The sequence below is a fragment of the Falco peregrinus genome, chromosome 1, assembly GCF_023634155.1.
Source record: "Falco peregrinus isolate bFalPer1 chromosome 1, bFalPer1.pri, whole genome shotgun sequence".
In the NCBI taxonomy this organism is placed as follows: Eukaryota; Metazoa; Chordata; class Aves; order Falconiformes; family Falconidae; genus Falco; species Falco peregrinus.
In genome coordinates, this window is record NC_073721.1 from 80865550 (window position 1) to 80973443 (window position 107894).

A 107894-nucleotide genomic window follows, 5' to 3' on the forward strand; every position below is an offset into this window, starting at 1 on the left:
ATTTCCATTGACAAAATGAACATTTCTTCATAATATAAGCTTTCTTATTAACTGTTTCAGCTGTTATTTGGGATATAGAACACACACATACACCCTCTATACACAGAAGAATATATGCTTATCACCAGTGTTTATCCACACCACAATGACTGGTGATCTGCTGCTTGAGGCAGTTCACTTTGTGAATGAAGGAGCATCTGGCTGAAGTTGACACTGAGCAAGTCACAACTGTTTGGGCTCACTTAGGTTCACAGCTCCCACTGCTGGGTAATTCCATTTGTAAATGACAAGCACTAAGATCTTCCTATTCATAAAGCAGCAGCAGTAGGAGATACTGTTTTCTAAATTTACTCTTTGACTCTGATCTCCTTGTGACGCATGAAGAAAGGGTTTACATTAGTCACACTAGCATCATCTTATCTGCCTGACAGCAGGGAAATAAGCGCTTCTTTTTTTTTTCTTTTTCTTTTTTTTTTAAGGAAACTTCGCATGAGGGGAGGATTGCGGTGTGTTTACTCACTTTGTATGAGCTGCTGCAAGCACAGCAAATCTGTCCATACCCCCTCATCACAGCACAGATCTTTCCTAGCTGCCATCTGCCAGACGACTCCAGCCTCTGGGCTAGCACCGTGGCCTACAAACGCCTACTGTTGCATGCTGTCGGCGGCCGTGCAACACGCTGGCTGGCACCCACCACGAGTGCCCGCTCCGTTGCCTGACGAAGCCTTCCCTTCGAAGGGGGCACTGGCCCCTGCGTGGGGTACATCGACCGCTTCCTAGTGCCGCGGCATGGGACCCGCTGGGCACAGCCCTGCTGTGCCATTAGGGCAGCGTTTGTCCCTTCAGGGCCCAGAAGTCCCTGAGGCGATTCGAGGGGCCGACCTCGCCCCCTCCTCCTCCGCGCCAGCCTCTTTCCTCAGCCCTCACGCCCCGCCGCGGCACGGTGGAGGCCGCAGGGCAGCGGCCTGGGCCCGCGAAGGTCTCGGGTATCCTCGAGGTGAGGGCTGCTTCGCCGATGAGGCCCGGGGACGGCCGAGGCCGGGCCGCTGAGGCGGAGGCCGGTGCTGCAAGGCGGACGCAGCTCGCCCCCGGACCTGAGCGGGCGCTGCGGTGGGGAGCAGCGTGCGGCGGGGAGCGCCGCGGGCCGGGCACGGTCCCCGCCACGGGCACGGCCCCCGCCACGGGCACGGCCCGCCGCCCCCTCACAGCTTCGGCGGGAAGCAGCGCGCGACGGGACTACAGCGCCCAGCGCGCACCTCGGCCCCGCGGCGGCGCGGGGGTGGCCGTGGCTGGCAGCGGGTCTCGGCGGCTCTCAACCAACCTCGCACACAGCGCCGTTTCCAGGTGCGCCCGCCTCCGCTGTCCTAATTGATGAGCCTGACAACCAATCAGCCGGGAGGAATCTCCGCGGCTGCCCAATCACCGCTCCGGAAAGGGGATGTGGGCAGCGTCCCGCAGGACAGCGAGCTTGGTGGCGTCGCGGCTGAGGACGGGCGAGAGCGGGGGAGGCGGCGCGGGGGAGCGCGGCCGGCACTGCCGCAGGGATGGCGGCGGCGGCCGCGAGGGGGTTAACCGCGCCGGAGAAGGCCGCGGGCCCCTCCGTGACCCCCTGAGCGTCCCCCTGCGCTGCGCGTACCCGTCGTCCCTCCCCGCGGGCAGGCCGGCGCCGTCCCGGCACCGCAGTCGCCATAGAGACCGCGCCGCACGCCATGGGGCGGAGGCTGAGCCGGAGGCTGGGCCGGGGGGCGCCGCTCTAGCCCCCGCCCCGCTCCGTGCAGACCATCCCCCGCGGCGGCCGGGGGCACCGGGCTCCGCAGGGACTCGCCGAGCCGCCGCCGCCCCGAGGAGCCGCCGCCGCCTCCTCGGCCCCGTTCCAGGTGAGGAGCCGCGGTGTTACGCGTCGGCCGTCGCCGTTACTCCTGCGCGCCCCGCGGCGCGGGCCCCGGCGGCCGGGCGAGGGTGTCCCCGGGGGGCGCTGCGGCCGCTTCACGGGGGCGCGGCTCTGGGGCTTCGGTGGCCGAGCCTCTGCCGCCCGGCCGGGCGCGGCGGGGCTGCGTGGGGCCGCGTCGCGGTTTCGCTCCCCGCCGGAGAGGGAGTTCGCCGGGCGCGGGAGCTGCGGGGGCCCCGAGCGGGGCTTATTGCAGCGCGGGGAGCGCGGGCGGGACGGGGCGGCCCTCCCCGCCGAGTTAAGGTCAGCGGGTCCGGCGGGCTCTAGCAGCGGGCACCGCCGCCCCGGCCTCTACGGAGGATTCAAATTTATAGGCACGAGATCTTTTTTGTCCCTCCCACTTGCTGCAGGAAGGCAAGCGGTAGATATTTACGTGTTCCGATGGCGAAACGTCCCTGTTTTAAAATAGCTGCAGCTATATTTCCAGTCCTTAATTGCGGCATGCGTGTAACGGATGCATATGTGGGCAAGGCTGGATGGGGGCATCGGGCTGTCTGTCGTCTGGCGCTTTAAGTGCTGGAGCCATTAGCGGCAGTTGCATCAATATATGAATACAGATATGCCTGGCTAGGCCGCGGATGCACTCGCTACGGTGATAATAGTAAACATGTAAACTGCATGTGGAAGGAATTTCACAAGCATTTTTACACATACTTTTAGTTTGAAAAAAAAGGAAACGGGGAAATACCTTGTTCCTGAGTCTACAGATGATCTCTGGAGCTGCAGCTGCATCCTTGCACTTCTGTTGTCACTCCAGCAGAAGCGATGAGAGGACAAAGATGGGTATGAGGTTTCTGACCTCTGGTGTCAGCCAGAGCTGTTGAGAACAACTGCTAGTGTGAACGGGGGCGGATTTGCAAATAATAATATTAGCGTGTTGTCCTCGGGAGAGGGGGACATGGACATAAAGGGAAGACCCCTGACTATAGCACAGCCTTTTGAGAATTTTCTACTGTATTTATAATCAAGACTATAGGAAATGAGCTATAAAATAGGTTGTAGTGGCTTTCTTAGTTAGACTGTATGTGCAGAACCAGTTGAATTTCAAGTTTAAATGTTCAGAATTAGTAAGCTATATTGAGAGGATGGTTGAGAGCCCTGAAATAAACCATACTCTATTTATTTTAAAATAATGTTACCCTCAGAGTGAGTGATTAGTTTCCATGTTGTGGCTCTGGAAAAAACGAGCAGCTTTTAAATATATTCTGCGTAGTTAATGCTGTACCTCTGTTGAACACATGCTATGCTTGTGTTATGCTTGGTTACGTTAGTTGTTGTAACGGCGAAAACAGAAGATTCGAGCTTATTTTGCTGGTCTTGTTTGATTTTTGTAGTTTTTTTTGGAGGGATCTTAACAATGTGAACTCACGGTACAAAGATACCTGACATTTTAATTCTGTGTTAAATTGCACAGAATACTTCATTGATGATGATTCCTTTGTTTTATGGTGCAAATTACACTTAAAGTATTAAGAGTTTTTTAACTTCTTAAACCAGAAGTATGCCTATTAGCATACTTGTTTGGCTTGTCAAAAAATTGTATATAGGAAAGTTTGACTACAGTAGTATGGATATTCATTGGTCAAAAGTTATTTTGAAAATAGTGCATCAAGATACCATAGTTCAAAAATGTGAAGATGGTACCTATTATCTCTGACAGATACTTTGTTCTTTTCTGATATATTTCCGATGTACCATTATGCTCATCAAGTTCAGCATTTTTTTAGACTTCTTGTTTTGGAAATGATGGGGTTAGAATGAGAAGAGCGAATTGAGCAACCGGAATATTGTGATGTTGCTCAGATGTAGTGTAGTCACTGTACTGCTGCTGCGTGCTGCAGGCTCTGTTACCTCTAACATCACAAATTCCAGAGAGGTTGTTCCAGTGTGACTGATCAAATCAAGAAGGATTTTTGAATGTGACAAAAGAGGGAGATGAGCAGAGTTTTTTAGCAGTTCTAGATATGAGTACAGAAGGTTAAACATTTGCTTAGTGTATGGAGTTGCACTATATGGTATATTAATATACTACTGTGTTTTCTGTATTAGCTAAGATTTGTTTATCTAGTGGGAATGAATTGATACTTTACAACAGGAGGGTGACAGTTTCTGTGTGTTCTTCCTGTGTGTTGCGTTGTCTCTTCACCCTGCTCTGGGAAAGCACTACACAAAGCCTTTGTGTTTGACTAGAGGGGAGGAGAAACAGCTGCCTTTTCAGTACAAGACACCAGGATCGTGGTCTCACAGGGATGTGTTGTATGTGGACCAGCCACTGTCCTTCCTCCCTCATTCTGTTAAAACACTCTTTCCTCATGACAGAGAAACCTGAGCTTTGTTTGATCGATCTCAGGAGAGCAGTGTGTTGCGTCATGGATCTGGCAGATCAGTCTGATGGACCAATTGTTAAAAGTATCGATGGGCAAGAATTAAGACGTGCAAAATTGACTAAATGCAAGGTGTATGTTAAGGAATCCCAGAGCTACAGATCATGTGTGTTTAAAAGTTACTTAGTATCAACTTGATTTCTTGTCAGTGATTGGGCTGAAAGGAACTCGTTCAAATGGGTAATCTTTTATTTGTTTTTTTCTTTTAACTGTTTAGTATCTAGACTACTTAAAAGGGAATTAAACATGTTAACTTTAAGAAGAGGAAATAAAAATGGATGAGAGAGTATAATTAAACAGAGCAGTTTCATTTTGTTTGTTTCCGTAGAGAGTACTGTATTCTGTGTCACACAGTGGTAGAATAAAAGTTAACTTCCTTCTCTATGTTGGAAACATTGAATACTATGTAGTGTGGCTTTTAGTAACTGTATCTTATATGTTCTTTCAGAATTACTTCTATGAAAATATCATCCCATCTTTTACTTATTCTTTAAAAAGACATCATATTTACTAATTTTAAAGTTTTTTTTTTTTCTTTCCTTTTTTTTCCCTCTCTGTTTTTCTTCCCCTTCGGTGCTAGATGTTAAGTAGTATGCTTTTCAGGGAATCCAGTAACTTGGGTTTATTTTAAAGCTGCTTATGAAATTGAAGTGCCATTCTTAGCAGTTTAAATTTATAGTCTTTTTTTTTCTTTTTTCCTTCCTGTATTAGCTTAAGGTCACTAATCTTGAAACCTAAGTAGTGGAAAATTTAAACAATAAAATCTTATCTTTTGACACTTCACCTCTTGATCTTGTTGAGTACCTTTTTCCCATTTTTGAGATGTTGTGCAAGTCATAACTTTCAATAACTTATTATTTAAATTTGGTTTTCAGTTAATGGAGACAAATCTTTGAAAACCTTGAGGAATTTCTGGGGAGAAGGGAAAGACTGTATTTGAGAGCAGAGAGGGAAAGGAGGGGAAACTGGGAAACCAAATAAGTCTGTAGTATTTTTCGCAAAACTGTATCTGTTTAAGAATTCAAAAATGTGTTCATTGTTATGTTCAGGCATGTTTTTCTGTGGTTCTTGTGCTACATGGTTGAGAGCAATTCTGTGATGAAAAGCATTGCTGGAATGCTGTTTCATTCTGTTGTTTCGTCTCTGAAGATATTGATCAATTATTGAGAATTAGGTTATCTGCGTTGATGATGAACTCCATCTGGTAATTCTTCCTTTCAGAGAAATGTGTATGTTGCTTATCCTTGTGTTTGAGTGCAAGAGAAGCTTCTGGGCAGCTGGAAGAGTTGAAGGCTCGCTGGGTTTTTATGGATGGCACTTCTCTCACAACTGAAGCTACACAAAAATTGTATTGTGTGTTAATGCACTTGTTCCACTGGACTTACCCACAGTTACAGTTAGGAAAGATCTTGCCTTTCAGACTTTGCATCTTTTCAGTACTTGGGAACTGTCTCCAGTCAGCAACTGCTTACTGATTCTGAAAGAGGGGGTGTGTTCTGCTCTCGATCACTTCCCAGATAATTCTCAGATAGCATTTATTGCTTCTGTCATGCAGTCTCTTAGGATATTAACATTTTGTGAGGGTTTTAGCAACACTTATTTGAAACATTGTTCTTCAGCAGCGTAGTAAGAATGAGGTTGCTTTGTTGTGTGGTGTATCAGCAGGATGTGTCTTGTTGCAGCTGTTTACTGCTATTGTAATGCTTCTAATGCTACTCTTGGTGAGCATTATGACTTCAGAGCAAATTAAGTATGTCTGTTTAGCTTCACACTGTTGAAGTATTTAAAAAAGGGGGACAATGATCTATAAATAGAGCATTCTTTTCAGCATCAAACAGGTGACTTTTTAGCATGTACTTGTATTGTTGTTTTGTTTTATATAATGCTATATTGAGTTATTTACTGTCTGAAATAAATATTTTCCTGGCTTTCCATTTGTCAGCTTCCTGACTTAAACAGATCCAAAAGGGGCATTATCAACTGGTTGAAATTGTATTAGGTGAGGAATGACTGTGCTACTCCTGAAGTTTTGTTGAATGCCCTGCCTTCGTATGTGACACTTTAATTTTCTGTTTCCAGTAGTCTATAAAATCAAAGTATAATTCCCTAAGTTGAGTCAGCTTAGAACAAATTGACATGTCATAATCTGAGAGCTGAAGGAGAGGAGGAATTTATATTGGATCATGATTCTTTTTCTGCATAAAGTGTATTTGCTGTTTCATCAGGCTCTAGAGATTACTGTGATAATCATGATCATATTGGTGAAATGATAGTTTTACAGCTTTGAGCAAGATGGTGTTTCCAGTGGGGAAACCTGTTGAAGAGTTTGTCTGGATGGAGAAAAATCATGAAAGAATCAGAAGACAGAGCAGTGTGAAGAAAGTATTTATTGCCCTGCAGGAGAAATGTGCTAGCTAGCCTAGTCAGTTCTTGTCTTGACTAGGCAAGAACTAAGAAATCAATGCTGAAGCTGAGGAGCAAGCCGTGAGCCTCCCACAGTAAAGCAAATGCATGCAGGAAGGAAGCTCCATTATTGACTGCCTGGTGCTGGCTGTCATTTATTTGTAGGTATACATACATATAATTATATTTTTCATGTGTTAGCTCCTGCGGATGAAATTGCACATTATTGTTGAACCAGTCTAAGAGCTAGCTGCTGTTTATAAGCAGAAGATGATATCCTCCGCCTGTGCCTTTTCTAGTGTCCATTGATCTCTGAGCTACTGTGATTCAGCTTGCTAATTTGACAGAGAATGATTTTAAGGAGTTGTTTATACTGCTTTTTTGTTGAGATAGGTTTATAACTCTTCCTAGGTCATGCTGTTGTGTGTAACTTCACCCTGAATGTCCAGCTGAGATCTAGTCATAACCAGATCTTTCTATTACTGTAGCCTGGGTGCTCAGCTGATAGGTCTTTCTGCCCTATCATCAGCTTAGGGAAGAAGAAAGAGGAAGAGGAACATCTTATCTGAAGGACTGCTTTGAGGCCATGTTGCACTACTTTCTCTGTTGATTTGAAGGAAGTTCAGCTAGATGCTAAAATTCAGCCTGGACATTTTGCCCTGTTGTCCATACTGGGTGTATGTGTTTCATAAGTTTTGAACCTCAGATACCTTGATCATGTGGCCGTACTTCTTCTGTACATATCTCCAAAGGCTGGACCAACCTTTCCTTGATGAGTCAATTTTCCCTTGACCTCCCTCTGCAATTAGGGAGCAACTGTACTTTGCTTGATTTGTGGGAGTTTGTAGGTAATACTTCAATTCTATTGTTGAGAACATGTATCGCCATGTAACGGCTCCCTGATTTTTTTATTTTTTTTTTTTTTTTTTCCTGGAGTGGTGATCTGGACAGAATTGATTTACGGTCTGAGTGAGGACCAGGGCCTGCCATACAAGTAGCCCTGCAGTAGATATTGCTCATATTTGGTGTTGACATGTTATAATGTACTCTTATATTCCTTGCTCTGGAAGAGGTAGAAGCTGGAATCTTGTTCTTAATAAAGAAGAATACAGTTATTACTACTCTTACCTGTATTATTACTATTCTAGTTCCTTGTATTAATAAAACAAAAGTGTACACAGATTTCACCCATATCATTGTTTCCTGTTTCTCAATAGAAACCTCATAACCCCACTTGCCATATGTTTGCATATCCAGCATGTTCTCTTATAGAGTAGAAATTAATTTTTGTTCAAATAATAATTTCAAAATGAAAAAGTATCTCACCACAGTTTAGAATTGAATATCCTTAAAACAAAGGTAATGGCTGTCAGTGTATTTAAAAAAAAAAAGGAAAACAAAAAAAAACCAAACCCAAACCCTTATAACTTTTGTTGATGGAATTGGGTTTCTTATAAGAACATTCAAGAACCTATCAAGTACTGCTATTATTTTAGTGTTATTGTACTTTTGCCATTATGGTGTCATGTGTTACTGTTTCCATATCTACAAAATTAAATCTGCACTCAATGTGAAGTAAAATTTAATCTAGTTTTAGACATTTTATTTGTATAGATCAAGCATTTAAATATTCAATATATACAAATATAGCAGGTTATATGTAAAAAATACAACCAGGATTATTTTTAAAGCCCAAGCTTTAATTCTGACAGATTTGGTATTGAATATCTTTATTTACATGCAGCAGGTATTTCTTAAAACATAATACCAACGTAGTACTTTTTTTATTATTTAAGTAAGGATGAAATGAAAGGCTGTAATGGGTTTTGGGAAACTTTGCTGTTGTGTTCTTAGGAATAATTTTGTGTTTGGCAGATAGCTAAAATTTGAGCTTGCACTGTTAGCTGCTTTTGTGTGTATTAAATTCACATAACTTTTGAGAGTCTCTTGATCCCCATGTTTGTAATACTTGCTGATTCTTATGCCTCATCATTTTTATATATACATTTATGTATATCACTATATATATATATGTCAATATATACATTTATATATATCACTTTATATATAAAAGGCCACGCTTTATTTTTTCAGCTGATTGCTGGACTGTTGAAAAGTACTTTTGTGGATTTAGGACAGTCTCAGCGTACTAAATTTGCCTGGGATAATTATATTTTCATAATGAAATATACTCGTATAGTTAATTTTCAAAGATAAAATACTCATCACTTATCTCAGCCTGAATGCTTTAAGACCAAGGGAGCTCTGGTGGTTATTGAGGCTAACTTCATGCGTAACACCAGCTTCCCTAGGACTTCTCTGAATTACGTGTGCTAACAGTAGTTGAATAAGATCATATAATTAAGAATTTCAGTAATGCAGAATTCAGTGAAATATTTCATGAAGTATTCTGATGGAATATCTCTATTGACTAAAATTAAAGACCATGAAGATCTTTTTATGTTTGTAAGTAATCTAAAGGTTCAGCCTTTTACCAGTATGATTTTGTATGTCAGAATGAAGATCTTTTGTAATTTCTTAGTCTAAAGCCGTTTTTAATAGATAATCTGGAGGAATTGAGCTTCATAATTTTGACACTAAATACATAGACTCTGGTATTTTAATATTTTGTTCTTCTGCATCGTTTTGCTTTTTCTTGAAATGTGAACACCGGAACTGGATATAATATTCCAGCAGCAATCCTACAATGAGCAGATAGAGAGGTATTATGCTCTCCCATAGAACTTATTTCCCTGCTCATCTGTAGTTGGTATAGCCTTAGCGCCGCACCAGATGCGTTTATCAAAAGTGGCTGATCATCTGTAATGTGTTAGGTGATGTTTCCATTTATTCCTTGCTCCTTGATGTATATTCTCTTCTTTTATCTGAGTTGGAACTTGTGTAGCTTGGTTGCAGTCCGACAGCTGATGAAGTTGGTGCTACACCACTTCCTGATCTCAGTATCAACTACAAAATTGATTTTTGTTTCCTCCCTAGTAAAAAACCTTTCAGGATAAAGTCAGAAATTATTCTTATGGGACTAATTAGAGAAATATTGGTTCAGTTGAATTGCAGTTATATTTTGGGACCTATTATTTAATGTGTGATCTGTTGATTTTCTGCTATTTTAGTTTCTTAAAAACAGACCATGCTGTGTGGTGCAAACTTAGATGTCTTCCAGAAGTGTAAGTGCCGTAGTAACTGTTACGTTTATAGGCCAAACTTGTAACGTAGCCAGAAAAAGTTACTTTGACAAGGAGGGGAACTTGGTTGAATGGTAGTAATTATATTGTCTTCCTTTTAATTCTTTAATACTCGAGTCCTCTGTTTTGCCTGGCATGTGTATCAAGCGGATGGCCCATAGTTGCCAAAGGAATTTTAATGTTTGGAAAGGATAAATAACATTAACTGTCTTCTGGAGTCGTCTGTGTTGGAGGAATTTGTGGGAATCCGCAACGATAAATCGGAAGTCTCCTTGAATATCCCTAGGACAACAAAGGATATTCAAGCGCCAGTCCAGCTTAGCAGCATCTGACTGATACTGGTCGCGGGAGCACAAGATGCATCGTCACCGCCACCCGTTTCCCCGGCCCGGGGCTGGGCGGGGCGGCGGCAGCGGCGGCGCTGAGCTAGCCAGGGTGCTGACCGGCCCGCCCGCCTTGGGCCCGGGGGGGGGGGGAGGGCGGCAGCCTTGGCCCCGGGGAGGGGGCCCGCGCACCAGGCAAGTAGGGAACGACTTCGTTACAAAAGAAAGGGTGCTGCGAATGTAGCATCTGGTTTATACATATCGTTATGTCCTGGGGCTTGCGCAGGAAATCTTTACGCCATTGCTGGCTGTACCAGAAGAAGATGCTACTGTGAAAGAAGTTTTCCGGGAATCGCAGCTCCGGGCTTTTTAATAGCCCCAGTCATGCTAAACTCGTTGTCATCACCAGCAGGTTCCTTGTCATCCAAATTATGTCAAATGTATCTACACCATCCCTGAGCAAGAGATACAAACTTTTCCAATGCACTTCCAAAAAGTTTCACTATGAAGTGTAACTTAACCAATCGCTGTACATCACAGCAAACTTCCAGGCAGTGTCTAAAGGGCAAACCCATTAATCTGCCTGTAGCTCAACAATTTTCACAAAACACCTGTTTTGTCATCTCAGCTCTGGCCTGAAGATGAACATGGAAAATAACACTAACATCTATAAATAACTTCCAGTGTATTACAGATGATAGTTTCAATTTTTCCCTCCACATCCCACTAATTGCTGTCTTCTGTCTTCTTCCCCACATCACTCTTTTATTTCTTATGTACTTTAAAGATGATTAGTGATAGGACCATTTTTAATTATTATTAGACAGAAACCCCCTTGTTTTATTAAATCACTTTTACAAATGCCTTACCCCATTTACCAAGCATTAGGGCATGTTCATTTGCATTTATATGTAGCTATGTCACCAAATTTGCAACAGTTTTATGTAAGTAGGTATGGTTAATAACATGAATCTTCATTGACACAATTAGGAAGTTCTGTATTCCCGTAAAGTATATAATGGTGTATTTGGAATGTACACATAATATATATGTAAATGATGTAAACACATGTATGTATAATGTAAAATTACATGTGTGGGGTGTGTATGTGTGTGTATATATATACGTATGTTATGGAATATTCTTTATTGCAAAGTATGTTAGTTTAGTGGTATGATTCCCTGCATTAGTTTTTGGCTTGATGCAGATATACCTCAGTTGATGCAGAGCTGAAGCTGCTAGGCTTTGGTGACCTCATTAGCAGTTATGAGGAATTAGTTACAAGAACTGGGAGAGAAGCAAGACGAGGGAGTGCCACAGTGCTAGAAGGTGTTTTGAACATCTGGCATCTTCCTCTTCCTCCCCTTTTCCGACCAATTTAGTTTGCTTCAGGCCTTTCCTGGTGAAAGGTTTGGATGCCTTTCTGCTGTGAGGACTCCATGGCTCTCAGGCGAGAGCCTGCACTTCTTGAGATGGCTTCTGTTCTGTGTAGTGCAAAGCAATCAGAATAAGTAAGGGAACTCGCGGGAGGCAGCTATAGATGGATTAAAAAAAAAGGGGAAAAAATAGAGGATTCATTTATTTTTATTTGTTTAGTCTTTGTGTGTGCAAATTGGATTGTGTAGTCTCTAAACTTGGCAATGGAAAATAATGTCTATGAATTTTTTGTTTGGAATCCATGACACATTTTGGTAAGTTTTGTAAGTTTTGATAAGCTTCATTTCTTATGTGTGACCATATGCCTGGCAATTTTATTTAACACAAAAAAGTAATCTCTAGTTAGTTGATTTAACTACTTTCCTTTTTTTGACAGTATGACTATTACTTTATCCATGGGTGCTTTTTTTATTTCCTTAAAAGTAAGATGTAAGCCTCTTGAATCCTTTTTTGATTTCACAGCTTTAAAATTGTTACAGAACAATTGTTAGTCATTATTGAACTCCTATTGCTAGCTACCAGACTGAAGCAAAGGTACTGGACTGAAGCAATTTAAAAACACTTTTAACACTGCAACACTGCAACCTTCAACACTTAAGTAAAACTTCTGAAAATGGACCTGAGACTTGCATCTCTTCTGCTGTTGTTTCTATCACCAGCTATCTCAGCTCAGCAAGCTTTCCAGGGATAGGTTTTTCTTTTGTCAGGCTTGACAACTGATAATGACCAACAGATAGATTAAAAAGCATACTTTTGCATGTATTTTTCCCTGCGCTGTAGGATCTTGTAGGATTTTAAATATTTAATAGTGTGGTTTTAAAGCCTAGTCCTCTTGAGGGAGGAAATTCTGTGTCAGCTAAAGTGTGTGATCCTTTCTCTAGCAAAGATGTAGAAATCTTCGTACCATTCTTTCTTTTATGCAGGTAGTACCAGATCAAACCTAGGTGTAACTGGGCTGAATGTAATTAGGAAAATAAAAAGTCTTAATCCAGTGGTAAGAATTGAACCGAAAAAGCCTGCATGGTATTGCATGTAATCAAGATTTGCCTCTTTGTGTTTCCTGTGAGAAAGGCAGCAAAGATGAGAATTTAGCTAAAGTTCAGAGATTCCTTATGAAATTACATTAGAGAATATCCAACAAAAAACATTTAAAAAAAATGAAAAGAATGTTAAGGGGTGTGAATGTTGTATCAAGTGGCAAAGAATTTATATGAATTCTTGTCCCCTTTTTCATCAGTTTAACGGATTTATGGAAGGACAGTCATATGTCTTCCCAGTTGTTTTACAGCAGTTGTTTATGGCTGTTCATGAGAGACAGATTTTTTTTAATTTTTTTTTTTTTTTTTTTTGCTAAATGAAACACAGTATTGAAAGTTCCCTGAAGTAACCTAAAGTAGATATGAAAATCGCAGTAGTTGTGGCTGTTTATACCCTTGCTTCTCTTGATGCTCAGACCTCTTTAGCAGCCTGAAACTTTTTGGTGTCACCTATATAAAAATTACTGTCATATGTTTTGCTGCTGCCAGAAGTAATAACCGGTTTTTAAATGCAAATTTTCAAACTGTAGCATTGCTGTACCTGGCTTGTCAGTGCATTCTGTGAATTTTAATTGTTAAAAATCTTAACCTTTGTGTTTGCACCAGCTTTATTAAGAGAAAGCCTTGAGGTTATGAGATATGTATTAATGTGTTGGTTGTCTGTATCCAAGTTACAGAATTATTCGAGTGTAATGATCAGAGGCATTTCCAAGTATTTTATAAAGCCAGATGCAGAGAAGGAAACCTATTCCTTGTCAAATCAGTATCTTTGATCAATCAGTTATAGTGTGTTTTTTTATCAAATTAAAGTTGTGTAACTAAGTGACATGGTAAAATGATAACAGCAGAGATAATGGCATTAGGATTGGCATGGATGCATTTGGTGTGACATCTTTGGCATCTGTAGGATAAAGTAATGGAAAAATTACAAGTAATGTGTGAACTCATAGGTAAGACAGATTTGCTGCTTCCATCTGATCAATGTGTGGAAGTCGTCAATGATCCTTATGGCTCTGGAGGTTCATCTGCCCGTGATCACCACTATTGAATCACACCATGCTTTAAAGTTCTACTAGCTCAGTTCTGTGCATGCATGACTCCCTATTCATTAAGAAGTGTTAAGACCTGTTGAGAAAAATCATTGAGTAGGTGAGTAGGTTAGGCATTTAAAAAAAGAAAAAAACAAACAACAAACAAAATTTGATTGTGATGTGATTAGGATTTATACAGAAGACTCAGACTGTATGTTTTTAGTGTATTTTGTATTAAAATTATTTTGCAGATTCTGCAAGTTTTTTCTGGTTGTTAAGATGGTTCTAAATAATTGAATTAACAATAACAAAAAGTTATTTTGGCATAACTTTTGTCTCTGGGACAAAAAACTTATTAGAGTGCATTGCATAAAGGCTTTTAGCTAGACTGGAGAGGAGAAAAATAAATTATTGACAATAGTCATCAGAATCGTTTTACTTGGAAAAGACCTTTAAGATCATTGCTTCCAATCGTTAACCCAGGATTGCAAAGTCCACTACTGAACCATGCCTCTAAGCGCCACATCTACAAATCTCTTAAAATATGTCCCAGGATGGTGATTAAACCACTTCCCTGGGCAGCCTGTTCCAGTACTTGACAACCCTTTTGGTGAAGAAATTTTCCCTAATATCCAATCTAAACCTCTCCTACTGCAACTTGAAGCTGTTTCCTCTTGTCCTGTCACTTGTTATCTGGGAGAAGAGACCTGCCCCCATCTGCCTACAGCCTCCTGTCAGGGAGCTGCAGAGAGTGATAAGGTCCTGCCTGAGCCCCCTTTTCTCCAGAATAAACAACCCCAGTTCCCTCAGCCGCTCCTCACAAGACTTGTGCTCCAGACCCTTCACCAGCTCCGTTGCCCTTCTCTGGATACGCTCCAGCACCTCAATGTCCCTCTTGCCGTGAGGGGCCCAAAACTCAACACAGTGTTCGAGGTGCAGCCCCACCAGTGCCCAGTACAGGGGGACAATCACTCCCCTTGCCCTGCTGGCCACGCTGCTTTGGACACAAGCCAGGATGCTGTTGGGTTCTTGGCCACCTGGGCACACTGCTGGCCCACGTTCAGCCGGCCGTCAGCCAGCACCCCCCAGGCCCTTTTCCCCCAGGCACTTTCCAGCCGCTCTGCCCCCAGCCCGTAGCACTGTGTGGGGCTGCTGTGACCCACGTGCAGGACCCGGCACTGAGCCTTGTTGAACCTGGTACAACCGGCCTCGGCCCACGGGTCCAGCCTGCCCGGATGCCCCTGCAGAGCCTGCCTGCCCTCCAGCAGCTCAACACTCCCCCCAGCTCGGTGTCGCCTGCAAACTGGCTGAGGGTGCACTCGATCCCCTCGTCCAGATCGTCGATAAAGATACTAAACAGAGCTGGCCCCAGCACTGAGCCCTGGGGAACACCACTTGTGACCGGGCACCAGCTGGGTGTAACTCCATCCACCACCACTCCTTGGGCTCAGCCAGCCGGCTAAGTTAACCTGTGCTATTACTTTACATGTAGGTACTTTAACACTGCCACCTTGAAAACAATTCTATCCATTCACCCTCTCTCTTGATAAAAGGATTTGTATTGCCACTTAGTGATTTAGATCAGGCAACTGAGCTAGCTTAAAAACTACTTTTCTGAAAGGGTTAGTATTTTATGTTCCTTTAGGCCAGTTCATTGTGTAGTCTGGAGTGTTAAGGATGAGTTTTTAATGTGATGGATGAATTTACTCAGTGAAGTGCACTACTGGACCTGTTACTGAGGATTAAAGAAGAACTGGTCACACATGTGAAGGCTGATGGCAGCCTTGACTGCTAAGATCATGAGACACACGGTGTAAGACCAAAGGGAAGTGAGGAAAGTGAGAAGCAGCATAGGGACATTAGTCTTGAGAAGAGCAGACTTTGTCTTATTCAGAGAATGAACGGGTGAGATCCTGTGGCAGGCTGCTCTGAAGTTTACAAGAGCTGACGATATTTTTCTACGATTATGTTGGTAGAATAGAATTGGCAAAAGATGTTCTCCTATGGACTGTCAGTAATATCAGTCTGTTTTGTGAAACGAATCACCAGTTTTAGAAAAGTTTAAAAAACCTACATGTCTGCTGCCAAAATACGAATTGGACTCTGTCATGTGCTGTAAATTGCAAGTGCATCCTAAATAGGAAAATTTTTTAAAAGTACTTTCTAAACTGATTCTAACTTCTTTATTAATCAAAAGAGCTGTTGCAATTCAAGTAGCAATACTTAGCTGTGATATCATTCGAGTATGATTATATGATAAGTGATTTTGATAACACTGTACATTTTAATGTTTGAAAGTCTTTTGCTATAATAGCATATTCTATGAATAGCCTTAACTTTTTTTCTATAGCAGTGAGTATTACTGAAAACTTTACATAGTTACCACATAGGATTATAGCAAAAGCAGTATTATAACTGTTTGGTATTTATGTAAGAATGTAAGTGCGGTCTTAACCATCAAAACACAATGAACATTAATTAATTGTCACCAAAACTGAGGTGTGTTTAATAGCCTATGAATGGTTTGATCTCTGCTATAGTTAAAATTGCTTTAAATGCCACACTACACTGTGACTGCTCCAAGCCATTTTTCCTTTCATCTTTTTTGTGTAAGTTAACATTTATAAAAGATACATGGAAACTCATTTTTAGAAACGTTTTTTTCTGTATTTTTTTAAAATGCATATTGTAGTAGCTTTTGATGCTTCAGCTGAGGAGTATGTTTCTAATTTTACTGGTTGGCGGGATCACAAACTTGCTCTGTGTAATGATACCAAATTTAAAAAGGAGTATTCCGCTTCAGTTATAAGTGAAAAAAGATGAATGAATACGAAAGATCATTGAAAGTAGCAGACGTACTATAGCTGCAAGTTATTAGATCAACGTAATTTCACTGCTGTTCACAGACTTGATGCACCTTTATTAGAGGTAGAATTCAGGCTTATAATATTAGTGATCAGTATTAGTTTTTAATGTGCATGTGAAAATCTGCATTTGAATAAGAAGCCTGGTGCTGGAGGGGATAGAAATATGCCAGCTGATGGGAAGGGCATTATAAATAGAAACACTGAGATTAGAGTTTAAACCCAGCATGAAATGGAAGGGACATAACGTGGAAAACAGAAGTTGAAATAATGGAACAAATTACACTCGAGTGTTTCTTGCATACAAGTGTTTATAAATTCTCCCCCCCCCCCCCCCCAAAAAAAAAAACAACTCACACAAAACCCCAACAAACAAACCAACCTCACAGAAGTGCCAGAAAGAAGAGTTTACTTGAGTTGAAATGGTTTGCTTTCTGCTGTTATTCCCACACCAGTTAGTCAACAGTTTTAAGGTTGGAGCTTCTTTTAAATAACTGACAAAAGATTACACACAGGAATTTAATTCAAATTGCAGCTCATCAGTTCATATAATTTGAATTTATTATTTATAGGGAGTAGAATTTCTTTATTATCTCTTCATCTTCTCAAACATAATGTATGAATGCAAAATTCTGGAGCAGACTAAAGGTCTATCTTCAAGAGTGGTCATAAGTGGATGCCTAAGGAAAAGTGCGAGAACAGAGAAAATATACATTATACTTTCCTGTACTACTTCTCCATCTTCTGTTAAGGGACTTCCGGAGCTGAATATGCTTAATATGTATTTTCAGTAACCCATAATAGTTTTCTTTTCCATGTAGTTGTCCAATGCCCTCTTGAACCATTGTGAACCTTTATCATTCACAATATCCATTAGCAAGAGGTTGCACAGGTTAGCTACAAATTAATGAAGAACTCCTTTCTCATGTTTGTTCTGAGCCTGGCTCTTGCTGACATCTTTTGATATTTTTTAGTTCCTTCATTGAATGAGATTGTGAATAGTTGATTCCAAGCCAACCTCTCCGCGCCCCTAATGATTTTGTAGACTTCTGTCAAATACACCTCTCTACTTCCCATTATTTCTTAAAAAAATAGTCATTCATTACCTCATGTGCAAATTAGTCTGTACCTCTAATTTTTTTGTTTCATTTTTTGAACCTTCCCCCCCCCTTTTTTTTTTTTTTTGAGATGGGAAGGACTAGAATTGCATACAATAGTCAAGGTATCAGTGAACGATGGAGATGACATATACATGATCTTCATGTTGTCATCAGTTTTGTCTGAATTCTTAACGTATGATTTTTTTTTGACTGCTCTTTAGTATTGAGTTGCCATCTTTTGTAACTGTATATCATAATACCAAGACCCGATTCTTGATTGCTAATAGTTTCTCATATTTTTAATGAGAAGTTAGGATTATTTTTCTGACATACATAATTTTACATTTACCTATACAGAACCCCACCTACCATTTTATTGCCTGGTTACTCAGTACCATAAAGTCACCCAGCAGTTCCTCACAGTTGCCCTTCATCTTTTCTTGATTTCTGTTTTTTAAAGACCAAGTCACGTGTTACTGTCAGCCAACTTTTGTTACTTTAGTTCTCACCCTGTTTTCCTTGAACTGCACAGATCATGTTCTGCTTCTTGCACAACTCTGCTTGTAGCCTCGTTCCACTGTGTGAAATCCTGTGTTTCCTGCCTTTTAGCCATTTTTTTTTGTGTGCAGAGGACTTGTCCTCTTATGCCATGCCTGTTTAGGTTCTTTAAAAAGACTTTATCAAATACTTTTTAGGAATCCAAATAGACTTTATTTGGATCATTCTTACCTGTCTGACTGACTGTCTCTTTTAAGAGCTCTGAGATTTGGAAGATGGCACTTTGTTTTATCAAAGCCATGTTATCTTCTCAACTCTATCACTTATGTTCAAGTGTTCAGTAATTCTGTTCATTGTTACAGTTTCTACTGATTCATTGGGTACAAATATTGGATTTCCAAGCCTGAAGCTTGGATGTCCCGTGTAACCCTTTATTGGCACTGTATTTGCCACACTCCAATGCAGGTATAAATGAGACATTATGTATCATCATAAATAGATTCACTATTTAATTCTTAAGTTTCTTTCGAATCTAGTGGCCTGGTTTCGGCTGGGATAGAGTTAGAGTCAGTTTTGCTTTGTCCTTGTTGTGCTTTTGCAGTTGCTGTAATTTATCATTTTTTTTTTAATTATTCGCTTTCTTCTGCTTAGAAATTCTCTTAACCTGCTGTTCTTTCATGTTGGCTTTGCTTTGACCTTTTTCAAGTCTGTCTTAATTGATATTTTATGCTTTGCTTCCTGCTTGGGTTTGTGTTAGAGAGACTGCTTGGTTTGCAAGACCAAAATAAAACAGAAACAGAAGATACGGTCAGGCAGTATCTCTAAAAAATGTGACTATGAATTATGTCACATGCTGAATAATGATCTTGTGAAGAAAGATTGTGTTTAGATATCTAAGGAATCCATTCCAAATGTGAAAGCAGAGCTGTTAATGATCCAGATGGAAGATTATGATTCAGGTTTTCTAGATATGAATAATCTGTGCACATCAGCCTAAAAAGTATACCTCTCTGTGCTGTAGTGTGTATTCACAGATGGTCTAGAAAAGATGCAAATGCTGAAGTTACAAAGTCTGGTGATACAAGGGTATTGAAATTAGTAAAGATGGAGAGAAGGAGATGAGCTGGAGAAAGACCTTGCACCTCTGAGGTAATACGTCCTGGTTTCAGCTGGGACAGAGTTAATTTTCTTCTTAGTAGCTGGTGCAGTGCTGTGTTTTGGATTTGGTGTGAGAGCAACGTCGATAGCACACCGATAGGTTTGGTTGTTGCTGGGTGATGGTTATACTAAGTCACTTTTCAGTTCCTTGGGCCCTGCCAGTGAGAGGGCTGGAGGGCCACAAGGAATCGGGAGGGGACACAGCCAGGACAGCTGACCCAAACTAGCCAAAGGGATATTCCATACCATATGGTGTCATGCTGAGCATATAAGGTGGGGGGACATTCAGCATTATGGCATTTGTCTTCCCAAGGAACTGTTGTGTGTGATGGAGCCTGGTTTTCCTGGAGGTGACTGAACACCTGCCCGCTGATGGGAAGTGGTGGATGAATTCCTTGTTTTGCTTTGCTTGCATGTGCAGCTTTTGCTTTAGCTATTAAACTGTCTTTATCTCAGCCCACAAATTTTCTCACTTTTACTTTTCCGATCATCTTCCCCATCCCACTGTGGGGGGAGTGAGTGGGTGGCTGCGTGTTGCTTTGTCACCAGCCACGGTTAAACCACAACATAATGATAAGTGAAAATTATTATAAAGCAGTTAATGTAGGGAAAAATAATTTTAGAATTTACACAGTGATGAGCTTCTTTGGAATGGGATCTTGCAGGTTCTCTGAAAATAGCAGGTCAGTGTATAATAACATTGCGGGTCTCCACATCTCAGAGGGGATGTCATAGAACTGGGAAAAGCACACAGATCAAAGTCAGTGAAAGACTAAATAGGAGAAGAGATAAATGAGGGGTATATGGTAGCAAATGTGTTCCCTGTGTAGGACTAAGGTGAACAGGGAGCAACAGTAAACTCTACCTTCCAGTACAAGGGTCAGTGAACCTCAAATGTAACTAGCAAAAGACAAATTGGAAACAAAGATGTGCTTCTTCCCACAGCATGGAATTAAGTTAACGATTTACTTGCAGTACATGTGTTATGGATGCTAAAAGATTTCATGGGTTCAGAAAAGATCTGATGAACTCAGAGGTGAAAAATCTTAAATACCATCTTTGGCTCAGCATGTGTTTTGTGTCCCAGCTTGTTACATCCTCAGAAAATATTCTGGGAAAGTATGAGTTTATGCTTCCTGCATCCTTGTATTCTTCCCTAGACGTCTGCTGCTGGCAACAGTCAGAGATGGGAGATTGGGCTAGGTGGATCTTTGATCTAATGCAGCCTGTCTGCTCTTGTCATTAGCTGTCCATGCTACTTACTTTTCTACTGTCTAACCTAATTTTTTTCTGCTGAAAATTAAGTCGATATTTTTGGGTTTGTCCCAACTTTAAATGCCTTTGCTGAAGTTCCATTTCAGTTTTCTAATACCTGTCTCCCATTTCAAACTTAAGGACCTCCAATTAGGAGCTCAGTTTTCAGTCATTGTTTCTTGAAGCTGCCATCAACTATGGCTACAAAACAGGTGCATGCTCTGGCCAAGTCATTTTATTGACTCTAACCCCTGTACCTTGGAAGTTCCCAGCATGAATATTTTTTAGGGGCAGACTGCTCAGGCAGTCCTAGATGAGCTACCTTTCTCCTTTGCTTTTCTGGATTGTGCTTCTAGATTCAGTATTGCCTGAGCCTATGTGATCATTGTGGAAAATATCCTGTGAGCAAGAGAGACTCCCTAGCACTGTAGAAAGCCCTGCTGAAGCCAGCTCAAAGTGAAGATTAAGTAATAGCTTGTGCTGTTCTGCTGGCAAGAGCTTGTACGTTTATTTTAGCTGCCTTAGTGCCATCTTCCTTCAGCACAGCCAAGCACTAAGCCATTTCCCATATCTCATGTCATTTGGCAGTCCATAAGGGTCCGCTTCAAGTAACTGTCTCCTACCCACTGGCGCTAGGGATGTTGACATCAGTGCTGAGTAGTTGGTCTTGGCATGAGGGTCAGCACAGGGTCTCTTTTTTTTTGTGTCTTTTCTTTGTGTCTGACTTCTGTAGCGCTGTTACCTACTGCTGGAAAGTACTCGGGTATCTCCTGCATAAACTAGAATGTGATGATGTGTCTTTCCTCCTTAACTCTTTCAGGGATTGCTGCATTGTGTGGCAGGATGGCTGTGCATTCCCTTCATCGAGGAAGCCAAAGCCTTTCAGAGTTTGGTAGACCTCCTGCACTGCATGGACTCACTCAGATTCCATCTTCCTGTCAGCTAGGCTCTTTTGAAGTCTTCTTGCTTGGTGTAGCAGTTACTGACCTCATTTCACACACTGACTAAAAGGAGAGTTGCTGTCTTCATGTATTTAAGGAGATGGGATACCTTTGTGTGCATGGCCGGTGCCCTGTCTTTATCACAATACTGCTGCAGATTTTAGAGTTACGTGCCCTTAAGATAAGGATTCTAAGAGATTAGACATTACAGATTAAAAAAAGATTATTCTATTGCTTTTCTCCTGTTCTGCTTAGCAAACTGTTGGGCCTTATTCACTATGTTTTTGTGATGTGCTTTATCAACTGACGTATCAAGGGAATTCTCAGCTTTTGTTAGTGAGGTCCATATCACTTCATGCATAGTGCTGCAGCCTGAGCACCATACAGTGAGTATAGACTTGTGGTCTGCCAGCTGGGCTGCTTGTCTGCCTCTGGCAGTCTGGATCATTTGAACACTATCAGTGCAGACAGCATTTTGCTGTTTGCGTGTCGTTTATCTCATCATCTCACCAACGTTCCTCTGCCGATTTTTTTATTATTTTTTTTTACACAACAAAAATGTTGTGTAATTTTTATTTTTATATTTAGTTTTACAAAATTTATATTTAGAATTTACCTTGAACTTTACTTGATTGGATAAAGCATTCAGAGGTTAATAGCAGTTAGTTGTATATATGTCCTTCCATCATTCTTGCACAGTCCTTAGCAGCAGCTCTTCTCCTCTATAAATCACTGTTTATCTACTGCAAAAAGTTGTGTAGGCTTTGGAAGAAAATCTTCAGAGAAGTGTGTTGTTTGCCTTCTTGCCCTCTGTAGTTGTGTGTTGTATGCCTGGGTTGGGCTTTTATGTTTTTCCTTACTGAGAAAACTGATTTATGAAATAATAGAAACGGATAGTACTAGTGAAAAAGGCGATAGTTCAAAGTGTCTTAAAGGATCAGTTTATGTTAATCTTGGCATATAAAGTTAGTGGCATTGATGGTAAGCTATTAATATTCTAAGTGTATCCTATGGAGATAACTGACTATTCCAACATTTCAAAAAACTGGAAACAAAGGTTTTATTTTGCTGATAAATAGTTTTATATTATATGATTGTGCCGTTATTTAAAATACCTTAATTGTTTGACTTCAGGCTGTCTTTGTATCAGTGTTCAAAACTATACTTCACTATCACTTAGCTCTTCTGCAATGAAAATTTTACAAGGATCTTTGAAAATAATTACTGTAATGCTGTATAATTTAGGTAATTGCAGAACTGACTTTCCGTTCATGTGTTTAAAAGTTTTTTTCACTTTATGTAAGTGATCAGAGACCTAGCTTCTTTGAAGAAGACTTTTATGAGAGGTAAACCAAAATCTTATCATAGGAGAAAACCTCACTTTGAGTTTCATTTATGTTTGTTGTAAATACCACATTATTTTTTTTTTTTAAGAAATGACACTTCTAGGGTTTTAAAATTAATTTTTGCATAATTAGTAAGGTTGCACAAGCCTCTTTTTTACTTGGAACTCACTCTGAGTTGTGGAAAAAACTGAGACTAATAGTGTTATTTGGCATGAAGGTGACCTCTCCATAGGGTTAGGTTTCCCCATTTATATTAAAGGCTCTGCACCTGAGGTTGTAGTTCAACAACTGGTTTGAGTTGAAAGCACCACAGTAGTCCAACCTTTCCCTGTCCCCCACAGCTAACTTCCATTCTTTCTCTTGTTCTGACATTAAGTCTTTGTGCAATTGTGTGACAGATCAGATTAGGAAATGAACTCACTTGTCTGAAAAATACTGTGGCAAAAATATCATCTAATAAATGGAGTTTTTGTTTCATGGGTCATTCTAATTCTCCTTGACCAAAAATTTCTGATTGTCTGTAGGTAATAAATTAGGTGCTGTGTTTCTCATAGGAGCCACAACCCTATAGTCTCTCCCTGTCACACGCATATCCAGGTGCTTCCCTTTCTTTATGGCAAGTATTGAGTACCTTTTACCTCAGTTGGTCTAACCAAAAAACATAATGAAGTTTACTGTAGTGCAATTGCTTTCAAGTTCAGTTTAATTTTAAAGTTCTCATTCTATTTTGGACTTGAAGAGGGGTTTGTGTGTCTAAAACTGGTAGGGATTTGCCACCTGTATTAGTTGGTTTAGTGAAAGATAATATACTCCTTCCATAAACTTTGCCTTACTTGGGTTTTTGTAACATTTTGGTGCTGGATTCTCTTGCAAACTGGAAATAATGTAGTAGCTTGAAATATGTGTTTTTAAAATAAGATTGTCACTTGAAACTAAATGTTATATTTTTAACTCTGTCTTCAAACTGAGGAAATATTGCCCCTTTTGTAATAACAACATAGCTGTAAGTGCAGAAGCTGCCAAAAGGAAATCTAGACTCTTTAGCTATAGCACACAAGACAGTTGGGAGCTTTTCACACCTGGAATCTGCAAATGGTGATGAGTATTTTGGCACCCAAGAGCTTGAGACTGTAAAACCTAAAATTGCATTGGTTATGTGTTGGATCTTTAAAAAGATTTTCTTCACAACCAGTACGGTTGGAAATTTAGGTCAACATGTTAAATTTGGTTTTCTCGTTGACATACTGAATGATGATTTTCAGGACCCCAGCTTGTAATGAATGCATTTAGAAAATATTTGGGTTAGAGGTGCAGGATAGCTTTCTAGTTTGGATGCTCAAATAGACACACTTAAATTCTGGCTTTAGAATTTACAATTTGAACATGCTTCTTAGCCTGTCTAAGAAAATGGACTTTACCATAAATGTGGTGAAATTAGGACCTTTGACTACTTCCTGTCCTGATTTTCTCTTTATGCTGACTTGTTTACATTTTCTTTGTTCCTTTAAGTTCTTCTGTTCAAAAGTACAAAGTACAGAACCTTAGATCTGGATTTAAACATCTACAAAGGCTGGTAAGCACAGATTGGCTTCAGTTTAGAGCCATCTCTAAAGAAATATATACATGCACACAAATTACGTAAAACAATTGACTTTGCTTGCTGAGCTAGAATCAGCTTTTACAAAATTGACTTTGTTTTTTTCTGGAGTTTTAAAACTTTTTTCTAATCGCATATAATCTTTCAGTATACTTGGTTGGGGTAATTTAAAGAAGTCTTGTGGGGATGATACATAGCTAAAAGCAGTTAAGTGGATAGAAGAGATTTAAATAATGGATGCTGTTTGTACAATATTCAATTCTGGATATAAGTGCTAACCTTCCTTTAGCTGTTCTCATGTTATACTGTGATCGGTTCCCAGGCAAAGGCTTATGTTATGGAACAAAGTACTCATTGTGTTGTCCTAGTTATTACATGACCTGTCACCTGGAAATAAATTTGATAGAGGGCTAATTGCCTTTAATTGTGATAATTCTGTTACCTTACACATTTCCTTTGATCTGATAAACTGGTCTGATAATGAAACTGATGTCTTAATGGAATGTAGAATTCTATTAGATATATTGCAATTAAAATGTCTGTTACTTTTTTAGGAGAATTATAGTGTTCATTGTGCAGAAAATAACCGTACTGCCACCTGTAAAATTGTACTGCCGAATGATTCATCTGTTGAATGAGTAAGGGAAAGCTTGCACCTTAACTGTATGTCATTAACCAATCACCTGCTTCAGTGGGATACAGATCGTACAGAGCTTTCTTAATTGTTTAACAGCATTGTAGGCAATATATGCCTGTATTTCAGTAATACAAATGGAACTGTATCTACTTTTATGGTCTTTAATTCATCTGTGGAGTTTAGAATGGGCCAAACTATCTGAATTCAGGTACTTCAAAATTTAGAGAAGTTTCAGTTTTGTCCTGAGCACCACCTCCAAAGAATGCATATTGATGTCTGTCCAAAAGTCCTTTAAATATAGTCCTCTCCAGTAACGTCCAGGGTTTTTTCCACATGAATTTGGAGAAGGTGGTTGTAATCTAAATTGCACCTACCAGGATACGTGTTTTCTGTTATTAGGTAAGGAATATAAAGATAGTTATCTAATGCAGTACATTAATAACTAACAGATTTTCAGTTATGCAGTGTTAAGGTTGTTAGAGAACAGAAGAGCAATGAAACCCAGTCTATAACAAACTTTGAATAAAAGCTTTAAAGAAACCATATTCTTGCAGCAGTGCCTGTGTATAAGCATCTGGGAAGAGTTGTGATTTAGCAGAAGTATAGAACAGCTTCAGACTTAAATTAGGGAAATAAGACTGCTATCACAAAGAAATAAAAAAACACCTCTTTTCTTCATATTAGGTATTGGTATGCTTGAGTGTAATTCAGTGTTGGTGTCTAACTCAATTTCGTTGCCCATAACACAAGAAGAATGTGGAGCAAGGAGAGGATTTTCAGAGGCCTACAGAAAAGACCCATGGGATAGAGAGGGAGGCTTAAAGCTTAATTTATTAATTTAGAGGAAGTTGAAGAACTGTGTTTAGATGCTTAAATGAGGTGAAATTACTGGGGATGAAATTTGGTTTCCAAAAATGTAACAAAGTCCTGTGGTAAAAAACTAAAATCAGACAGATTAAACTGTGAAACAAAGCAAGTCATGCTTACTGTGAGGGAAGAGATGTACTAGAACATGTTGCTAGTGAAGATTGGGGACTGTTAATCATTTGGAGTCTTACAAATTAGCCTGTGCTATTTCACTAAGGGAGTGAAGTTCTGTGGCCTGATCAGGTAAAAGTTCAGGCTAGTTTTAAGCTTTCTGGCCTTGAAATTTGTGATTGAATCCTCCTGCTACTTTATGTAGGGTCTAGAAGAAAATATAATTCTTCAAATTAACCTTAACATGTTTGTAAAACATTTTTCAAGTAAAATACTGCTTGCCTTCAGGGGGTGTTTAACACCTTGTCTTCAGGGGTTCAGGAGAGAAATTTTGCCTCCCTGTGTGACAGTTTAATGGGTCCTGGGGCTTTGGTGCTTTGAATATGAGTGACAATGCAGAATAGATTTTATTGCTCTGTAATGATATAGGATGACAAGAGATTTAACAAGGAATTAGTGTATTGGAATAGGATTGAGGAATTGTGTATAAATGAAGATTTTGTTGCCCTGGCCCTGCAGATGTTATCTACAGTAATACAGTACTTCTATGATGATTCTTAAATATGGGGTGGTTCTGTGGATATATGTATTTTACCATTGCACTCTGGGCCAGTTACTGGTGCTCTGTTAGTATGCTCAAGAATTTGTGAATGAATAGCTATCAGAAATGTTTGTCAGAGCTGTGCCTATACATTGTAATTTGAAGTGTATTTAAAAAAAAAAGTTCAAATCAGGTATTGGATCAAGGCTGATAGCAGTATTAACAGAAAACGCTAAAACCACTGTTGTCATATCTTTGCTTTAATAAAGCATTTACTTTTCCTGCAGGTGATGAATTTTGCTCATGTTTGAAAGCTGTAGCAAAAGTCATACTTGCCAATTTTAGATTTTGCTCCAGTGAGATGAATACTTCCTCTATTACTGTTTTTTAAGCAGGGTTCAGAAAAACAACCCCTTGAAGTCCCAGTATAGGAGTAAACATATTACTTAGTGAAGACCACCACCTACTTTGATGTAACTGGGGTGGTGGTGGAAGGGGAAGCAAAGATCTGAGTAAATGAAAAAATCACTGTACATGCTGTAAGCATGTAATTTTGGAAATAAATCTTTTTTCCTTCATTAGTGCCATTTCATTTTCTCTTCGACTGACTTAGTTCCTGACTGTGTTACAATAATTCTGTTAGAAAGGTCAGTAATTATGGTCAGTGGTTAGTAATGTTAAGGGTGTTCACATAGATGACTATAGCTCTCTTTAGAATTTTGACCTTATCTGCAGGGGAGAATTTACCAGCACTGGTAGAATTTAAATTGGTTTAGGTCAACTTGATTAAATTGCAGCGTGGATGCTGTTACTCAGAGCACGCAATCTTAATTTGGTTTCCCTTCATTTGTTTGAATTAAACCAATTCAGGCTACATATTCTGAATGAACAGTCTTTTACAGGGATGTAATCTACTCTAATTTGGTATAAATTTAGATCTTAAACTAATCCTGATTAATTTTTCTCCAGAGGGGTCTGTTTTGTTTGGAGTTGGTTTAAATGTCAGAGTTTACAATTGAAGCAAGAAAGGTGTAAATGAAATATGAAAAATAAATATGAAAGAATATGAAAAAAAATCCCACAGTTACTGTCATGTCAAACAAACATCTGTTTTAAAAGCTAGGTCATTCAAGCAGCAGATTGTTTTTTAAAAAGGCTAATTTAACCCCAATAGTAAACTTGGCATTTACCCACATGGAAGGGCTTACTGTTAATTTAAATCAGAGTGGTTGTACTAATTTAACATACAATTTGTGTGTTGATTCAGGGAGAAAAAGAATTTTTCATTTTCAGTTCATGCTGTTTTGGAAGTGATAGAAATAGATTCAAAGCAAATACGCTTCTGAAGAGTCCTATCGTTGGATGAGAGTTTATACAGAGTTACACTTGTATAATTATACCAGTGTAACAAATAAGAATAATTCTAGAAAAACTTCAAACAATTGGAATAAGCTTTTAATTGGTTGTAGTAGTTGCTAATGGGAGCCATTATGGATGGATTAATCTCCAAAACACAAACTTTTACATTGCTATATAAAATTTGATTTACAGATGATTGCCTAAAGCCAGAAAATTAAAAAATTAAACTGATGCAATTACCTAAGACAATTTTTTTCCTTTAGCTATTTGTACTCTGAAATAAAACAACAAAATTTTACTTTAGACATATTTAATCATTAGTAATCCTATCTATGTGAAACACACTGTAAAATGTGGAATAGTCTATGCAATGCAATAAATTAAATTGCAATGCTGATTTAATTATTTTTAATTCTGAAATGTTTTGGTTAATATTACTTTAAACTTGTTATTATATATTACTATTAATTATGTAACCAATTATTTAGTAAATTATTTTTTTAGGTTTAAAAAGTTGTTTTTATTACAATTAATTATAAATGTAATTATGATTTACAACAATTTGAAACTGCCTGCAGAATATAACTTTGAAAATGTTGATATTCGTTAATACTATTTTGAGATTGGGCTTGAGGATTTGAGAGAGAACAGGTTAAAAAAATAAAGAGGAGTATACTTGACTATCTTTCTGTACTGGAAGTTATTTGGCTAGAATTCCAGCTTGAGTCACGGTGGGATACAAAACCTAGTTAAGATTCTGGGTGAGAAACACAACTTTTTCTGTATTTCATGTTGTTCTGTTGTTATTCACTGAGATCCCATGTTCTGCTCTGTTTCTGCAGTCCCTGGTTAAATGGAAGCCACTCCTGGGATCTGGATGGTTTCTACTGACATAGACTTTGCATAGCAGCTCCATCGCTTCAGGAGGTTGCAATGAGTGGAGGAGGGGAGCAGCCTGACATCCTCAGTGTGGGAATCTTGGTCAAAGAAAGATGGAAGGTGGTGAGTATGCCTTTCTGCAATATTTTCTCCTTTGAAACATGTTTTTAAAAAGAAGTAGTTTGCGCCTTGAAATCTGTTTCAAAATTCTTGTGAGATATGTTTTGCTTAATACTTATGTTAAATGGTTAAAGGACTTTACAACCATGTGTTTCTTTTAGCCTACTTTAAAAAGAAGTTATATGCATTTGTGTTGGGTTTTTTTGTTGTTGTTTGTTGTTTGGGTTTTTTTTTTTGTGTGGTAAGGACTTAGGGAAGCTTATAAATCCTGACTTAGTGCCTGTTCAGAGCACAAGTGGAAGAGTCCTGTTAGTATATTGAATCCAGTCAGGCAGTGATTATGTCAGCCTGTTTTGGAAATCAGTCAGGCACCCTTTTGAGACTAGTCAGATTGTGAGATTTGTTACTTCTTACAGGAAGACCTTTCAGGACCTTGCTGCTCTTGCGATTAGAAATGATTTTTGTTTGTTATATTTTGTAGCATAGATTTATTCCTGAGTGATTTATATCCATTTGATTGTGTGCCAGTATCGGTGTTACTATAAATAGCTCTGTTCCTTTTTGGTGTTCATATCCTTGATTTACATCTAGAGGGAAATAGAATCCACTTGAAAGTATTTTTGCTGGGAAGGACAGGCTGAGTTCTCATAGTTCCTCCTCCATTCCCCTAATGACTTAAGAATTTTTTTGCATGTGGATTTGTTTAGATCTAAAAAAAAAAAAAAGGGTGGGGGTGGGGGGGAAGAGCCAAAAAAAGCACCACTTCATAATGGAACATTTTGGGTATCTCTTTGTGTTTAGTAGGCTGTGAATGGATACTGAATCACTATTTTTTGCGCTGTCTTTGGTTTATATTACTCCCATGTTTCAATATTTTATTTAAAACTATGAAACTGAGAAGATACAGATTCAGCATTCATTTCAAATTCATATAGAGAAAATTTCAACTGTCTTGTGTCCTGTCCTTCATTGAAAACTGCAGGAAGCTGATACTAGCTTTGTGTAGGAAAACTTTATATTTCCTTTTGTGTAAATAGAACATAAATGGCTATCTTTGGAGCATAAGTATTTGTAAAATGTCTTCTTACATTGCATCTTAATATTGCAGTAAAGTAAAAAGTGAAATCATAGTCTTAGATCAAATAGAGTAAGATAGAATTATAAATAGAAAACAGTATACTAATATATCACTAACCACAAAATTACTCTGTTGTCTGATATGTTCAACAGTAGTCCTGTTTCCTGCAGATTTATTTTCTTCCCTAGGTAATGAAGACTGATCATCAGATCAGTGTCTTTTGGAAATTTTGAGAGTAGGCTGTTGTTCATCTCATGTGATTATACATTTTAACTTGTATGTTTTCCAAATAAAGTATTACAGGTAGATGAGTGCCAAATATTGTCTGGGGGTAACTCTTAAATTTCTTAATTTCTGTGGCAGTTATTAAGGATGTCTTGATGGCATCTAGAGGTGATATACTTCTTTTGAAATTCAGGATTTCACAGGACAGTGTGCCAGTGGAAGAACATAACATACAAATTCTAGAAATTCCTTAATGCTTGAAATGTACATTAACATAAGGAGTACTGTTCTGTTAGGTTATGAAGTTTTTTGCTAGTGTTCTTGAAACAGCAGTGTACTTAAAAATTCCTTGTGTAGAAAGATATATATACTGGTGGACGTTCAAAATTTAGTGGCAATGAGTACTGTCCCTAATTATCAGTAGTAATTCTGATTTTTCCTTGTGGAACTGTCCCAATATCCTGCTTTTTTTCCTCCATTGAAGAATGGCAGCACTGTAGTATGATTGCATGAGATTATTTTGTTGTAACCAGTTTAAGAAAAAAAGAACACTATCTGGAAGTTATGTGAAGATTTGTGGCTGAAATGCAATTTTCAGAATTTTTGCTGTTCAGGACCTTGGTCTTTGTAATTGTGAAAACATACCTGGAAATTGTGGACATGAACATTTTTTAAAGCTATGCTCAAATAAATTTAACTTTAACCTAGACATTTTTTAGAGTGATTCTATCTTGAAAAGACAGAGTATTTTTTCCTCATTGATACCCTCCCTCTCTGCTGGTCTCTGTATCTGTTAATGCTTGCTTTTATCCTCTGTCAATGCCTTTTCTCATCCCTCTGTTTCGCCTTTGAAATGTTTCTTAGAGTCCTGACTTGGAGATACTTGATTGTAATTATAATTGGTTTTAGGTAGGTTTAAGAACATCATTCAATATGCAATGTAAGCGAAAGTACCAAGATAAAATATGTTGGAAATTGTATGCTGTAGACTTGAAGCATACAAAGAAACAGGAGTTGAAGAGAGAATGGAGAGGATGAGTTTGGGGTATGAGATGCTGAATGCAAAGAAGAGAAGCTTGAAACTAATGTACAAAATGGGAGAATGTGGTGCAGGTGTAAATGAGGGCAGCATGATCCTTGTCAAGGTAAAAGATGTGCAGATGTGGCAGGAGGTGAGTATGGTTGAACAGTCATCTCCTGTCTGAACTCAAAAGCAAAATGGAAGCCAACAGAAGGTGGAAACAAGGATGGGCTGCCCAAGATTAATACAGAGACATTACCTCTGTGTGTTGGGATGAATGTATAGGAAAGCCAGAGCTCAGCTGGCAGTCAAAACTGGTGAGGGATGTGAAAAGCACTGAGAAAGGCTTCTACAGGGATATTGGCAGCAAAAAGACAACCATGGAAAACATGGGCTCATTGCCGAATGTGGTGCATGACCCAGTGACAAAGGGCATGGAAAGTATTTTTCCTACAAGCAGAGGTGCACTTGTGCTTGGAATTATTGACCAAGGTCATTATTGAATGTTTGTTAATGATTCTGGTGTACTTTCTATCTAAGGATAGAAATTGATCTGTTTATTTTATTAGTATGGTAATGTGTTTGTTTTTTAATTTTTTTTAAGCACACAAGCAGAAAAAAACCCTTTCAGTAGCAGTCTTTCTCAGTCTGGCTATTTCTCAAGGCCAGTAAATGAAGATATATGGTAAACTGCTGTAAGTCTGTGTAGAGGATGGCTGTGTCGCCTTTTTCCTTTTCCCCTCTCACCTTTTTCTCCATGCATTCTCACTGTCCATTGTACTTGTACTATGCTGAAAATTTATGTGCTTATGCTGAAAACTACAGTCAGATCAATGTCTATGTTTAACTCTTGGAGCCCTGTTAATAGCTCAGAGCTCAGTCAAGATAATGGCATTACCAGACCAAGAGGTGGAATGGAAAAGTACAGACTTAAAATGGCCAAACTAGTCACAAAGCTACATCTTTGAGAGATATACATAGATACACACATAATTAAAAAATAATCAAAACAACAAAACCATATATGTAATCCTGTTAGAACTTCTTTTTTATTTCCCTGATATGTAGATGGCAGATCTCCTTCCCTTACGTAAGGACTATCACTCTGCATATATTGGATACATCTGAATGTAACCAAGAGATACTGAATATTTCACTGGACTTGACAGGTTTCTATTTTTCACAGTTTGTCATTATTTCAGAGTTAACCCTAGATTCTTACCGTAGTAGTACCTTAAACAAGTCGCGTCTGAAGACACAAACTTCTTATTCAGGATTTGTGATACTCTGATCTTGAATTTGTTAAGTTCTTGAAATGTGTATGCTGAAGAGTAAAGGTGTAAGCCTGCATTGGTAGTATGTATGTTGGTAGTATTCAGAGGAAGTATACAGCCTGTGGAGGAAATTGTGTTTGCTAACAGCTAGCGTGCTTATTAGAAAGAAATTAACATCTGAACTTGCAGGCAGCAGGTGTTGCACTAGAAGCAGATGATTAGGTGCATTAGTTCTGTAGGTCTGAAAATGTGCTGTACTGTCTATTTTATACACCTTTCTAAAATTGGTAATGAATTGGCCAGAAGTGAGTAATTTAGGTCGTGCTACATATCTTGAACTATATTTTCCTCATCTTAAGAGTACTGAAATAGCAGTTGCTTGCGCTGGTCAAACATCTTCAGGACAGAAAGTACATGGTGAAATACTGAGTATTGTTGTAATCATACAGAACAAAGATTTCATGCAATACGATTTGAAAAATGCAGGTAAACAATGTGAGTATTTTATCTGTTACCTTCTTCCTTTTTCTTAGGGGCCTAGACTATTTTAAAAATTGTTATTCCTTCTCAGTCAGATGGCTTGTTTTATTTTCTGGATTAGGAGACGTGAGGTTTATTTTCAGAATCTGAAGATAGGTCAGCGTATTGCTGATCTGCAGATCCCCAGGATGTTTAGATGACCCTTAATACACTATACTCATATAACCTTATGTTTTCAAATGATGTTTAGAAAACAATGTCATTTCTTTCAAGGTAAAATATAGTAAAAATACAATATTGTGTGTTTCTTAGGGTAATTCTTTTTGTTTCCTTTTCTGTTTTATCAGCTTTAGAATGGTAGCTACAGGGGAGATCACTATATGAAAGCATTACATGAAATAACATTGACATTTTTGATACTGAAAACCAGACAAATCTCTGCTCCCTGTGAAAATTTAAAGCAGGGTGAAAATACAACTATTAATATTTGCTCTGAATGTAGTGCAAACTGTTCAATATGCCAGGAGCATTCTTTTTACCTCTTCCTAACTCGGATGAACTTTTAATTGTGCAAGTTTCTTGAGTGCGTCTGTTAATAAGAATGGTACTGGTGAACCATAAGTAAGTGTGAATGTAACATTAAAATATAATCTTAGCCATTTCTTACTATTTATGATTTAACTGTTATGTGTAAATCACTGGATATTATAGAAAATGCTGTCTCTTTTCAGTAAGTCCAGGAACTTTTATACCTTTGATATTCAGTGTGTTTATCTCTGAAAAAAGGGAAAAGATGGCATATTTTAAAAAATTCACTGTACTTTTGTATTTGGAGGTCTCTGGGTAGCATGTGAATATTTGAAGAAAGATTTTATTTAGCATGATGACTTTGGTTGGATTAATGTTGGGAATGCTAGTGCATTCTTCTATTTTATAAAATACAAGAAGTTTAGTGCAGATGGAGATCAGGTGCATTAACCTAGAATTTCCTAGAATTCCTAGTTTTCCTAGAATTCTCTTACAAACTTTATTTAACCATACCTTTGTAGATTATTCAGTAGCTCTTTTATGTACTAGAAGGCTATGATTATGTTATTTTAAAATCTGTTAGTAATACAACAGTGTTTGCAGTATGGCAGGCAGTACAAAGAAGTATTGATGTTTTCTTTCCTTTCTTCTCCCTTCTTTTAAATATGTTTTTGTTCTTTCTGTTTTTTCCCAATATAGTTGAGGAAAATAGGAGGCGGAGGATTTGGGGAAATTTACGATGCACTGGACTTGCTTACTCGGGAAAATGTTGCACTGAAGGTGGAATCGGCTCAGCAACCAAAGCAAGTGCTGAAAATGGAAGTAGCTGTGTTGAAGAAATTGCAAGGTAGGGCTGTACCCTGGATATGCTAGAAGCAGAATGTCAGTGTATTGCCTTAAAAAAATCATTATAATCTCTATTTAGTCACAGTTTGAGAGAATGTTCCCCATATTCTGCGTGTTATTGCTAAATGGTTATGAAATGTGGAATAGAAGCTCTTCCAGCTTCTGAAAGTTTTGCAACAGTGAACCTTTTCTTCGAAACAGGGTGATATGAAAAAAAAACCCAAGAAAAAATTAAACCTGTTTTAATGCAAAACCTGTTCTCAACTGTGTTTTATTCTGGATCCATATCTTCTCCTTACCTTTATTTCTCTAGACTTTGTTGTTAGCTTTTTATTTCCCCTTCTAAATTGGTATCTTTTTTTCCTATACTGTCTAGCATTGATTATTTGTGGGTTCTTCATATAGCATCCAGGATAAGGATGTTTGTGTTTCTTTGCCTTTGCAAGTATTGCCAAGAATAATTCTATTGTTGAAATGGGAGACATATTTAAACCCCACACAAACAAACAAAAAAACAATTTTAAAATGCTGTAACTTGTAGGAAAAAAAGTTATATTATTGGCATGTAGGGACCTGAAATACTTTAGGGTTCAGGTCCTTGGCCATTCAGAATCACAGCTTTGAATAGTCACTTTTGATGTCTGAAGCTATCAATACAGAGGAATAGGCAATGGCTTCTTGTCATTGGTTTTCACAACATAGGATTATAAAAAAGTTTAAATGGCCACTTTTTTCTTTAAAACAATTATTTTGTATCTGGAAGATTTTGACTAATACATCCATCCCTGTCAGCAGCTCGATTTTTCCAAACTCTTAATTTGAATAAAGCAAAATCTGCATGACATATGGTGCTGCCTAATCTACTGTAAAGGTCACATTGCAGTAGAAATTGATGGCCTGTATAGATTTGAGAGGGCAAGCATGTCACGTGTCACAGTGTTAACAAACTGTTCCTACGTTTTTATCTTTTTAATTAATTTCACAAAAACATCTAGCATAATAGTCAAGCAAGGAGATTCAGGAACTGCATATTGGTTTTCTTTCAGTTTTAGAATTTCTAGTACAGAGATTAATAGTAAATTTCAGTATTACCAATTCTGAATTTAGAAACCATTTGTGAGGGTTCTTGAAAGAAACTGTCTTAAACATCGTGTGTTTTGAAGTTACTCTATAACTGCTGGGTTTTTAAATGCTCAGAATTATTTTTTCAAGTTGGTTTTTTTTTGTTTTTTTTTTTTTCCTGCACAGGAGCTTGATTTTGGTTTTAACAAAAATGGTCTTTCAAAATGGTGTAGGTGAAACAGCTAAAGTAATAAGGAAAACAGTAATAACTGAAAGATATTGGAATTTGGTAACACTGCAAGGCCAGTGTTTCTAAAAACATAGCCTTATATATGACTGCATAACTTGAGTGCTTTATAACTTTCTACTGTGAATTTAAGTGAAATCTGAGTTAAGATGTTACAAAAATACTTTTTTCTTATTAAAAACTTATTTACCTTTTGAAAACCATGAATGTTTCCTGAAATAATAAGAAATGGATTTGTGAAGAATTGCCATAGGGCCTTAGAGAAGTTATAATTTCTGTTATCAGTCTTCCTTTGGGAGTATAATTCCTTTAACAATGTGTCTTCCTGCAGAGGAGTCTCTGGTTCCACTGAATCATGGGAAAGGCTGTCTAGATGAAAAGAACAGAACAATGAAACACCTGAACAACAGATCCATTGAGGCGAATAATCCAAATATTACATAATCCAAATAATATATAATAAAAAACTTTCAGTTATTTTTGTTCCCAATGTTATTTCTCTGAGAAAACAATAAAGAGGAGTTTTTATATGACTGAAACCCTGATTTTCTATGAGATCTTCAGAAGGTGCTCTTTTGACAGTCTTCTTTAGGAGAAAACAATCTAAAAATTATTCCTTAATTTTTAATGTCTTTTTTAAAAAAAAATCTCTTACTATTCTCTAGCATATTTAAAAAAAAAGTTGATGGTTCCATGTAAGTAACACTAGAGGCGATCTTTAGTCAATGAAGTGCAAGTTCCACATTGCAGTGTAACTGCTCTGGTTGTAGATAGGGAATAGTTCAGATGACCGGGAAAGTCACTGCAGTAAGAGACAGGTCAAGGCTGAACCTTTTGCATATATTGAGATCTGTAGTTTGCACAGATGGATAACTTTATTTTTACATGCATACATTTTCATCCATACTTAAAGGATTTTTATTAAATAAGATTATGGTAGAGATCATTTTATGTTTTACATAAAATTTTGATTCCTAGGAGACATTTCCATTAATTATTCTACCTTCCCAAGTTTTCAGTATGCAAGAGCTAGAAATTTGAAGCAGAGAGAAAATCAAGAAAAAGGGAAAAAAATAGGCAGTAAAACCAACTTTATCATATTTTTTAATTAAATGCTTCATTTACCATGTGGAAATTTTTCTTATTTTTGACAAGGTTTTTTTAATGCAGATTCAGAGCAGGTGAAATTGTAAACAGTTCTTTTAGGATGTTTTTGTAACAACCTTCTAATAGCATGTATCCTCTGAGACTTTTTTTCTTTTCTTCTGTCCCTTTTTGGCGTGTGTGTGTGTATATGTATATATATGTATGTATATAATTACTATCCTTTTCTCAAAGGCTTATGTTCTTTTACTTTCAAGGTGTTCTAGTTACCTTGAACATAAATCAGAGGAAGGAATGTAATTGTCATGAAAATCCTTTTCCTTGCAAATATTTGAGAAGTTTTATCTACGAATAGTATGTAATGAGAGACAGGGAGCTGACAGGGTCATTCAGAATTGTCTTGGTGTGTAGATCTGATTTTTAAAATATATATTTATTAACATGTTCTGTTTCTGGGGAAAATTATGTAAGAAACATATGGAGAGGAGTATGTTCACTGATACAGCCATTTATTACAGCTTAGTCATCAACTGTATCTTTATTTACTTGTTTTTTCCTGCTAATGATGCTGTCTCCTAATTATTGTTGTCAGAATACTGTTTAACTCCTTAAGCTCTGGGGTTTTTTTGTTTTGTTTTAAACAAGAAATCTGCTGCAACAGATCGTTGTTTTAATCATGTTGTTAGGCCATCTGTTCCCACAGTCAGATGGGAGAAGACAAATTTACCACATCTCACTCAGTGAGGGTGAGATTCACTCAGTTGGTTTCCGTCTCACACAACGTTACAAACCTCTGCCTCACTCATTTACAGCTCTAGCATAATTTAGTGATGGATTGCATCTGGTATGGGCTGAAAAGCTATCTGTAGTGATACACTGCAGCCTGGGGAATGGCATGTAGGCTTCATACCCTCCCTAGGAAGCTTTTCAAGGGCATAGTTGTTCACTGCAGCCTAGTACCATCTTTTCCTCCTGCTCCCTAGCCATATAGCTCACAGGTGTGAGAAAATCCTCTTTTCTCACTGAGGGAAAAGGAACTGAAGGTATCTGCAAGGGTGAAGTTAAGTGTGTGTACCCACACTGGAGTGGCAGAGGATCATGCTATTTGAATAAGGTGTACAGGTCCTACTTCTGTCCTTTGCCGTTTCCTCCGATTTTTATAAATGTAGTTTCCAGGGAATATATCACACAACTTAAGTTGCTGCTGCAGTTAAAATGGGGTTTCTCTGACCAGACTGAGTTTTGGACATTTACTGAATTTGTAAGATGAAATCTGACTAATATCTGTTTTTCTGAAGATGTTCCTTCAGCATACCCACAGTGGCTGTAAAATGAATCATTAATATTTCAGATGAGACTTTATTAACTGGAAACTGCAGCAATGAATATACAAAATTTAATCTTGACAAATTTGCTGCAAATAATTTTTCTTCATGAAATTACAGTGTCTGTAATATTGCCTGTCTTAAACAAATGGGTGGAAGGGAAAAGAAGAGGAAGAGCAGCGGTACTTACGTGCTTGGCAGAAGTTGTAGAGATTTCTTTTTAAATAATTCTTTTAAAATAAATTATTTTGTTTAATCCTGTACTGTTTTCTTTGCTTAAATGATCCTCTTTCTTAATTGTATGTGGCAGGGAGCTTCCTGAGGAAGCAATAAACAGGCAACCACTCTTCTGTCAAGTGAAGTGAGAATATTCAGAAGCCGTAGGGCCAAGTTTTAGAGGTTTGGTGGAACTATGAGTACAGCAGTAACAATAAGTCCCCCCTGGATCTGTATGTAGCAGTAATAGTATTTTGAAAGCAGTATTTTATTTTTTTAAATTTTTTAAATTACTTTTCTCCTATGACTTTTTTTTACTGGTTTTTGTTTTTTTTTTTTATTTATGACATTGTGGTAATCCTAAGGGTAAAGATATTCATGAAAGAAACGTTAGGTGACACAAATTTTAGATAGCTTTAGCAACCACTTGTGCCCATCTGCTTTCTCTTGGCTATAGCTTCCATGGTGTCAGAACGGCAGGTAAATGGCCCGAGGGACTTAAACCCTGCCATTCCCAGTTCTGTCATGGAGTGGGGTCATACGGGGTCCCAGCTTCTCTGCAAGTCAATAAATAGAGATACTGGAATGACAATGAGGTTGCATTCCCTTTCTGTTTCCCTACTGCGGTCTTTGGCTTGCCTTTTTCTCTATTTACATTGGGAATCTTATACTTTGGCTTAGAACTGCAGGATATTAAGGAGATGATTTTTGACCAACCCTCTTCTCCACAGTTTGTTCCTGGGACAGGAGGAGGCTTTAAAGAAAATTGGCTTAAGCCAAACTGTGGTTTTTAACTACTACAATTCTTTTATCTCTGCTTCAGTGTACCTGAGCTGAATTTGTCTTTTGTAGCTAAACAGCAAAGATCATATTCTAGAAAAACATATTACTAAGTTGGATTAGTTGAATTACTTTTTGTACAGTTGTTTTTAATACAAAATGTGACCTGCAGTTAACTGCTACTGTTTTCATTCCTTGTGGCAGCTGCCCCTTATAGAAAAAGGGGAATCGTGCCTAGGAATATTGTCTATAAAAAGCCACCAGCTTTGCAAGAAAATAACCTCTTCCCAATCCAAAATTCCTCTAGTTTGTGGACATTTAGGCATGTTGTGATGCATGTTTTCTTATGGAAGAGTGATAGCTGTGGTAGGTCTGCATATTTTATGGGAAAAAAACTTCTATTTAATTGGGGGTAGAACTGACATTGCTTTTACAGCTCTTGAACTGTGGAGATGAGGAGCTTAAATAAAAAAAATCTCCAAAGAAATAAAACCGCCTCTTCCAGCAATTTGCTAGGTTTCCAAAGGAATAAACCACAGAATTTAATTATTATTGGCTAATTTGCTTCTTTTTCTCTCAGGAAAAGATCATGTCTGTAGATTCATTGGATGTGGAAGGAATGACAGATTTAACTATGTGGTCATGCAGTTGCAGGTCAGTATCAAACAACTCTTCAAGTTTGCTTGCGTGTTTTTGTTTATTAGCCCAGCATGTATGAAAACACCAGCAAAATTTTAGAGGATGGCAAATTCTAAAAAATCCCAAAGGTAATAAGCAAACCTAAACCAAGCATATATAGATATCTTTATTCTTTGATATCCTTTCCATAATTCTCTCAGAAAAGAGAAAGTTTGCATCCTCAGAAAGACCTGACTATTGAAAGAGTGAACCATGATGTCTTCTGAGATAATTCATATTCCTTTGAAGTCTTCATCTGAAGATGGTCTAAAATATAATACATTAGTCTGTGCATTTTGTTGGCTTTTTTGATGAAAGTGAAAAAATACCCTTTGCAAGTAAAAGAAAACACTTAATTCACTTCACTGAAAGACTTGTTCCTGTGAAGAGGGATAAAATGGGTGATTAACACTTAAAGTTATGGGATTATTGTCCTTTATCATCTTGATAAACGTGTATACTGGAGAAAAAAAATATGCCCTGTTGCTGCACTCTCCAAACTAGCCAGCTGCAACAAGGTCTTTTACCATCTCATACCAACACACTCTTCATGCCAGTCCATCTGCTGCCTTCTCCTAGTCTCTCCTTATCCCAGGCACACATTCTCTCTCTCTTCTCTCTACTTCTTCCTCCTCTCTCTTCCTTGGCTGCTCAACCACTTAACAGAACCAGCCACAGCTGCACCTTATCTACAGCAGCCAACCCACTGCCCCTGAAGCCAGCCCACAGCTATATATTAACAATATTCATTAACCCAGCTTCATTCCTCTACAATTCCCCCCCTTTTTTTTTTAACATTTCATATCATATGTTACAACCTTTTTACAAATAAGTTTTTTGTACAGTCCTTCAGAATTCCTCTACAATTCCCCTCCTTTTTAACAGTTCATACCTTAGGTATTTAACAATCATCATAACCTTTTTACAAATAAGCTTTTCATACAGTCCAGACAACTTGTCCCTGAACAAATACTCGTATTCCTTCTTCACTTTTATCTTGGGCTTTTCATCTTCTGCAGGTTGATCACCTTTCTTCTTATCTGCTTTCTTAGCATTGGGGATTTTGATTTCTTCAGAGCGGGGTTCTGATGAACTTACAGTGCCTTGTCCTTTCACCTCTTGGGTCATACTGGACAGTAACCCGAGTGAGTTTTCAGCAGCAGCAGATCTAGAATACAGCACTGACACATCATTCTGTGTCCTGAAAAACTTCTTAACATCCTTGTGGTCACCCATTTCTTCTACAAGTGGAGACACCTTCAACAAGCACACAAACACCAGCAAGAATACCACCAGGCCGAGCAGCAGCAGCAACGGTGGGAGCTGCCCATGGCACCGCGCTGCTCCCACACCTTCCCCAGGCACAGCCATCACCGCTGTCTGGCCAGACCCACTCTGGACCCACCACAGCTGTGGGCTGCTGCCACATCTGGCCAGGTACTCTGCTGCTGTCACCCATTACCCTCAGTCTCTTAACTCCATGGCAGTCAGGCTTCCTTCTCCTTGATCCCAACAGCTCACTTTTACCGGTGTCTGATCCAGATCCCCAGGTTCTTCCCACCTATCTCAATGTGATCTGGATCACAGTCTACCCCCGCCTGTCTCCGCTATGTTGGGCACCACCGTCACTGTTCAAAACTTCAAACATGCCCCAGGACAGCCATCACCGCTGTTGCCGCTCGTTACACTCAGTCTCATAATCCAAAGGGCCTCACACAGGGCACCAATTGTCGCAGCACTCTCCAAACTAGCCAGCTGCAACAAGGTCTTTTACCATCTCACACCAACACACTCTTCATGCCAATCCCTCTGCTGCCTTCTCTTAGTCTCTCCTCATCCCAGGCACACATTCTCTCTCTTCGCTGGCTGCCTAAGCCTTTAACAGAACCAGCCACAGCTGCACCTTATCTGCATCAGCCAACCTGCCCCTGAAGCCAGCCCACAGCTGTATGTTATCAATATTAATTAACCCAGCTTCATTCCTCTACAGTGCCCTCGTTCACACTGTTCGTCTTCTGTTATTTTGGCAGACCAACAGTTCTGTGATATTGTGGGTGTGTATTTCCTGCATAGTATGTTTTTCATCTCTTTGATTAAGTAGTCAGAGATGCACTGTATAAATAAATAAATGATGTACTCTTCCTTAGAGGTGAGTGTGAAGAAGTCTTTGTGAGCATTTTTTCAGTGGCCTCTTTTCAGGTTGATGCAGATACAATGTTAATTAATAGTGTATGTCTTAGTCTTCTAATAGAGATTAGTTTGGTCCATGTTATTTAGAAGTAGAAAGATACTAGGATTCATATATTCAAAAATAAATTATAAACTTAATGTTGGAGACACTCAAGGACATACAGTCATTGCATTTAGGTAAGATATGTTGTTATTGTGTATGAAGATAGGCAATGAGTATTCCATCGTTAACCATGAACAGCTAAAGAAGTAGGAAAACTACACTGTCTTGGTATTAGTATTTTTTTATGAAAATATCCTCTTAATTTCATCAGGGTCGGAACTTGGCAGACCTGCGTCGGAGTCAATCTCGAGGAACATTCACCATTAGTACCACTCTGCGGCTTGGAAAGCAGATTTTGGAATCTATTGAAAGTATCCATTCTGTGGGATTCCTGCACAGGGACATAAAACCAGTAAGTCTGCCCATTAAATCCAAATATGCAAGTAATATATGGTTGTTAGATGGCTGCATAAATAAGAATAGGTTCTATACTAGATGTTAAAATGAAAAAATGAGAAGGGACAGAAACTTGAATGTTTGTTCATCAAGGGCAGATTTTTTCTATTGATTAATGTTGAATTGCAACAACAACTGCAGTCTTTGTCATCATTGTCTCCAGTTACTTAGGACTCTTTGCAGTTTCCTGTAGCTAAAACTTCCAGCTCTTACCTGTAGCATCAAGCAATCAAGAGTGTTTGTCATGAGTTTGGTTAATGGCAATTAATATCTTCACATAATAAATCTAAGAGAATAGATACTAAATGTAGGGTGTATTTATAAGATCTTCAGTAGCATTTTATTTGTGGTTAATATATCTAAAACAAGGGAAGAAAAGACAGAGAAAACTATTGAATTGTTTTATTGTGCAAATCTGGTAAATTGAGTGTTGTCAAATGTCATGAGGGCAGTGCCTTCTTGATAGCACCATGCTTTTGTTCTTATTGTTTTTTATGGTTTTCTTTCAATTGATTCCTGATTTATTTATATCAGCTCTATATTAAAATTACCATTAGAACTCTGAACTTTCAACATTTGTAAATGAGAAAAAATAAATGAATCTTGTGTTTTCTATCTGGCATATATAGCTAAATTTCCTGTCAGCTGAATAATATTTACGTAAAACTTCTGGTAAGTTTCTGTGCATTAGGGGATTTTCATTTTCATCACTTCTTCCTTGCAACTTTTATAAAACTTGCCTTCTCCCTGACCCATCCCCAAGACTTCATTTAACAGGAAAAGGATACAGAAGCAGTGAATGTCAAGTGAAATAGGTGAGAAGGGGTTAGCTGGAGCACAAGATTTTAATGATGAAAACAATTCAAGTTTTGAATGGGAAATGTGTTCCTTTATGGCTGGCAGGATGGATTGGGGACATCTTGTTATCTAGCTGTATCTTGGAGTTTTTTGGGCCAAATAAGATGGAAATGGAGAATGCTGTTAGGGGATGGAAAATCCCAGAAAATTAAATGTTGAGCCAGGATAAACAGCAGTGTAAGGTAGTATATTAGATTCATAAAACAAAGAATTTTTCTTCCCCTTTACGAGTTATGTTGTGACTTACATGTGCAAAAGAAGGCATGATTGCTTTCTAACATGCAGTTTTCCTGGCTTGAAAATTCAAGTCCATTTTATTTTTTATTATGCATTTTCTAGATAGATTATACTAAAAGTAAGCGTTGCGCTGAGCTGAAATCTTGAAATCCTTGGTTGGTTTTTTGACTTGTGGTGAATTAGGCAATACTGAAATTCTGTTCCATTTAAAAATAATGTTAAACACACTCATGTCAATTTATGGTTTCAATTGGTTTTCACCCTCATCCTTTGACATTGAAGCAGCTGTGAATTTCAGTTTTATTTAGAACAGTACTACTGTTTCACTTCATGGGAAAAGCAAAGTAGTTTTTCTAGAGTTAACTGCATTAAGCTTCCAGTTTGCTCAGATATGTAGTTTGAATTCCATTTCACAGAACTTGTTTTTAGCTTTATCTTTTTTAAGGGGATTTGGTGGGGAGAGACTTGAACCAATATAGCCAATATGTTCAAGCATCATAAACTAGGAGTGTTGAAGAATTGTTTTGAAAGGGCTAACGTGGAATGGTAATCTGTAGAGGCAAATAAGAAAACTTACTGAAGCTTTTCAGAATTAATTACCTCCATAAGTCCTCACTAACTTTACAGCTCTTACTGTTTAGTTGCTTTTGGGTTTTTTGGGGGTTTCTTTGGTTAAACCTGATTCTTCCCCCTCACATGAAAAGCAAAAGGCAGTGTGCGTGCCCTATTGTGCATTCTGCATATATGATAGGTGCATTTGTTTGGATGAACTTGTCAGTCCCAGGGTTGGCAGTTTTTTGAAGTGTCAAAACCAAATGATGTGAGTAGGTGACACAATTGAAAAATTCTTGTTAAAAATTAATATATTCTAAGTGGCAAAGTAAGATGACAATCTCTTTGGACCATGTAGGCTGCTGCTCAGATACGCTAACTTGCATGTCTCGTTTTCTTAACAATGTTTTCTTCAAGTTTAATGAGAATTTAGTAGAACTGAAAATATGGAAGGAAGGATAGAGAGGTAGAATGTAGATTTTCTATGATTGTGTTACTGCATTGATACATGCACATATTGAAATGTATGTGTATTTATCTGTCTCTCTCTCTGTATTTGTTTTTTTTCCTAGTCAAACTTCGCCATGGGACGTTTTCCTAGCACCTGTAGGAAGTGTTATATGCTGGATTTTGGCTTGGCACGACAATTTACCAACTCATGTGGGGATGTCAGACCAGTAAGATTCTTTCAAAGTTTCAATTTGATTAATTGAATGTGGTAGTAGCTGTCTTTTTTTTCTGGAGAAGTATGAGACTTGCATTGAACTGGTAACTGGTCTGAACTTGACAAACATTATCCCAGATCAGAAATGCAGTGTTATTTATTGATTATATTAAAAGATTGGCAGTCAGGAGTGAATTACGTTTCTGATCATTGGCTTGAGCCAGAGGTGTAGTCTATAATATTTTTGGATGACCTCTCTTCTGGAGAGAAAGAGAGGAAATCAAGTGACAAATAGGTTTTCATTAAATATCAGAGTAATAGACCACAGTTGAATTTCACTTGGTATTGAATATTTTATTAAAAAAAAATCTATGTAGGAGAAAAAAATCAAACACTAAACTGAATGTATAATCTTCTGAAAGAGAAAGTCTGAATAATTAAAAGTGATAGGAGACTAATTATAACATACAACAGGACGTAGTTATGTGTAGTTGCTTTATTCCCATGCGATACAGTCTGAAGAAAATTGTAGATAAAAGCGTATCAATGAGGACATTATAATTTTAAGTACAGCAGAGCCTCCCTAATTCACTGGCGGGCAGTCCTTTTGTTAATTTCAAAGTTTAAAAATGAGCAAGTCAGTACTGTGGTATATGGTGATGTTTAGTTTACATTTTGGTGGTAATACTGAATAATGTACTAGTCAATATTGTGTAGCATATTTATTAATGTGATGTGATTTGAGTGGTAGAAACCATCTCTACAGGATTTTCAATTTTATGTTGGCTAAGACATTGGGAAAGCAGCAAATTTTTGTGTGCAAATCATGAGGTATGTGAATTAGTACGGTAAATTAGCAGGGTTCTGCTGTACTCTATTCCTTCAGCCATAATGCTGGACACTGCAATGAAAGCAAAGAGCAGGGGAGACCAACAGAGTGGCTGCTGCTGTTGGAAAGGTGAGCTAAACATTTTACGTAGTTTTAAATTTTTTTTTTATTATTTTTATTTCTCAGTGTTCTTGTTGTGTTCTGTATGTTTGGCTGCTTATATTTTTCTAACTAACCTGTAATTTCGAAGAGAAAACAATTTCCAAGATTCTGAAATTTTTATATATATACACACACCCCAGTGGTAGTATTTTCAGGAAAAAATAGGCGATGACAACGGAAAATTTAATATTTCTGCTATTCTCTCTTTTGTAACAACTCGGCTCTTGCCTTTTTGTTTTTCATTGCAGTGCCCTACAATGTAACTGAAGTAATTATTTGATTTAATGTTTAGAATTTTCTGACAGTGTAATCCATATTAGTAGAGTGGCAGTGAGGGGGAAAAAAAAAGACTAGTTTTATTTATACTTAATAGTCAGAAATGTCTCTTGTATTGATAGCAACCATACTGTTGGCCTTGCTTACTAATAAAATGTATTAATATTTTCATTAAATGTGCTATATGCTTCTCCTTAAGGCTATCCTTCTTCTAAACTTCATTAGATTTCTTCAGCAGATACTGCAAATAACCTGGAAAAATGTAAAAGCATGTTCTACAAAAAACATAGTACTCTGTTGGTAAGAACCTGTTCCTTAGTTAAGGCTGATTGTTAGATTATTATGCTAAGTCTAATTTTCTACATACGTGACTTTCACAGAAAGAATCTAGTCCCATTGAGATTTTACATATCACCACCGAGTCCTTGAATTTTCAGTGTGTTCTAAAAGAATGAGAAGAGCAGTTTTGGAAATTATAGTATCAAGTTTTAGTCCTTTAGTACTTTTGTATTCCGCCCAACATTAAGGAATTCCTGGTGGCCATAAATCTGTTTGTTCAACTCCAAAAAGATGGAAGAAACTTATATGGATATATAAGTTGAAAGCAGAAAAGTTTATGACAGGACAGTATTTTCCCTCTGGAAGTCATTGGCCAGCACTACTGGTTAGCATATACATTCCGACAAGTGGAGAAAATAGTTTCCTTCAAGACTGATAGAGAAGAAAGGTGTGTAGTTCTTAGACAAAATGCAACTTAGACTGGCAAGTGGGTTGAAACTAAAACACAATTACAAGCATAAATTATAATCAGCTTTATAGTGTACATCTTCTTGTTAATCTAGGTAGTATTCACTTGACTGAAGTTCAAACAAGAAGTTGAAAAGAGGTCCTTATGGTAAGGAAGACTTGCTTTATCTTGTGAAATGAGGTCAAGAAGCAAAGAGGAAGTGAGAAATTTATCAAACCATTAAGCTACCCAACATTAGAGTCTTGGTTAATTGCAGTATATTGTACCAAGACAGAGGAATGCAGCAGAGTTTCGTACGTCTTCAGTGTGATAAGGTGTTCTTGTTTCAGATCTGTTATAAAAAGAGGAATTATAAAACGGGAATCTATGGTTTTATTCTGGTATTTGCCTGAACTATGTGCCGATGGCTACTACTATCTTTGACCATCCATTTGGACTCTTCCATATTTCTGTTAAGCCTGTGCTTATTCTAGTCTGAACCTTTTCTTTTGTTTACCCGCTCTGGTTTCCTTTCTACATCCACCTTCTCATATTGCTTTGCTTCCAGTTTGCAGTTTTGGTGCCCACTGGAATAGTACAATACAACTAAGTGAAGTTTTCTTTGCTCTGAGTTTCTCTTCTTGGCATCATGATGAAAGCTGAAAGCATTCTGGAGTAAGAGAAAAGAATTTCAGGCTGGTGCAGCTCTGGATTGAATTATGCCTCGTGACAGATAGAGCACTTGAAGAATCTAAATGCCTTATTCAAACAAGACTGTACTGAGTTTGTGTGAAATACAGCTTTGCAAAAGCTCAGGCATAATCAGTTTGGGATGGCTAGTAGAATATTCCTTGACATCATCATGGTACACTCTCAGATCTCTCCTTGTCTACCTTCATTCCGAGGCACACAGGATGTAGGGTTCCTACAAATTACTGTGAGAGTTAATAACCGAAACAAACATTTGTGTCAGCTGCATTAAAGAACAGTTAGAAATGGTTTGCTGAATTAAAAGCAAGCAGCTACAAACCCAGTCATCTAACATGAAGAATTTCAACTTAAGTTAGTAATATGCCATAAGTTTCAAGTGGCTGAATGCAGGAGCTTATATGGAAAATAGTGGCCAGTGTTTAAGTATACATTTTACTACAGTTGCTACATATGATACATTGGCAGCAAAGTTCACAAACAGGCAGCAGTGCTAGTGAGTCTGGAGGAATTCCGATGAAGTTCCAGCAATATTCTAATAGAAAATGTTTATGCTTCAAAGTAGAAATGAAGATTCATTCAGGCTAGATAACTTAAATATTTCTGGTACTATCTGTAGTAATTACTTTTTTTGTTTCACATTGTTATTACAATAGTTACCAAACATACCTGTTTTCATTACAGAAAACACGCTGATGATGCAGACACTTCCCTGGCATGGACTTGGTTCCCCCTCATCTTTTCTGTGCTGTATAGACCCGTTCTGAACATTAGTTTCTTCATGTGTACTGACTTGTCTATAATACTCCAAATCATGACCTATGGAACTAAGTCTCCCACGCATACTATTAATTCAATTGCAGCGGTTTAATGAGTTATCAGACTCTTTCTGGGCAAATTTTACAGTAGCATTGGATCTATTTGTATTTGCTGCAGTCTGTTTTCTCATCTTGCTGCCATGCTTTTCTACCTTCCCGAACAGGCTGCAGAATTAAGTTAAAAGCATCTCTTATCTTCCATGATAAATTAAATTATTCTCTAGAGTAAATAGATGTTATAACAGCAAAAATTGCTCACAGGATTTTTGTGCATTACAGACAAACAAAGCCTGTGTTCAAGTACTGCTTGTTTCAGTTGAACTTGAGTATAATCTATATTTTCCTCCTTTTTGGGTGCACTGACATCTTGAATTCTCATTTGATTGTTGTTTATTGCTAGAGAGTTTTAGAATGAGACATCGACACATTAACTAGAATAAGAACATATTTTAATTTATGATTACTGTGAAATAAAATAAGATTTATCTCATTGTTTTGCTTCTTCTGCTGTTGTTTACCATAAGTAGTGTTTATTATAAAGTTCACAACAAATAAAGCTATTCTGATTCAGTCTGCCTTGAAATTAAAAGTGGCTCATACATTAGTAAGTTGAAATTATTCTATTTATTAAAAAAGATGTGTTAATTAAATTGTCTAGGGATCATAATATAATCAAGCTTGCAAAGAAAATTGTGTAGGTAGTTTACAATTGGAAGAAAATGTTTAGCTTGTCTTTAGTGAGAGATGTTAGCATCCAGAATTTTAAAATTTCTGTAATTATGCCATCAGAACTAATTTATATCTTTTCCCATGCCCATCTGATAACTACATCCTGTCTATTGACATCTTCTTTTTCTGTGCTGGTTTTTCTTCTCACCATTACTAGCTTTTCTCTTCTGTGATTCCCATCAGCTTTCTCTCCTTTTCTCAGTTTTTGCCATTTTCCATTAATAGAAGTCTTAAACCTGAATCCACATAATTTCTGCTTCTCTGTCTTTGGTGACAGTCTTGCTTTGTCTCACTTTCCTCTGGCTTCAGCTTCTTTGATGATTTAATTTCAAGTCTTCTTTCTTCAGTGTATCCCCCTCTAGTTTTATGTTCCCTCCTTTTCCCCTTTATCTTCAGATAGCCTCATTCATAAACACATTTTTTAATCTCTAAGCATGTGATTCACATTTATGATATCTCTGTTCCAGTACAGTTTCCTTCTGTTCAAACTAAAACTGTCATCTGTCTCTACTGTCTTTGTTAACATCTTATGATGAACTCAGACCCAACATGCTCTTGGTGTCCTTTCTCCTGAGCCAGCCACTCAGTGCTACTTCTGTTCCTAGTCATGGCACATGAGATCATCTTCCTGTCACCAAGGCTTACTGGCAGTTTTGACTTGGTGTGTCTTTATATCCAGGCTCTGTATATATCCTGACAGTGTTTTCTGTAAAATGTGTGCATACATTCACATGTATATGTATAAGGTGGGTTGGATTTTTTTTTTCATTCACAAACCTGAAGATCTTGTGTAGGATCACCATCCCCTGCCCTGACTGTTACAGTTCCCATTTTCTGGTTTGATGAATACAAGGTTTTTGTCTTGACAAACACCAAAATTCAGGGTGCTACTACAGATAGAATTTACGTGATTTGTTTTGATTATATTACCCTTCCGAAGTGCATCAAACAAGCTACTTATTTTCATTTTTAAGGCTTCTAAAGATCTCTGCCCACACAGCCTATTATCTTTCATTCACAGGACAGATAAGCAACAGTAAAGATGCTCTGTTTACTACTTCTGGATTTTTTTAAAAAAGGAATTTAATTCTTTATTTCAGGCTGTTGCTTATGTTGGGAGGGAGATTTCTATAACCACCCAAAACCTCACTGTTTTCTTTTAAATCACTGTTTGGAAACAAAACTGGACAAGTATCATTATTTTCTGTAGGAGGTGGAAGTAATATTTGTTTGTCCCTAAACCTTCAACTACAGTCTTTTATGACTGTAGTTCTTATTTAAGGTTTAAATGGAATGTGTGCTTAACAGCAAAAAGCAGAATGTAGTGGCCAGTCTGTATAGAACTACACAAGGATGGAGATAATACTGCATATGGAAAAGATTATCTTCTAATACAGAAACTATACATGAATGGTAGGAAGTCTTATATATGCATGTGCTATGTACATATTGCTGGCAGCTTATTTTTAATTACTGAAAAGAGTAGTTTCAATATTGCATTTTCACTTTGGCTGTTAATAATTATTTCTGGTAGACAGTTATGGAGGGAGGATTTTTTGTTGTCAGTTAGTTATTTTCTTCCTGAGAAGTTATGGTGTCTCATTCAACTTCTTACCTGGAAGAATGGTCAAGGCACAGAGCTTAGAATGAGAAAGCCTTTCTTGAAGATCATCCCGGCTAATTCCATGAAGGGTTCAAACCATACTTGAAAATTAAAGGATCCCACAGATTTTTGCTGTCATGCTTGTTAGATCCTAAGACATCTCAGTCTTGTTTTCAGAAATGTTGTTCATCTTTGTACTCACCATCTCAATGTCTGACTCCATGGTGATTTAGCACCATTAAATTTTTGCTACTAGGGAGTCAATTCAGCTGTGGTTGCTCCTATCTAAATGCTGTTTTGAGAAAAAGCAGGTTTAATATAAAGAGCTTCTCAGAAAGTAATATTTAAAGAACAGAAAGAGGAGTCCTAAGTGAGTAATTCAGTTCTTCAACACTTGTAGTACTTAATGTATTTTTCATTGCATTTTGGAGTGTCACATGTGGACTGTCTGTTTACAGAATTGAAGAGCAAGCAGTTTTCAGCCCATTTCACTGTTTTTTCCCAGTGGGATTTGCAATAGCATGTTGTTGTGGTTTTTTTCCCTTGGATTAGGTTATCTAAAATGATCTTCGTTTGGTTTGCAGCAGCCAGATGACAGTAAAGCTGATTTTGAAAGTAAAAAAAATGAGACTTGAAGGAGCTATATTGTTGCTTATCCACCAAGAATGTGATAGAATCTAAGAAATTGTTTCTGTAGGTATTAGACATCTTTATATCCACATTTTTCTATCCATCAAACGCCCTTTTTCAAGAAAAATGCAGAACAGTCACAAAGCTTAGGCTTTTGAAGTCAGTAAGCAGCAGTTTTCATATGAACTGCTGTTACAGGATGCACTGATTTTTGCATGTCTGAAGGACACAAATGATTCACATGAAATATCAGTTTTTCTTCTTAATTATCAGTTAGCTTTTCCTCATTTATTGACTCGGGGACCTGGCCAGTCATGTTGTTTGGGTCATCCATTCCATCTGCTCCAAGCTTTCAATACAAATAAAGGAGTTAAAGAGCACAGGATTGCCACCAGTTTTTACAATTGGGAATAAATTGCTGTAAACACAGAAGCATATGGTATTTTTGTTTTTCCTTATTCTTTCTGGTTTCCCTTGTACTTCTGTCATCGCCTTTTTTGCTTTTTTACGGAAGCTTCCCACACTGCAGCTGAAATAGCCTTTTATAGCCTCTCTGCAGAACTATATAATTTCTTCCTCCAACAATACAGAACTCTTTCAGAAAACAATGAAATAATACATCTCCAGTGTATTTCCCAAATATTTTAGTTGTAGCTGTCTTGGTTCCCTTCCCTACAAAGTGAATGCATAGTTTCAAAGTCTTATTTTTACACATCGACTGTATAGGTAGTAGTAATCTGTTGTAAAGTTGATAAAAAGGGATGGAATTGATCATAAATATAATACACCAACGGTTAGAGGAGGACTAATCTGTTCTGGTATTCCATAATCATTGTCTAGACTGTAACTTCAAATTCATCGTTTTCCTTCTGGGAAAATAATCACCCTTCTTTATAAAGATGAGTAAAAGTTCATTTCAGGAAATTATTGGAAGGAGTATTTTAAGAGAGGATTTTATGTAATGAAAATGTTTGTGTTCAAGGTTTATTGGTCTGCATTTAATTTTTGTTTTCTGGGAACATATTTTGACCACATATTCTTTTGGGAAACCTTGAGCAATGGTATGTGTGTAGCTGGGAATAGGATGAAGAATATGGAAACTCGGGCAGTATCCAAAATCTGAAACTAGATTTTACATGTTGGGGACAGTACTAAGAAACAGGTATTTGGGGCAGATGTAGAACTAAATTCTAGAATGGAAGTTGGTAAGGAAACACTTATTGGTGTGAGGAGCTTTGTCTGGTGACAGAAAAGATTGGAAGAGAACAATGTGTGTGGGAAGAACAAAAAAACTGCTGGGGATGATGTAGGCTGTTAGAAGAAGGAAGGAGGAAATAGGGTCAGGGCATTAAATTGTTGGAGAGAGGAAGCCAGTAATTGAATTAATGGTGTAGATAAGAATTGATTACTGCAAAGCAGGGTAATTAGAATTTAATTGTGGGGAGACTCTCTAGTCATCAGGCAAATACATTTAGCAGGGTGCAAATCCAGTATATTTATGAGGTTCATAGTCTACTGTTTATTGTTTTTTGAGACTGTTGTCAAAGGATATTTTACCTACCATTTTGTTTTCCATTGTCCTAGTGATAGCTGAAGTAAGTAGTACCAGCATTTGTTTTTTCTTAAGACAAAGAATAAATTATTCTTTTTCAGTGTAAACCTAACTTCATAAACCTTCAGTTTACATATATCTGTTTACATGGCGATAGTGGAAAGTGAAGGTGTCAGCTGTGGTTCAGAAATAAAAAACCTTGAGGGACAAAATCCAAAGGACGCTTGTATTCTTAGTATCATCAGTACTACAGCTAGCTCTTGGGCAGTTGTCATCAGCCTTGTTTTAAAGTGAATGTTAAACACAACTTTCTTTGAGGTACTATTAAATTTAATATAAAGCAAGCAAAATAAAAGAAAAAAGAAGCTGCTAGTCATTGCTTTTAAACACATTAACCTTTAAAAATGAATTTGAGTTCATAATTCTTAAAAAAAAATCCGTAAATTCAACCATCATGTATTATCACAGGCCTGTGTTTTGTCATCTTTCATTTATGTGGACTTCAAGTTACAAATAACTGAAATGTATTTGTTTTACAGGGAAGATAATATAACTTGTATGCAAGCTGAGATGACAAAGTTAGGGAAAAACACATTTGAATTGAAAAAGTATCTATAAGAAGGTGGTGTTTAGATAAGACCTTTTTATCTAAAACATTTGTGTTTTTCTACTCACTGACTGACAGCCTAAAGAATTATTGAATTAACAGCCAGTCCTTTGAGTCTGGTGATTTGGACTCAGCAAAGATGATTGAAGGAGAAAACTCCTTTTTGTTCAGTTTGGTATGTGAGCTTCCTCTTTCAGAGTATTCTAACTAGTGGGTTAAAAGGTGTTCTAATGAGACTATTTAGTCTGTGGAACTGTGCTATTTTTGATAAGTAAGGTTTTTTAGGTCAAAGAGAGAGTTACCCTATGACTGCTTTTCTCCCTCTCCCCACCTTTTTCCTGCCCTTCCCAGTGACTAGATTTTGGGTCATTCTTCCATTGTTACATAAAATGGACAGTTCCCACCCTCATAGGTTTGTTTAGCATCACCTTAATTTCAAGTGTCTAAACTTTCTGTATTTATTTGAAATAAGTAAAAAATTAAAATTAATTCTTTTAACATACATTATGGAGGTTTATGGTATTTTAAATCTAACTTGCTAGATTTCTTTTTTTACCTGGAAATTTGAGATCTCAAACCTAACCAAGCTGGGAAGTCTTGATTTGAGAACAACTAGGAAATGTAGTAACTGTTTTTTCTGATACCTTTGCATTAAAGGAGTCACAAAACTCTTACTCTAAACATTAACAAAAGGATTCAAATCCAAAGGAGACAGGGTACCCACCAAAATTTTCTGAGGAATTAATCATGCTCTTTACTAGTCACCTGTCAGTAACAAAATTGTCTCTGACTCCTGCTAAAGCAGAAGATACAGCAGCTGCTACACAGTCTGACCGTTAGAAAAATGCAGTGAAAGCAATTGTGAATGCAAATGTTTAGATCTTTTTATTGTCTAGGGAAGCAGTTACAAACCTGTTCACATCAAACAACGAACATATTATTCTATCCAGGTGTTTATGTACAAAATCAGATAAGTACTGCTTGCCTTTCGGCAGTGCTCTCAGGTTCTGATGATTTTCCAGCAAATGAGTTTTTATCTTCAAGTTTCACTTTAGGATGACAGATGGTGTCTGGGAAATATACTTTGAAGGAGCAGAATTCTTTGCAGGGGGGACAAGCGACAGGAATCTCAACAAAAAAAACTCAAAACAAAATAAACACCTAAAACCAACCCCGCCCAGCCCCTGCACAGAGTGCGGCACAGAAGTGAGTTGGTAAATAACAAAGCAGAGTATTAGGTGCATTTTGAAAGCTTTCAAAGTCTATTGTACTTCAGTTAAACACAGGGATAGAAGGTATAAGTTTCTTGTATATTCATCTTTTACTTTTGGTTTTTACTTCATGAAAATTTGGGAATGGTTATGCATGTGAATGGCATAGTGTGTGTTTCTTTTAATATTCTGGATTATCTTGATTGCTTGATCTCCTGTCACCTTGACAGAAGAATTGCAGATTGTCTATTTCTGTGTTTGGAAGAGAACATAGTTTTTATGGTACTGAAAGAGTGGAAGCTATATCCACTAAATGCTTTCTATGATGGGAAAAAGTGTGGAATAATTTTAAGGACTAAAGGAGCAATGGTGAATCTACACTGTTGTAAGAAACAAAATCACTGTAAATCTTTAGTCTTCTCTGAAGGCAGTTTGGACCCAGAGACTGCTTAAAGATGGATTGCTCATAGATGCTTCTGAATCTCATTTTCAAGTAAATGCTGTTATAGCCTGATCTAGAAACACTGATATTACTTCAAGAAAAAAGTCTCAAAAGTGGTCCACAGGTAGTACTGACTAAAACTGGTGCTGTTTTATTTATTTGCCCCAGTGCCACTGATGATTTAGAATTTGTGGCAGTAACTAGTCCTGAATAATACCTTGACTATGCATTTATTACAAATAAAGAGTCTATATACTGGAAGTTGTGCAAGAATAGTTACTGAACATTGCATCTGAATTAAAAATTGAGTTGAATTGAGACTCCTTATTACATTTAAATTATTGGAGCACTTTGGTCAACTCCAGAAAATAGTGAATTTATCAGGTTTTAGTTTTATTTAAAGAGCAGAAAGATACATTGTATCTTCATCAGTTTCTTGATACATTCTCTGCTTTGAATGACGCAGATTAAGACAAAATCCAAGAACAACTAGGACATGTTTTCTGAGTACAATATTAAATGGCAGTGGATTATATGAAAAAAAATTCAATAGTACAAAAAAGTTCCAGGGAGCTGTTTCAATTCATAGTGCTCCATATTAAGCATATAATAAATAATTGGCTAAAATATGTAACAGGTCTAAAAAGACCTCTCTTCCAAACCTGACTGAAACTGTTGAAAGCCAGATGCTGCAGGGTAATGGTCCATGTCATTTTATTAAATGTACTGTTCAGTGATTGTTTCATCCTGTTGAGAAGCATTTTGTTGCTGGCATTTACCTTATGCTATCTTTTCTCAGTAATGATCTCTCTCAGTCCCTAACAGTACATTACACAGGGATGTGATTAGTTGAGGACTGCATATTTGCACCTAAACAAGTAAAATCATTTTTATTTTTCCTTTTGAAATCTTACCTTCCTCAGCTATACTGCCTGTCTTATATTTAACACGTATTGTCACTTAAACTTGCAGTACAATTTTTGAGCTCCTCTTCTTCATTTCATTTTTACCTTCAAGTTGTCACTAAATCATATTGTTTTCTCATGGAAAGTTATGAAAACTTCTCTGAAATTTATCCACATGCCTTCAGTCTTTGGATAAAATTTTCATCAATCCTTAGGTTATTTCCTTGTAATTTATTGCAACAACTTCTTTTTAGCCCCCTCTTTTCAGAGTCACTGTCGTGTGAGTGGAGTTTACTGGAGTCATGCCTTGCTAATAATTGCGCTCCTGTGTAGTTAGGCGGCTCCTGTCCGGGCTGCAAGTGATGAATGTGACAAAGAAGTGTCTCTGTAGTTGTAGGTGCTATGGTACTATAAATAATACGTTATAAAGAGGAATTTGAATCTGAAGATAACCCTGTTTTACCCTTCCCTTTTATCGTTTTCCTAACCGGTTTCTGAAAAACACAAGAACATGAATAGTTCAGCATGCATTCTCAAGCTGAGTATGGAGGCACCCTGTGACATGGAGCAAGAGCTATGTAATTGTTCAGGCATGGCACAAGAAGCACTCAAGAGCCTTCCAGTGCTCCCATGGGGCTAATCTGCTCAGGCTCAGCAAAGGCTTGTCTTCATTACTGCTGTACTGGACTAATAACAACATCACCTTCTCCTCTTACTGTCATAGAAAGATTCAAATCATGGGAAGGATGATGGAGGAAGCAAAACTTGTTAATCATTTTCTATGTGTATAATAATCCTCTGAGGCTTTTACACATTGATATGCTTTAGAGTAGATCTTTCATAAGTTGTATCTTTGAGTGAACACTCCATTATCTTGCAACAGAATTTTTTAAGCAGGGAAGTGATGAAAAGTTTCTTTTCCCTCAGCATTTGCATGAAAGCTATGCATGCTGTACTGGACACCTCAACGCTACTGGTTATAAAGCATGTGCATGTTAAAATTTGGCATGAGAAGTTCCCAGGATGAAATGTCTATAACTGGGCAATCCTAAAACCAGAATTCTTTTTATTAATTTCTACAGTTTGTCTAACAAAGACATAAATTAATGTGAAGAATGCACTGAACGCGTTGAAGTAATGTCAGGCATTAAATGGTTATGTATCTTGCAGTGGCTCCTCCCTATCAAATCCTTTCAACCAATCTTTACCAAATCACTGTGAGTTCCAATTAACTCTTAAAATTCTCCCTTATTCCTTGTGAGGTCTGTGATCAGATTTCATGAAATAAGGGAGAGAAATGCAGTGTATGAGGTATGAGAAAGTGCAAGGGAAAAACAGGAGGAGGAGAGGGAAAAGGGTGACAGAGAGAATGAGTATTATTTACCTGCCCCATTCCCTCTCTACTGCAGAAGTAAAGATATCGGGTGCCAAAACAAAGAACAAGAAATGTTTGGTGATAACCTCAAAGGTAAATGCTTCAGTGACCTTTAAATCTGGAGGTAGTTCAGCTGTATTGGTGTGAAGCATTGTGTGGGCTATCTGGCCTGGGGAGACCACTGTGCTCTACCAGGACCAGAAGTAGTGCCTGTCTCTGTAGAGCATTGCACGGGGTCAGCTGCGTCTTGAAAGAGTTTGAGAAATATTTCTTCTGATCTGTATGAAGGGAGGAAGAAGACATGACAGGGAAGTGGGGTGTAGTGCAACAAAGCTAAAGTATGTCCAATTTTTCATTGTTTCCAGCATAATGAAGAGTTTGACATGATAGAATAAGTGGCAAGTTGCAGTTTTAGCTTGAACCATAGGACAAGTGTCTTAATCACATATTTTGAGATCAGCCTCCTAACAGCCGTCTCTCTTCTCTTCAGCACTTCTTGGGAAGATTCAAGAGCTGGGACTGTAAAACATTAAAAATAAGTAATAGTTTTGTAGTGAACTCTCTAGCAGAAAGGCATAGAATGAGCAAGAAATTATAAACAAAGGAGTATTTAAAATATTTAGCGTGTGAATCTTAGTTTATGTTAATAAAGTTTTGCACTGATTGTGTGTTTTGCAGCAGTTAGCAAAATTACTTCAGCTATTATGGCACCAATGAAAATATTTAAGGAGGGACCAATGGAGACATACGTATATGTGATACAATTAAGCTGCCAAATAGAATGTGATAAAGTCTTGAAAATAGAGTTGGAAACTATTTACTGCATGTTCTTTGTTTCTAAAATAAATATTTTTATTAATAAATAATGATTCAAAAGTAGTGTTGGAAGAGAGGACTGAGGTAATTTTTTTGAAACCTGACCATCCTTTCCTGTTGTAGCCCATTTCTGATTTTCCTGTCTATAAAATTAAACTTTGTACATTTTGCTACTGTAGAACAAATAAAATGTCTAAACAACAAAGATTTTAAAACTGTGTTTTCAGGTTTTCTTCGCTAAATCTGCATGCCAGCCTATATTACATGTATTTTTGGAAATAGATGAGATCTGCAAGATTTCCTTCTGAATTCTGAGCTAAGCATTTGATAGTTGATAGCTTTCTAAAAAATGAACTACTTTAAAGAAAAGAAGATTTGTTTCAGTAAATGGAGTTCTGTTGAAGAGTCTGAGATTAATTATTACAGTTTTATATTTTCTTTATTACTTTCAGTTCTGTTGCAAAGGAATTGTTATATACTATCAGAGCCATTCAATGCAAGACATAAACAAATAGCCTCATTCTTAAATAACCTGTACATACTCCTTAATTCTTTCCCTCATCATCTAAGTCAACAAAGACTGGAGCCTAATTAATCTTTTCTTTTCTTGTTATTTTTTGGGTTTCTTTTTCTCCTTAAATCCCAGGGAATACTAAAGAAGGTCTAGATTTTTATGTCAAAATGTCCTACATGGAAATGGTCATTTGCCGGAGAGACTAAGCCAAGAGGCCTTTGTTTTATTAGTCTTACCAGAAGGAATCTGCATGAGTTGAAAGAATTAGGACATTAGTCATTTGAGGCTCCATTTCTGAATTATGACAACTTTATAGGGAAAACAAGGCAGTTAGTTTGGAGAGGTTTTTGCAGACCTTATTTTTTAATAAAGAGATTAAAATAACTATTAAATAGTTATGTTTCAAAAATTTTTGAAGTAATGCATAGCTGTGATATACCTACCAGTGTTATACCTGTGCAGATATAATGACACAGCTGTGTTATACCTACCAGTGTAACACTGTTACGTTTCTCTGCCATAACCTCCTTCAAGGACATAGAGGGAGATTATTTAAAGTCATATAGTCTTTATATGTAGCATTTTCAGCATCCTCTGAACGTGACCCTTGCAAGTTTGATTGTGCTATTACTGACAAAGAAGAAATGAAGGAAATCAGTGTTATAGAGACAGACAGCTGGTGTCTTGTGTGTGATGTGTGATAGTGTGAGGTGAAAAAGGCAGGTAGTGAGTTAAAGTAAAAGATGAAAAACAAGAATTATGAATTGACTTACAAGCGACACAAGTAGAATGGGTATATGAATTGAATCTGATCTGATATTTTAGAACATCTCTATGGAGTATTCTTGCAACAATTAAATGAAATGAAAAACTTAAGAAAATCATGTATGGTTATTTGTTTGAGAGGAAGATTGTTTGTGAGCTGGTGTTTGAGCGTTTTTGGGTGAAAAATAAAAAGAATATACAGTCTATTAATATCCTGCCTGAAGGAACGGGTTGATAAATAGTTGAGATATGAAAAAGATTTAATTCACATAATACAATACTTTGTAATTGTTGGAATATATTGGGTTTTTTCTCCTTTCCTGTGGTGTGCAGAACACTGATATCATATCCAGGCAATCACTGAACAGTTTAATTCTGATACAGCAGTTCCTTTATTTTCTATAGAACTGACAGATGCCTAGGCGAATGGGCTGTAGCAGTCCTTTAAAACAAAGAGAAATAGTTTTTTCACTGAGATTTGATATTGTCTTTGAAAAAAATCAAATTATTTCATGCATCATGACACTTACTTCATTCCTATAGTTTTGTGTACTGGTTCCCTTATGCCCTCCAAACTGCTTAGTATTTTCACCTTCATACTATACTCTGCCTTTGTGACCAGTCCGTAGTCACAGTTCTGGGACTAGGCATGTCTTGCTTGCCATCTAAAGTGCATGCTGATTGACCAGCTGACTGGTGTCTTTTAAGATGGAAGTGAGCCATTTTAATTGAATTTTAATGGTCTCCCTCTGTGTCAAGATAATAATTTGGGTTCTATCTGTAATCACTAATTTTCATTAATCTTGTAGAAACTGCTGGAAGTCTTTGAGAGCTGTCCTGTTTGCTTGAAATTAAAAGCTATTATCGTGGAAAGACACATGGTTTGGTCCAGTAAAATTTGTTTCCTAGTGAAAATAGAAGCAAACCAAAGCCAAACCAGAAACTTTAGTTTCTAATTCTTTCTGAGCTATTGACTGAATTCTCTGCTGAGTTACGAAAAATTATTTCAAATAGTTTTAAAAGAAAGAAGGAAAGTGTGTTATTTTATGTACATTAGCTTGCTTGAGACCTTTTGCTTCTCATCCTTAGTTGTAAATAAGTCTACTACTGAAATAAGTCTACTTCTGGATTGATGCAACTCTTTAATGTATGGTATTATCATTATAAATACTAAATATGATATGTATAAAACAATTAAAAATTAAGGTCTCAGTTCTCAAGTCTGCTAAAAGCACATGACTTCCCATAATGCAGAACAACCATAGAATTTTCACTTATGAAGATAAGTAAAACAATATTCTGTTGTCTGGGGAAATTCTCTGCCAAAGCATTAGGTGGTTTACGTAGGTAGTCTTCATCTCACAGTAATCTCTGCTTCAGCTCTTGGTGGGAGAGAAAGATGGCACAGGGCAAAGCAAACATACACATGGTAGATTTATCATGTGTGATTTTTCACTGCAGTAAGTTCAGGTTTGTGACAGACACTTGGTAGGTTGTTCCCACCTCCAGCCCACCAGACTTTTTCTCTGCATATGAGTCAGCTGTGGAATGATTGCCATTTTCTGCTAGTGCATCACATTGGCTAAGTAAATGCTCCAGATTGAAAACGGAGTAGCTTGGGAGCTGGTTTTGCATATCAAATACTGCTGTTTAGAGATGGTGATGCTCTTTATAGCATATGCAGTTGGAGTTAAATTTTCATTTGTCACCACACATCTGTTAGAACTCACAATAGCAAAATTTAATTGTACTGTTACATGTTAATTGGGCTTGTTTGTTACCCAGCTGCTGCTGGAATGAGGTAACATAGGATGAGACAGCTGTAATCAATATTTGGAAATCATGACTTCTGTTTAGGTATGTCTGAGTCCAAATAATGTATCATACCGACAACTGGCAGGAGGTGGGTCGATAAAGAGTTCTAAGTACAAGTACTTGGTCATTAGTGTCTGATGTAGTTTTTACAGGGGGCTAAAAATGCGGCTTTGAAGAGCTGTGTATATATGGTGAAAACTAACACGTAGAATATATTGTAATGGCAATTGTATTTCAAGTGCTTACTATTTCTTTACCCAAATGATCCCTGAATTTTTCATTTACTTTAAACTGGTGCTAACACATGCTAGGCATTAAATTAGATTGCAAAGCCTACATCCACAGAAAAGGGGGGATTGGAATGTGAATTATTGAAACCATTTGGTATGAAAAAAGGCTCCAAAGAATTGGAACTGTGTATAGTTCCAATTCTGAAAATACATTCCTGTTGGGTAAAAGAACTTTTAAAAGTTCTTTTTAAAAGTTTTTTTTAAAAGTAATAGACTTTTTAAAGGGAAAAGATAATAAAGGAGGATTCTACCTTTAACAAAGGGAAATAGAGGTAATGGAGGTGGGTGCTTCTCTACCCACCCCACTATGTGCTTTAGAGGCAGCACTGAGAAGGTGGGGGTCACTGCTTGAGCTGGTTTCTCAATCCCAAACATAAAGACACTTAAGAATTCTCAGCCATTGCCTGACTGATAGAAAGAACCATGGTGTGTGTCAGAAATAGTGTAAATAATGATTATTATTTTATTTTTCCATATTTAATATCTAGTTTACATGACTGTAGTAAAAAGTTAACTTTTTGCTCTGCATAACATTTCCAACATTGCCGAAAGCAATAAACACAGAACGTTTAGCTAGAGATACTCAACTGAGCTGAGGATTGTTATTTCCCTCCTCCACAGCCCCTCCAAAGAAGCAACAGTCATAGACAGGTTTGTAAGCATAGTGTCTTCAGGAATCTGCAAACCTGTGTGCTGGGAGGAAATGGTTCGCTTTTCTAGGAACTCCTTATTTCCTGCGTGTAGTTTATCTAAGACATTGTCATGTGTTTCCAGGGCAGGGCCACCTCCAAAGAAAACTGATGTTACGTTAAAAAGTAGCTTTGTGTGTAGAAAAATTCTTCAGAGTCACTAGATCTGCTTCATATGCATCTATCTTAAAAAAAATATATATTTTAACTTATATTTGAAGAATCTAATGATAGTAATGAAATCTGAGACAACTCAGACTTCCAGATCATCACTTGAGCTAATTATATTTAAAAAACCTTTTTTGTGTGAACTGATGCAAACAAGTTACAGTTTTGTAGATTTTCTAAGTACTTTTTCTGTCAAATATAACTGTGGAAGAACTCTAGTCTTGTTTGAAATTATATCCCTTATTCTAATCAAGTGACTACATCATGTGATTTGTATGGCCATTACTACTAATTTAATACCTGGGATTTAAGGCAAAGGTTTGTAGGAAATATTTTTTTTGCAGAAAGTATGACTACAAAATCTAAGAACTCTTCCTTAATTTCCTGTTTGTTTCTGTGCCAGTTTGAGGGTGGTTTATTTCAAATGTTTGCTTACTCTGTCCGAAGGGAAAACTTGCTGACAATGGTTGCTGTAAATAAACAGAAATGAATGCAAGCTAAATAAAGATGTTAAGTACAGAAGAGCTGGAGAATGGAATCCACTGCTGAGTGGACTGTTAATGGATCCCTGCGACTGAGACAGCATCTGGATGTGGCAGTTTCTCCCAGTCTGGAGAAAAAAACCCCCACTAAATTTCAAGTGAAAAAACAGGAGAATGTTGATTATGACATTCGTCATGAAAAGGAACATAGATGTGATCCATTTTAATCAAGGGCATCAGGGGAATTCACAGGTGTATTCGGATGTAAGATGCACTATCTCTTTAGTACAAATACCCTTTCTAGCTATATCCTCCAAAAATGCCATAGATTCTATTGGTTGTCTTAATAGGTCACCTGTAATGATTTTAAAAAATGGTCCTATTAGGCTTTTTTCTCAGCATGGAAATCTACTTTGCTTTAAGGAAGCTCAGTTGCTGTGGTAGCAGCTTGCTTAGATAAGGCATCTGGAAGACAATACTATAACCAATGTTTCTGTAAGGCTCTTTTCCATTCTTCCCCTGGTGACAGGTGAGCTCAGATGGAAAATTTGGGGGTGTTTAAAAACAAATCGACATGATCAATAACATCAGAGGAGGATTTTATTTGAAAAAATGCAGGGAATTGTTCAGGAAGTTGCTATTTTTGCCTCTGATATTTTGCTTTTACTACGTGAGCCATTGTGAGATGCATAAAAAGCTCTGAAACAGTTTCAGAAGTTTTGCAAATGCTCGGAAGTCTGTAAATTCTATTCTGAATTGGGCAAACTTGATTTGAGCTACTAGGGACATCATTCATGTTGTTAGTGACACGATGGAATTAATTTATTGTTGTTGTGCGGCATTGTAATACTACTGTTAAATAGTGACCAGCTGCATTATGAAAGATATTTCATTATGTATTAAATTACATATGCTCTTAAGTCAGATTTATGCAAACTACACTTTAAGGCAATAGATAGTAAAAGGAGGCAAGACATTGTGAAAGGATTTAGATATCCTTGCTGGGGTGAATAATTCAGAATTCATTTCCTGATAAACTAATGTATAGAAACAATATTTATGCTTGCCCCCCCAGTGAGGTGATTCTCAGATGATTGAAATCATCTTAGGGCACATGATTTCATAGGGTTGTCTAAGGATGGCAGTGACTTTTAACGTTTAAAAGCAGTTGAGCTGGTACCCAATGAAATTCCTCATATGGACATTTCTCCACCAGGACAGAACTGGAATAGGTCAGATTATTAGTTTTTGTAAACTGTATGGGATAATTTAGATTCCATATGCCATTTTTTTACCCTTTTTTTATTTCCTTGTCAAGCAACTGGAATGTTTTTGTGTTAGTTATCAAGTAAGATTTGAAGTTGTTACTCTAGGAATAAAAGCCTCATTTCATCATAGTTTTCCTATTTTTCATTAATCTCAGAAGAATGGAAATATTTACCTTAGTAAAACTGAATATAGTCCTTCCTTTTTAACATTCAGACCAGAGGCTTAAGACAGTAAGCATTTGGTTTCATCTCCTGAAACTTTATGCTCTTGGGATTTACTGAATTTCTGTTTCTGGGTGTTCTGAAGTTAAGGTCTCAGTGCCCTTCTGAGAAGTGTTAGTCATCAGACTGCATCTTTTCTGGAAATTTACCTGTATTTTGATTGTCTTGGCAGTAATGCTGTATTATTCTTACTTGGATGGTTTGCCAGTCTTCAAAACTACTAAGAAGGAGACTTAAGTACTTTTTTTGAAAAATTTAGTTTCTACTTAAATTTAGCAGTTCAAAAGCATTTTGAGCTATTCTTTTTATAATTGCATGGTACTTGGAAATTTCTGCAACTACAGTGTTACGCTTCATTTCAGGATAATGTTCAGTATGCAATATGATATAGTTACAAGATGTAAGATAGTAACTCAGTTGTCTGTCCTGCCTGGACACAAAATGTGTTCCAAGTACCATTTACACTTTATGATAACGTGCAAAACCTAAGATTTAAGGAATATCATCTGAGAACCTGGTCATGTTAACAACATCCTAGAAAATACTTTCCACCTGAACTAACGTTGGTTCAACTCTCATCGTACCACTCTAGCAGATATTGATTATATGGGCTGTTGAATCCCTTTTAAAGACATTTAATGCATAATCCTGCTGTATTTAATTGATAGGGTTATTAACAGTAATGGCAGCTCCTGACATACTTAAATGATAACTCTCAGTGTAGCGTCTCTTGGTGGATAAGAAGAAATTATACCTATGTATGTATAGATGGGGAGATACTGAAGTGTTTTATCTTAATAGGGTAATAATTATGTATTATAGTGATCTCTGTGTGTATATCAAACCAGACTTTTCAATGTGGTGTGCAAAATTTTTAAAAATCGTAATTGTCATGAGTCTGGGGCAGGCAGACACATCACCAATACCCTTTTTAATTACAAGACAGAGCTGAGGAAAATAATTCAGGTTTCTCACATTCACTGTTAGAGGAAATAAAAGAAATATTGATTGGGAAGATAAGACTGTGTAAAAGAACACAAATTTAGCAGTTCTGGCAGTTCCCTCTATATAAAATGATTAATTAAGGAGGTGACATGGATTTGATATTTGTTTTAGGCAAAGTAATATACCACCATTTGATTTTTTTTTATTTGTAAATGTATACTAATTATGACTATTATCAATTATATAATTCCTTTTGTAACATTTTATTTGAAGGAAAGATGTATGGGAATATATACTCTCTGATTACAAAACACCAATTGACTCATGTTCATACAAGATCTGGAGTGTCAGGGAGAAAATGCCGGTATTCATGAACTAGAAAAGAATGAAATGTTTCTAACTGATGCTTGTAGTGCAGCCCTTGCTATTTATTGCTTAGCCGCAGCTTTGAAACTTACCTGTGGCGTTCCCTACTTTTGGAATTTCTCAAAAAATTGATTGGTTTGTTAGTTCGGAAAAGAATTTGTGAAAATGTTGCTAGGACATTTCAATAAATGGCTGGTTGTCTGTTCATACCACATAATATTGGTGTATTTTAGTAAAGTGGAAGAAATCATTATGGTTTATATCCTGTCAGAATTTAAAAACTCAAACTTCTAATGCTTAAACCCAAGAAATAATTTCATTATTGGAGAAAAAAGAGGAATAGTTCTGCCATATAGCTTTTTTGAGGGATGAGGTAACTAGAACTTGATGTCCGTGAGAACAAAAACTGACATAAATCGATGGTTTAAAAAACTATGGCATATGTCACTGTATGCTGCCAACTTGGATTTCCACTGAGGACTTGTAGATACACGGTAAATTGAAATAAAACAAAAAGTTTCAAATTATATTTGTTGTGGCTCCATACTCACTTTGCAGATGCCAAGTTTAGTAGTCAGAGGGTATATTTCTGACAATAAGAATCTTTTTCTGTTCTTTGACAGCCACGAGCTGTCGCTGGTTTTCGAGGAACGGTACGATATGCATCGATCAATGCTCACAGAAACAGAGTGAGTATCTCAATCTGTATCATATCCATGTCATGTAGCTGAAAGCAGTCAGTAATGCGGTTACTATTGGTTTTTTGTATTCTTATGTGTGAATTTATTGGGTAGAAATTATAAATTTTGGGAAAAGATAATAAATTTTACAGTAGTGGAGGATAAAAAAGTTCTTGTAGAAATAATAGTGGTTTAACTAGTTACCTTTGGTGTTCAATTGTATTTTAAGTTAAGAAATTAAAAAGGTGAAGTTACTGAGTTTTATAAAATATATAATATCTATAATATCCAGTATATCATCTTAACATCATACAACTAAACAAATCTGAATAAACAGCTCTTCCAGTATGGAGATCTGCAATGTTATTTTAACGTACTTCAGCTTCTGTTTTGTTTCTCTGGTCTTCTGTGGAAATTTACTTGGCTGTTTCTACCTAAAATAGTGGCTGGATTTAATTATACAAAATTGTTTTGCAGTGTTGATTATAGTAATTTTATAGATAATAATTTGTCTCCAGAGCAGTAAAGAATCTATGTTCCCTTTTGTCTTATAGGTATTTGTAAGATGCATTAGAATAATATTTCTTTTTCACAGGAAATGGGTCGGCATGATGACCTCTGGTCCCTGTTTTACATGTTGGTGGAATTTGTGGTTGGGCAACTGCCTTGGAGAAAAATAAAAGATAAGGTAAACCTAGAAGCGAAACCAAAGGGAGATTTACTTCTGGATTGCAAGTGAATGCTGTGATATCCACTAAGAATCACTAGTTTGTTACATTTTCCAGTGTTTTCTAGTGTTCTCATTGCTAGTGTCATGCTATAAAAAGCAGACAAGTTTTACAAACTGTTCTAGGCAGGAAGTGGATTGTATTTCTAGTTTGCAAATGTTTTAGAAGGCCGAAGTAAGTGTATATATGCCATTTATTTAATTTTTCTGTTTTCACTTGAGGACTTTTTGATTTCACCTATCACAAGTTTAGAGTTACTTATCTATTTTGATTATTTGTGAAAGGAGTGTTTTTTACTTGCTGGTGAAGAATAGTGAATCAGTCAATCTGTGGTAGTGCCTTTAGTCATGTATCACAGGTGAGGTATGCAAAGAAACAGCGTCTAATTTGCCTGTCATTACTTCTTCCAACTTCTTTTGAAGTTGAAACAAGATTACTCTCTGATGTAGTTTATGCATTGGTAGATGACAAAGTGGTATACAGTCTCTTTTTTGGTTTTGATTTACTCGTCTTACACTTTAATAGGATTTGCTGATCTTAGGCAGTATGATGTGATGACCAAATATACACCAATAAGTGGCTGGACTTCAGATGATGCAGCAGGATATTTAAATCTGTAAAACATGCTTTTTAGAAGGGTTGGAGTGTCTAATGACAGTCCTTGATATCAGGCAGCATTCAAACACAGCAGAAAATTAAATGGCTTTTCATACTGAATTTCAAGTTTCAAAATTATTTTGCATGTGTACTGAGGGGAATGACACAATCTCTTTCCTTGCTGTCTGATGTAGTCCACAGTACTATTCAGTGTAATATACTTACCTGTCTTTCTGGCCTCTAATGTATTGAGTGTGTTGTAGCAGAGAATGAAGGCGTGTTAATGTTTGTTGTATTATTTACTCCTAGGAGCAAGTGGGCTCCATTAAGGAAAGGTATGAGCACAGACTTATGTTGAAACATCTTCCTCAAGAATTCAACATCTTTCTGGATCACATTGCTAATTTAGATTACTTTACGAAGCCTGATTACCAGGTAAACATTTTTCTATTTTGTCTCTATGATTTTTAAACAGCAGAATTTTATGCTGTTTCATCTTCAATTTCCTTTGATTTCATTGTTTAGTCTTGGTAGTTATGATGGATTGTGCCATCACAAAGTTATTTTAATGACCTTCTAGTGCCGTGGAAACTTTGTAGTTCAAAGATGTAATTTTTTCCCATTTTGGAAGAGTAAGGCAGTTAAGTTTCTAAAAACAATTGACAGTTGCTTTACAGTCAGTATGCGGTGCAGTTGGGTACTATCCTACTATTGTAGCTTCTCGTGTGTGCTCCTTAAGTTAAATCAATCATACTGTTTTCTCAGTCATAGTCATTCTGGCAGTTTTCCAAAATCTGGAGCTCAGCACCTACAATATATACAGCTAGAACGCAACGTGCAGCCATGGTGAGTTTTTCAGACTGAAGTACTGCCTCCAGAGATCACCAGAAAACTAGTAATTTTAATTTGTTTAAGAGCATTGCCTGTTGAAATGAACAGCCTCAGCTTAGTGATAAGGTGATAGCTGCCAAGAGGATATGCTGTAGAATGTGTCTTACTCAGTGTTGACCCATGATTTAACAATAAATAAAACACAAAGATAGAACTTACTTCAGTCCCACTATGTGGAAAGCGGCAGGGGAATGCTCAGGAAAAGCAGGGAGGGAGAGACTGAGTTGTTGAAGGTTGGCAGTGACTTTAACATTCAAAAGTGACTCTAACATTACGCTGCAGGTTGTCCCTGTGTGCCTTCCCTCTGGCTCCCAGAAGCACACATTCCTGTCAGCTTCCCACTTACATTACCTGTCTGCCTCTGTGCATTTGTTCAACTCACTAACTCGGTAAACCAGAAGGAATAGTTTTCTGCTGATGTGCAAGCTGAATTGGTTCAACTCCAATAAATCATTCTGACTAAGTGTGGAATTGTAACTTTGATAAGAATGATTCCTGTGCTTTACTTAGTAAGATTAACAGAGAAATCAAGATATATAACATTTGAAATAAGAACTGAAATTCTCAACTAATTTCCTGTTAGTAAATTAATTTCATTAGATGTAGTAGTATGTTCTTCTGCACATTTGCAAAAAAAAAATAATCAATTTTTGTGAAAAAATTTGATGGCAAAGAAAAATCTTATTACAAATACAGGAAATGTTTAGCATTCCTGAAAAATAAATACCTTGGGTTTTTTTCCTTTCCTATTAAAAATTTCCATGGAATTTATCCAGTAGTTTTCAATTAAGTGAGGAAAATTATTAAGAAATTTTTGAGTGGTTTTTGTGCCTAGTTATAAAGATGAATCAGATTTCTTTTTTTTCTTCTATGGTAAAAATCACTGATTGCAGAAATTTTGATGTTGTATAGAAAAACCTTGATTGTAGACTGATAAATATGTTCTATTTACATTATACATCCTGAATGATAGCACATACACACAGGCATATTTTTGCAAAACCTTTTTCTTGTGGTCTACTTGTATCTAACACGGCACATGCTCAAGGATTAACATGATACCAGGATAGAATTTCTCTGTGATAGAGACAGCCCAGTAATTTACAGTCCTCTGGTTGGTCATGGAACATTTGCAGCTGCACAGCTGCAGCCTGAGCCTTCCAACAGAGTCTTGCCTCTGTGCTTTAGACCAGAGCAGGGTGGTTTTATTTAGAGCCATGAGGAAGTGCTTTACTTTCCATGGTCATTTAAGCTCTGGTCTTTCTTAACTAGTATTTGTTGTAGTTGTTGTAGCAGTGCTATGCATGCCTTCGATATCTATTGTTCTTTGTATGTATGGTTAGGCACTGAACAAGAATGTACGTGGTCAGGATCCCTGCTTTGAAGAGTTACAGTCTAAAAAGCTTTTTAGCTTTTAGGAAAAAAAAAAAAAGACTAATTTTAGAAAGGTTACAGAGTAAGAGATGATGTGATATGGACACAGCCTTCCCACCAGTGACTACAATTAGGCAGTTTTTTCACAGGGAGGGAACAGTAGACGCAATTTCTTTCTCTGTCATGGACACAAATTGGTCTAGGTGATTTTTCCTTGCATAAAATGAGGGTGGAAGGCTTCCAGTGTGACATTTCTGTGGGATGGATGTCAGCATTAGAAAAAATAAACAATACGTGGTTCTAAATAACAGAAATGTACGAATTAGCAAATCATTATCCTTCCCTATGTACTCCTCATTCATTTCCTTAGTTTCTAGTGGTGTTACCAAATATATTATTTTATCTTCCTCTGCTGGAGAGCCATTTGATGTTATTCTGAAGCAATGTAGTTATGCCTCTGTGTGCCTTTCTGTCTTCTTATGGAAGGCTATGGTGTATCTTTGCCTTTCTTTACTGATGAAAACACAGGTGTATATGTGTTTTTTAAAAAATAAAACAGAATTTTGCATATCTTGAAAAATAAGAAATGGTTACTATAAATAACTGTGTCCTTATTTATGTAAATTGTCTGTCAAAATCTTGAAGAGACATATTCAAGTATTACAGGAGGATATTTTTTAATCGCTTGGTCTCTTAGACAAAAGTTAAACTTACTAACTTTATTCTTTCATTTTTAGCTTCTCATGTCTGTGTTTGACAACAGCATGAAAACATTTGGGGTTATTGAAAGTGACCCTTTTGACTGGGAGAAGAGTGGAACTGATGGCTCTCTGACAACGACAACAACTTCAACCACACCTCAGTTACACACTCGTCTTACTCCAGCTGCAATTGGGTATGTATGCACATTGTGGTCACTTAAAAAGCAGCCACAGAGTACCAAAAGGAAATTATCTCCATAATTTAGGGGTTTTGTGCAGGATGTTGAATAAATAGAGGAACAGCAGTTTGGGAGCATTTCAAGTATTTGCTTTTTTAGGGTTCCTGTCTGTACTATCCTGAAAGATCAGTACAGCAGACTTAAATTTATGGCAATAAAAAATAGTACCTCAGGAAACTGCATATAATTTGCTAGCCCATCCTTTGCTAAATCGTATTTTGTGAAACTAAATGGTTTGCCCTGAGTTTAACTGCCTGGAAATAAACCCATTGTTTTCTGTAAACTTTGAATAAACTGCTAGCTGCTGTCTCCTTATAACTTTGAAAAATGAATGGACCTTTATAGGAAATTTGGAAATAGCTTTTGGTCATGTTTAAAATATTATGTGGTCTTTGAGACCTTCCATAATTAAGTTGAATGAGATGTGATGTTTAGTAATACCCATACTCATCTCAGGAAACTGGAGAATAGAAGAAATGTTTATGGATGAGAAGGAACATTTTGTGCCTGTTCTGGGCCTTGAGTAGATCAGCTTTTTATCCAAGAGTCACAAAGGTCGTGACATGGGAGTTTTGACAGTGTAGTAAGGCTGAAAATAGCTAGAATTTCATGAAGAATGTATTGAATTCCCAGTATTTCAAGGTAATTAAAAAAAAAAAAAGTTAAAATAAATGTCAGTCAAGACATTAACTGGTGTTAATATTACACAGGTGTACAGTGTGCGCTGTTGAACACACTGAAGTTGACAGGGATTTTGCATACGATTCAGCCCCATTATCACACTAAGCATCACATTGGAGTTATCAATAGTCTTGGCTGCGGTTAACAATTTTGGTGGCTATAAAGAAATGACTTTTAATTGACCTCCCAACCATTCATTTTTTAGATATAGCGTTGCTTCAGTTTCAGAATACTAAGCTAAGCCTTAGCCCTATTTAGCCCCAAGTCAATGGTGCTACAGAACTTCAATTAAAATGTCCTGTTAGTGTTATGCTTATAAGCGTAGTGATTAAAACTGTTTAAAAATTTAGTCTGCTGAGTGATTTCTCTTCCTTACACAGTATGTTTTGTTTTTCTACCAAATTTTGGGGGAAACTATATTATGAAAGTAGCCCATTCGGGTTTTTTTAATAGGAAAATATGTGTAGAAGAATCAGGAGCATAGCTGAGCCTGGACGTGATCTGTTACAAATTTGCTGAGAAGTTACTTCAAAAACATTCATAAAACAGCTTTTAAGTGATTGGGTTTTCATTTCACCTTTTGTTATGTGCCTAAATTAAAGAAATGTGAATTGTGAAAGCCAAGAAGTAGGGGGTATTATATTAAATAATTTACAAGATTTAGTTTTCTACAGAAGCATACCTTTACTTGAAAGGTTTTTTTCTTTTAATAGACTAGAAAATAATTGCAAGAAACACATTAGAGTCTCAAAATTTTTACCTTTCCATTTTTTTTTTTAAACTACTTTTGTAGAATTGCCAATGCCACTCCTATCCCAGGAGATCTGCTGCGAGAAAACACAGATGAAGTGTTTCCTGATGAACAGCTCAGTGATGGAGAGAATGGTATTCCAGTTGGTGTCTCACCAGAGAAACTACCTGGATCCCCTGGGCATCAGCGTCCTCAGGAGAAAGACGTTTGGGAAGAAATGGATGCAAACAGAAACAAAATAAAACTAGGGATCTGTAAGGTACTTGCAATTCTGCATTGTGTATACCACCTTTGAACAGTTTCCTGTCCTCATAGTGCACATAAGATATAATAAATAATGCAGTCTTATTAATATCGATTAGCCAGAATGGTCTAAGAAAACGAGATTTATGGTACAGCTAACACATTTTATTAGAGCAACTTACGTACTGGAACAAGCAGACAAGCCTTTGGGCCTTGTGCCACTTTATCAGGTCTTTATGATGAATGGTATATTGCTGATAATTTGAGATTCTTTGCAGTTTATTCATATTCATGTTCTTCAGACACAATTTTGATTCTGAATCACTGAATGAAAGCAAAGTAAATTTCCTGCATCTTGCATGTGTGGCAGTCAGATATTGAATATACAAAACTGAATTTAATGTTATTCTTCAATTGACAGGTTGGCAGTGTGATTGGCAGTATCCATTTACTTCACTTGGTGGTTTTGTGTCCATAAGATACGATACCTTTGTACTGATCCAGAGTGGTTCATCGGCTAGTCTTTAGAAGGGAATGCTGCTTTATTTTGAAAAGTAGTCTCTGAGAAATGATTCCTGTCTCCCTTGCTCACAATCACAAGATTTTATATTCTGACAAATATAGCCCTGTTTGATTATATAAACATATTTATTACATGAAGAGGAATCTGGTACTGAAATGTTCTTTAGCTAGGAGAACTGTCTAGTTTGAGGCTGTTACTTCTTTACTAGAAAAAAAAAAACATTGTGGGAGAGAATATGGCATGGTGTCTATTTTCAAATTTTCTTACTTGTTTGTTTTTTACCAAGGAGGGAGAAAGATGATTATTCTGGTTTAAACGAAGGCAATTTCTATTAGCTATACCTGTTCAAACTAAGGATGATTGTGATTTCCCAGCTCTACATCATAACTAGTCAGTGTACAAGGTGCAATGCAATTTAACTAAAACAGTTCTGTCACAGAAATATCTAGTAGATTTAGTGTATAACAGTGTTACATGGTCCAGAGAATCATAAAGACAGCTTAGAAGCTAACTTCTTTTTAATAAGAGCACTTGAGTATAAAGCAGACCGAAGAACATACCAAGTGTCAGGTTTCAGACCATTATTAAAGAAAATTTCAGAGATCAATATGAAATATCAGAGTAAATTTAAGTGTATTATTAGGCTTTTGGGACTCTTGTTCTCAGACCTACCCAGAACTAGTATATTACTATTATTTTGTCAGTTGTAGGTGTGTGCTGAAGAGCATATCTAAAGTACATTAACTATGGCATAAACTTAAGGACCATTCCAAACACAAATTGGCTTATCACAGGCTAAAAACCTGGATGGTGTCCACCATGTAGTACCTTGTCTTCCTCTGTTTTGACACTCCTAGTAAGTTATATTTTTACTTTACTTTTTGAACAGGCTGCCACAGAGGAAGAAAACAGCCATGGGCCAGTGAACGGAATGCTTAACGCACCAAGTCTTGGTTCTCCAATTCGTGTTCGCTCAGAGACCACCCAGCTAGACAGAGATGTCCCACTGGTGCGAAAGTTACGTTCAATTCACAGCTTTGAACTGGAGAAACGCCTGACATTGGAGTCTAAGCCAGATACTGATAAATTTCTTGAGATCTGGTAAAGAAATTATTTTGTTCTTATGCTTAGACCTTTTCAGAATATGTGGTTAAGATACTGTCATCTTTCCTCTATTGTGTGAAAACCAGGAATGGAGCTACTGGGTTATGCTTATGCAAGCTACAGCAAAGTATTTATTATGTTCATAATGTGGCTGGATAATGGATGTTACCACTTGGCAGCTTCTTTAAAAAAAGATTAGTGCTGGTATACAGTTAAAGCTGGACTTCCACACTTGAGAATTTTTTATTTCAAGACCTATTGGTCTAACCCTGGTATTTATTACCTTTTTCTTCGGTGGGATACTCTTGACAGTCAGTACAACTCATCCTAAATAAAAAATGATGACATCAGGTGCTCAGTAGAGGTAACATGGAATTAGATTATATGAAATAAGGACAGTTTACAAGAAGTGGTGTTACGAAGTTAGAAGTCTGTCTGCATGCCGCAGGTTTAGTTATGCCCAAAGGTGTTGCAGCAACATTAAAAAAGTCTTGATAGAATTAAAATTAAAATGGCAATTAAAGGCAGAGAGAGACAGATATATGAGAACAGGTTCAATCAGTTTGCTTATATGTAGAAAAAATAAGGGGAGAAGGACACAGTGAAATCTAGCTGAAAAGCAGAGGCTGAGTGGGGACAGTGGAAGACAGCTGAGATGCTAACAGTGGCAAAACCTTTCTAAATATGTCATAGGAGGGTTAGGAATTTGTTTGATGAAGCAAGTTATGCAAAGCCCAAGTAAGGAATCAAAACAATCAATAACATTGGTCTTGAAAGCATCTACTAACTTCTGCTGGAGACATCTGTTTCTTCTGTTCTGCTTTGAATCTCTGCTTTGTAGCATAAATTCAGTCCAGTGGGCATCTGGTGGTAGCCTCACCACTGAGCTGATATCCACTCACTATGCTCCCTTCTGGTAATTACATTTACAATACAACATGATAGATTACAATTACACTTACAATGTGTGCAAATTTCTAAGACCATCCACCCATTTTTACTTGCCATCAGAGTTATTTGTCTCAAATTGTGGATTTTTCAACCATTGTAGATTCTTCTAAAATATGACAACAAGTTTTTATATGTCTAGTTTTCCTCTACTGAAATAATTTAATTCATTCTTAACTAAGTCACATATTATCTTCTTTTCTTAAGTTTGGAGAAGATGCAGAAAGACTTGAATGCTGCGGCAGAGCCTCCTGTTGCTGCTGTTCCTCCTCTTTCTCAGAAAACACCCATTCCTGCTCCTGTAACTGCCCGTATGGACCATGTTTGGCACTATGATGAAGAATACCTTCCAGATGCTTCAAAACCTGTGTCAGCTAGCTCTCCAGAACATGTTGATGGTGTTATTAGCAATGGATTTGTAGCGGTCAACTTAAGTTCCTGCAGGCAGGAGGTTGATTCTAAGGAATGGGTGATAATAGATAAGGAACGGGACTTGCAGGACTTCAGGACAAATGAAGCTTTAGGTCACAAAACAACTGGAAGTCCCTCAGATGAAGAGCCAGAGGTACTACAAGTTCTAGAGGAGTCCCCTCCAGAAGAACAGCCCAGACAGGGTGGTTGGGCAGGAAACAGTGTCCATGCCAAGAACCAAACCTCAGGGGTGGAGTTTGTTCTAGCCATGGAGTGTCATCCTGCTGCTTCCGAACAGCTTACAGATAAATTGGAACTTCTGTCTGGAGCTGCTGGACAGCTTCTTGCAGCCACCCCTACAAGTCCTATGGAAGCTCAAGCAGAAGGAGCACTCACTCCGGTAAGAGAAATGGCTGCTATTTTATTAAACCTCTCTTTATTCAGAATTACATGATGAGACAGTAAGGCAAAATGCTGTGACTGCAGTAGTGTAGCAGAAATTCCTAGTTTCATCAGATATGGGACTTGATTCTTGAGGAGTGATCTTCCATGTTCTGTTAATGAGCGTTTACATTCTCTCATGGCAGTGGCTATTAGTTCTGCAGGTATGTTCCACAGAACTAGCCTCAATCAAAAAAAAAATTATATATATATATATGTACACACACAAACAAGCTCCTTAGGAATTGATTCCTAGTCAGTGAGAGATACACATGCAAATATATATATTTACATTTGCAGTACAGAAACGTAAGATGACAATGAATGTGTAAAGCACTGCTACAATGTTTCACGTGTTTCAGGAAAAGCCTAAATGGCTGAAATCAAAGAACCAGAGTTACTTGCTCCTCACCATCATCGATGTAGTGTTTTCTTTTGGAATTCCATTTGTTTCTTCTGAAATTTCTAGTGGTTCTTTTACAAACAACTTGTTGGCTTTTATAAATAGTTGCTACTTCTGACTTCCAAGATATTTTTGCAACCACTGCTTTGCTCCCAGAATTTTCTCTTCACTAAGACAGATTGGTTTGCTTCCGTTGCATCCTCTTCTTTTTGTGTTTCTCCATCTTTTCTAAAGAATTCTCATTTCTACAGTTTTTGAACATTTACTTTTTTTCTTCTTTGTCACTGACTTTACTGAAGGAGGAAGTGAGATTAATGGTTAAGTGATTTGGCATCAGCTCCTGATTTTGTTTCTCCCCTTTTATGAGTAGAAATTGTGTCATTATGATATAAAGGGCAATTCTTTCAAGCTCCTTTGAGCGAAGAAACCTGGCTGTACTTCTTCCTCACTTACCACCACTTCCTGTGAAGGTTACAGCCAGCTCATTAGAAAACGAAACTTGTCACCTACACTCATTTATTATAAAGTGTGGAATATCCTTTATGGTGAAAACGTAATTAACTATAGCTGTACAATAAAATTTCAAATACACCTATGTTCTCATGGAAAATACAAGATTGTATCTTTCATACAAGATTGTAGTCACTTTGTGAATTACGCAGTTTAAGGAAGATTCATTCAAAATACAGAACTGTATTAAACAACAGAAGATTTTTGAGATTTAAGTTGAAATATTAGTTGCGTGAAGTTTTTGATTGGTTAAAAACTTCTAGAGACTAAAAATTAATTTAAATTGCTCGGTTGATTTCAGTTGTTTGATTTTTGTATTTTAATGTCAGTTTTAGTAAAGCAGACAAGAAAGAGCAACACAGTCTTGTACAAAATACTAATTATTGGGTGTGTTTATTTTGAAAGCTATTAAAAAACAGCTTTCAATTTTGTGTGCAAATGCACTATCCCACTTTATACAAATTTGGCTCTTTTTGGGGAAACAGCTATTTTACTTAAAACTGAAAGTAGAGGTGATATAAACATCATGTACTGCAGTGCAAATAATGGACAATATCTGGAAAGGAAGAAGCTTCTAAGCGTGGGAGCAGCAATAGTTATAAACAAGGTCAACAAATTACAAGATGTATTGCAAGAAACACTGGTTGAAGTAGACACTGGGGTAAGATTATAATTTAGTCTGGCTTTGCAAGCAGGTACGGGATATTTGCCATGACCTCAAAAATGGGGAGAGTGAATATGATTTATATTATCCTGGAAGGGCAAGTGTGGATAACTGGCTAGCTGAAAAAGTTCACATAGACATAGTCCAGCTGGCTGGACAAAAACGCACATCACTCTCAGCTTATCTGAAGTAAAACAAAAATACACTATCCTTGGCTGTTCTTGTTACGCAATAACGGGAAGATCGCGGTGGGAAAAGAATGTTACAGGTGGGAACAGATAACTACAGAAGAGAAACTAGGGGCGGGCTTGGTATTTAGGCAACTAACCAATAATGAGCTTAACTTTTGTAATATGTATGAGCTAATTATAAGAAGGCATAAAAGGTGACTGTAAGGCACAATAAACGAAGTCTGCTGATCACTCATATTGAGTGACTGTGTCTTCCCTCCGTCGCGACAGGCAAGTAGTGCTGTGAGGGCAAGATGACTGGCAGGAAGGAGCTCACTGTTTTGAAGGTGTGTCATGTGGAATTGAAACGATAAATAGAACTGGGAATAAAGAAAACAAATTATTTGGCTGATTTAGAAACTGGGAACAGAGTGTGTCTATGCAGTATGTCTATTCCAACTGTAATGCCAATTTGCGGTAGTATTCCCTCTACTTCATTAGCCCTTGAAAGTCCAGGAAGATATTTGGAGGCGAGTTGTTCTTTCTGTCCTTCGTTGGTGGTATTTCACTTCATAAAAGTTACTTAAATATTCCTTGAGATGGGTACTGGAACCTAGCTGTTCTTTTAGGTGAGTGTCCTAGTCACTTCACAGGGAGACAGTATACATATGCCTCTTCATACAGTATTTCTGTCTGTTCCAGAGACCTGGTGACCTTTAGGAGCTGTTTGGCAGAGTCCTTTTTCTTCTTCCTCAAAGCATTTACCCACCTGAAACTGTTCTTTGAATGGGATTCTTGTTTGCGGATCAGATGTTCTTGTTCTTTAGTAATTTTATCTAGGTAGTGCCTTCCTGACAATACAAGTAATAGGTGAAGGGTCATATTTTACTTTTGTGCTGATTTAATGATATTGCACCAGTTACTAAGAGCAGGTTGGGATCCAAGAATGTAAGGTTAGGACCATAAATCAAATTACTTAAGTAATGATAAAAGGCGTTAAAAATACATGTTGAAATTTTAGTAGTATAATAGCTTAATATAATTTGTGAAACCATTTACTCATTTCAAATGGTTTGAAACTGTAGGAGGTCACCCCTCACGGTCATCATGCTTATGAGTATGCCTCCCATATGGATTTCTAGTGATCCGCTTCACTATCACTTAGGAGAAAGTGTGATGAATTACATTCTTTGAGCTTATTCTAATAGGTTTGTTAAATATGCAAGCAATTACTTCAATGGTGAATAAATAAAATAGTTTTCCTGTTTTATATATGTTTTTTTATTTTTACTTTGATGATTCTTCTGTCTTTCAGGGCTTTATTGCTCACTATTTTAGTAGTAAGTAGTAGCAAGGATGTTTCTATATGAGAAACTAAAGCTTCATATACTCACCCATAATTTTATTTTCTCCTGGAGAAAAGAAATTGCTGGTCTGCAGTCCCCCCATTTGTAGGTAAATGTTCTTCCTGAAACTGTGTGTGTACACAGACTTCCTGTAATTGATGGTAATATCACTTCTTACCCATTTCATGCAGCATCAGCATTCTAATGGCAATGTTAAGTTGTAGCAGTTCAGGAAGGAAAACTGAACTCAAAAAATAAGGGAGAAGTTATTGGCTTGGAGATGAGCAAGTTTCAGGCATTAAAAGATAGAGCAAATTATGCTATCTATTATGAAAAAAACTCTGCAGGTAAGAGAACTAATTTTCATGTTAACAGTCACGGTTTTCCAGTTGCAATACAGATTCTGTGTGCTACCAGCAAATACCAGTTTGATCTGGCTCTGTCATGGGCGCATGGTCACGTTCCTGTTGATCTATTCAGAGCATGCTAGGGTGTATATGCTGGCTTCATGCTTTCCTGATGGCTCTGTGTTGACTTTGGCTGCAGGAAGACAGACAGTACCTGATTTACTGTAATATCTGGTGGTATAACATTAATCTGTCAAAAGAATTAGAACTGATCTAGACTAGTGGTGAATTTATATTGGAGCAGCACTTTACATCATACAGCTCTAGTTTAATTTTCCTTGAGCTGGTACTAAGAGCCTAAAGCTGGACTTGCTGTGTTGTTGAACCATGACCTCAGTTATTTACTGTGTTTGTAGGTTTTAACAGTTGGACTTGATCACCTATTGGGGTTTAACCCCAGCGAGAAATCAAGCACCACGCAGCCGCTCACTCACTCCCCCCAACCCCAGAGGGATGGGGAGGGGAATCAGGAAGGAGTGCAAAACTCGAGGGTTGAGATAAGAACAATTTAATGATTTGGATAAAATAAAATAGGAGGGGGGAAAAACCCACAGCAATAATAATAACAATTATAGTGAAAAGGAGGGTGAAGGGGAGAGGAATAAAATCCAAAGGGAAGGGTAAAAAAGCAAGTGATGCACAATACAGTTGCTCACCACCCACTGACCAGTGCCCAGCCAGTCCCTGAGCAGCCAGTTGGCAGGCCCGGCCGACTCTCCTCAGTTTATATATTATACTACCTTCTATGGTATGGAATATCCCTTTGGCTCGTTCGGGTCAGCTGTCCTGGCTGTGGCCCCTACCAATTTCTTGTGCCCCTCCAGCCCTCTGGCTGGCAGGGCCTGAGAAACTGAAAGGTCCTTGACTCAGTATAAACATTACTTAGAGACAACTAAAAACATCTGTTGTCAACATTACTCTCACACCAAATCACAAACAAAAACCACAGCGCTGCACCAGCTACCGAGAAGAAAATCAACTCCGTCCCAGCCGAAACCAGGACATCATCTTAAAGGTCTTTTCCAACCCAAGTGATTCTACGATTCTACTGAATTGCAGTGAACTCCACACAATGCATGCACAAAACTTTGCAATGTATATTTGTCAAGGAGATATTTCAGCAAAGAAATAATAATGGCATTGAAGTAATAGAATATGTAACAGCTAATTCCATTTTTATCTTCAGTTTAAATTAAACTATAGTTTGCTCTGGTCAAACTTTGTTGACAACCTAATACCGTGCGTGTGTGTGTGTGTGTATATATTTATTTACACACAAACACGCACACACACATGTGCATGCATGGTTAGAAAAGAGGTTTGATTGTATGGATCTATTTATTTTTATTATTTAGAAATATTACTGAAATGAGTATTTTTGTACATCGAGGTACTAAGTTATATCAAAAACTTGCTCTTAAATTTACATTTATTTCTGAATTCCAAGTTGTTTAATTTTCATGTACCCTCTGTTCTCGGTTGATGCATTTGTGAGATACTGGAAATACGCTTTCTTATTTTTTTCTAGTTGAGAGACAGCTATGCATTATGGAAACCAAAGCTTTAGGACTGAGACAATTCAAAATACCTTTTCATTAGGTACTAAAATGCTTGATAGGTGCTCTGTTTTCAAGACACATAGAATTGCAAATACCATGGTAGGAAACAGAAAATGACCTTCATGAAGATTAGAGATATGGAAACTTTTTGCAGTCTTCATGGTTTTGTTTAAATATACTTGGAAGAAGGGCTTGCAAGCTGTATATAGCGATCTCATTTGCAGGTATTTGGATGTGTCACCATCAGATACTTATTCAGCACTGGAAAAGGTCTTGCAAAAGATCAGTTGGTTTCAGAGTTGTATGTCAAAGCTATAGGTTTATTAGAATCATCAATAACCAATTTGAAAATGTACTTTCTCTAAAATGATTAGTTTGGAACACTTTACAGCTCCTGGTCTTTATTTTTTCTTCCCTTTTCTCTAAATGCTTGAGTGATGTACTTCAATATGAAGCAATCGCTCATGGATTCTTCAGGCCAGCGTATCCTTCCAGTTCAATCCTATATTTGGGATATTTCATCAAAATTATTTAGTACTAATCTTACTGATTAATCCTGTCAGCTATAGTTCTTAATATGTGCTGCTATAGCTGTAGTTACACAGTCACATTTCTAAACCCTGCAGTGGGTGTATATGCTAAAAATACAGTCATCTCAGAAAACAATGCTGTTGCAGGGATGTGCTAAGCATTTGCAAGGACCAGTCAACAATCAATTAGTTTGTGTACACAATGCCCTTGGAACAGACTATGTTAGTTTATTAAATATGCCCCAGATTTTTACTGACTGATTGACTGAAGGTAGGAACCAGCTAGAGAAAGGATGATGACTTCTGATTTTGATACTTGATTTTTAAAAATTGATGGAAAATGTGAAGATTAGACTTAAGATGCCTCTTAAATTGTCAGCTTTTAACCTGTGAGGAACTTGTGAATATGGTCTTCTAAGAAAATGTATCTAGGCAAGACATAAACAAGAATTATTAAAATATTGATTTATAAACCTTATTTTCTTCCCCGCCATGTTGTTCTCACAGCTCAACTCATCTCATGTGCTGCATTTCTCCACTCCAAGAATTTCAAGTCCCATCCTCCGCACCATGAGCCCTATAGCCTATCTATCCATCCACTTGGACCCTCTGAAAGAGGCTGGTTTACCAAGGAGTCAGTCAGCTGAGAGCCACTCCTCTTCCTCCCGCTCAACTGGTCGTAGGCAGCTTCCAGTCATTCCCTGTGGCAACAAGTTCCCCCCTGCCATTTGCATCTCAAAAGCACAACTTCAGCAGGTGAATAAGCCTTGTTTTCATAAAAGTGACTGCATTTTAGCAGTCATCTGCAAAGTTTAACATTTTCAGTTGCTCTGCACAGTCCAGTAGTAGGCATATGCTAATCATACTGCTATACCCAACATCCAAAAAAATATTTTGAAAGATCAATTTGGGGAATAAGAATGGATCTTGTCCAGGACTAGAGTCAGGAGTACTCTATGAGAAAGATACTGTCCCACTTAGAAGAGGTAGTATTAGAGAGAGAGGAATATTGAAGGAGGTTGTGGTCTGGAGCATCAGCCCTCTCTGGATGTTCTGGAAGATAGACTCACTTCCTCAGAGGGATTTTCTGTTGGAAAAGGTAGGATTATAAATTCTGGAAAAGTTTTGTTGCTTCTTTCAAAACTAAGATTAAAATCTCACTTTTTTTATGTGTTCCTATAATCAGTACCAGGTGGATTTTGAATGAGGAACACATATTAAAATTTGGACTACCTTAAATCATTTTAATGTGAGGAAAAATATCTAGAGATAGTGGAATTGCTACTTGGGGAATGAACAAATAATGAATTGTTCCACTGCTTGCAGTATACAAAGCAAAGATGGCAATTATCAGGAGTCATAGCTAATGAAAATGTCACTAGAGAAAGGGGACTTCTCATAGTTTTGTATTCACAGTTCATTTCAACATGAGAAAGATGAAGGCTTAGAATCATAATTGAAGTTAATCATAATTTGTCTGTTAGTCACAAAAATATTGAAATTTGCTAAGCAGCATGAGCTTGCATTGACTGGTAAAACAGTATGACATAGCATTAATGCATAAGACCCTAACATATCATCATCATTTTACCATTAATATTTCATTTGGATTATATTTTGTGTGCCTTTTATTTCTAATGTATTTTTTCAGTATAAATATTTCTATATTTATATAGACTTCTTTTTTTTCAGTGAAGCATGCACAGGAGTATTGATATTAAAAGTAACCATCAACATTAGCTTCTTTCAAACTTCCACAGGATCAGTGTTGAGTGATAACAAGGCAAACAAAGCAGCTAGTGTCAACATTTTGTCTGTTAACTCAAAAAGCAGTGTTTTTTTCCAGCAACTCCTGGCTGCTTTTTATCTGAATATAAAAAAACCAGTTCTGTCCTCGATGTATGGAAATGGAAAAAGAGTAGCTCCCAGATGTTCATTACTGTGAACTTTATGAGATACCAAAATACCACATTCTTCATGATGACTGACATATTGACTAGCGCAAAGGACTTAGAAGAAATTAACTCATGAAAAGTTAAGCTTCAGCATTTTTCAGGATTAGTTTGTATCCCAGGATGCAAAATGGCCTCTAAATTTTTTTTGCCTGTATATGGATGATTTAAATTTTCCAATTGGAATGAATTGCAGGTATAATTAGCAAACTGCTCACAATACTCAAAGAAAGTAGGTTGGCAGTGAGGGTCTTCTCTGGCTTCTTTAGTACCCAACAAATGAATAAAGCTGCAATATTAATATGAGCTGCAAAGTGATACACTTCCTTGTCATGTGAAAAAGAACTGGTATTGTGTCAGGTGCTGCTGCTACTGAGTGGAGTGAGGATTACATGTAGCATTCTCAGCCTCCTCTTTCTTTTTACCTGGTAAGTCCATGACTGCTGTGTTCCTTTTCAAGCTGTGGTTTTGAAACTCCTGACTGTTGAGGATTTAACTTCCAGTTTTTCATTTACTATGGAAACTACAAGCACATGATTCTTTAGTTCATTCCAACAATGAAGGCCTCGTGTACTTCATGGCTTACTGAAACGCTGAAATACTTCTTCAAGTGTTTCTCTTTTCTACAGTGCAGTAATGTTAGGTATTTAGCAAACTGGAAGTTCCAGCAGCCTGAAAGATGAATATGCATGTTAATAAGCTAAAGCTTTTCTCTAGTTTAATATTAAAAATAATTTGTATGTAATTCTATATTGTTCTATATAAATATTTGGTACTGAATATATGTTTGTGTATTTCATGCTGGTTGCAATTTGGTTCAATGTTCATAACTCATGAATTGCAGAGGTCAGGGATCTGTGCTGTTGAATTTAGTTTCCTGTATTAAAAAATAAAAAATGATACGTTTGTTCCTGAAATCAAGCAAAGGGATTTTCTTTCCTCATTGTTGATGAGTGAGGGTTCGGAAGCTATAGCCCACCTCCCTCTAGTTTGACATCAGATAGAGGAGGTCATGAAATTTCTGTATATTCCGTGCTCCCTAGTGCAGAGAGGGTGTGGGATGTAGGTTTACCTTTACAATATAAGACATATGATAGAGAACTGCTCCCTTGCCATATATATGTTATGTAAAAGAATTGAAGTATTTTGCTTCAACTCTCTGTATTTACTCAGCTTGCAGCATAGAAGAGCCTGGCAGCATTAGAGCTGACAAAAACCAGAATGAATGCTTTGACTGTACTTGAATCTGAAGAGTGGGGCTAGAGGGCTATTAGCGTCATGTGCCTCTGTAGCATGGTCAAATTGTACGGCAAATCCTCTTGAAACATAACCTTTTCCTTTCTGTGAATTTTTCAGTCAGGTAAGTTCTCTGAACTCTGCTCATTAGAGGACTGCATAGCGTGTTGTGTGAGGCCAATGGAAAAGGTGATGTGATGGCAGCAACTATACTGGCCAGGGCTGTGTATGAAGAGACTGCTTAGGTAGACATTGTGCTAAATGTGTAACTGTGTCTTGAGAAACAATCAAAATAAGTGGTCTCAGATGTTGATCTCTGTGGTTTCTCAGCCTGAGTTCTTCAATAAGATAGTAAGCACCCCTTCTAGCCACAGCAGCCAGCTAAAATACTTGTAAACTGGCTGCTATACAGTCAAATTCAGCCCTTAACAAAGGTGGATTTTGTATTTTTTATTTTTATTTTTGGTCATGCTGGCATATTTTCATTTTGTGAATGTGCTTAATGGGACATGTACAAGGGGACTAATTTTAATCTAATGATTTTGTGGTTATTCATTGTGTTAGGGAAGGATAATCTGTGTGTCTCAGGTTAAGCAGTTGAAATTAGTTGGCACTTACACAGATATTTTATGTCTTAATTTTCTGAAATTTCTACCTTACTGGAACATTTTAAAAATTATTTTGTAGCTATATAGACATGTTATTAGTTACAAAATGCTCTGAAATCTTCCCACACAAGATGCTATGGAAATGCAAACCATCATATTCATATCCAGGATGAGAAATAATATACTGATCTGAGTTGAAAAATTTACCTTAATTTTTAAGCATCTCACTGGAATTCAGGGACCTATGGAAGAATAAGGTAAGACTTCTTGACGTGTTCAAGGGGTATTTAGAGAAAGAATGCATATCCTTTATCATTGTAACTTTATTTTGGATGTTTTAGGTTTATAAGCCAGGAGTGCACGTAAATGTTGTAAATTTTGCCATTTTTTATGAACTAGTTTTGGCAGGTTTCACTAGTCTGCAATAGCAAGAGATGAACGTTTACATTGGTTTTCACATTTAACAATCCCTTTTAGAGCCACAAATAAACAAACAAAACCCTAAAGATGCTCCTCTCTTGTTACAGTGTTCTTTTAAAATTATTTTTGGCATCGGCATTAACTTGAAGTTTTCATGTCTGTTAGGATCTGCCTTTGGTATAAAGAAGAATTAAAAATTACACTATGTTAGGGTAGCTTTTCCTTCAATGGAAACTTCACACGTTGTAAAATAAGAAACAAACAGTTGAGGACAAGCAGTCAGTATAAATGCCTTGGTTTTTTTCAAATAGTGTGTTGCCTGTAGAGAGAACATCCATGTTTAATGACAGAACACTCTTGGTCATTTTTCTGCAGGTTTCAGAAGCAGCAGAAAAGTCATAGTGAAGGTCAGGACAATAAATTAGCCTTCGTAATAGCATCCACATACACCGATCATGTAGGAAAAAAACAACCAGTAAAAAGTTAATAATTGTTTAAAATGTCCATGTCTTCTGGAATCCACAATACTTTTAAGATTCCCAAAATTGATAACCACATGGTTCATCTGTTCTTGTCTGTCCTTGAAGTGGCCGATTTTTAATTTTCTTAAAAAAAATCTTATCCCAAACCTATGTGAATTACTACATTTTTCTAGCATCATAATTCCATTAACTTGGAATAAGTAAAGATAATTCAGGAAAGCTAAATGGTCTGTGGGATTTGCCATGGAGGGCTGCTCAACTCTGGTGTCAATAATTGTTTCCATGATGACAAGTCATGCAGTAATATTCTTGCAATAAGTAGGTGGTTACAATTCAGAGCGTAATGGCCAAGGACTAATGATTATTTCTCATGTAATTAAGGTATAATTGATCTAATTAATAAATATTGTATATAAATAATTGCAGATATTGTCCATCCATAAGAGAATCTTCAGTTAAGATGTATTTATCTCTTAAAATCTTTTTCCTGCTATCATTAAAATCGCATATAATACTAGTCCAACTAGAATTACAGGAAAAAAAAAAATCTTTATTTGGAGTTCGTGAATGTGTCAGCATCTTAGCATTTTCTCCTGGTTAGATAGGTCTGTCATAGGGAAGGAGTAGACAAAATAGGGAAACAACTAAAATTAGGACAAGTGCTCTGTGGGGGTCTCTAATATTTCTTAACTGCCACAACATGATTTTTGAAAATCAGTTCAGTTTCAAATTATTATTAAAATTTCTAGTATTGGGCAACTCTACACTGTTGCTCTACATGAGCCACAGGGATGTGTTTACATATTACCTATCTACAAATGTAGAGCTCTTCTGACTGCTTTCAGGCAGCTTCTAGAGACAGAATATATGTAGACAGCTTACAGATGGGCTAAAGTGATACTCCCTTATTGGTGTATCTAATCTTAGTAATCAGGCTAGCAACCAAAACAGAATCAGAACAAACTGGTGGTGCCTTTGTAAGTATTTTTAAGGAGCTTGCAACATGCATTATACTGTAGATCACTTGAGTGCTTGGATGGAATCAGCCGTGTTATAACTGCTTCATGGAGGTGTGCTTTTACATTTATCATCACTCCTGTTCACAGAGGCAAGGCTATGTAATATAACAGGCTCCCAAAAGTTCTAGGTATTTCATTTTTAAAAGATAAGCTGGATTCTAATCGCATCTTTGTGTCTGTAAACTTTGTGACTATAAAACCTTGTGTGCAGAGGACAGAATATATGAAAAGACACTGTAAGAAAAGAGAAGGACTCTTAGTATAGATAAGACACTTATCTCTAGGTCTGTCTTCTCTAAAGGATATCTATTAAACATGCTTATAAGCAAACTGAAAGCAGCTAGTTCTTTATGTGAATTACAACTACTGTTGGTGGTAGTGCACTGTGGGCAGGAGAAAACCCGTAATGCTTTCAAATAGATCCTGACAATTCTGAGGAGAGATATTAAGAAAATTTTAATCTGGATTTCAAGATTGAAAATTAAATTTTATGTGTACAGTAATTTTAATTCTTCTGAAATTAGCATGTGTATTAAAATTATACTTGCAGGGTTTCATCAGTTTTTCTGGTATGTTTGACTCATCCATAGAAATTTTAGTGTTCACAGATTCTCTCCCTTGCAAACATAACATAACTGTGGGCAATGTGCTAATGTAGTGCCAGTCTTATAACTGGATAGAACTGGATTTAATTTATTTCAACATACAAATGAGTGGATTCACTATCTGACTGGAGGATCACAAGTCAGGAAGACTTAATTTTGATATGGTTGTTTTTTTAATGTGTTGCTGGAGCTGCTTTTTTAAAGAATGTTGCTGTTTGAACATGAAACATACTTTTACCTTTGCAAAAAATCAAAAATATAGTGTAAATGGCAAAACTGAAGCATAAATGTAGCACAACAGTAACGTGAATTACCGATACTTTGTGATGACCCTTTATTGGAATTGATAAGTTGGAGAGGAATATTCAGTATTAATCTAAACAGTAGTAGCCAGACCCCACTGTTGTTACGCATAAAAGCAAGTTTTATGTGATTGAGTCTCTTTTTCATGACAGAGACTCTTTACTTGAATTGAACCTGGGTTCAGAATAGAGCATTTCAAATGAATTTTCCAAAGGAGATACTGGGTTAAAAAAACAAACAAACAAAACCAAAAAAAACCCCAAAGCCCCAAAACCCCCCAAGTACTGGCCCTTAATGTGTAAAAGGTGTAGTGTGGCTTTGAAAATGAGAGTTCAGGGTTTTCCTGAGGAAGTATTAGCCTGTGTTTTTATTGTTTCTTAAAATTGCAGGTATTCTCTCTGTAGGGACAGTTATTAACGTAGAGCTTAGCTTCAAAAAGATCAAATGTAGTAAAAATTGTTTCTAAACTAAGAAAAATATATACTAATACATTTCTCACAGCTAGCTGCTGAAACAAAGCAAGGTTTACTTAAAGATGCTTACATCATTATTAGCTATGATATTAACAATAACAGTAATAATAGTAACAATAAAATGAAAATATTTTAACTGCATTTTATATACCAAAAGTGGTTGCACCATTAATTAAAAAATAAATGTCACTTCGTATTTAATGTTTCCTCTATTAGAGGAGGAACCTTCTCATTTGTGGTGTTGTATTGCGCTTCTTAACAGAGTACCTAAGTATACTTGAGCAGCACAGTCCCTAAATATGCTTGAACATAACCTCTCATGGAGAACTAATTCACATCCTATTGAAGATTGTTAGATGTTTTACAAAATCTAGATTTAGAAATGCTAAATATATTATTATATTTATTTCTAATTCTATAATATTATTTATATTTTATAATAATATTATATTGTATCATTATAAATATATACTTATTCACCAGCTTTCATACTAAAACCACAGTCTTCATGGAATCGGTAGTTTCCAACTTCCCAGAGGAAAAAGTCTCGAATTGGCCAAGCTTCTGAAAATAGTTCTTCATCTCTAGACCTTTTGTGACTTTAGAAAATAGCCATGGTAAGGTAGGAATTCAGTTTCTGTAAACAAGGAAATAATAGCATGAGATGGGAAGGCAGAAATAGGCTTTAGTTGCCATCTTCTCACATCTCTGAACTGTTCGTTAAGGCAAATTCATCCTTTCTTTGTTAGAAAAAGCCTGTTTCTGTGGAACTCAAGAAAAATATTACAATACTGGCCCATTTTTAATAGGAGTATATGGCAGGAGTATTGTGTGAGTGTTATGAAGTAACAGCCTGGAAGCACCACTGCTTCCCAGTTCTCCAACAATGTAAGTAAATGTCGAGAATGTTCTTCAATTGGTTTATGCACTATATAGCAGTTTCAAATTACTTGAGTACTTGTTTTAGTCACATTACCAAACTAATTAGCCACTTATCACAATGACAGTCATTCTCTAAACACAATTAAAGATACTACTTTTAGAGCAATCATTATCTGCCCTATTGGATGTTTGAGGATAAAAGTTTATGTTAGAACAACAAAAAAATCTTCCTCTACCTTGTAAGTGGCGTAGGAATAACTGAAAAGGGAAGATACTTTAAAAATACTGAAATTAAGCCATGATTAATAAGTTTTAAAGTAAGACTGTACACACAGATCTGTATATACTTTATCCTCAAAAGATACCTATCACATAAGAGAATGTGAAAACACAGTTGTCTTGTTTATTTGCAGCTTTACATCTGTATTCCATCCTCTTCCCATTTCTTGCAACCTCCATATAAATTGATGCAAAAATTAGCATTATAGAATAGCAGAAAGAATATATCTGAAAAGTTACGGAGAGCAACACAGTCCTCTTTTCAGCCAAATACAAGTAAACCTTCAGATGTTGCTTTAGTTTATGATTAGGGCCTGTCATATATGAATTATTAACAACAGAAGGTAGTATCGTGGGGAACACCAGTTCCTAAAAACGCCTGCAATGCTTGCAGTACTATATATATATGTGACTGTTGAAAGGGATTCAGTATCAAAACCTACAATCATCTCTGGTCTTATGTTCCATAACAGCATGAATTGCAGCCGTATATTCCTCCTGTTTATCCCCATGTTAGTCTACCTGTAGAAACAGCCTATGTATCTATAATCAATTATATTTAACTTCTTCTCTGCTGTGAATTTAATCTGGGAAGGGATACAAAGTAAGGGATACAAAGGATTAGACTAAAATGTCAGTAAGTAGTAGGCATTGAGGATTTTGAAGAGTAGAAGAGCTGTCCTGAACAGTAACCTAGATTGTCTACAAAGATGTAAGCATAGCAGTGGATTATTCATGTGAGAATAATGCTAGCAGTAAATTACGGGACAGTGCACTAAAATACCCTTTATGCTTTCATACAAACTGCAGTTCACGTTTCTTTGCAGAGGCCTATGGTTGTGCAAGTAAGTAGAAATTATGTGACATAAATAAAGAAAAACTCAAGAAGTAGAGGAAGCTGTTGAACTGGAAAGATTCAGGGAGGTTGTTTGGTATTGCAGAAGTTGCAGACTTGTACTAACATTGGTCATATTCCTGGTAGGCAACAGAGCTAACGACAGATGAAAAAGAGAAGCAGGGAAAATAGAAAAGATATATGAGGTTTGTTCTCATAGATACACAAACTTTACTAAGATAGGAAAGAAGTTCTGGAGGGTAGACATTAGGTAAAGTGCCTTCAGAATGCCAAGTAATATGCTAATGGCTTATTGATGTGAGAAGTTACAAATAATGACAGTATTAGCCGAACAATGGATCTGTACACCATGTTTCTAAGAGGCCTGAAGTCCTGACAGTACTGGACATGCTTGCACAAGTAGCAGACAGCATGAGTGGAGGGGAAAAGCTGTAGCTGAGGGGTCAGATGTTTACCTGCTTGTGTTGTACAATAATCCATATTCGCACCTTTAGCTCTTTCAGACTTAGCAACTTTTCGGAGCAAAACTCAGTATTTCACTCCTCTGCAATTTGCTGTGTACATTCACAGAGAATTTCATCCAAGCATATCACTTGCTATTGCAGCCTGTCAAAGGTTTAAAAGGAGGAAAGTTTGTCAGATGTCATAAAGGATGTCCAAGAGGTATTTATGTTGTTGTTACTGTTGTTTTGTTCTTTTTCCTTCTTAACATCCAACTCACCATCTTGTAAAGTTTCTTGAAGAAAGTGCAGTCTAATTTCTCGTCTTTGTCAAGTGCTAATTTGAAAAATCAAAAGGGAGTTAAATTATTTAGGGAAGGCAAAAGGATTCAAGACTGTGGTGGTAATAATTTCATTCCAATGTTTTGGAGTGAAAGGAGAACCTCAAATTCATTGTTCCATAAATTGTCTCAGCCATTTTTGGTAATCTGCTGTATTGCATAACTTCTGCTGAACTATGGAAATCGTGATAATCGGGTAGATAGTGTTATAAACTGATTATCATAATGAGCTGAGAGGCAGCATTTTAAATTCTATTCCCCACATTTTTCTTCTTAGATGAATTGCCCATAACACGTTGTATTCTTTGTTCCTTAGGTTCAGTGTTTTACAAAATTGACATGACTAGTCATAGAAATCTCATAGCATACGATTTTAATTAGTGGCAGAAGAAAAGAAAGTATGAGGATTATTTATGATTATGATTTTTTTAAAAATTTACAAGTTATGCTATTTATTATTTGTTTTGTAACAAGACATGTATTGAATAACCTTGAGATTTCTGTCTCCCTGAATTAGACTAAATGATAAGATAAATTGGTTATTTTGTATGTCTTGGGATCAGCCCTCCTCAGACTGCTTGATTCTGACTTCTGTCTTGCAAGGTTTCACAAACAAGAGAGTGAGAAGACCACGGGATAATTAAGGCCACAGGATTATATATTTTTCCCCCCCTTAAATTGTTTTAACAGATTCAAAACTTCCTCCAGTCTTTTTACTTAGAATCCTGCATAGTGTGAAACGTGAAGTTATCTGTAGTGGCCAGCCTTGTAAATAAAGAAGCTGATGCTTTATCCAGAGAAATCTTACAAGGGGCCTTAGGAGGATCATCTACAAGCTTCTTCCATTTCTTCAATAATTGACTATTACATCCAAGTTCTTCCAAATGAAAGCATTTGTATCACTGCCCATGACAGGGGGGTTGGCACTAGATGGTCTTTAAAGTCCTTTCCAATCCAAACCATTCTATGATTCTATGTTTTAACAGGATTCAGTTCTATGCAAGTTCTGTTTTCTCATACATGTTCCCAGATTTTTTAAAAATTGGCCTTGCTCTGTTGTTTCTCTCTTAAAGCTGCACCTGAAGTTGTAGCAACCCTTGCATGAAAAGCACTTCTGCATGATTACCCATTTAAATGTCTTGCATGTATAGGTGAAATGTCAAGCCCAACAGGGATATAATTTGATTATTGTGCCTTGAGAAGACCATTAAGAGGTTTATTTACCATCTGAGAAAACAAGCTTTTGTTTGTTAGTGAAGAATATCACAAATCAAGAAAGTGATCTATATGTTCAAAAAGCCATTTCTGAAACTGTGAACTACTCAGTAGTACTGAGTCTTTGATGGTACTTAGTCATCCAGTATCTGGTTCTTTCCTCCACTTGTTCAGTGTTTTTCTTTCATAAGTAGTTCCTGCCTGTTCTATTGTAGGTTGTTCAACAAACTTTCTATTTCTTAGGTGTAAGGGTTAAATCTGAGTTTGCCAAGATAGGCCTGAAAGACTAGGAAATTCTCTCTCCAGATGTGACAAAGGATATAAAGTCTGTTGAAAAATGTAAATAAATTTCAGGTCAGAGCTGGTTTTCATTAACAGAGAGTTGACATATGAGAGAGAGGTCACAAGGAAAAGAGAGGTTGAGCAAAGGAGGAGTTAAACGCAATTGCAGCACTTCTGGAAGTACACCAAGAAGATAAATGTCTTCCTAAAAGCAAATAATTAAGGTTGTCTTACCTCTGAAAATTGAGAGGACACCAGAGCCATTTGAAGGGAAGCCATCCTTCTTCAAATAAGTGGAAGACAACTCGGGTTTTTTGATTCCTGTGTTATTTGAATTGGCAACCAGATTAGCTCATCAAGTGAAAAGTTTGGAAAAGGAAATATTTTACCAGATTTTCGTACTTTGGGGATTCTGCCTGCAGCCCTGGGGAACAAGGTATTGAAACAAGCTGGAGACAAAGCTGAGTGGACAGCAGCTCCCCAAGTGATCTCTGGAAAATCTGAACCTGCTATGCCAAGGACTATGTTGCAGTAAAATTTTATGAACCCACTTTTTACCCAGCTTGTATTTGAAAATTCCTAAGAGATTTGATGATTTTTGTGTGACAGGCCAAAAAATGTTCTCCTGTAATATGAAAGCGAGTCCTTCAATACCTGGAGATGTGTTGCCTCAGGGCAACTTTCTAGAGAGGTAAGGAAACATGTGGAAGAGCTGCCCCATTTCCTAGACCTTTTTTCTTCATTTTTTCTCTGGTTTTATACCTTTTCCTTTCTATGCAGAGTTCTTGCTAAACTATTTTTGTTTAACACTCAAGATTTAGGCACTAATTGACCTAATCTGGAAATGTGCTTTTTTTAAAAAAATAATAATCTGCTTCCTCTGGTATTTCTGTAGCAAAACTAATGTGCTTGGATTCTCTCATAAGAAAGCTTTTGAAGTAAGAAAGACTTCTCCAACTCAAAAGAGAAATAGTGTCTCTTTCAGAGGAAAGAACTGAGACCAAGAGTAAGAGGAGATGAGGAGGACTGTTTGGCCAAAACTAAGTAACTTCAGTTTGTTTCTGAATGTGCTATTTTAATTCAGCAAACTTGAAGGGACTGTAGTGGTCCAAACTTGTGAACAAATTATCAGGGAGACAAAAAGTAGCCTCTTGCTGCAGGTCTTAAGTGTTGGGTTTTTTTTGTTGTGGTTTGCTTTTTCCTCTATTTCAATAATAGAGAAAAAAAGAGAAATTTTCCTCTATTTCAATAAATCTCAACCTGGGGAAGATGCTACAGACAGCTTAAGTCTACTTAGGAAAACAAGAGTTCAATTACCTTACATTTCTGCCTTCCCGCCCCCATTCCAGTGAAAAATACTACTTGCTGTAGCCTAACAGCTAATCCTATTTATAAAACTAAGGAATTTTTTTTTCCCAAAAATTTTTTCCCAAATTTCTCAAAAATACGATTCCACATTTTTAGTTTAAGGTCCAAAAACTGCATTAGGTAAATTAGAGAGGTTCATAATGCATTGTATAGTATAGAAATATTTTCTTTAACATAAATAATTGTCCTCTCTAATTCAACTTTATGCCTGTGATTTGTGTTTCATGTTTTGTTCTAGTGAACTGTTTATAATATCAGTTGAATGTTTGTGTTTCATGGAGGTAAATGTGTGCCCATAATGATGAAAATTTTATTGTACAGGACTATGAAAAAGCAAAAAGAAAAAGAAATCAGCAAGAATTTCAATGATGCTGTTATACTCTCATGGGAAACCTGAGAAATCTCCTTCACTGTCAGTTCCCATTTTTTATTTTGGAGAGGTGTTCTATATTTGTGAATTTGAGTACACAGTGTAAATTGTTACAGGTCCTGACAGATGAGCTTGGTCTCTACCACCCAGTAGTACCAATGTACTAGCTCTTACAAAAACCCGTTAAGCTCAGCAGCATGTATAATTTCTGCAGCAAGGTCAAGTGAAATCTGTCTTGTAACATAGAAACAACACTGGAAATAGGCTACCACTAGTGGTCTCTTCTACCATCAGTGCATCAAGAAAGTCTTTTTGCCCAAACCCAGACTCCAGTCTTCCACTTTCTGTTGAGGGTTACAAACTCAAACTGTGTCAAGTTAATGAGGCTAAAGAATACCAGGAAAAAAAGGAGCTGAACACTCTATACATGTAGAGAAAGATGTAAGGGTAGCCCCCTGAGGTTTTTTTACTGTCATTTACAAATGACTCCATCCAATATGTATAAACCAGAATCTAGGACTCCTCTTCACATGACAGCGCGTTCCTCCCTTGGCCATAGAGGTAAAACTCTCACTTTTGTGTGTGCACTGTCACCCTCTGACCTCATGACTCTTGCATTTCTGTTGGTGCAATGGCCTGACTTCAGCAGGGAAGGTGAGAAGCAACTCTGTTCTGATTTTTCCATACATGATGGGAACTGGGGCAAGTGGGTTAATGTCCCTCAGGTGGAGAGTGGGGGTTTCCTGAACGTGTGCTCTAACAATTAAGCTGTGTGCTAGAGGCAATACTCATCATGACGACTGTTTTTCAAAGGGACTCTGACTAAATACTATATCTAGGTTTTAGGAGTGCTTTAGGTGTATCTATTGGATTAGATCCGTTAGGGGATTTAGATGTGTGAATATTTAGTTTGTGAAGCTCTTAATAACCTTAGGTAAGGAGATGTCCTAACCAGTTTGCTTGGTTAAAACGAGGCATAAGCTTCTGTAGGGAAGGTAACAGCTAAAATTTGGGTATTCGGGAAAGTTTTTCTGGACAAAAAATATAGGTATTACAGGTATGGATGTATTTAATTAGGTAAATAAAGTTTTTTGTTAATTGTTTTGTTAACAAAGTATCTAAATTCTGCCTAAATGGAAATTTAAGTCCATTCCTGAATCTAGATCTCACTGTGTTCTTTGTCTTCTGTACTTGTCTAAAATATTGTTGTGCACTTGTTAAAGATTGTGTGTTTATATTTTATTCTAAGGGTATTCAAACTAATGTAAAATAAATTAAAAGCCTACCTGTTAGGCTGGATCTCATTTCCAGGAGGGTTACTTGGTAACTGCAACATTTTCCACTGAGCTTATGTTTGTTTTTACCTGTTACACATTTCTGTCTTGGGGTGATAGAGCATTTTCTTTTCTAATTATTTAGATGTAAAATTACGAAATTGGGTATTACTTGAACATTGTGAGTCATAGGAATCATTCTGTAATGCATCTTGAAGACATGGAATCAAAAGTGCTATTTAAAGAATGTTAATCTGTATAACATTCCAGAGTTTCTCACCTTTGCCTTCTCTAATTTTCCAATGCAGATAACAATACCCAGACCTTCAGTGGCATCCACACAGTCTGCTTCGGAGAGCTTTCATTATGGCCACCAGCTAGAGAAAAGAGAGCAGGATGCTCAGTCTGTGGAACACACTGTGGAACTTTCCTCTCCGAAGGAAAGTTTGCCAGGTTTGGTTGTAACAGAAGACGCACTTCCAGCTAGTGCCAGCAGGCAAGATTTGGTACTTAATATCAGCCAAGAGGTGCTTGACAGGGAAGGACTTGTCAAAGAATGTGTCAGCATCCTGGACTGTGGCCAAAAGGACCTACCTGATCAACATAGTGGGATACAGGAAGAGAAAGAACTTGAAAATATGCCTGTGGAGGCAGCTGAGGAAGAAAGGCTTCCGGTGGTTTCTGAGGATGCCATTGAAATGCTAAGCAAAGAACAGAATTCTTTGCCAGGAAACTCAAAATCTGCAGAGGAAGAACCTCTAACGAGTACTGAAGCTGCTGAAGAATCAAAGCCAAGGCCTGTCTGTTTGGTGCCAAATCAAGATGAGGTTCTGAAGTCAATAGCACCTAAAACATCAGAATTTTCTCCTTCAAGATTTACCAACACACACGTTAATAGACAGGCAAGCAAAATAGCACCAGTTCAGGAAAATGGTTTTCATTCTAATAAGGAAGAAGTTCATATCCAAGACTTGAAATGCCACCAAGTGGCCCTTACTACTTTTTTGCACCAGGAGGACAAAAAAGAGAAAAACGCACCCAGAAATGGAGAGTTATTCCACTGTATTTCAGAAAATGAGAATTCTCATCGATCGAAGAAGGACTTAGTTAAATCTCCTTTTGTATTCAGGCAGAGCCGAATCCCAGTTTTAGCACAAGAGATAGACTCAACGTCAGAGTCCTCTTCTCCTGTTTCAGCAAAGGAAAAACTTCTTCTAAAAAAGGCCCATCAGACAGACTTGGTCAGACTACTTATGGAAAAGAGACAGCTCAAATCTTTCCTTGGTGACCTCTCAAGTGCCTCTGATAAGTCACTGGAGGAAAAAATGGCTGCTGCTCCAGTACAGTTTTCTGAGGATAATGTCTTATCCTCATTTTCTAGATTGACACTGGACTCTCATTTCAGCAAGCAGACAGAAGACATCTCTTTATCTCCAAGCAGCCCTCAGTCCAGAAAAAGCAAGATTCCAAGGCCAGTGTCGTGGGCAACCACTGATCAAGTCACCAGTTCAAGTTCAGCTCAGTTCTTTCCTCGGCCACCACCAGGAAAACCACCTACTAGACCTGGGGTAGAAGCTAGGTAATGCAGAGAAAATAGAAACAGGTTTGCGGGCTGAAAATGGATTTGAGCTAGACTGCAGTTACTATGCAGTGTGAAATCCTGTAGAAGTTCCATCCTTTAACTAATATTTTTTTAAATGCTGGACTTCAGTTTTCTGAGAAATCTTACATTGGAGAATGAATGAGGAGAGGCTGTTACACAAGAATGAGCCTGCTTCACGGTTAAACCTTATACATCTATAGTTGTGTATTCAGTATTTTGAAACCTGTCAATCTATAACTAAGTCTTTACAGTTTTTTCCGAAGTGGGGTCACATTTCTGGAACTGTTGATTATTCACAAACCCAAAGAGATCAACAGGATTTGTCATATCCAGCCCCTTTGAAAATTAAACTGTTCTTATTGTAGACATTTTAAGTATTCAAGAATTTGGAGATTCCAGCCGTGAGTACTGAGTGAGTTAGCTATGCTTAGATCATGGCTAAGTAAAACCAGCTAATTAAAGGAGGGCAGAGTGAAATCTAGAAGCCCTCCTTTGCCAATTCTGTATACAGACAACCATGATCTAGTTTCTTCAGTGCCTACATTACCAGGATAAGGACAATTTTGATACAGTAGTGCGAAATCCTCTGAAGGAAGTTGTGGTGTACCTTGTCATCCCCTAAAATTGTGCACAGGAGTGTATTGGTGGTGTGCAGGAATGGATGTACTCCTCCAAAACAGGCAATAAGCAGTGCTCTTCAGTGTACTTCTTCCAGCACCACCAGGACATTTCAGTTATCCTGTAAACACGTAGGCTGTTTAATGTGAGTGAGTTTATGCAAATATAAATACTGTGTTGGTTTGAACAATACAGAAGCCAAAGCCTAGATCCAAACACCTCTACCTTATACGAAAGATCAGCTCCAGATGTCTGTTCTGCAATGTAAACTCATCTGTAGTTGCTAGTGATACTGTGTTTCTAGATGAACTTTAGTGAATAGATGGGAACAGAAATAATCTTTCTTCATTTCTTCTTAAGGTTACGCAGGTACAGAGTCCTAGGGAGTAGCAGCTCGGACTCAGATCTTATCTCTCGTCTGGCTCAAATCCTACAGAATGGATCTCAAAGACCAAGGAGTTCTACCCAGTGTAAGAGCCCAGGATCTCCACATAGTCCAAAAACACCACCCAAAAGCCCTGTCATCCCCCGACGCAGTCCCAGTGCCTCCCCTAGGAGCTCTTCTTTACCCCGTACTGCCAGTTCTTCTCCATCCCGGGCTGGGAGACCCCATCATGATCAGAGGAGTTCATCCCCACATCTTGGGAGGAGTAAATCACCTCCTAGCCATTCAGGCTCCTCATCTTCTAGGAGATCCTGCCAACAAGAGCACTGCTGCAACAAACCAAGCAAGAATGGTCTGAAAGGATCTGGCAGTTCCTTCCACCATTCCCCAAACACTAAAACTCCCACAGGAAAGAGCAAATCAACCACTAAGCTTAGCAGATAGGAACTGGGCCTTGACAAGGTATAAAGCCTCCTCCTAAATCTGATGCATGTTATGTCTGTGTACTGTGTATTTAAAAAAAGAAAAAAAAAATCAAAAAAATACATTAAAAAAAAGGTGTTGAATCTGCGCTTTTTAAAGAAAGTAAGCATCATAAACTATTCATGAGAAAGCATACTGTGTAAATAAGTGGCCAGGCATTGCCTAAGAGCAGGCAGCAAGCAGATCTGCAAGAGGGGAAGTGGAGGCCAGGATAAAGATGACTAGACAGTCAAAGAGGTGCAATGTATTTAAAGTAAAAAATATCTTAAGGTGAGTGTTTTAAAAGGATATTTATTTCTGGTTTTAATTTACCTAGCTAAAAGGTTTGGCCTAATAATTTCAGGCATTACATACGCAAGGAGTATGTAAGAAAACCTGAAACAATTATTCCCAAAATGACATCACCACTTGGGAGATAAATAGTGCTCAAGCATGTCCTTGCAGTTTTAAAAAAGCACACAGTTTAGAAGACAATTTTATTTCTGCCTTAGAAGTCTCTTCCATTTTGAGTGACCATTTCTGAGTCACTCAGTGCTCGTCTTCTCCCCTGTCTACCATGGCACAGCCTTTTTATGTAAGGAAGTATCATATACCTTGCCCCTCCTTGACACTGATGACATTTTAAAAATTAATATTAACATCTGCCAAGACATTTTTATAGCTATATTCTTTAGAAATTTGTTTAGTACTAATTAGGACCCAAGAAGCTAATTCCCAGTTCTGTATCATATGCTTCTTTGGGAGTCATGGTGGGGTTCTTCAAACTGCATTTGGTAGAATTTGGAAAAGCATTCCTGTCTAGGAAATGAGAGGAAGGAGGAGATGTCTGCACTTCAGTGGATGTTGCAGATTTACGATAAATTGCAATACAAGTTAGAAAACTGACGTACCTTTTTTCCCCTTAATTCATCTGCTGAAAGAACCCTTGTTTGTGCTGGTTTTTGTTTTTCTGTTAGTTATGGCTCACTTAAGCCACTGATCTTACTGTGCAGAGATGATTACCAGCCCAGATTTGCTTTTTTAGTCATTCATTTTATAAAAACAAGAAAGATGGAAGAGAGATGAGGAGATTATCTACTTCATGAACTTGGTAGGTTATAGATGACAGAAATATACTTAACACCTTTACAAAATTTTGTTAATAGTAATAGCCATCAAAGCAAAATATACAGAAAGCAATCTGAGTTATATTTTTTATTGGATTCTTGTCATTCTTTTGCCCAAATGTTTTTTGATAGCCAGGCTTCATTATCTTTCAGTAAAGTCCATGGGTTCTAATTTCTCCAACTTTGGATCTCTGTAGGGAACATAACAGTACAGCACCTTTTGCTGTAGTCAGAAGAGAATAGTGGGTCAGGATAGTAATGCACAAGAACACAAGCCTGAGAAAGATGCAGCCAGCTCACTGTAATTATTCCTGTTGTGGTGATGCTGGATGCATAGGGGACTTGTCAGTTACTGATCTGCTTGCTGTAGTCATATGCCTCTTCAGCCAGCATCCGTGCATTTTTATTTAACCTCTGCCAAATGAATACCTTTGGATTAAAAAGGGAATATTTTGTCTCTGAGCTAACACATTCTAATGCTGCATTAAAGCTGCCCTGGAGCTGCACTGAATTTCACTTGCTTTGTCAGACTATGTTGATTTTTTTTTTTTTTCCTTTTCTTACGATGAATATGTATATCGTTTCCCATATGTAATGTAGCACAGTGTGGAACCTTAATTTCATTCAGGTTTCAAGCACTACAGATGAATGCAATAGGTAGGATATACCTGCTTTTTCTGAAGAAACTGTACCATTGGAAAGTCCTAATCCTTTGTATTATATTGTATAATAGGTGCTATACCAATAATTGCATGTCCTCATGGTAAATTATATAATATAAATATTTATATATATACACATATGTATATGCTTATATAAACTCATTCTTTCTCATTTTTCATTTGTAATTTATGGACCACAAATAATACAGCTCCCTTTCTGTTAGTTCCTGAATACTTTTGGCATTACATCTTCTATTTCGCCCCAAGAAATTCTGGTATGCACAAATTCTAATAGCCTTTATACCTTGGTACAAGATTGAAGGACTGCTGATTTTTCAACCAGCCAATGTTTTGTCTTGCAGCTTGCTTTTTTTCTTTATAATTTTGTGTGTGCATTTGCATATGGAACAAGAACAGAGACTCAAAGGTATTTTTATTTTTGATTACAAATAGAGCTTGTCGTTACTAATTTTTATTTCATAATGTGAGTTCTTAATTATTACAAATACTCATCACATAGGAGCAGTGACATTCAACGGATACCTAACAGACAAATGTGACAACAAACTCCATCTTTTCCTTCCTATTTTCCTCATGTTTCCTTAGGTGTACCATAAAGAGAATTTGGTGCCATTGTGTTATTTTTGCCCTGGGCACTGCTGGAATTGTTTGTTAAGGTGGTGTAGCAGACCATGATTATTTTTCCTCTCCTCTCCCTTATTTCTGAAAAGCATTTATTATGGTCTTGTAAGATTATTCCTACATTAACATGGTCAGCTTTAATAGGTACCAACTTTATGCATCCTTGCGTGAAATGCTGAAGTTGAGGAGTTTGTATTTTCTCTCCAGTCTCTCCAGAAACAGGTAATTGCTTTAAAGGTGAGAAAGAACTGTCTTCAAAGTACAGACTTGTCCATTGTTACATATTACAATGTAAAATCAATGCTGTAGAAATTAACTTGAACTACTTGCCAATGTAAAAATAGTAAACTATGCCAAAATGGAGAAAGAGATATCAATCGTGATTCATGACCTGGGCTTTTTCAGTGCAGAAAAAGCTAAAAGGACTGTATATCCGAAGTTGCTTTTTGCTGTAGTTTCAGCAGGATCTAGTGAGAAAACCATGAAGATACGAATGGAGGAGTGGTTGTGAATAACTTGCCTTGAAGTACCCACTCTTCTGGAGTTTTTTGTTGCTTGATACCTTCCCCTCAAAAGTTTACAGAATTGCTTACTATAGTCTAATGTAGCAATCAGTTAATGTAGTTAGGTAATGGTCAGCTGATCAACTCATGCATAAATATTAGCTTAATATTTCTAGAGGGCCTGTATAATCATCAAGAACTCTGTAAGCTTCAATATTTGAATATGCAACTGACTGCATAAAACCACCAATGTATGTGTGTGGCCCTTGCACAGAGTGTGAATGAATGGTTTAGAGGGTTATCTGCAAAAAATTTTCAGGGACAGGGAAGATTTTTCTCCATTGTATGAAACGGTTACAGTTATTCTGCATAGCATGGAGCAGCTTACACAGGTTTTTTAGCTGAGAAACAATACAATTCAAGGAGCTGTTGCTTTGCCCTCTTCAAGCCTCCTTTTCTTTGTAGGGCAGTGCAGTGGAGCCATGACACGTAGCAGATGCAGATGCTGCACACGCTTTTTCTCTTGATGGTGTTTCCTGTGTTGTGGCCAGCACTTTGGAGCATTTTTTAGAGAAATAGAGGCATGAAGCCTTTAAACTAAAATAGAACTTGAAAAGACTGAACATTTCACGCAGTCTTTTATGCTGCAGTATTGCATGGTATAATCAATCTAAGTTGCAACCTCAAAAATCTATATTAATACTAATAAAACTCATTATTAATTACAAATGCCAATTACTAACTAAGCAAAACCCTGTTAGAAGTAATAGAAGGTGTGATACAGTAGAGCAACACTGGCAAGTGGTAGGATGCTAGGCACCCATCTACTACTTGAGCAGGATCGGTAAGCATAGAAAATTTCACTGCTCAAAGGCAGGAGCTGTGTGAGGTCTTAACTGTTCGTTACATACAATTATTGAGGAGGCAGACTCCTGGGGAGTGACGCGGGGCATTCGTTACAGCCACTAGTCACATCCTATCCTGGGAAATCTGGACATATTCTTGCCTTGAAGTCTGCATGTTTGAGATCAAGCTTTCTCACGTAACTCACTAAACAGTCTTGATGTAAAGAGGAGGATCTGGTCCTATATATTTAAAAATAGCTTGAAATATTTTTCAGCTGAAAAAGACTTGCAAGAGCTCTATCATTTACAATTTGTAGTGTTATCTTATTAATTGTAGCTGGGAAAACACGATTTTTGTTTTATATATATAAATACACATTTGTACATAAGTGTATCTATATATATGCTTATATAGATACTGTATATTATATAGATACATATATACATACATGCATATGTGTGTATATACATATAGATAGGAACAGTCTCAGCTATTGCATCCTGTTTACTGGAATTTATTTGCCAGAGTGAGCCAAGGCCAGTTTTGCTTTGATTTCCTCTGATCTCCTCCCATCTACCATAATTTGCTATGCCCTAATTCTGATTCTGCCTTTTCCATATTACAAGGCCTGATCCTATAGTCCTATGTGGGCAAAGCTCCCATAAGACCTTCTTATTGCAGTAACATTTACGCAATGGTTGACTGTAATGCTTAGAAAAAAAAATATGTTCTTTTTCTCTTCATTGAGAATGTACACCAAGCCAGACTTACAGTACAGTCTCTTTCCTGTAAATAGAATTTTTCCATAATGAATTGGACATTTTTGTGGAACACTAAGATGTGTAAGTTCTGGTAAGAAGAAAGTGATTATTCCAATTTCTTAAAAGGGTCTAATGGCAAACTAGGGATATGTACCTCCATTATTTACAATCAATGTTAAATGAGAGAGGAATCATCTGAAAAGGAACAGGAGAATAAAAGAGAGCTCGAAGTCAAATCAGTTTCTCATTATAGGCCTATAATATATTGATCTTAATTTTTTCGTGCAGGACTGATGCTGTGAGCTGGCAAAAGCCATGCCTGTCTTGTCAATTCCAGCGAGCAAGGGGCTGTGTAGGTGTCTTAGGTAAACACCATGATTCCTTATGCTGCATTCTCAGTATGCTTTTCCACTACAAGTAGTCAGAGAACTGTCAGCTATCAAAGCCTTGACAATTATCTGTGATTCCTTTCTTCAACTGCTAAAAGCTTTGGATGCTTGTTCCTATTTCTGAAACTTGTAGAACAGTGCATAATATTTTTATTATACTTTTAGCTAATCAAATAGGCAGTGAACTGAAGGGTTTTGTTTGCTGTTTTGCTTTTGGCTTAAATGACATTGGTTGCAATTTTCAGTAACCTGTAATGCTGGTGAAAGGAAGCGAGGTTCAGTGTTTTGACTACATGCAATACGTAAGCAGAGGTCATACATTTCTTAGCTAATACATGCAGATCACATAAACACGCACCTCACACAAGAATACCTCAGCTGTCTGCTTGAAGCCAGTCTTCCTTTTCCCTACGCACATTTGTAAAAAAAGAAACTAAGTAAAAGTCAGCCTGAGTTGTGTAATAATTGTCTGAAATTATCTTAAGATACTGTCCAATGTTGAAAAGTTCTATCGCTCATTTTCCTGTGGTTTAAATAACCAGGCTTTAAAATACTAACCTTTGACGTTTTGGTTGTTTGGTTTTTTTTTATTAAGGCAAAGTGCAAAAGAGTGTATTGTGTTGAAGTCTAATATATTAAACTTGGCAATTACTCTAGCCATCCAAGTTTGAACATGTAACTTGATTTTTACTCTCCGTTGTTGCTAACACATTCTCTCTTAACAGTGACAATCCCAAATGTTAGCATATGCCATTTAGGTGTTTTGCTTCTGTTTCTCCGCTACATGAAGAGCTTGGATCCTTGGGAATTCTTGCTGTTCCTGTGCAGGTGAAACTCTCATCAAAATCAGTATAGGGTCTTGTTTTGTTTTTTCCCATTTAGGGACTGAAGGAATAAACTCAGTCTATAAATATCGTATTTGCAGTTGCTGTATTTTAAATTGCAAAATGCTTTTTTTTTTTGGTTACTAATATGACATGACATGCCTTTTGATCTCTACTTTTCTGTAAGAATTACTACCGAGAGCCAGCTTTGGCCAAGAGTACAAAGTGGTTTCTTCTAAAACAGTACTGTAAGTGAGCGGCTCATATGAGGTCCTGATCATCCACAACTCTGTGGGAATTCAGCTGACATTTATTTGAATTACAGATATTTGTTTCCTTTTGCGATCACTTGATCTTTGACCTAAATTTTATATAAAAGACCTATAATAACAGCAGACCAGCTTACTTAAAAAAGATACAGTGTAATTAGTTTGGTCTACCTGGCTTCAAATCCTTTAAAACAGGTATCTACTGCATGGCAGGCAAGGTCATAAAAGTTTGACACGAGGTGAGGTGGGATTTATTTTTTTTTGCTATTTCACTTTTTTTTTGTCTGACTGGAGATCTGGATTGGTTGCCTAGCAGCCTTCTTTGTATCGTCTTAACTTTCCTTGGCTAGAAAGCAAGATTTGAAATTCTTCCCCAACTTCTTTCTTTCTATAGAGTCAGCCCAGGGATGAGTTGCAGTACTTGTGCTAACAGATGTCAATTTTCAAACGCTTTCCTGTGAATATCCAAACTAGTAAATTAAGGAAATCACCAGCAATGCCTTCAGACAAGTACTGACTTTTGAAGCTGCCAGCCAATGGCTGCTAATCTAAAATCTCTGGGCCGTACCACAAAGAATGAAAACTGTATTAATTAAAAATACAATATTGTCACCCCATAAGAAATTAAGTACTCAATAGTAAAATCTGCAGCATGATTAAATTAAGTGGAAAGTAGTTCCAAGATTGTTTGTTATCACTGAGGAAGACAAATGTAGAGTCCTTCAAATTCTCTTGCTCAGTAATTGCAGTTCTCTTCCCCTCCTCGGAAACCTTCTAAGCCATTCTTTTCCTTTTAAGTTTGCTCAGGCACCCAAGAACATAAAGAGTTAATGCCCTTATAATGGTCATTTGTACATAAAGTTGTAATTATTTATTTTCTCATTTGTACCATATCAAGGCTTTGTACAATGTTTTAAGTTTTGTTTTCAAATTATTTTGTATTTTATTTTTATAAACTGGTTCTAAATAAAATATTCATTCAGCATGCAAAACTTCAATTCTTGATTGTGTTTGTATAATGATTTAATTATTTATGAAACTTCAGTTGAATTTTTTCAGTATTTTTTATTATTGTAACCCTGTACTTTAAATGGAGAAAGTGCTTTGACAGTGATGGTGGGATGTTTTTTTTTTCCGTTAGAAGAAATCAAAAAGCAAATGTCTGTTGGTCCTACTGCAGCATGAATTGGATGTTTGTATTGTAACTCAGAATGATTGGATCAATGGAAGTTTTACTGATTTAGTAGGTTCATGTGTTGTATATGAATAAGAATAGAAAAACTCAACTGGCCTCCTTAGAAGCCTCCCTTTCTATTTGCTCATGCTCTTATCCATACTGTCTGTATTCAGCCAAACAATGAATGATTGCCACAGCCCAATCAGATCAATTTTAGAAATGACATGGTGGATTCCAGCCTTGTTCTGAAAGGCCAGCTACTTTTTCCACCCACCCCACCCCCCTTCAAAATTGTAGTTTCTTATTTTGTCAGAGGCCGCCATAATTATTGATTTATTTGGAGATGATCAGCTATCTGGAAATAGTCACTGAGCTTTTACAGCCTCTTGAAGAGACCTGTCATGCTCTGTGTAGTATGCTTAAGTGGCAGCTAGCGGAGAAATGAACAAACTGAATCTGAGCAGTTTGAGCTCTGTGGAAATGCAGTGTTAAGCTACTAGTTGCTCTAGTTTCCTCTAAGATCCTTTCATTTCTTTTTCTAGTAAAACTAGGTAAGAGTAGAGTAGAATATCTTCAAAATTTATACTTGTGGTTTGTGTGCCTGCATGCCTTAGCCCTTGTATGCTGTGCAAAATGCTGCCTGCTCATTGCATAGCAGAGCAAGGTTTTTAGGGAAGTGCAGAAGAACTGGAGAAAATTCCCTGGTTCTCTTTCTCAGCGTTATCACTGTTAGGCCTTGCACATATGGCAAAATAAAAGCCAGCTCTGCTTTTGTTCAGATTATTGGCAGTATTTTCATTAAAGCTTCCTGACCAGGTCATTAGCTTTTGTCCCTTATATAAATAGCCCATATTACTTCGAATGACAGGAAACAAATTGGGAATTCATTTACACAGTAACATTCTGAGAAAATCATGTTTCATCTTCTGTTAAGAGCAGCCAGAAGTTTAACGGCATGCTTCTGGACGGCATGTGCTTCTAGTGGTCCCAACAGAACCTCCGTTTGATCACAGAAAGGGTGCATAATTAAATAGCAAGCCAGCTATATTAATATGAAGATTAAAGTAACAAATTTGCTCACTCTGTACTGGTGAGAGGTAGCTCAGTATCCTTCCTAGTTTTAAATATGTAAATCTGGATCATACCAGAAATGGAAGAGTGGGTTTCATCTGGCTTCAGTATACAGTATCAGTACAACTGGCAGACTGTGGGAAAGAGGCAAGATTGGAACAAAGACACTGTTGAGGTCTGGTAGTTGTCTGACCACTGAAGTGTCTTCTAGCATTGCCTGGCTTTGTAGTCTTCATTCATACAGGAGATCCAGTCTGCCCACTCCACTCTTAGGATCTTGCTGCACTTTGCACTTGCACTGTACCTGCCTCTCATTTAAATTTGCATTCAAACATGAGAAAGCTATGTGGGAGACAGAAGTCAGCTCTCCCTAGAAATGCTGTTGTAAGTGAAATTCAAGAATTAACAGTTAGAGAAAGAATTGAAACATTCA

The 107894-nt window shown here is 37.2% G+C and overlaps 1 protein-coding gene across 3 annotated transcripts; it reads left to right on the plus strand.

The window, feature by feature from the left end:
- The first annotated feature begins 1469 nt into the window (after nt 1-1469).
- Nucleotides 1470-106205, plus strand: TTBK2 (tau tubulin kinase 2). 3 transcript variants are annotated; one of them, XM_055814978.1, is made up of 16 exons: nt 1470-1877; nt 28882-29041; nt 34344-34491; nt 39805-39878; nt 42407-42547; nt 44811-44915; nt 66440-66505; nt 67092-67184; nt 68131-68256; nt 70824-70981; nt 72501-72717; nt 74114-74325; nt 75484-76087; nt 82225-82473; nt 96431-97701; nt 98704-106205. In XM_055814978.1, the coding sequence occupies exons 2-16, from the start codon at nt 28973-28975 to the stop codon at nt 99170-99172; spliced, it is 4002 nt and encodes a 1333-aa protein (XP_055670953.1). In that variant the 5' UTR covers nt 1470-1877; nt 28882-28972; the 3' UTR covers nt 99173-106205. The 3 variants fall into 3 exon arrangements, with proteins under 3 accessions (XP_055670953.1, XP_055670956.1, XP_055670965.1); XM_055814981.1 differs by lacking the exon at nt 82225-82473; XM_055814990.1 differs by lacking the exons at nt 1470-1877; nt 28882-29041; nt 34344-34491; ... (1 more) ...; nt 42407-42547; nt 44811-44915 and adding an exon at nt 45789-45860.
- The last annotated feature ends 1689 nt before the right edge of the window (nt 106206-107894 follow it).

What these genes read in the sequence shown, in the direction of transcription:
- TTBK2 (XM_055814978.1), top strand. Translation starts at nt 28,973, where the DNA reads ATGAGTGGAGGAGGGGAGCAGCCTGACATCCTCAGTGTGGGAATCTTG. An exon ending in CATGTGGGGATGTCAGACCA is followed by an intron (nt 44,916 to 66,439) that starts GTAAGATTCTTT and finishes GTTCTTTGACAG; the next exon opens with CCACGAGCTGTCGCTGGTTT. An exon ending in GATAAATTTCTTGAGATCTG is followed by an intron (nt 74,326 to 75,483) that starts GTAAAGAAATTA and finishes TCTTTTCTTAAG; the next exon opens with TTTGGAGAAGATGCAGAAAG.